This window comes from Malaclemys terrapin, chromosome 12 (genome assembly GCF_027887155.1).
Source record: "Malaclemys terrapin pileata isolate rMalTer1 chromosome 12, rMalTer1.hap1, whole genome shotgun sequence".
In the NCBI taxonomy this organism is placed as follows: Eukaryota; Metazoa; Chordata; order Testudines; family Emydidae; genus Malaclemys; species Malaclemys terrapin.
In genome coordinates this window covers 39,202,301-39,346,479 of record NC_071516.1, presented here as the reverse complement: position 1 = coordinate 39,346,479, position 144,179 = coordinate 39,202,301, and the positions used below count along the sequence as shown (strand labels likewise).

Here is a 144,179-nt window from a genome sequence, read left to right as displayed (position 1 = left end):
GCTCCATCCTCTTTGGAACCCCCCTTCAGTTAGTTGAAGGCTGCTAACAAATCCCACCTCCCTCTTCTCTTCTGCAGGCTAAATAACCCCAGTTCCCTCAGCTTTTCCTCCTAAGTCATGTGCCACCGCCCCCTAATCATTTTCATTGCCCTCCGCTGAACTCTCTCCAATTTGTCCACATCCCTTCTGTAGTGGGGAACCAGGAGTAACAATTGGGTAAGGCCTTGTAGGTATTACTCCATAGTACTATCCCCATACATGCCCATATCTATCTATCTATCATTATAGCAGTATCTCTCCAGGGGCTTTGGTATTTTGTTCATGACACCAAAGGTAACATAAGCAATTAAAATACAAGATCAGTGCCTCCTTTAGATAATTAACTTCTAAAGAAGATATAAGGTGTCCTCCCCCAGTAGCACTAAGAGGCTATTTAAGAAGCATTGTGATGCTGATCATTCATTGATGAAATTCATGGAGTGATCATGGTAATTTTGGAGATGGCCTGTGTTATGCTAGAGATCAGACTAGATGATTGTAATGGTTCCTCTGGCCTTGGAATCTTTGAATCTATGAAAAGGCTGTGACATCAGTAAAAACAAATATTGATTTCCAGCCATCAGCCTAATAGAAGAACAAGAATGCTCTTCCCAGCTGTGATGATTTCAAACTGCTTGAGAAACTAGAAGAGCTAAGGAGACTGAATTATCTAATTCAAGGGGCAGCTATACATGAATTGGAATAGAGGTTTCTTTCTTTTGTTCTTTCATTCTTTCTTTGTTTATTTCTTCTAATTACAGGAGAATTTGAACTTTTTCTATCTATCTATCTATCTATCTATCTATCTATCTATCTATCTATCTCTGCATGGCTATCGTGTAATATCTAGGTTGCTGTTATATCGAAAGACTTTATAATTACCTATACTGGTTTGCTTTTGCATGTCTGGACATGTTATTTAGATAATGTGGGACCTAATTATTTGTGAAGTATTTTTTTAAATTATTAACTCAACTTTAAATATATAGACTAAATCATGCTATTTATTCAGATTTCTTTTAAAAAAAATGAATAGATAGATAGATCAGAGGAGTAGAAAGACTCAGCTAACATGTGGAGTCAATTTGTATAGACTGGGATTTCCTGTCAAAGGGGGTTGGTGCCTAACTGCTTAGACTCCCTCAAAAGTCCTAGCTTGTAACTCTAGCTCTAATAATTGATCTATCTAGACGAAATATTGCTGTTCATCATTTGCAATGACACGGAGTCTGCTTTTCTTCAAACTCGCACTGGTGTAAATGATGAATTACTCCACACTGAAGTGGATGGAGATCACTAGTTTTAAAAGGGAAAAAAGGAGTAATTTTTTTTAGCAATGAGGGTAATAACCACAGGGACAATTTGCCAAGGATTGGAGTGGATTCTCCATAACTGGCAAATTTTAAATCAAGTTTTTTTTTTCCCTAAAAGTTTTGCTCTATGAATTATTTTGGCGGAGTTCTGTGGCCTGTATTACACAAGAGATTGGACTAAGTGATCTCACTGGTTTCTTCTGGCCTTTGTTCCACAAAGTGCAACTTGAAACTCACTCTAGTTCCTTCATTATGATGTGGATATTTTTAAAATGTGTGATGTAATGTGCCTCATTCTTATCTCCCCTAGGCTAATTTCACATTAATTTCACTGGAAGATTTATACTAGGTCCTTCAAAGTCAATAGGCCAGCTGTCCAGCTGTTATGAATTGGTGTATGGTATTGAAATCAATTAGTCAGAACCCTGCTGGCATAAACTAAGGCTACATCTACACTACGGGGGGGGTCGATTTAAGATACGCAAATTCAGCTACGCGAATAGCGTAGCTGAATTCGACATATCGCAGCCGACTTACCCCGCTGTAGGGACAGCGGCAAAATCGACCTCTGCAGCTTCCCGTCGATGGCGCTTACTCCCACCTCCGCTGGTGGAGTAAGAGCGTCGATTCGGGGATCGATTGTTGCGTATAAATCGATCCCCGAGAGGTCGATTTCTACCCGCCGATTCAGGCGGGTAGTGTAGACCCAGCTTGACATAGCTTCATTGGAGTCCATGGACCAGATCCACAGCTGGTGTAAATCAATCTCTTTCCTTTGGCTTCTGGTCTTCTTTAGAATGACACTAATTTACATCAGCTGAATGTCTGGTCCAGTGAGCTGATTTATGTCAACAGGTGAGGAGTAGTGGAGATTCAGAAATGAAGAACCAATCCTCTGTCACAGAGTTCATCTTGGTGGGTCTGTCCAGCCTCCCTGAATACCAGATGTTCCTCTTTGTGTTATTCACCTTCATCTACATGGCAGCCCTCACTGGAAACCTTCTCATAGTCCTCACTATTACTACCAGCACCAGCCTCCACACCCCCATGTATTTCTTGCTTATCAACTTGTCCTTGATAAACCTTTTATCCATCTCAGTGTCCATTCTCAAAATGCTACACAACCTTCTGGAGCACAAGAAGACCATTGCATTCTTAGGTTGCATTACACAGATCTACCTCTTCACTTGGACTCTGGGAAGTGAAGCACTGGTCCTTGCTGCCATGGCTTTTGACCGTTATGCTGCTGTCTGCCACCCTTTGCATTACACCATCATCATGAGGAAGGAGGTTTGTGTTGGGTTAATCGCTGGCATATGGATAGCAGGGGTGATCAATTCTGCAGTCAATACTGGATTTGTGCTCCAGCTTTCTTTCTGCGACTCAAACATCATCAATCATTTCTTTTGTGAATTGCCACCAGTGCTAAAACTCTCCTGCTCAGACATCAGCCTCAATGAAACCCTGACTTTTCTGGCTGACACGGTCTTTGGGATGGGGAGCTGTGTGGTAACTTTAACGTCCTATTACTTCATTCTGAGAACTATCTTGAAGATTCGCTCCACAGAAGGCAAGAAGAAAGCCTTCTCCACCTGCTCCTCCCACCTCATAGTCGTCATCTTATACTACTCCACAGCCATTTACACTTACATACTCCCCTCTTCAGCCTACTCTCCAGACAGAGACAAAGTGATCACTGTCCTATATTCAGTTATAACTCCAGCACTCAACCCGATCATATACTCTCTGAGAAACAAAGAGGTCAAAGAAGCCCTCAGGAAACTGATGAGAAGACTTCGGCTATATCAAAGACAATAACATTATCTATCTATCTATCTATCTATCTATCTATCTATCTATCTATCTATCTATCTATCTATCTATTGTACTTATCAGTATAATATTTATGCACTGAAAAAGATTTGTTCTTGAAAGTTCTTGCAATTGTACTTACTTTTCAGATAGAATAAAACATGTTTGTCGCTGTTGATAATTAGTTGGATATCCCTGTAATATATCTGGAAACAGAGAATGTGGGTTGGGAGATGCTTTCTTTAAAAGTAGTGATTCAGAGAAAAATTTAGGGATTAGCACATGCAATTACCTCAACATGAGGTTTGATGCTTTGGCAAAAAGGGCTAACATTATCCTTGGATGTATAAAAAATGGAATATCATATAGGAAAGTAAACTTGACTCTATACATAGCATTTTTGAGACCACTATTGGAATACTGTGTCCATTTTGGGAAGATGAGGCTGTTACAGAAGCTAAATGAATTCTTTGCATCGGTCTTCACTGCAGAGGATTTGCGGGAGATTCCCACACCTAAGCCATTCTTTTTTGGTGACAAATCTGAGGAATTGTCCCAGATTGAGGTGTCAATAGAGGAGGTATTGGAACAAATTTATACTTTAAACAATAATAAGTCACCAGGACCATATGGTATTCACACAAGAGATCTGAAGGAACTCAAATGTGAAATTACAGAACTACTACATGTGATTTGTGACCTATCATTTAAATCAGCTTCTGTACCAGATGACTGGAGGATAGCTAATGTGACACCAATTTTTAAAATGGGCTCCAGAGGCAATCACAGCAATTACAGGTCTGTAAGCCTAACTTCAGCACCAGACTAATTGGTGGAAACTGTAGTAAAGAACAGAATTATCAGACACAGAGACTAACACAATTTGTTGGGGAAGAGACAAGATGGTTTTTGTAAAGGGAAATCCTGGCTCCCCAATCTATTAGAGATCTTTGAGAGGGTCAACAAACATGGTGACGAGGGGGATCCAGTAGATATAGTGAACTTGGACTTTCAGAAAGCCTTTGACAAGGTCCCTCACCAAAGGCTCTTAAACCAAGTAAGCAGTCATGGGATAAAGAGGGAAGGTCCTCTCATGGATCAGTAACTGCTTAAAAGATAGGAAACAAAAGGTAGGAATAAATTATCAGTTTTCAGAATGGAGACAGGTGAATAGCAGGGTCTTCCAAAGATCTATACTGGGACACTGCTGGTCAATATAATTAGGAATGTAACTAGGAAGCTTTAGTGTATTGTTCATTTGGGAGCAGCGACCCTGTGAATACTACAAGTGCCCAGTGCACCAGGAGCTGCACACTCCGGGGGGATGCTTGGAGGGCGTTAGGGCTGGAGTTTGTCTATTGCTAACTGGTAAAGGGACAGCAGAGTCTGTGTAGGCTGATCGGGCAGCGCTTGTGATGCCCACAGTGAGTGCAGTCAGGGAGTTGACCCATGGCACAGCCAGTCTTCCTCATGCTCAGGGCAGGTGGTAGCGAGGTGCTTCACATTCCTTGGTACCTCTGGGAAGCATCACAGTCTCCTAAGGACTGTTATGTATTAGTGTAACTAACATCTTAGTAGAGGGTCATCTGGGTGAAGTTTAATGGTCTGCGATATACAGGAGCTCAGACTGGATGATGTAATGTTCCCTTCTGGCCCACGAATCTAGGAATCTAGGAATTTTGCCATCACTTCTCCTGTGTTTAAATGATTCCATCATACTCAGAGGAGCATTGTTAACTTTTCTATGCCTCCCATGCTTTGTCTGTGTTGTCTTCCTACTCTATGGGGCATGGACTGTTTCTCACTGAGTGTTCCTACAGTGCAGAGCACATTGGAGTCTTGCTCTTGATTGGGATGTGTAGTTCCTATAGTAATACATGATAATGATGATGGATGATGTAAACCTGCTGGTTAACTTTCATTCCAGGGTACCATCAAGCTCTACACTTTTCCTTTCTCCTAAACTGTAAACAGGGAGCCCTGTTCCTGGCTCTGCCATTGACCTACTGTGTGAACTTGAGCTAGTCATTTTCCTTCTTGGTGCCTCAGTTTCCCTCCCACCCTTTGACTGTCTTCTCTATTTTGATTGTAAGGTCTTTGCTGCAGGGGCTGTCTCTTATTCTGTTTCTGTACTGTGTATAGTACAAAAGAAACCTGATCTTGGGTAGGGCCTTTAGGTGCTATATCATTAGTGGTAGTATTATTAGCATTAATAATAATAATTAATAATGTCAACATATTTTATTCATATTAATCATTCTTATTTCACAGAGTAGCTGCCCCTGTCTGAATTTGTTTCTCTAACTGATCTGCGTGAGTTTGACACAGCTATTGGACTTAAAGCACAAATTAAATCAGGACTGTGTGATAGTGATCACTGTGGTCATTTCTGGGCTTAAAAATCCACACATCTATGAATGATTATCTCTTTCTATCCAGTTCCTCTTCTGTCTCATTCCTTCTCCTCTGCTGCTATCTAATGATCACATAATGCAAACCGAATTTCTTTGCTATCACCTGCATGCTTCATCTTTTCTCTTTACCGTTATATTATGATACTGCATATCTTTTCTCTTTACCGTTATATTATGATACTGCATTGGTCAATCAAAATTCCAAATACCCTTGGGGCACTCTGAATTTGGACTGGATAGTGGTGTCACAGGCCCCGACAGAGATTGGCCTTTTTATTGTTAATCCATCAGCAAGTATGGCTTGTGGGCCCCAATCCTGGTAACCCTGAGACCAATGGGAGATTGGCTTTGATCGTCGTGGGGCCAGGTTTGGGGCCCATTGTTTGGGATTACAATGTCTGTGCTTCCGAGCACTGCAGTGTCTGAACATTCCACTACCAATGAAAAATGTCACCTCCTATCATTCACATGAGGTAGGGAAAGAGCTTTATCCTAATTCCAAATGGAAGGGAATTAGGCACAGATGGCTGTATCCTCAGATGCTGCAAATCTACCTTCCTAGGCATTTAGGCAGGCCTCTGCATGGGCTATCTCAGTGCCTTGCAGTCATTAATATTAACAATTTACTGTCACAGCACCTCTGGGATGAAGGGAAGTGCCATTACGCCTATTTTACACACGGGGAAACTGAGGTAAAGGGCAGTTTAAGTGACTTGTGTAGTCACACAGCCCGCAGGGATCTGGCCCATTGACTCCAACGGAGCTATAGCCAATTGACACCAGCTGAGTCCATGAAGACCCATGGACTTCAGTGAAGCTGTGGCCTATTTACACTATCTGAGCTTCTGGCCCATTGACTCCAATGGAGCTATGGCTAATTTATACCAGCTGAGGATCTGGCCCGTTGGCTCCAGTGATGCTATGGCTGATTTATACCAGCTGGCACCTGGCCTATTCATTCCAATGTAGCAAGCCCCAATTTACACCAGCTGGGGATCTGACATTGCTGACTCCAGTGGAACAAAGGCTGATTTACACCAGCTGGGGATATGGCCCACAGGAATGAAGGTGGTTGAGATTTTCCAACCCTGCCTAGGGGATTTGGACACACTATGCCCATTAATTTTTGTTTGAAATCATTAGCCTATGTGGTCTGCTCATTGTCATGCAGGGAGTCTGAGGCAAAGCCAGGCACTGAGCTGAGATTTCGGAGTGCCAGCCCAGTGCCTGAAACATGAGATTGGCTTCATCTCCATGCTGGAACTGCTGGGTGAGGGTCTCTAGCCTGTACTATGCACTCTGTACATATAGTGCCAGATTTCAAAGGTATTTAGGGGCCTAAAGGGAATTTCAAAAGCACCTGAGCCTAGGTACTTTTGAAAATCCCACTAGGTTCCTAAACACCTTTACAAATCTGGCCCTAGGTCTACACCACAGAGCCTATGCGAACAGATGTCCCAGACTGAGGGTTTTGTCAGCGTAGCTATGTTGGTTAGGGGTGTGTTCGCTGAAGACCAGGCCTTAGAGAAATTGTGATAAATAGATGTTCAAAACATTCTTTATCATTAAGCACCCTGAGTGTAAATGAAAATTGGAACCCTCCTTTCCCCTAAACAACCAGATTTAGAAAGGTTTTTTATACATGCTAATTCAGTTGGGATTCATGGCCAACATTTCCAAACTTGGGTGACTAAAGCTAAAATAATAATGAGGCTGGGATTTTCAATGTAGCCAAAGGGAATTAGACACTTGAATCCTATTGAATATCAAAAGCGTTTGGGCCTCTAACTTCTATAATCTCCTTTCAAAATGCCAGATTTAGCTCTTCTGTGGCACTTCCACAGATCTCAAAGCAGTGTGTGTGTGTGTTTCACTGCTGAGTCCTTCTGGAGGGAATGAGACCTTGTCAGTGTGTGTCTGTGTTTCACTGCCGGCCTCTGCTAAAAGGAATGAGACCTGCTTACTATATGTGTGACTGCTGCGGCCTGAAGGAAGGAATGTATGTGTGTGTGTGTATGTGTGTGTGTGTGTGTGTACTACATGTTTCGCTGTTGTCCCTGGCTGAAACCCTCAGCATCTAATTTCAGAGCCCAGATATACAGACTTGGGCTCGTGCTATGGAGCTGAAAACAGCCATGCAGACATTCGAACTCAGGATCTGAAGCCCACCCCCTCCCCAGGCTTCAGAACCCGATCTCCAGCCTGAGACGCAACATCTGCCGTGCTGTTTTTAGTGCCATAGCACTAGGGTTGCCAACACTCCTGGATTGTCCTGGAGTCTCCAGGAATTATAGATTAATCTTTAATTAAAGGTTGTGTCATGGGATGAAACTTCCAGGAATATGTCCAACCAAAACTGGCAATGATATGTAGCGCAAGCCCCATGAGCCCGAGTCCAAACCAGGCTTGGAGACTGGCTGCCGCGGGTGTTTAAACACAACGTGATGTACCCTTCTCGGCCCGTGCTGCAGAGTGGTTCGCTGTTAGGACTGTGTGCATGCGCACCCAGGACTGGAACACTGGGGCGGGCGGAGTTGCAGGTCACAGCGGTGGGGCATTGAGAGAGCTCAGTGTGGGGAGGGGGCAGGGCTAAACTTGACAAGCAGAGGGTCTGGATCCAGGGAAATTGTCAGTGTTGTGTGTTTGAGGCCAGACAGCCAGGACAGAGCAGGTTGTAACTCATTATTGTCATGCACTGGCAGAGCGGGGAAGTATTTGGGGTCAGGAATAGTAGGGTATTGTGGGTCAGGATTGAGGTACATCAGCAGAGCTGTGAAGGAGCCAGGGCTGGAATAGTAGGGGGCTGCAGGTTGGGATTGAGGGTCATTGGCATGAGGGGAACGGGGCTGGGACACCAAAGGCCATGGATCTGGATTGCTGTGCATCTGCAGAGCTGTGTATGTGAGAGCCCAGAGATGAAATAACAGGTGGCTGTAGGTTAGGATTAACAGGCATTGGCAGAGGTGAGGGTTGGGGGGAGTCCAGGGCTGGGGTAACAGGGGGTCTGTATTTTGGCATTGAGGTCATCAGCAGAACTGTGTGTATGAAAGAGTGATCAAGTCTAGGCATGGAACAGCAGGGGGCTGCAGGTCAGGACTAGGGAACATTGGCAGAGCTGTGGCAGGGGGAGCCCAGGACTGGGATAGAAAGGGACTGCAACTCAGGATTGAGGGGCACCGGCAGAGCTCTATGTGTGTGTGAGTGCATGTGTGTGCACATGTATGTGTGATGGAGCAGGAATTTTTCATATTTTGGATTAATAGTGTGTGTGCCTCAGTTTCCCATATGTGGTGCATAGTTAACTAGGTGGTGGGAAAGGGTTGTTTACTCTTTGCAGAGACACAGGTCTCCCCAATGCCCATGGAGAAGACAATGGCCACTCCAATTGCCTGAACATTTGACACCTATCAACAAGTGACATAGATGTCCCACCCTCCTTAGGAGGCCAGTGGAGAACAGAGGACTGAGGAGGAGCCGGGGGGCAGGAGGTGTTGTTAACTGTGGGCTGATGGAGGCGGGGAGATGCTTCTGGACTAAGACTAAAGGAGGGTCAGAGGGGTTTGGGCTCTGGGCTGACCCAGATGGACTATGCTGCATCTTTCTGTACTTCATATTAACTAAGGACTTTCTATGCTATGTTCCAGACATTTTACATGGCTGGCTGAGAGTCACTGCAGATTTAGGAAGGTGGGGGTTCATGGCTCCCTTTGGATGTGCAAGTCTCCCTTAGGTGTCCAACTCATGTGGACACGCTGCAGGGAGCTCACGGTGTGACGCAGGGGTGCTGAAGGCACCGAGGTTCAGTCCAGGGGACGGTGAAGCCAAGTGGCTTACCCTAGTGAGAGCATGACCTCCGGGGGCTGGCACACTGAAGGAATCCTCCTACAAACTGTTACAGAGCCGTTCAAGACAGACATGCCATTTCTCATGAATTTACTGTTGATAGACATGATTGCTAAGTCAAATTAAGTCTCACTCAGGATCTGATGATAGAACTCTCCAATCTCAGGATTTTTTTCCTGCTGGTGTGATTTGCATGAAGTTTCTCATTTTGCCTGTATACAGCAGCCAAACTGGGGAGAGCTCCATCTCCTCCCTCCAGTAAAGTGCCCGGAATCAGTCCAGCAGCTTGGTGAACAGTGCCTTTTGGCTTGCTCTGAGTGGGTCCGCACCGCCTCCCCCAGCCCGGCCCCAGGGAGGAGACTCCGGGCCCCGCCACCACCACTGCTCCCTGCTGGCCAAGAGGCCCCACTGGGCCTAGTCGACCAGGCTGTGTCCCCTAGCTTTCTCCATGGGCCAGGCCTGCTTCCGACCACCCCCCACCCTTGGCCTGCACTCGCCCCCCACACACCACAGGCCTGTCCCCTTCACCCCCTCTGCGGGGCCTAACCCCCACACCCCAAGGCCTGGTCTGCCCCCTACACCCACAAACCAGGGCCTTTCCCCCTCCCCCTTCCCTCCAGGGCCAGGACTACCCCCCCACACACACACTCAGGGGCCTAACCTCACCCCCCCTCACCCCAGACTGGGTTTGCCCCCACACACACCTCAGGCCTAACCCCTTCCCTCCCCCCCTTCTCCCCACCTTCAGGTAACCAAGGTTTGCTTGCACAAGATATCACTATATCACCTTTAGTTAAGGTGTACAGTGACCTCCAGCGCTTGGGCTCTGACTAATTAGAATGTAGCATCTTTGTTAATTGAGAATCTGTCACCGTCACCTTAAACTGAACTGCACAGCAACATGGTGCTAACAGGGAGGAGTTTTTAAAAGTCTGCTACAAAGTGTTTTCAGATGCAGCAATAGAGTTTTTGTAAAGCGCTCTGACCTGTCAAAAATTAAACAGGCTTCTAATGAGATTTATAAGCCGTCACTATATCTATATTGGTCTATGTTTGAAAAAATAGCAACTCTTGATTTATATACCAAATCTCTTGATTTTTAAGTTTTTCTCTTGATTTATGAGACAGTGGGGTTGACAAAACTGTCAAGAGCACCAGACCTATGTGTCTGTGACTGGGTATGAACCCAGAGATGGAGCAGCATTGTGAGTAGGGGTCTATGGATAAGACTTTGAGGACACTGGCAGAACTGGGGGTCGTGGGCAGGACAGCAAAGCCTGTCACAATCCAGGTATGTTGGCTGATCTGTCACTGAGGCCTAGAATCCTGGAATTGCCTTTCACTCACTGCACCTGGGCCCTGCTGCCTCTGCTAACCCAGTGGGAATCTCCGGTTTGTTTACGTCAGTTTCCTTGCAATCCACACATCCCTATACATCCCCTCACTAGATGGGACTCTGGTGGAATGTATGAATGAAGGGATCACCTTTCACAGGAACTGGCATAACTGGCTTGACCCCTTTCACTTTACGCATTGGGGGCTACTTGACATAGGAACAAACCCTCTCCTTCCTTTGTCTAACATTAATCAATGCCTCAGACTTTCCTTGCTAATCAGCCCCGATGGGACTGCTGCCACGACCTGCATTTCCCGACAATGTTTTCATTCTAATGGCCCTCGAAGGGACTCATTAAAACGAGAAGTAACTTTGTTTCTGCCCCTGGCTCTTAATTCCTTGAGAGGTTTGTTAAATTTCCAGGCAGTGCCCAGGTATCAGCTGGGTTTAACATTCCTCAGAGTGCTGATTAAGACATGTGAAATTATAACAACCTGTGTGTCCTCCTATAAATCCCTATAGAACCACAGATGCTGCATGACTAATTGAAGAGTTTTCATTTTAGTAGCTGTGTTGCTAGCGGGCATGATTTTAATGAGCACACAATGAAGCAGGGTGTTTTAACTGATTATTATTTTTATCTTAGGCAAGAGTCAATGAAATGAACATGTTTCAAATGAAATTGATCAGGGTTCCTTCACACTGGGGATTTGTCACAGCAAATCTGTGATCAGACCTATAGAAACAGCAGCATCCTTAAGGTCAAGCACTTTACATACTATGGACAAACTGTTCATTGCTTCTTCTCTGATCAGCCACCAGAGACCGATAGCTCTTGTTTATCCCTTTGCCACTGCTGCCCTTATCAGAGTGTTACAGCAAGCCTCTTGTCAGCTCCAATTCCCACCTGCTTTGCCTGTGAAATTAGTTGCACTCAGAGTCAGAAGGAATATCCTTTAATTACTAAAAATCATGATGTATTTTTAAATAGATTTTAGTGCCCATGACTGTGAAATACACCCACTCAGCACCCCCTGCCCACTGAAGTCCACTTTCCACAGGGATGGGCCACTTAGCAATAGATAGATAGATAGATAGATAGATGGGAGGGAGGGAGGGAGGGGTAGGCGAATGTAAACAACATTAGGCAGGTGGACAGAAACTGATTAGACAGATGAACAGATGACATGGCAGACTGACAGAAATGTAGATGGGCAATTGGAAATACAGATGGCTGGATCAATGAGATGGATGAAAGGAAGAAAATGGACAGACATCTCAATGCGCAGATAGAAGGCAGGGTAGGCAATTAGGTGAATGGACAGATGGTTATACAGATGGCCGGTTAGATAATGGCCAGATGGACCATTAGGGGATGGATAGTTAGATGATTAGATAGAGCAGTGGGAATACAAGTTAGCGCACGCATGCACACACACACACACACACACACACACCACTGTTCAGTCGGACAATATGCTTCAAACCTGACCGAAGGAGGTGATTTCTCTAGGTCAGAACTCAGAAGTTGGTACCTACACTGTGACTGTCTTCCCTTTACCTGTCTTCCAAGCCTGCCAGTAAAGAGGCCAATTGGCATCCTACCCAGTGCTGTGATTTTCGTATGGCTACAGATCCACTTATAACTAATGACTGCCCCGGCCTGTGAAATTCACATCTGGATCCTGAGTCTCACAAAGATAATTGGGGGTGTTCAGATCTGAGGTTCCTGTTTCAGTCTAGGCAGCTCATTTCAGGCCCATTGCTGCTAAGAAATAGCTTGGTGGCACCAAGAGAAGCCAGGACACAGCTGTAAGATGAGACACAATATCCAGTTGGTGCCAGTGATGCATATGCTCCCACTGATCTATCAGGCAGTGGTACATTTAGCATCAGCCAGCTGCAGAGACTGCACTGGGGAGCACAATTCTGCCTGGACATCAGTGGTACAGGGGAAAAATCACGCACTACAAACACACATATGGAGGGACACACATCTAGATCCACACACAGAGATGCACTCACACACATGAATACACATCCATATTAAGGCATAAGCGCACATACGCACACATCCAAAACTACTGTAACACATAAACTAAATAAATCCATCACTTCAAGGTATGTACACCTTATGCTACCCATCCTTTCACTCCAACATGTGCAGTCTATCATTTTCCCAACCATACAGTCAGATTCATTCATATATCTATCCTTATTATTTCATTCTCCATTCAAATTAATGTGCAGCACCAAAGTGGTAGTCATATCAATGAAATTGCTCCTGATTTAGGCCTTATTAATCAAACCATTACCTCCAGCAGATGATCTGGGCCAGCGCGCTAGCTAACTCCATGACATTTAAATATGCACAAGCAAATGGAGCTCTGTTAGTTTAGTTCCAGTGAGGGCATGGCCCGGCGAGCCATAGATCTGTGTGGCTGTCCTGAACTCAGTGGACACCTGGAATTAAGGAATGGTGGTGAGTCAATGGCTGTAATTATCATTCCTTCCTTGCAACAATGTGGTTTTCTGCAAGTCGCTTCAGCTTTGATCCCCAGATTTATTGTGCAGTAGCATGAAAAAGTTGCCAGGCACAATATGTACACGCAGTGAAGGGGAGCCCACCGGACACAAGACCCGACAGGCTGTAAAACCTCCATTTGTCTTGGTGGGTTTATTATCAAGATTGCAACAGCACCACCTAGGGGCTGCAGTGTGCAGGGCAGGCACACTTGTCCTGAAGGGTGTATTTAGGTGGACAAGATCAACAGACATTCCTACTGTCACACAACAGTTCAACATGGGAATAAAAACCCAGGTTACCTCACCGGCAGCCCTAGGCCCTCTGCACTGGACCACAGTCTCCCTCTTCATAATGCTTGAGCATGTCCCTTTACAGAACAGCAGCACCCATGGTACAAGGATCACTGGTGACACAGACACAGCTGTCAGAGTGTTCAGGGCCAGGAACACTATTAATTATACATTGTCTTGGTAAAATCAGGGCCACTTGCATTCCTCCCATACTGCAGAGTGTGCTGTCATTTCCTGGGTAAAGCTTTTGGGTGGGTTCTATTCTATGCAATATCAACTAGTTTATTAAAAAAACCAATGCTGTGGCTTCCAGAACCCGCTGCATCTCCTGGAACATCTAATAGTGTGATAACACAATGGTGTGGGCAGGGCCAGCTTTAGGCCGATTCCCCCAATTCCCCTGAATCGGGCCCCGCACCTAAGAGTGTCCCACGCCCAGCCAGAGCGCGGCAAGCCCCGCGGCCCTGCAACCCCAGCTGGAGCACGGCAAGCCTCGCGGCGTCGCTCTCCTGGTCAGAGCACCGGCCGGAGAGCAGCAAGTCCCGGGGCCCCGCTACCCCAGCCAGAGAGCGGCAATCTGAAGTGCCACCCGGTGAGTACAAGCCCCACGAATCGGGCCCCGCACTTGCTAAAGCCAGCTCTGGGTCTGGGGTCAGATACCTGTAGGTTTATCTCTTGGACTAGGCCCAAACTAGTGGTATTGGAGTCTCTGTATTTTCTGCGTACACTATGCAGCTAGCATTTATAATGAAGATGAGAGAAAGGAGAAGACATCCAGCTTAAGATTTTCAAAGGGGCCTAATGGATTTAGGTACCCAACTCCCATTGAAAGTCAGTGGGCATCAGGGAGCTAACATTTCCAAAGGGATTTATGCCCCTTAAGGCTCCTAGTGGACTTTAAAAAAATTGCTTAAATAGGTTAGGCTCCTAGCACCAGATTTGTAAAGGTATTTAATGGAAGCTAAGTGCAAGAATAACTTTAAAAATATAGCCCCCCAACTATTGACCTGCAATGGAAGATAGACACCTAACCTTCTTATGTGCTTATGTAAATCCAATAGTCATCTATCTACATTTGTAGGTACCTAAATACCTTTTCAAATCTGGCCCTAACTGCCTTAGATTTCTTTGAAAATCTCAGGCCATGGGCTTCATCCAATGGTCACTGAACGGATGTCTTTCCAATGACTTCAGTGGGAGTAGGTCCCATCAGAAGTGTTAACCAATACATACATGTTGGGTGAATAATTCATCACATCAATGAGTATTATGCAGATGATTTTGCTATAATATATATTATATCTATGAACCATTGGCTCAGGGGAACTTTGACTGATGTCTGTATACATGTGTTGGGAAGTTATGTTAACTGAATAGATTATGGTCTCCTCACAATTCAGTTCACTCCTGTGGAGGATCCCACAACACTTTGCAAAGCTGAAGCCAGCTTTGGCATTAGGAAATAGGATGCCTGTCGAAGACATGATGCATGAATGGTGTGTCTTAGCACGGAGTGGGATGAACCTCTATGCCCATTTGGTTTGGCATGTAGTACCCAAAAGCAGAGATAAGCAAAGTACAGAGCAAAACTGTAAGTTTAGGAACTGTTACACAGTTGGATTTCTAGTGACAAGTAAAGGACTTTGTAAGTTATAAAATCATACTATAAATACTGCTAGCTGAAATGCATATTTTTAAAGCACACCTTTTGAGTAACATGAACACTCTGCGAGAATTTGCTTCCCAGAAGGGTAGTATGTCTCCTTTTTGTATTGTATTGCTTTGTCTTTAGACAATGCATTTGGCTAGGTTTGATTATTTGGTCTCTTGCTCCTTTAAATACTGAACCCCAAGTGTAGTCAAACAATTGACACACCTTTTAGTCATTAGAGATGATTGTCATCTACATTTGAAAGTGCCTATTCCAACCATAGATAGGGTGAATGTCTGGTGATAAGTCAAAGTGGGATTTATTCTCAGCTCTGACGTTGAACCAGCTTAGGTCTCAGTAGTCACATTTTTCAGATGAGGAAAACAATATTTGCCCCCTTCACAGGGCTATTTGATGCCCAGGTCAGATTTTCAAAATAATTGAAGGTGTTTGGTTCTCAAATCCCACTGGTAGTCAATAGAATTTGGGTGCCTAACTCTTTTATGCACTTTTGCAAATCCCAGCCAGAGAGACATTTTTTATAAAAAGAATTAATCTATTATTTAAAAATAAATTCAATTACTGTTTTACATGTGCGTTATTTCTTAGTGAACACATTTAAGTAGATGGATGCTAAACTTTGGAAAGTAAAAATATGAGTCTGATTCTTCTCTCATTTCTAGGTGTAAATCAGGATTAACTCTACTCTGGTCAGTAGAACTGAATCTCTTCATACTTACAAAATTGTAAATCAAAGGTAATAAATAAAAACTTCTCGCTCTTAGTTAGCATTTTCTCCAATAGATCTCAAAGTGCCTTATCATGATCCCTCTTGTATCCATGGGGAAACTGAGGCACGTAACAGGGAAGTGACTTGCTCAGGGCCACCCAGCAGGAACAGAGCCCAGGTCTCTTTAGTCCCCATCCACAGCACTCTCCATTAGGCAACATTGCCTCAATTGAGTTTACAAGTATGTTAAACTGGAGTTAGTGATGGAGCATTCAGGGTTACTCCTAAGAGGACATATTTTAATTTTACTATTCAACAAACCCCATCCAGCAGATTTGAGTTTGGCTAAAGGAAAGCACCATCCCAGGGAATTATTGGATCCAGGGTCCATTTTATCTGAGCAATTAAAAGCCTGCGAGACTGATGCAGGATTCCAAATCTGGTCTGCAATAGAGCAGTGGGGTGGCAGATCTGGTAGTGCAGTCAGCAGGACCTGTACTGACTCCACTGTGGGGAGCTGTATTACTGTGCATTTATTTGTATCCCCGGAGCACCCGGCCATAGACCAGGATCCCAGGCACTGTACAAAAAGATGGTCTCTGCCTTAAGAGGCTTACACTCTTGCTACAATGCTGTGCTATACCAGTTCCCAACCTGTTTGTAGGACCCTGGGTTTCCCGCATGCCCTGAACAGCTTTGCAGGAGCTCCAAGCACTGGGATTGTCAAGCTTGAGCTGTCTCCAGCATCAGCAAGCACCAGAGGCTTCAAAGACATCCATCAGCCTCTACACTAAGTCTCATTTATATTGATTACACCCAAGTTTGTTCTATTTCCCATGGGTGATACTTTGGTCTAAATTTGGTAGTGGGGTTTAGTGTGTGGGTGCTGGGTGGTGTTGGTGGCCTGTAATCTACCGGAGGTCAGACAAAATCTTGTGGCCCTTGTGGCTTTAAACACTATGACTTTATCCCCACTTGGCTCTGACCCTGAAAACCCAGGAGCTGCCTTTGCCCAGGATCTCCCTCTCTTCCTTGTTCCTCAGGCTATAGATGATGGGGTTCAGGAATGGGGCCATGTACAGAACGGACACTAGCTTGTGGAGGAGGAAGGTGCCAATGGCCCTAAGGCAGGGGAAAATGCAGATGGAAGCATCATGAGAGATGGGAACCACCACCAGGTGGGAGGGGAAGGTGGAAAAAGATTTATGCTTTCCAGCTGCAGATGGGATCTTGGTCACCAAAAGAAGATGCAGAAAACTGAGGTTCCGCTCAACAGCAGGGATATCACGAGAATGGGCAGTGCTGCCATGAAGTCCAGCATTGTGATTGCAGAGGTTATCCATGCACAACAGCTTCAGGAGGGACAAGAGGTCACAGAAGAAGTACTGGATGGTGTTAGCACTACAGAACTGCAACCTGGAGATCTTGGCGATGGACTGGAATGAAGCCAGGAAGCCAATGACCCAGGAGCCCAGGCGTAGCATATTGAGGGCTCTGTGATTTTTGAGAGCTGGGTAACCCAGTGGGCGGCAGATGGCTAAATAGTGGTCGTAGGCCATTGCGGTGATCCAGGAGCTCTAGGAAGCCCAAGTGTAACCCACACACCTCCTGGGTGTGGTGTTTTGTCCCCGTTAATGGCACTTAGAGATTAATGAATTTGCTACTGATTTAGCTAAGCACCATGTGGCTTTTAGCAGTATAGGCTCATGCATTTAGCTCCAGAGGTCCCAGATTCGATCCTGCACACCAACAACTAGATTCTGTGGGCTTTACAAGTGGGGGCTCTTCCAGGACCTCTGGAGCTAAATGCATGAGCTCTACTGCATGACCTAAAAGCCACATAGCACTTAGCTAACACTGTAACAGACTCATTAATCTTTAAGTGGTTCAGTCCCACTAGAGTGGACAAAGCACCACACCCAGGAGGTGTGTTGGTTATACAAGAAGATGAATTCAGTGTGGGAGGTGTGGTTTTTCTTTCTCATCTCTTCACTGCCAAAACAATAATTGAGAAAAACAGCTTAGCAGAACTTAAGTAGGGACATGGGAGTGTGTGGAAAAAATAATTAAAAACCAGAAAAACATAGACACGCAAAACTCTATTTCTTATTATTCCTTATTTCCAGTTGCCTGGGAAGCATGCTACTTATTCATCTATATCCAGTGGACCTTATTCAGTGGCTACTCTGTCCTTCCTCAGTGGTCATTATACAGACTGAGAATACAAACAGTAATATTTTATATGGAGCAAAAAGACATTGCAAATTAAACCTTGCTAAGTTTTACAATCAATAACCAAGACAATTTACATTGAGACCCAGGCCTTCAATGTTCCTCTAATCTACTTAACATAGACACACTAGAGAATCCTGTTTTTTACTTACTAAACCTTAAAACAAAGAAATGTATATTTAACTAGAGGCCTACTTTGTAATACATATAGGAAACCATAGTAGACATTATAACTTATTCTAAAACAAAAGTGTGACCATAATCAGTCATAAGGATTATTCTGGTCTGTCATTCCTTTCTGCTATTCAAAAAGGGTGGCTGACAGGGATGAAATCAAATCATACATTAATTCTTATGGGACATTATAAAATCCTGCTCCTACATATCCCCCTTTTGACACTAAGATTATTAATTGCCAGTGTCACTTCTTATTTAGTCCACGTAATAGAAAATACTGGGAGGTGATTTGGGCCTGTGGCTTTAGCTTTGCATACATTTGTTTTATCCAACAGCACATTTTAAACATTCCAATTAAACCCACATACAATTTAAAACCAAAAACAATTAGGGTTAGTAACATTAGTATGCCAGTAGTTGTGGGAGACCATTCAGAAAATATGTTATACCAATGGTAAGCTGTTATGTCTTTCTGCAGTGGCAATTTTTAACATGTTGCCATTTGCATGTATAATATGAATGGTTCAGTTTTCCACATTGCCCTTTTGTTTGTTTTAGGAACTATGTTACCTTTTTACCTTTTTTAAACACATTACTTACATTACATTTACATTTGTTTATTGGAAGGTTGCTAGCACTTTTATTTTTTTAAAACAATTTTCCCCCCAAGAATTAACACATACACATAGCCCATTATACAGTACTTTGGTTTTATTATTTATTTTATTCCACATACAGGATTCTAGTGAGATGTTTTTACTACAGGGCTTTGGAGCAACAGGCATGGATAAGCATACCCACTTTTATTTGTTTTTTATTAGGTTGTCCTGTAGCTGATATTAGCTTTTTCTGAAAGACAAAAATAACATTTTTCTACCCCTTTTGGGGTGCCATTTATTATTGCTTAAAATATTTCTTTTTTTTACAAATACCCTTGCTGATTGCAGGCAAAACAAGAGGAATTACCTTCATATTTTCCTATGTTTTTGTTTTATAGGCAGGCCAGGTTTTAATGGCTTCTATCTTTTAAGAGTTATGGGGAAATTATCCCACTGTTTAGTCATTAAATCCATGAGGTGGTGTACCTCAGTTTTCCCTTTACAGCAGACCAAGGTTACAATGTCTTTTCTGCTGGATTAAGCTTTAAGTTTGTTTACAGGTAACAGCTGAAAAGCATTATTACCATAAAGGATTCCCCCCCCCAAAAAAAATTATACACACTATACATTGTTACAGGGGTACTTATTAACATTAAATTTATTTAAATTAAAGGTATCTTGTTGTGCCGTGCCTTTTATTTAGACAATTTGTTTGCTGACCAGGTATGTTTTTTATCTGCAACTTTTTTGTTCTGGCAGTTCTTTTACTTCCTTTATCAGTAAGATAATTTGCATCCACACAGGCTTGGCTTTTGGATTTTAAACCATTAGCAGAGCTCAGAGACTCTGTCTTAAAAGGAACACAATTAATTTTTACCAGAGTTTTGATTACTTTTAACTCTTGCTTCCAAAACACACACAGATCTGAAAAAGAAAACACAGTCTATTGTGGCTCCTTTGGAGCCCTAATAGGATTTTAACTAAGTATCATGTTTTGTTTGCATTTTTTTTACCCCCTTTATAATATACACTGCAGATGTCTGCACATTCCTTCTATACTTTAACTTTTAAAACATTAACCATATTAATTTTTACATAAGGTGTAACTGTTTCTTTTGTTTTTACAGAGTTTTATGTACCCTTATTAAAGTGATAGTCTGATTACACAGAGCCATTTTAAGGCTCGGTGTTTTTAACATTTTTTCTTTTTGTTTTGTGCACCTTACCCCTGCTGTTGCTTCAGAGGGCCACTGTTTTTATTCTTTTTTTACAGCTTTCATTTGCTATTTTGTTACAAAAACAAACAAACAAACAGAATCCAGAATCTCTCCCTATTTTTCTGATTCTGACTGTCCTGCTGCAGTCATGACTTGGTTTTTATTTGAAAACATTTAAATTTTGTAAAGAATCAAGTTACCCCTTAAGGGTTAAATACCAAATTTCAAAGTTAACCAACACTGATTACCTGTGTTTGGCAAAAAGGTCTGTCAGTTTTGCAACTTTGAATTAAAGAGTTAAATTGATTTTTAGTGGCATTATAAACAAAACAAAACCAATTTATCTTAAACTTACAAAACAGGAGTTTTACAAACCTCACATATTCCCACAGACAGACAGATACATACACATTTTTTCTCCCTTAACATCCCTCATACACTGCTTTGTTTTTACATAGCTGTACATAGATTAAATTACCTTTATACATTTGGGGCAGTTAAGTTTCAATAGAACCCCCCCATGTTCTTTTAGCAAATTTGACTCAATTGTTCATAGTTAAATGATTTTAATTAGATAGTCTTTTTACCTGGATTATTTACAGACATTCCTCTGGAAAAGGGCTCATTTTTTCTTTAGAATGGCTGCAAAGAAACCAAGAATTCTTTTAACAAGATTCTTTTTAACATTTTCACAAAGTTTAACTGTTTAATTTTTTCCAGCCTCTGTAGTTAACTTTTCACTCTCTTTCCTTAAATCACTTGTTTATTTTTCAAAATGACACCTTAATTAACTCAGATTTCACCATTTTAAGTATTGTTCCAGGGGTTCATACTTGCACTTACTCCTGACACTATGCCCTTAGGGCTTCCAACCTGTTTTTTTTTTAGTTTCTTTATCTGTTGCTTGCCTGGGCCCAATCCTGCTTTTTTCAATGAACCATTTTTGTGAGTGATATTGTGGTCATTTCACAATTTTGAAAGAAATGCTTAAGGAAAGGGACCAGGAAGGGTGGGGGCTAGTTGAGGAGCCCACCCTCCTTGCTGAATTTGTAATGGAACACTAAAGAATCAGTTTCTGAGGCAGACAACGAAGGGGAACAGAACAAGGGGCATTTTAACCTTTTTACAATGAGAGGGGAGTATGAAGGGAGTTGGGATTGATCCGGGGTTGTTGTTTTTTGTCAGAGAACAGGGTGATGGGGAGTGCTCAGTCTGGTGGTAGGAGAGGAGGCTTTTAATAAAGCTTTTAATTTATTATTTGAATATTTGAGACAGGTGAGTTTTGATTTTGTTCACCTACGATTTGCCTCTTCCCACCGCTGCATGAAACAATTAACCTCTCCTTTGGGGGGAGGGATAGCTCAGTGGTTTGAGCATTGGCCTGCTAAACCCAGGGTTGTGAGTTCAATCCTTGAGGGGGCCACTTAGGGATCTGGGGCAAAAATCAGTACTTGGTCCTGCTAGTGAAGGCAGGGGGCTGGACTCAATGACCTTTCAAGGTCCCTTCCAGTTCTAGGAGATGGGAGATCTCCATTAATTTTAGCCAATTTAGTTTTAGGCTGGCCGAGTTTGTTTTTTTTTTAAGATGTCCACTCGATCCTTGTTCCAAGGTTTTAACAGTGGCCACTGAGTTTTGGGATCTCCCTGAGTTAGCCTAGACCATTTTTCCAGAAATTTACAGGAGTCCGGACCCTTCCTAAATCTGAGCCGGCATTTCTTTAGGGAACTGTCCCGACTTAGACGTCTGGTTACCAATACAGGAGGACTTTACACACACCAATCACACAAGAAGGAAATTCGGGTTCGTCAGAGCGATGCCCGGTGCAACACACAAAAGGAGCCCACAGGCTACTGACTCAATCGCCCTTGCTTTCACACCAAGGGTTTTACCCAAGGTGCGGTGCGGCTGCGATTGTGCAGTTTTCACTCACTTAGACCGCGGGGACAGGAACCCCTTGGTCGGCCGATCCCCGGACGGAGATGGCACCCAGACTCAAACACTCCACAGGAGGATGGATAGACGCAGAGACAGGACAGTCCTCAGTCCGGACAAAACACAGAAATAATTACCTGACCAGATTCCTGATGTCAGATCCCAGGATCCCTACCAGAACAGAGTGGGAACCAACAGGTTCAATGGCGTAGACCTCACTGTGGTCGTGCACCCTTCCGTTCAGGAGGAGGACCGCTCGGGCCAAATGCCCAGGTGCCAGCTACCACGTTCATCCTACAAAAACGGTCAGGAATCACACAGCCCCAGTGAAGATGGTTGCCATCTCGGTGGAACCTCCAAATTGTCAAAGTTAGACTCAGGACTCATAGTTTGTCAGACCACTCTGTTTTATTAGCACAGCGCTCTGCTAATACATTCAGATAATGTGAGCCTCCATGCAAGATTCAAACAGTCTTATTTATACAGATAAAAGGGTACAAACTAAACAAAGGGACAGAGAGAGCAAAATTGTAAAATATGCATGGAGCACAATATGCATAACCTGCTTCCTTGTTAACTCTTATCGATCTAAGACTAATGCTTCACCAATTGCCCTTAAGTGGCAAGTTAAGCAGTTAATGTCTGCTTTCCTGCCCCCCTGGCTTGCAGCATTTCTCATTTCTACTTAAAGGTACATACAGCATTCTTTAATTCATTCTATTTCTTTAATATAATTCATTTCACTTTCACAACCCCATGTAACCTTGAGATAAGCACGGGGGGATATAGCATTGCAGCAGACTCCCTTCAGTGGAGTCCTGCCTGGCCAGCTGTCCCGGATGGTCAGAATCCCCCGCAGCCCCTACGCGCGCCTCAGGGACTCCCCGCACAGCTTGGAGTGTAAGTTCTTCCTTCAGTAAAGCCTTGCTTTTTACTCTCAGGCACTGAGTGTCATTCTTTTGCCGGTATCACGGCCCCCCTTGCGGGCACAGCTACCCATTGTGCTATAGTACCCTCATGAACAGCAGACTGTCCACTCAGTTTGCCCTTGGTTCCTGGGTGTCTGGTTTCCTGGTTATTTCTATCCCAGCATATCTGATAGCCAGGCTGTCCTTCTGTGGCTCTAACATCATCAATCATTTCTCCTACAGCAGAGATTCCTTAGTCATATTCTCCTGCATAGACACCTCAGTAATTGAGAGGGCCGCTTTCTTCATCTTGATCATCGTCGTCCTGGGAACACGTCCCAAAACCCTGGTCGTCTACGTTTACATCATCTCCACCGCATTGAGGATCCCCTTGGCCCAAGACCGGCAAAAGACCTTTTTCACTTGCTCGACTCCTCTCACTGTTGTGATTATCTGGTATGGCTCCTCCATCTCCCTCTATGTCCAGCCTTCCAAACAGAGCTCCTTGGAAATGAACAAGTTTGTCAGCACAGTGCTATTAAACCCCTTCAGTTACACGCTGAGAAATAAAGAGCTGGAGAAGGCTTTATGGAAGACATTCAGTCAGATATGAATTTTTGAATGGCTGAAATGTTACTGAGCCTGACACTCCCATCTCCGACTGTGGCCATGTCTGATGCTTCAGAAGAAGGAGACAAAAAATCCAAACAAACAGAATTCACTGGAGAAACATCCCTTCCTGATCTTTGCAAGTGACCAGCTAAAGCGCTGAAGCATGAGAGTTTAGGAACATAAAACATAAATCAGGAGGGATCCCCATGACTGCACAGTCCAATCCACTACCTCCACAGGCAATCTCGTCAGACAGTCCCACTCATAAACTAGTCAATCTCTCTCTTAGAACATATTAAGTTGTTTGCCCCCACAACTCTTCTTGGGAGGCTGATTCAAAATCTCACTTCTCTGATGGTTAGAGAGAATGAGAAGAATTATCATGAGGTTAGTAAACAACAAATGCATGAAGACAGATATGTGAGTTCACAAACCTTCTGCATGGGAATATAAATCATTGTCCCTGAAACTAGTCCCTCAAACTCTTACACTATCTCTACAAGCAACACACACTGTACATTGGAAGCATGACTTTGAAGTTCTTTGGAGATCGAATCCCAATGTAATTTGTGAAGCATATATATAGCATTGAAGGGAGGTTATTTTAGCTTGGTTAAAGGAGAATTAATGTAGATCTTAATGACTGTAAAACTACATATAACACTGGAGAAAGAGAGAGAGAGATATTTATTAGTATATTACATAAAAATATATATATTTGACAGATGAGAGTATTATGGAAAACAATCACCAGGATATTGCAGGGCTAGCTCCATCACTAGAGACTGAGATATTTGTCAAATTTAAAGGATACCGTTTTAGTTAAGCAATATTTTGGTCTGTTCTTAGATAATGTTTTTCATTTGCTGTCTAAACTGGCAGATGAGCTCCTTGGAGGTTTTATGCCAAATCAAATGTCTTTCCACTTCAAGATGTTACCTCTTCTCTGCAAATCCACCCAAATGCGAGAATGTTTTCTAAGATATCTGGATATCTTCACAGTATTTATTGTCCTCACTTTGGAGTTATACCAGTGTAATTAGAATCTGAATGCACATATTTAAGAAAAAAATAAAGATGATATAATCAAAGTCCTTTCTTTTTTCACTAATAACAATTGGCATTCTCATATACAATTACAGATGTTAATGAAAGAGATCATTTCTATCATTTAAAGTGTGAGCTCTAGTTCTAAAACTGAGGAAACAAAATCATCCTGTTGGAGAATAACACAGTTCTTACTCTTTGTTTGGGTACAGCAAAGTTAGATACTTTATTTTTTTTTAACAGCTGTGTAAAGGAAGAGAGTGCCCTAGGACACATTTCAGGTTTTAGAGTAGAAGCTGTGTTAGTCTGTATCCGCAAAAAGAACAGGAGTACTTGTGGCACATTAGAGACTAACAAATTTATTTGAGCATAAACTTTCGTGGGCTACATCCCACTTCTTCGGATACAGTGTCTCCCCCTCCTAGGCAGGTCTCTTCACAGGTAAACAATTACATCAAGCATTTATACCTTTTGTTACAGACAATTAAAAGTAACCGCAGCATTTTGTTTCTACATAGGTCATTTTCATATTTTGTTTTTTTTACTAACATAGACTCTTAGTCTACATTCCATATTGTTTGCACATTATTTACACATTATTTACACAAGGTTGCAACAACTTTTTACACAGTTTTTTTCACTCGCCTTACACATGTTTTGCAATGTGGTGGCTTTAACATACACATAGCTATTATTAGCTTGAAAAAGTAAGTGTTTTGTTAGGGTAGTTTTTTGTTTTTTATCCTTTTAGCAAATGCAGTTATGAACAGTGACAATTTTTTTTTGGTTTTAGTTTATGAATACACTAAAGCTGTGGTGGTTTTAACGGCTAAAATGTTTATTGACTTTTTATTTTTATTTAAATGTTAGGTGTTATTTTAGAAGCACTAACAACAAATTGGCTAGGCTTACCAGGTGGTTTAATTTTTTAGATATTATGGTGAATAATTTAATTTGATATGCATTTTTTTATGGACCCAGCACGATTTAGTATATGCCCACACTTTTTTAACCGATTTATATTTTTGGAAGGAGTACTGAGAACGTCCTCACTTTTACCCAGAAAGTTTTTAAGTATGTTTTTATGGCCACAGATCAGATGGTAGTTTTGATGTGTTTGTAAGGGTAGTGGGCCAAGCCTGATGCTCTAGATTATTTTGAATGGCCATTAGCTGGTCATTCAGGAAATTTTGAATTTTTGAACATGCTAGATTTTATTGCAATGCCTTTTTAGCCTTAGTGATATTTAATACCATTTTGGTTAGCAACTTTTGGGTCATAGAAATAAGGGCGGAGATAACATGTAACTTACCAACTTTAGCCTGTACTTGGGTTAGCTGTGCCCCAGAAATAAGGCTAGTGGGTTTTTTTTAGTTGCTTTAATTTTTTATTATGTTTTTGGTTTTTAAAAATATTTTAAATTGCTGCTGCACTATTGGCTTTATTCCATAGGGTTTTGGTTAATTTTTTTTTTTTTTTAGAGGAAATAACTCAAGCCCTCTGTTGTGCTAATTTAATGGCAGCTTTTTTTGAACAATTTGAGTATGTAGATGTAATTTGGAAATTGGATAAGGGCAATGAAAATTTAACAGTTCCTAGTGTAATGTTAATTACAGTTTATTGATATTTTAATACTTTTTTTTGGGGTGTAGTACTGTATTATATTTGTTGGTTAAACACTTTTATGTACTTTTGGGAGGCATTAATATTAATGGCATAAGAGGGGGTGTATTGCAATAAGGTACAGGTTACATTATTAGTTACTGGAATAATTTTTATGCAGGTAAAATTTTTAGTGGCAAAATAAACATTTTGGGTATTTGTTTAATTGTTTACTAATTGGGTGACCAAATAATAATACGGGCCTTTTTTATGTAACATAGTGCAAATTTTAGGAATAGCCATTATATTTATTTTGCTATAGAACTTATTAATTGAAATTACAGATTTTTGGGGTTTACTGGTAATCATATTATGTATTTTTATTTTTATTGATTTATATGTTTTTTATTTAATTGTTTGCTTATATAAATTATTTTGAACCTGGAAAATAATTTTTTTAAACAATATTTAAATAAATTACTAAAGTGTGAAGGCCTTGGCCAATGGGTTTTATTAAATATATGGCATTGTTTGTATTTGGATATGTGACAGGTGTAATAGGCCTGGTCTACACTAGGCGTTTATGTCGAAGTTAGCGCCGTTACATCGAATTAACCCTGCACCCGTCCACACCGCAAAGGTATTTAGTTCGACATAGAGGTCTCTTTAATTCGACTTCTGTACTCCTCCCCGACGAGGGGAGTAGCGCTAAATTCGACATGGCCATGTCGAATTACGCTAGGTGTGGATGGAAATCGACGCTAATAGCTCCGGGAGCTATCCCACAGTGCACCACTCTGTTGACGCTCTGGACAGCAGTACGAGCTCGGATGCTCTGAACTGCCACACAGGAAAAGCCCCGGGAAAATTTGAATTTGAATTCCTTTTCCTGTCTGGCCAGTTTGAATCTCATTTCCTGTCTGGACATCGTGGCGAGCTCAGCAGCACTGGCAACGATGCAGAGCTCTCCAGCAGTGATGGCCGTGCAATCTCAGAATAGAAAGAGGGCCCCAGCATGGACTGATCGGGAAGTCTTGGATCTCATCGCTGTGTGGGGCAATGAGTCCGTGCTTTCCGAGCTGCGATCCAAAAGACGGAATGCAAAGATCTACGAGAAGATCTCTAAAGACATGGCAGAGAGAGGATACAGCCGGGATGTAACGCAGTGCCGCGTGAAAATCAAGGAGCTGAGACAAGGCTACCAGAAGACCAAAGAGGCAAACGGACGCTCTGGATCCCATCCCCAGACATCCCGTTTCTACGAGGCACTGCATTCCATCCTCGGTGCGGCCGCCACCACTACCCCACCAGTGACCGTGGACTCTGAGGATGGGATAGTGTCCACGGCTGGATCCTCGGACATGTTAGCGGACGGGGAAGATGAGGAAGGAGATGAGGAGGACGAGGCAGTCGACAGCGCTCACAACGCTGATTTCCCCGACAGCCAGGATCTCTTCATCACCCTTACAGAGATCCCCTACCAACCCTCCCCAGCCGTTACCCCGGACACAGAATCTGGGGAAGGATCAGCCAGTAAGTGTTGTAAAAATCTAAACATTTATTTGTAACAGAACAGGAATATTAACAATTTAAAAAATGGGTTTCTCATGATTAGTTTGATTAGCTTAACGGTTCAGTCATGGGCTGTGCAACTATTGAAAAAAAATCTAGCAATGTCCGGTTTTGCATGATTGTCCTGCCCAAGCCGCTCTACTGGTTAGTCACTGCTACAGCAGCTACAGTAAAATGCGGTCTATATGTCCGGGGATGGAGCAGAAATCCTCCTGTGACATCTCGAGGAAGCTCTCCTGGAGGTAATTGGAAATCCGCTGCATTAGGTTCTTGGGGAGAGCGGCCTTATTGGGTCCTCCGTAGTAGGACACGTTGCCACGCCACGAGACTATCAAGTACTCTGGAATCATTGCTCTGCACAGCATGGCGGCATACGGCCCTGGTCTTTGCAGGCTTTCCCGGAGCATTCTCTCTTTCTCGCTGTCAGAGATCCTCATGAGGGTGATGTCGCTCATGATGACCTGCTTTGAATGAGGTAGGGGAATGTTAGTGTTGGGACTGCTTTGCCGTTCCTTTACAGAACTGTAACCGCTGGTTTGCAGCCACGCGGTGGAGGCGGGAGAGGGGCAGCCGAAAGGGATCGTTCCCGGGGACAGCCGCGAGGGTGTGGGACAGGAGCAGACTTCCTGCTTGCCGAATTGCTGGCAGCAGGGACTGACATTGATTTCAATGTGAAATGAGGCCATTGCTAATATTAAAGTTTTAAGCTGCCACAAGTCTACGGCTTACCATGTCTGCCTGCAACAGAAATTCCGTTCTCCTGAGAGGCTTCTCAAATGTGCTGTAGAAGACCCCAGGCACTGAATGCGAAGGCCGAGAATTCGACCTTGTGCTGAGTGCGCATGTGAGAGGTGCTGTGCATGGTCTTGTTAACAGAGAAAGACTATGTTCTTTGTTCACAACTACATTTATCTTTCTGAGGAATTCACTCCCTTTTTCCCATTCCCACAGCCCCATCTGCGACTGTCTCACAACCTAGCCTGTCATCACACTCCCAGAGGCTAGCGCGGATTAGGCATAAGAAGAAGAGGACACGGGAGGACATGTTCTCGGAGCTTATAGCCTGCTCCAGAGCCCAGGCAGCACAGCAGACCCAGTGGCGGGAGAACTTGACCCAAATGCACCAAGCAAACATGGATCGGGAGGAGAGGTGGCGTCAGGAAGACCAGCAGGCGACTCAAACCCTGCTTGGACTAATGAGGGAGCAAACGGACACGCTCCGGCGCCTTGTGGATGTTCTGCAGGAACGGAGGCAGGAGGACAGAGCCCCACTGCAGTCCATCTCTAACCGCCCTCCCCCGCCACCAAGTCCCATACTCCCCTCACCCAAAGTGCACAGAAGGAGAGGCGGCAGAGTCCCTGCTAACTCTCACTCCACCCCTGCAGAGAGCTCGAGCAGCAGAAGGCTCTCATTCCCCAAAATTTGACAAGTTCTTTCCTTCCCGCCTGACACAAGCCCCCGTCCAAGTTTCACTTTCCCAGTTCCATGTTTGGTTGATAATAAAAAATACGTTTCTGTTAACTACTGTTTCCATCATGTTCTTTTGCAGGAGGGGGGGATAGGGGGTTGGTAATTCGACAGGACAGTCACCTTTGGCAGGGTATATAGTCGGGGGCAGGCACAGCAGCAGGGCACATACATAGTGCAGTGATGCAGTGACTAGTTACCCTGGTTAGTCTGGGAGGTTGTTTTCATGTTATGTGGTGGGGGGTGGGTTGCTCTGTGACTTTGTGGCAGGGGAGGGCAGTTACAGATCTTAAGCGGCGGTCCTTAGGCAGGATCACAGAGCCACACAGCAGGGGATCTGTAACCGTCCTCCCCCTGCCACAAAGTCACATAGACCCCCCCATACACACAGTCCCTATCAGGAGGGGTGACAGGCTCCGTTGAAACAACCATCCCACCGCAGCGGAGCCTGTCAATCCTTGAGTTTAGAAGCTGCATTCGCGCCACTACAGTACACCCGCTCCGCACCACAGTCTGCGTCCCAGTTTTAAAAAATTCCCGCGAATACAGTATTAAAGAAAACGGTGTGCTTTAACAAAGTAGAACTATTTTTATTTTGAAATGTGTGTTGGAAGTGGGGTGAAGGGGGTATGTAACTGGATAGGATAGTCAACATTAACTGGGCAAAGAAATGGGGGCAGGTTTAGCTTCTCAATACACAAACTTTAAAGTCACAGGTTACCCTGCTCACTCAGGAACTTTGCTTTCAAAGCCTCCCGGATGCACAGCGCTTCCCGCTGGTCTCTTCTAATCGCCCGGCTGTCTGGCTGTGAGTAATCAGCAGCCAGGCTATTTTCCTCAACCTCCCACCCCGCCATAAAGGTCTCCCCCTTGCTCTCACAGAGATTGTGGAGCACACAGCAAGCTGCAATAACAATGGGGATATTGGTTTCGCTGAGATCACAGCGAGTCAGTAAGCTTCTCCATCTCCCCTTGAGACGGCCAAAAGCACACTCCACCACCATTCTGCACTTGCTCAGCCGGTAGTTGAAGAGTTCTTTTTCAGTGTCCAGGGCGCCAGTATAGGGCTTCATGAGCCAGGGCATTAGCGGGTAGGCTGGGTCCCCGAGGATGACTATAGGCATCTCCACATCCCCAAGAGTTATTTTGTGGTCCGGGAAGTAAATACCTTGCTGCAGCCGTCTAAACAGACCAGAGTTCCTGAAAACACGAGCGTCATGAACCTTGCCCGGCCATCCCACGTAGATGTTGGTAAAACGTCCCCTGTGGTCCACCAGTGCTTGCAGCACCATGGAAAAGTAGCCCTTTCTGTTAATGTACTGGCTGGCCTGGTGTTCCGGTGCCAGGATAGGGATGTGAGTTCCATCTATGGCCCCACCGCAGTTTGGGAATCCCATCGCTGCGAAGCCATCTATGATCGCCTCCACGTTTCCCAGGGTGACTACCTTTGGCAGCAGTACATCAACGATTGCCTTGGCTACTTGCATCACAACAACCCCCACGGTAGATTTGCCCACCCCAAACTGGTTCGCGACTGACCGGTAGCTGTCTGGCGTTGCAAGCTTCCACAGGGCTATGGCCACTCGCTTCTGGACAGTCAGGGCTGCTCGCATCCGGGTGTCATTGCGCTTCAGGGCAGGGGACAGCAACTCACAAAGTTCCAGGAAAGTTCCCTTCCGCATGCGAAAGTTTCGCAGCCACTGGGATTCATCCCAGACCTGCAGCACTATGCGGTCCCACCACTCAGTGCTTGTTTCCCGTGCCCAGAATCTCCTTTCGACGGCATCAACATGACCCATTGCCACCGTGATGTTCTCGGCGCTGGGTCCCCTGCTTTCTGAGAGGTCTGTGCTACTCTCAGACTTCAGGCCATCACCGCGTTGACGTAGCCTCCTCGCCTGACTTTTCTGCATCTGCCTCAGGGAAAGGTGTATGATAAGTTGCGAGGCGTTGAGAGCGGCCACAACTGCAGTGATGGTTGCAGCAGGCTCCATGCTCGCAGTGCTGTGGCGTCCGTGCTGTCACTGACTAGAAAAGTGCGCGAACTGATTTCCCGCCGGCGCTTTCAGGGAGGGAGGGCGGGAGTGATGGACGGATGACGACAGTTACCCAAAAGCACCCTGGACACCTTTTTTTTACCCAGAAGGCATTTGCGGCTCCACCCAGAATTCCAATGGGCAGCGGGGACTCCGGGAACTGTGGGATAGCTGACCACAGTGCACCACTTCCAATGTCGACGCTTTCCCCGTTAGTGTGGACTCACAAAGTCGAATTACTGTCCTTAGTGTGGACACACACGTTCGACTTTGCAATATCGATTCCAAAAATTCGATTTAAGTAAAATCGAACTACTCTCGTAGTGTAGACAAGGCCATAGTGTAATGGAGGAGATGGCAGGGGCAGTGGCAACAGGGTGCCTTTGGTACTTATGATTTACAGTTTAATTAGGGAGGGAAATACATGCTGAAGGACTTATTCAAAATACAGGGCGCAGCTTGTAGAATAACCCCCAAAATTTAATTAATACCATATTTTTAAGCATGGGTTTTACAAGTTTTTTTTTTTTTTTTTTTTTGCCAGTGTATAATTTTTGTTTTTTAATTAGGGTTAGTTTTTAATGTTTTTTGTAGTTAGAAATTTTTGGACTTTGGTGGTTTTAGCAAAGCGAGAGGTTTTTTTTGTTTGTTTGTTTTGTTTTGTTTTTAAAGCAGTTGTGATTTAACATAATACAGGGGAGAGGTTACTAGCATTTTACCCTGTACTGGTGTGATTTTTTTAGAAAAATGTAAAGGCACAGTAGGTTTGTTAGTGGACAAAGGAGAGGTTACTAGCACTTTACCTTGTCCTTTTTTTTTTTGCTGTCCAGAAGGCACAGCAGAGCTAGCAGGAGAAATAGGCTGACCATTATTTAGAGAATTATTTTCAGGTGGAGGGGTTTTTTTGCAGTGAGAAGCATGGGTTCAGGCAGGTAGTTTTTGGCACTTTACAGCGGTGTTGGTGGTTAACAGGACTTGGAAAGGGCTTTTTTAGCATGGAGCCAAAGCAGTTTTTGGTTGATGGACTTTACGTAGACTTAGTTTTTTGGTTTTAATTAATGGCAGGGCTGCTAGGGTCTTTGGGTAGCATTTTTTTACTTGTGAGAAAAAACCTAACAGATTTTATTAATGCCTGGTAGTGTTTTGCAGATTTTTTTTTTTTACAGCTGCTTGGGCACATTTAAGCCCTTCCTTTTTTTTGGTCGTTAGCCAAGTTTTAGCTGTAGCAGTGTTCTTGAATGGGGCCAGCGTTTTATTTTTGGACTGAGCTTGCTAGCTATTTTTTTTAGTTAATTTGTTTTGTTTTGTTTTTGTTTTTTTGGCTTTTTTTAACTTACAAAGGAAACTTTTATTTTTTACTTATACATTTTTTTAATAATGAACACATACATTTTGCTATTATGCAGTACATTAGTTTTATTATTTAATGTATGCTACATATATTCTTTTAGTAAAATAACTTTGTTATAGAGCTTTGGAGCAACAAACCAGGACAAGCACACCCACTTTTGAGGAGTCCACTTGGTACAACCTCTGATGTCCAATGGCTATTTGCCAAGTTCCAATCAGTTAGACATCTGAAATCTCATTGGAAAGAATGGGTTGACTCTGGGGTCACAAGAGCACAATCTGAAGGCAGTGAAGCTGCCAGAGAGCTGAGATAAAAGAGGTGTGGTGAACCTAACACCCTCTCTGTTGGTATACTGATGTGCTTAGGCCTCCTTTCCAGACATTAGGAAGCAGTAGGAATTGAGGAGGGACTGCACCATAGGCCTGAGTCTCAACCACTGACTTGTTTGAAATATTTTGCCAGTCTCTGCATCCCAAACCTCACTGAAACAAAGCTGGGCTAATTTTCACAGCAGTAGAACATGGTCTTGTTTCCTAAATGGAAAATCCAACCATGGCACGGAATATATGTGAAACTAATGCACATTTCTTCTTTTTCTTCTCCACCGCCTCATCTACTTTAGGCTTTAGTGTTCTGAGTAGGGCACTGAGGGTCAGGAGTCTTGGGGTCCATTCTCAGTTTTGGAAGGGGAGGTTGGACAGGTCATTACAGTAGAAGAACAGGAACAGGGTTGGGGTTTTCAAAGGAGTTAAACGAAGTTAGTTGTCCAACTCCCAGTGGAAATCAATGGGAACTGGGCACCTAATTCTATTGGGCTCCTTTGAAAAATCCTAGTCAAGGACTTTTGGGTTCCAAACCCTGTGGCGGTTCTGTGGTCTAGTGTTTAGATCAAAGAACTGGGAGCCAGTATGGCTGGGTTCTGCTCTCAGCTTTACTATAGTTTTCTCACTGTGCAACCTTAGACAAATCAAGAGTATGCCAATGGGTGCAATAATGGAAAGGCAGTTGTAACCTTAGATCAATATCCAGCCAAGCCCCCAGAGTATGTCACTGTCCTTCTTTCACTGGTTTCAGCAAGCCTGGGGTTGAGTTGGAATTTCTCATCCTAGGATTCCCTGGGTACCAGTAGTTGCTGATTTCCCTCTTTGTTCTTATCCTGATGGTCATGAGAAATGCAGCCATCATAACACTAGTGATGACCAACACTGACTCCAGATCCCTATGCACTTCTTCCTTTGCAATCTCTCCTTCCTGGAGATATGGTATACCACAACCTCTGTCCCCAAGCCAATTGCAATCTTCCTGGGGAAAAGAAGAACCCTCTCCTTTGCCAGCTGCCTCTTGCAGATATATTTCTGTTTCTACTTTGGATAAAACCAAATATTTCCTCCTTTTGGTAATGGCCTTTGACCACTATTTGGCCATTTGCTACCCACTGCATTATAGCTTCATCACAAACAGCTCAGCTGGCCGTTGGCTCTTGGGTATGCAGTTTCCTGGTTGTCTCTGTGCTGGAATTTCTGATCACCAGGTTGTCCTTCAGCTGTCCAATCACCATCAACCATTTCTGTTCCAACAGAAATTCCTGGATAGTCCTCTTGTGTAGAGCCTTGTTCATAGGAGGGATAGCTCAGTGGTTTGCACATTGGCCTACTAAACCCAGGATTGTGAGTTCAATTTTTCAGGGGGCCATTTAGGGATCTGGGACCAAAAATATCACTGTGATGGTAGCTTTTGCCATCTTGGGCTCATGTGTGATAACTATCCTTTCATATATTTATATCATCTTCACTATACTGAGAACCCCCTCAGCCGAAGGCTGGGAATAGAGCTTTTCTACTTGCTCTTCCTATTTTAATTATATGGTACAGCTCCACCATTTACCCCTCCTGCACAGAATTCCTTGGAAATGACCATGACAGCCAACATCCTGAATGCTACTGTAACACCAGTGCTAAAGCCTTTCATCAATGCTCTGAGAAAAAATGAAGTGAAGAAAGCCTTGGGAAATACAATCTCTGTGAGAGAAATAATTTCCAAATGGCCTGGAGGTCATTCCACTAACACTGAACATTTTTAAAATCAGCAGGATTGCATTAATGGATCAGACCCCAGCTATATCAAAGACTGAATATTAATTTGTGAATAATTGGGCTCCTCTGGGACACTGCAGATAACTAAGTCGAGGACAAAAGACATTAGAGCAGTGGTCAAAGGTGCACTGTCTGTCAGTGGTAATCTGGCTTTGGAACATACTCACAAAGGCGATCAGGCATATTCAGAATCTGTCTAAAGGAAACACTAAACAAACCTTCACTTAAAAAAAATCTGTCCATCAGAAGAATGACCATTACAACACTGAAACTGCTTCTACCCCTGAATGCCCACCACAACAAAGATCAGAAACAGGCCCCAGAAAGATACATGTTCTGAAATGTTTAGCAGGTTAAAATCAAACATAAGGAAGAACTTCTTCACATAATGCACAGTCATCAGGGTTCAAAAAAGAACTATATACATTCATGGAGGATAGGTCCCTCAATCACTATTAGCCAAGATGGTCAGGATGCAACCCCATGCTCTGGGTGTCCCTGGCCTATGTTTACCAGAAGCTGGGAGTGGATGAGAGGGGATGGATCACTTGATGATTGCCTATTCTGTTCATTCCCTCTGGGGCTTCTGGGATTGGACACTGTCTGAAGACAGGAGACAGGGCTAGAGGGACCATTGGTTTGACCCAGTATGGCAGTTCTTGTGTTTGTGTGTTCATAGTGCTAATTACTTTCCTCTGTTACAGGAGTGTTCAATATCTGTGTATTTGGAAATGAGGAATACAGAGACAACCCTGTGACAGGTTGGTTCACAGAAACCCCCTTAGGAACTGCCAACTGATGTGCCAAGACTACTTTTGCCCTTGCTTTCCCTGCCAGCCTGGGACCCCAGCACCCTGTCTTGCTGAGCCAGACACACCCGTCTGCTCCAACACAGACCCAGGGTCTGAATTACTTGTCCCAAAGCTGCAGACTTAACTGAAAGCAGCTTACAGAAGTGTTCTTGCCTTTAACACTCAGATGCCCAACTCCCACTGGGGTCCAAACCACAAATACATCCGTTTTACCCTGTATAAAGCGTATACAGAGTAAACTCATAAATTGTTCACCCCTTATAACACTGATAGAGAGATATGCACAGCTGCTTGCTTCCCCAGGTATTAATACATACTCTGGGGCCTGGTCTACACTATGGAGTTAGGTCGAATTTAGACATGTTAGGTCAATTTTAAAATGAATGTGTCCACACAACCAACCTCGTTCCATTGACTTAAAGGGCTCTTAAAATTGACTTCTGTTGTCTTCCCCCAATGAGGGGATTAGTGTTAAAATCAACCTTGTGGGGTCGAATTTGGGGTAATGCGGACGCAAATCAACAGTACTGGCCTCCGGGAGCTATCCCAGAGTGAGCCAATGTGACCACTCTGGACAGCACTTTGAACTCTGCTGCACTAGCCAGGTACACAGGAAAAGCTCTGGGAACTTTTGAATTTAATTTCCTGTTTGGTCAGCGTGGTGACCATGCAGTCCCCCCAGAATCATAGAGCGTAGAATGTTTCTATGCTCCCCCTATCATCTCCATCCCTGAGGTTATCGCAGATTAGAAGGTGAAAAAAACACTCTCGCGATGACATGTTTTCCGAGCACATGCAGTCCTCCCGCACTGATAGGGCACACCTTAATGCATGGAAGCATTCAGTGGCAGAGGCCAGGAAAGAATTAAGTGAGCGCGAAGAGCGGAGGCAGGACGTGATACTGAGGAAAGCCAGCAAGAGCACAGACCCCCACTGCATCCACTGTATAACCGCCTCCCCTCCCCCCCCCATGTTCCATAGCCTCCTCACCCAGACGCCCAAGAACACAGGGGGTGGGAGAGGAGAAGCTCCGGGCACCCAGCCACTCTACACCAGAGGATGGCCCAAGCAACAGAAGGCTGTCATTCAAACAGTTTGATTTTTAGTGTGGCTACAATAAGCAATGTGGCCGTGTCCTTCCCTCCTCCCCTACCTCACATGGGCTACCTTGTTCATTATCTCATTTTTTAATTAATAAAGAAAGAATGCATGGTTTCAAAACCATAGTTACTTTATTTTGAAGGGGGAGGGTGGTTGGATTACAAGGAATTAAAATCAATAAAGGGGGTGGGTTTGCATCAAGGAGAAACACACACAACTGTCACACCATAGCCTGGCCAGTCATGAAACTGGATTTCAAAGCCTCTCTGATGTGCAGTGCGCCTTGCTGTACTATTCTAATCGCCCTGCTATCTGGCTGCTCAAAATTGGATGCCAGGCGATTTGCCTAAACCTCCCACCCCACCATAAATGTCTCCCCCTTACTCTCACAGATATTATGGAACACATAGCAAGCAGCAATAACAATGGGAATGTTGGTTGCACTGAGGTCTGACCTAGTCAGCAACCAGTACCAGTGAGCTTTTCAAGTGCGTGATAGTGAGCTGAGTGGGCTCCATGCTTGCCGTGGTATGGCGTCTTCATGGGTAACCCAGGAAAAAAGGCGCAAAATGATTGACAGCCGTTGCTTTCACGGAGGGAGGGGCGATTGACGACATGTACCCAAAACCACCCGCAACAATGTTTTTGCCCCATCAGGCATTCGTAGCTTAACCCAGAATTCCAATGGGAAGCGAAGACTGCAGGAACTGTGAGATAGCTACCCACTGTGCACCGTTCCGTAAGTCATTGTTAGCCATGGTAGTGAGGACGCACTCCGACGACTTAATGCACTTAGTGGGGACATACATAATCAACTGTATAAAATTGATTTCTAAAAATGGACTTCTATAACATTGATTTAATTTCGTAGTGTATACATACCCTGAGTGTATACATACCCTAAGTAAAATGTGATTTTATTAAATACAGAAAGTAGGATTTAAGTGGTTCCAGGTAGTAACAGACAGAACAAAGTGATTTATCAAGTAAAATAAAATAAAACATGCAAGTCTATGTATAATCAAACTGAATAAAATCCTCACCAGTTCGAGAATGCTTCCTTTACAGACTAATTTCCTTCTAGTCTGGGTCCAGCAATCACTCACACCCCTTTCAGTTTTCTTTGGGGATGGAGAGGATTTCTCGTTAGCCAACTGAAGACAAAATGAGGGGTCTCCCACAGGCTTAAATAGACTTTCTCTTGTGGGTGGAGACTCCCTCCTCTCTCCTATGCAAAGTCCAGCTACAAAATGGAGTTCTGGAGTCACCTGGGCAAGTCACATGTCCATGCATGACTCCCAGTTTTTACAGACAGGAGCCATTGCCCACATGGTATCTTGAATGTCTCCAGGAAGACTTCTTATGTGGATTGGAGCATTCCAAGATGCATTTTTCCTTAAGTGCTTCTTGATTGGGCACTTAACTTTGCGAATTCCTTTCTCCAGGAACTGACCAAATGCTCTACTAAGGTTATTTAGAAATCAAGCCAGTAAACGGCCAATAATCATAATTTCGAATACAAAAATGATCCATGCATACAAATAGGATTAATAGATTCGGTAGATCATAATCTTTACATAGATATGTTACATGGCATATGTAGCATAGAACATATTCCAGTTATGTCATATATATATATTCATAAGCATATTTCCATAAAGCCTTATGGGGGGCACCGACCATCACAAGCCTGTCCTTGCATATAGTGGGGGGCAGAAAAAGGGCAGTGGCTTCAGCAGATTTTACTGAGCATGCTTGCTGCATGTGAGCACGCACAGTACAAGCCAAGCAACAGATCTGCGGGAGCACATGACTCTGCATACCCCCCCACAGGTCATCTCTGGGGCAAAAGATTAGATGCCAGTGATGATATCAAGTATAGAAAACACAATTCTTTGGTTTTCTGGCACCAATAAAATTCACTGTTGTGGCTTCCTCTGGCCAGCTCTTTGTCTTTGCACAGCAAGTGGAAGGGGTCAAATTTTGGCATTTGCCATTAGTTTACAGCTGGGGAAAATGAGGCTATGGGGGGGCTTAGAGTAACAGACCAAAGCTCCTCCTGTGTAGCAAGAGTTTGGCAAAGAAAGGCCTAGATTTCTTGTCTCCACTCTGTGCTTTCACCAGGAGACCAGCCTGGCTCAGCAGAGTGTGTTACGTATCCTAGGGAAGTCTGTGAAATTTTGTTGAGATCAAATATCCCCAGAGTGCTGGGGAGATGGGGATGGAGTACAAAATAAACCTCTACTTGCAGCCAGTTTGAACTGCAGTTCATTAACAGGGTACGTAGGGGTAAAGCCTATTGGATATTGTTGGAAAGAGAATCACACCAAATGTCAAAATCTACAGAATTTGCCTGAGTTTTTTGGTTTTGAAGAAGCAGAGTCTCATTTTTACTAACAACACTTTGCACCACTCTGGCAGTAGAATGGGGCTTAAAATTGAAGAGAATTATACTAATCACACATATTTTAAAGCCCTTTATACTGCAAGAGTGGTATAAAATGATCTCGATGTACATGTGAACCAGGTGTACAGTATTCCTCTATTTGATATATATTTTGGTGGGCAGGAGGGGAGGAAGGAAGATGCACCACTTGTTGATGTGCCATTTTTCAGCAGTCAGGCTATTGTGTGTCATCAGGGGAGAAAAAGAAGGTGAAAGAAAGGAATTTGTATTAACAAAATCTATCAGAAGACAGGATAAGTTAGATTCATTAGCCAGATGCAGTGTAACATGTCATTATAGTTTAATGCAATTGTATTGATGGATAGGTTTGCCTTTCTTGGTAATGCAAGCTATCTGAAAAGTTCAATTTAAAAACTTTGCCTCCTAGAGGAGTTAACATACTAGTTGTGAAAGAATGAGTATATTGAGTATATCTCATCATTCTTTTTTCATATAGCATAAAGTTTAGGATGAACAAAAAGAAATAGTATTTTTGTAAATTGTATAACAAGTACAGCCAATTGGGAAGTTATTGTTTTACATCAATTTTTTTGACAAAAATGAAAATACTTTTGTTTTTTGTCAAAAGTTCTTTTTTTTCTTCTTCATTTTTTTGTTAAAAATAAAATAGCAAAAAAAAGTTTTCAGCTAACCACAAGTTTTGAAATTTCAGTCAAAACCTTTGGTTCTTTTAGTCACCACAAACTTCTTGTTCTTATTGTTTTCATGAAAGTCCCAATATTATTTTATTTGTTTATTTGCAAAAAATATCCGTTTAATCAAAAAGACAATGTCTATTGAGAAAATGTGTTGATGGAAAATTCTCAAGTAGCTCTTATAAATTAGCCTGCGGATTTTACTGCTACAGTTAGTTTATTGAGGAAAATCTGAAAAAAAAAGATAGATAGATAGATCAATTTCCTGTCTGTTCACGGGGCATAGAAATGGGAATTTCAACTCTTGTGTTTTATCCTCAGCTGTCTCTGTCCTCTAAACACATCCCTACTTCAGTTTCCCCACCTGCAAAATGGGAACAATCGGACTGACCTAGTCAACCTTTCACTATAAAGTTCCTTAAATCAGCTTCTACTGTGTCGGCATGTTGTGTGGATTAATAGCCATTCTTTGTACATTGCTTTGTGGATTAAACAGATATACAAGTGGTAAGTATTGTTATCTGTGCAAGAATACATTCAAATTAAAATGGACAGGATGGACATTGCAGCTTGGGTTTTCAAAGAAGCATAAAATAATTAGCCATCTAGCTGCTATTGCATGGACTGCCTCTTGCCTGTTTGAATATACTAGGCTGCAATAACTACCAATCATTGAGTCTTTCTTCTACAAACTGATGGTTGTTTCAGTTCAGGGAGCAATGTTCTTTGTACAATGTGACAGACATAACAGAGTAGTAGGGTGCGTTATTCATAGATTCATAGATTCTAGGACTGGAAGGGACCTCGAGAGGTCATTGAATCCAGTCCCCTGCCTACTTGGCAGGACCAAATACTGTCTAGACCATCACTGATAAACATTTATCTAACCTATTCTTAAGTATCTCCAGAGATGGAGATTCCACAACCTCCCTAGGCAATTTATTCCAGTGTTTAACCACCCTGACAGTTAGGAACTATTTCCTAATGTCCAACCTAGACCTCCCTTGCTGCAGTTTAAGCCCATTGCTTCTTGTTATATCCTTAGGGTACATCTACACAACAGCGGGGAGTCGATTTAAGATACGCAAATTCAGCTATGTGAATAGCGTAGCTGAATTCGACGTATTGCAGCCGACTTACCCCGTTGTGAGGACGGCGGCAAAATCGACTTCTGCCGCTTTTTGTCGGCGGCGCTTACTACCACCTCCGCTGGTGGAGTTAGAGCGCCGATTCGGGGATCGATTGTCGCGTCCCGATGGGACGCGATAAATCGATCCCTGAGAGGTCGATTTCTACCCGCCGATTCAGGCGGGTAGTATAGACCAGACCTTAGAGGCTAAGGTGAACAAGTTTTCTCTCTCCTCCTTATGACACCCTTTTAGATACCTGAAAACTGCTATCATGTCCCCTCTCAGTCTTCTCTTTTCCAAACTAAACAAACCCAATTCCTTCAGCCTTCCTTCATAGGTCATGTTCTCAAGACCTTTAATCATTCTTGTTGCTCTTCTCTGGACCCTTTCCAATTTCTCCACATCTTTCTTGCAATGCGGTGCCCAGAACTGGACACAATACTCCAGCTGAGGCCTAACCAGAGCAGAGTAGAGCGGAAGAATGACTTCTCGTGTCTTGCTCACAACACACCTGTTAATACATCCCAGAATCATGTTTGCTTTTTTTGCAACAGCATCACACTGTTGACTCATATTTAGCTTGTGGTCCACTATAACCCCTAGATCCTTTTCTGCCGTACTCCTTCCTAGACAGTCTCTTCCCATTCTGTATGTGTGAAACTGATTTTTTCTTCCTTAGTGGAGCACTTTGCTTTTGTCTTTGTTAAACTTCATCCTGTTTAACTCAGACCATTTCTCCAATTAGTCCAGATCATTTTGAATTATGACCCTGTCCTCCAAAGCCATTGCAATCCCTCCCAGTTTGATATCATCCGCAAACTTAATAAGCGTACTTTCTATGCCAATATCTAAGTCGTTAATGAAGATATTGAACAGAGCCGGTCCCAAAACAGACCCCTGCGGAACCCCACTCATTGTGCCTGTCCAGCAGTATTGGGAACCATTAATAACAACTCTCTGAGTACGGTTATCCAGCCAGTTATGCACCCACATTACAGTAGCCCCATCTAAATTGTATTTGCCTAGTTTATCGATAAGAATATCATGCGAGACCGTATCAAATGCCTTACTAAAGTCTAGGTATACCACATCCACAGCTTTTCCCTTATCCACAAGACTCGTTATCCTATCGAAGAAAGCTATCAGATTGGTTTGACATGATTTGTTCTTTACAAATCCATGCTGGCTGCTCCCTATCACCTTACCACCTTCCAAGTGTTTGCAGATGATTTCCTTAATTACTTGCTCCATTATCTTCCCTGGCACAGAAGTTAAACTAACTGGTCTGTAGTTTCCTGGGTTGTTTTTATTTCCTTTTTTATAGATGGGCACTATATTTGCCCTTTTCCAGTCTTCTGGAATCTCTCCTGTCTCCCATGTTTTTCCAAAGATAATAGCTAGAGGCTCAGATACCTCCTCTATTAGCTCCTTGAGTATTCTAGGATGCATTTCATCAGGCCCTGGTGTCTTGCAGGCATCTAACTTTTCTAAGTGATTTTTAACTTGTTCTTTTTTTATTTTATCTGCTAAACCTACCCCCTTCCCATTAGCATTCACTATGTCAGGCATTCCTTCAGACTTCTTGGTGAAGACCGAAACAAAGAAGTCATTAAGCATCTCTGCCATTTTCAAGTTTCCTGTTACTGTTTCTCCCTCTTCACTAAGCAGTGGGCCTACCCTGTCTTTGGTCTTCCTCCTGCTTCTAATTTATTGATAAAAAGTCTTCTTGTTTCCCTTTATTCCTGTAGCTAGTTTGAGCTCATTTTGTACCTTTGCCTTTCTGTTAGTAACTAACTGCATTCCTGTGTTGTTTACCTATATTCAACCTTTGTAATCTGTCCTAGTTTCCATTTTTTATATGACTCCTTTTTATTTTTTAGATCATGCAAGATCTCGCGGTTAAGCCAAGGTGGTCTTTTGCCACATTTTCTATCTTTCCTAACCAGTGGAAGAGCTTGCTTTTGGGCCCTTAATAGTGTCCCTTTGAAACACTGCCAACTCTCCTCAGTTGTTTTTCCCCTCAGTCTTGATTCCCTTGGACCTTACCTATCAGCTTTCTGAGCTTACCAAAATCTGTCTTCCTGAAATCCTTTGTTTCTATTTTGCTGTTCTCCCTTCTACCCTTCCTTAGAATTGCAAACTCTATGATTTTATGATCACTTGCACCCAAGCTGTCTTCTATTTTCAAATTCTGAACGAGTTCCTCCCTATTTGTTAATATCAAGTCTAGAACAGCTTCCCCCCAGTAGCTTTTTCAACCTTCTGAAATAAAAAGTTGTCTGCAATGTTGGATAGTCTGTGCCCTGCTGTGTTATTTTCCCAACATATATCCAGATAGTTGAAGTCCCCCATCACCACCAAATCTTGGGCTTTGGACGATTTTGTTATTTGTTTAAAAAAAGCCTCATCCACCTCTTCCACCTGGTTAGGTGGCCTGTAGTAGACTCCTAGCATGACATCATCCTTGTTTTTTACCCCTTTTAGCCTAACCCGGAGACTTTCAACACTTCCATCTCCTATGTCCATCTCTACCTCAGTCCAAGTGTGTACATTTTTAATATATAAGGCAACACCTCCTCCCTTTTCCCCCCGTCTATCCTTCCTGAGCAAGCTGTATCCATCCACACCAACATTCTAATCATTTGTATTATCCCACCAAGTTTCAGTGATTCCAACAATGTCATAGTTGTATTTATTTATTAGCACTTCCAGTTCCTCCTGCTTATTGCCCATACTTCTCGCATTTCTATATAGGTATCTAAGATACTGGTTTGATCTTTCCTCCCAGTTTTGTCCTGACCCTCCCTTCTCTCTGCCAATATAGCCCACACTCCCTCTCATTTCCAACCCATCTCCCAGGTCTCCATGTTCCCCACTTACCTGTGGGCTTTGCTCAGCTGTCCCCGTCGAACCTAGTTTAAAGCCCTCCTCACTAGGTTAGCGAGTCTGTGTCCAAATAGGGTCTTTCCCCTCCTTGAAAGGTGAACGCCATCTCTATCTAGCAGTCCTTCCTCAAATAGCATCCCACAGTCTAGGAAGCCAAAGCCCTCCTGGCGACACCATCTTCGCAGCCAGGCATTCACCTCCAGGATGCATCTGCCTCTGCCCGGGCCCCTACCTTCGACAGGAAGAATTGAAGAGAATACTATCTGTACTCCAAACTCCTTCACCTGTACTCCCAGAGCCCTGTAGTCACTCTTGATTGGCTCAGTGTCACACCGCGCAGTATCATTTGTGCCCACATGGATGAGTAGCATGGGGTAGTAGTCAGAGGGCTGGATAATCCTCGACAATGCCTCTGTAACATCTCGGATACGGGCTCCCAGCAGGCAGCATACCTCCTGAGATGAAATGTCAGAGCGACAGACGGGCGCCTCCGTCCACCTCAGCAGAGAGTCTCCGACCGCCACTACCCTACGTTTCCTATTCGCAGTGGTGGGAGCAGACCTCCCAGCCTTAGGGGTACGAGGCTTCTCCTCCTTTACTGTAGGGGGTGATGCCTTCTTTCCTGTATCAAGAAGAGCATAACGGTTACCTATTACCACGGCGGGAGGGTTCAGAGCAGGGGTGGAGCACTGCCTGCTGCCAGAAGTAACCAGCTGCCAGTGTCCACCCTGAGCCATCTCTTCCTCCACCAGTCATATATCAGCAGTCCTGTGTACTGGGACAGCTACCTCAGCTGTCTCCACATGGACACTGTCCAGGAATTGCTCATGGATTCGGATGCTCCTCAACCTAGCCACCTCCTCCTGCAGCTCTCCCACCTGCTGCCTGAGAGAGTCCACCAGCAGGCACCTTTCACATTGGATGGTCCCCCCAGCCTGGATATCAGTAAGTGGAAATTGCAAGTTACAGTCTCTGCAAAACCACACCAGGATCTAGGTAGAAGCATCCATGCTCAGGCGCTCTGTCTGGCTACAGGAACAGGTGAAGGAGACAGAAGCAGTGCTGGCACAGGTGTTGCGGGTCTTCCTAACCGTCGTAAGCCTCCCTCTGTCAATCTCCCGGCTGCAGCCCCCTGCCTGCTGAAAGGGTTGTTTAAGCAAGAAGTTTTAGGTTTTAAGGGGAATAAAGGGAAAACAAATAGAACTGGCAAGGGACCCTCGTCCCTTCCCACTCCCCTTCCAAACTCCCTTGCAAAACTCCCTGTTAGCAGCCCCTGTTCGCAAAAGCGACAACATGAAACAACTTTTTAAGTGCATAAACTATGCCTAATATCAGTGACAGCTTTGTGGCGATTTGAAGGTTGTTGCTCTCTTGCTTGGTATGCAGACTGGATACACAAAGTACTGCTGTTTTCTCTGCGAATGGGATAGTCGTGCAAGAGATTCCCACTACATCAAGAAAGATTGGCCACTCCAATAGTCATTGGAGCCTGGGAAGAAAAGTGTTCCACATCCACCACTTGTTGAATCAAGGAAGATTTTGTTACCACCCTTACACATCAAGCTGGGTCTGATGAAGAACTTTGTCAAGGCCATTGACAAAACACAAGCAGCTTTCAAGTACCTCCATGGAAAATTTCCAAGGTTAAGTGAAGCTAAGATAAAGGAAGGTGTCTTTTTTGGTCCTCAGATTCGTGAACTTCTTCGAGGTGATGCATTTGACCATGCACTGCGTGGCAAGTGAAAGAGGGTATGGAAAGCCTTCCAGTTAGTGGCAATAAATTTTCTCTGAAACAACAAGGCAGACAACTCCAGGTTGTTTGTGGAAAACCTCCTCAAGGCATACAAAAGCCTTGGTTGCAACATGTCACTAAAGATACATTTTTTGCACTCTCATCTAGATTTTTTTCCACCGAACTGCGGAGCAGTGAGCGACGAGCATGGCGAATGATTTGACCAGGACATTGCAACAATGGAGAAATGCTATCAGGGCAAATGGAGCCCATCAATGCTTGCAGACTATTGCTGGACAGTGACAAGAGATGCTCCATTTAATGAATACAAGAGACAAGCCAAGAAGCGCTGAATGGACACTGAATAGGACTAAACTATGTACCTAATAGTTTTTTGCCTTTTGTTTCATAAAACATTTTATTTATATAACCCTTTTGCTGATTTTTAAAGTGTTACATAAACAGGACAGGTGAAATATTATCATGTAAAGCAACCATAAACACATGAAAAGACCTAGGTTTACAATTTATGATTAAAACTCTACTATCTACATAATATACATAGACATAAAATGTAAAAACTTAAATATCTTAGAAACAGTAGCTAATCAGGAACAGAGGGTCCTGTGGCACCTTTAAGACTAACAGAAGTATTGGGAGCATAAGCTTTCGTGGGTAAGAACCTCGCTTCTTCAGATGCAAGACTTGCATCTTGCATCTGAAGAAGTGAGGTTCTTACCCACGAAAGCTTATGCTCCCAATATTTCTGTTAGTCTTAAAGGTGCCACAGGACCCTCTGTTGCTTTTTACAGATTCAGACTAACACGGCTACCCCTCTGATACTTAGTAGCTAATCAGTTGTTTTAATTGTCATATTTGAATTCAGCACATCAAAATACATAATAAATAGCACATTTTATCTCTGAAGCAGACGACTTCTCAAAAACTGTAGACCAGTGCAATCACTTAAAACTGAACATATTCCATTCAAAACTGCCAAAAACTGATTTGATTTTTTCCTGGTGTTTTGGTTGACATTTTTCAATTATGGAATTTTTGATTTTCCAACAAAATAAGGGAAATTTTTGACAAAAACTGGCACTTTGCACAAAAAAATGTTATTCAGTCAAAAACAACAATTTTAGGCTGAAAATAATTGCAAATGAAAAATTTTGATTACCCTATTATTATGTACTTAGGGCCAGATTTTAAAAAGTATTTAGGTGCCTAGTGGAATTTGCAAAATCATTTAAGTGCCTCACATGGAGTGGCACATCAGTGCTGGTAAAAGGCACCTACTTACTTTTGAAAAATCCTGTAGACACCTAAATACCTATAAAAATCTAGCCCTAAGAACTGAATTGAGAAGCAATGCACAGAGAACATTCAGAATGATTTCTTAAAAGTTTGGGAAGCTTCTGGCACACAGTGAGCACTTCTGCAAATAAATCATCATAAATATTTGCTTAAAATATAAGTTATTCAGGTGCATTCAACTCCCACTTATAATAGTTTCTCCCCAGTGTTTGTGATAAAATTATTAATTATCATTATTATTATACATGTGAGAAAGTCCTACTGAACATTTTGACACACATTAAATAGAAAATCTTGGTGCAACGTTAATTCTGAAGCTCTTATTGGTGCTTCCGTAAGTAGAGACATTACCTCCCATGGCTGGATGTTCTGAAGCTCCAGCAGATGTCCTTTCCCTGTGGCTTCCTTTTTGGATTTGGATGAGTATAGGGCATGTAGAGCATGTTCCATAGCGTAGACACCATTGTAGGTACTGTAGCTCTGGCCTGACATTTTCATTTCAAAATCAGAACCTGGCAGGCTTTCCAGTTCCTCCTTCCCTGAGCAATTTCTCCCACCCTTTATTGTCAAGCTACTATATAGAACAGAACAATTAAATACAGTGTGCCAAAAACACTAAATAAAAATATCTCCTTGGAGTTGGTAAGGGTTGAGGGTCCGGAGGAAATCTCGGAATCCTGGCACATCCTCTGTATGTACTGAGAAGGACAAGGCACCGTGGAAGGGCTTTAAAGTCCACCTATTCAAAGTAATATTCGATGTGAAATCCCACTGAGCTGTCGTGATCCAAACCTTCCCTATAGGTGTCAGTGCTGTTTGATAGCTTGCATATAAAAACAATTTTAAACCTAATAGGGATTCTGTTTCACCGTAGATAACAATCACCTCAGCCTTTGTCTGGGTGATAGTGGAATATGGCTTAAAATGTTGCTCCGTAAATGTGTAGTCCATCGAAGAGGAAGGCACATGAGGGGCCTGTTTGGTGAAGGCAACACAGATGCTGTTCCTAGTAAGCATTGGCTTCAAAGTCTGCACAAACTTTTCTCCACTATCATCATCCAAGGTGATGAGGCCAGTCCAGGTCCATTTGAAATGTTGCATTAACCGAACCAGTCCCAGCGACTGAGGTATCTCATTTGGAACCATCAGGTAGACAGAAGGGAACTGGAATTTATCACTCAGCATGGCATGGAATGAGCCATAGCTGATTTAAAAGAGAAAATATGTTGATTTGTAGATTTGGGCAAAATCTAGAGTTGTTAGAAAATGTTTTCTTCTCTCAGTAGAAAAATTCTATGCAAATGACAGTTTTTTTTCTTGACTATCTAAAACTCAACATTTTTAGTAACCAAATCCTGAAAATTTCAGCCAAAAACAAACAATTCAGCCAGAAACCCCATATATTTTGTTTCCAGGTTTCTGTGTTCCTAATGAAAACTTGAATACTTTCAAGGAAAGTATACACTTTCTTTGAAAGTTTTCTTTTAACTCAACCCCGGTTTTCTGTACAAAACCACCAAACTAAGCAAACAAAAAACATTTTAACAGAAAATTTCCAGCTGAGTTTTTTCAACATCAGGGTCAGTTTCACCCTTGGCTAGAGATGCAGCCACATAAGGAAAGCTGTAGTAATGGGACCTGATGTGAGTCCTGCAGCTGCCTTGAAAAGGGAGTTCACAGAAGCTAAATAGCAAGCGGGACATTATGGAGAATGTGAGATTTATTTTTAATACTTTCATGAACAATATGCATGAGTCAGTTTACCCACCCACACTATATTGCTGCCCACTCAGGGTTAATTTTTCCCCTGACTGAGGCACTTGGGGATGTGATATATGTCCTTCTGGTTGTAATCAGCACAGATGAATGGAGTACCCTTGAGAGACAGCAGAAGACCGAATGACCAAACATTAATTTTAAATCACTGAAAGCCAAGGCATTCTGAGTATAGGGACATATCATGGCTGGTTCTGGAGACAAATGAACCGGATGTGAAGACATTGGTTGTTAAGTTTTGCTGCTGCCCAGGGCAGGGTGCCACAGGATCAGAGAGAGCCAGATATTAAAATGGACTCCAGTAAAGTATGGAAAATTGGGGCAATTGCTTCTGCCAATATAAATTCAGGCAAGCTTGGTTTTTCCATGCTGATTTAAGGACTCTCAAAGGCTGTGTTCCAATGGATTAATAAATGCTGGCTTTTTATGAAAAGGCTGTCCTGGGTCACTGCACATAGTACTGTTTTCATTGCTTCCTGAAGGGGTAGATGTCTCTAACAGGAGTCCGAACTCATTTGGATTCACTGGAAAGCCACAGAGAGAAAAAGGGTCCTGGAGCCCGGAGGTCCAGCCTTGGAGTTGTGGAACTGTAGGGCTTACCTTTGCGCAAAACTATGCCTAGGGCTTGTGTAGAATCTGGGGCACTGAAGTCCCTGTAAATCCATGACAGATGTGTCTTCCTGTTCCCCATCTCTGTCCCTGATGCCATTCCTCTGAGGTTAATAAAGTTACACCAGTGGGGACTTTGCCCCTGTCTCACTGAGCTGTAAAACCCTTCTATACCTCCCCCACTTCTTACCTGTGGGATATTGTAGATGCCTAAGATGGATGCCATCTGGATGGATGTTTCAGACCCGAGTCCCCCGATGACAGCTGACAACTTGTCCTGGGTGTTGCAGCTGTAATTCGGGATCATTAGGTACCTGGTGGAGAGCAGGGTAAAAGAGCTCTCATAGGTCTTCCTGGGACTGAAAAAGCTCTCGTAGATGTGGAACCCCAGCGTGATGTTGGATAACAGCTCAGGATCCTGGTTGATTTTATTAATGGCAAACACCAAGGCCAAGACATGCTGGTAGTTCTTAGGCACCAGCCTGCAATGAGATTTAAATGGTGCAGAACGTGCCTGCTAGGTGACAGGAATGATACAGAACTTTACACTCCAGCTGTTTCTTAGCAAGGACAGCTATTTCCAGCCTCAAGTCTGAGTCATATTTGTGCCCAGTGCACTGCCACAATGTTAGAACATAAGAACGGCCAGATTGGGTCAGACAAATGGTTAATCTAGACCAGTATCCTGTCTGCCAACAGTGGCCAATGCCAGGTTCCTCAAAGGGAATGGACAGAACAAGTATTCATCAAGTGATCCACCCTCTGTCACCCATTCCCAGCTTCTGGCAAACGTTGCCAACTTTTGAGGTGTTATCGTGAGCCCTACAATACTGAGAATTTTCCTTAATAGTCCCAGCTGCAGAAATCATGTGATTAAGTGATATGCACAGGTTTCTTTCTTTCTTTCTTTCTTTCTTTCTTTCTTTCTTTCTTTCTTTCTTTCTTTCTTTCTTTCTTTCTTTCTTTCATGAATTAAAGGCTAGATTTTTAAAGGTGTTTAGATGCCTACTGGGATTTTCAAAAGCACCCAGGCAACCAGATCCCATCGATGGAGATGGGAGCATAGATGCTTTTCAAAATCCCATGAGACACCTAAACACCTTTAAAAATTTGGCCCAGAGTGTATAGCCCTGATAGATGCAGAGAAAAGGTTTAAAACCTGAACCAAGTGTAAAAAAAAGCCTCAGAAACCAGAGGACAAAATGGCTTCCCAATTTTTATTTAATCTAATGATTTTTCAGCAAATTTCAGGATTTTTTGAGGCATGACTCGTGATATTTGAAGGTGTGGGGTTGGCAGTAATTATCCCATTCCCTTAAGGGGAGCATTGCATGGATGAATACAGCAGGGCCACCCGGGGGTGGGGGGGTAGTGGGGCAATTTGCCCCAGGCCCCGGGCTCTGCAGGGGCCCCCACGAGAATGGCTGAGGCTCCCTCCACAGGCCTGACCTGACCCCACCTCCGCCCCTCTCCCGGAGCCTCAGCGCACCGTATCCAGGAGCAGCCCTGGACAGACCTAAAGCGGCTGGCTCTGGCGGGGGAAGGGACGGAGTTGAGGCAGGGCCGGGGGTGGGGTAAGAAAAAAACGAGGGGGTGGCGGCCAAAATTGTTTTTGCTTGGGGCGGCAAAAATCCTAGAGCCGGCCCTGCTTAGGATCATAAATCACAAAATTTTTATCGGGTCCAGAATCCAATTACTGATAAAAGTGAGAACAAATGGAAAAGACTGACTCGATAGATAGTTAGTTTGGGCACTTGGATAATTCTGAGTCCATCCTACAAATCAAGCAGAGCTGGGACTTAAACGTGATTCTTCCATGACCAGGTGACTGCTGAAAACATCTGGATGTTGTGGGGAGGACTCTTGCTCTCCTGTTTTTTATTTCCAACATTTTTGAAAGGTCTCATGTTCTTAAAGTTTGAAACCTTTTTTTCACCCACAAAATGGAATTCTTGTTTTCCAGTGAGTCAAGCTTGAGGCCTTTAGAAAATCCTACCCCAAATTCTCAGAAACAAGGAAGTAACGTTTGAAATTAGAAATTATGGTTATTATTTATTGTGTCTTCTGGTAGAACATTAAGGTCCCAGCTAGGCACTGCACAATCATAGCATAGAAGACCACCCCTACTCCGAAAAGTTTACAATCTAAAAGGCAGGACAAACAAATAGAGAGAGACAAAGAACAAATACAATAAAATACAATAAAATAAAATCGTTTCACCTTTTCTCTTTCACATTCCCCTCTTCCACTAACCTCCCTTGGGCTCAGCCTTCAGCCATACAATTACAGCCTGGGCTGATCATGAACAATAGCTTAATTAGTTAGGAATCATGTTCCAAACACTACTTGATGCCAAATGCTTAAGGCACAACCTATAACCTTTGAAAATAGAAAAATTTGAAAGTAGAAGGCAGCTTGGGTGAAAGTGATCCTGAAATCACAGAGTTTGAAATTCTAAGGAAGGGTAGAAGGGAGAACAGCAAAATAGAGATAATGGATTTCAGGAAGACAGATTTTGGTAAGATCAGAGAGCTGATAGGAAAGGTCACATGGAATCAAGATTGAGGGGAAAAACAACTGAGGAGAGTTGGCAGTTTTTCAAAGGGACACTATTAAGGGCCCAAAAGCAAGCTCTTCCACTGGTTAGGAAAGATAGAAAATGTGGCAAAAGACCACCTTGGCTTAACCACGAGATCTTGCATGATCTAAAAAATAAAAAGGAGTCATATAAAAAATGGAAACTAGGACAGATTACAAAGGTTGAATATAGGTAAACAACACAGGAATGCAGGGGCAAGATTAGAAAGGCAAAGGTACAAAATGAGCCCAAACTAGCTACAGGAATAAAGGGAAACAAGAAGACTTTTTATCAATAAATTAGAAGAAAGAGGAAGACCAAAGACAGGGTAGGCCCACTGCTTAGTGAAGAGGGAGAAACAGTAACAGGAAACTTGAAAATGGCAGAGATGCTTAATGACTTCTTTGTTTCAGTCTTCACCAAGAAGTCTGAAGGAATGCCTAACATAGTGAATGCTAATGGGAAGGGGGTAGGTTTAGCAGATAAAATAAAAAAAGAACAAGTTAAAAATCACTTAGAAAAGTTAGATGCCTGCAAGACACCAGGGCCTGATGAAATGCATCCTAGAATACTCAAGGAGCTAATAGAGGAGGTATCTGAGCCTCTAGCTATTATCTTTGGAAAAACATGGGAGACAGGAGAGATTCCAGAAGACTGGAAAAGGGCAAATATAGTGCCCATCTATAAAAAAGGAAATAAAAACAACCCAGGAAACTACAGACCAGTTAGTTTAACTTCTGTGCCAGGGAAGATAATGGAGCAAGTAATTAAGGAAATCATCTGCAAACACTTGGAAGGTGGTAAGGTGATAGGGAGCAGCCAGCATGGATTTGTAAAGAACAAATCATGTCAAACCAATCTGATAGCTTTCTTTGATAGGATAACGAGTCTTGTGGATAAGGGAGAAGCTGTGGATGTGGTATACCTAGACTTTAGTAAGGCATTAGATACGGTCTCGCATGATATTCTTATCGATAAACTAGGCAAATACAATTTAGATGGGGCTACTATAAGGTGGGTGCATAACTGGCTGGATAACCATACTCAGAGAGTTGTTATTAATGGTTCCCAATACTGCTGGAAAGGCACAATGAGTGGGGTTCCGCAGGGGTCTGTTTTGGGACCAGCTCTGTTCAATATCTTCACTAACGACTTGGATATTGGCATAGAAAGTACGCTTATTAAGTTTGCGGATGATATCAAACTGGGAGGGATTGCAATGGCTTTGGAGGACAGGGTCATAATTCAAAATGATCTGGACTAATTGGAGAAATGGTCTGAGTTAAACAGGATGAAGTTTAACAAAGACAAAAGCAAAGTGCTCCATTAAGGAAGAAAAAATCAGTTTCACACATACAGAATGGGAAGAGACTGTCTAGGAAGGAGTACGGCAGAAAAGGATCTAGGGGTTATAGTGGACCACAAGCTAAATATGAGTCAACAGTGTGATGCTGTTGCAAAAAAAGCAAACATGATTCTGGGATGTATTAACAGGACAAGACACGAGAAGTCATTCTTCCGCTCTACTCTGCTCTGGTTAGGCCTCAGCTGGAATATTGTGTCCAGTTCTGGGCACCGTATTTCAAGAAAGATGTGGAGAAATTGGAAAGGGTCCAGAGAAGAGCAACAAGAATGATTAAAGGTCTTGAGAATATGACCTATGAAGGAAGGCTGAAGGAGTTGGGTTTGTTTAGTTTGGAAAAGAGAAGACTGAGAGGGGACATGATAGCAGTTTTCAGGTATCTAAAAGGGTGTCATAAGGAGGAGGGAGAAAACTTGTTCACCTTAGCCTATAAGGATAGAAAAGAAGCAATGGGCTTAAACTGCAGCAAGGGAGGTCTAGGTTGGACATTAGGAAAAAGTTCCTAACTGTCAGGGTGGGTAAACACTGCAATAAATTGCCTAGGGAGGTTGTGGAATCTCCATCTCTGGAGATATTTAAGAGTAGGTTAGATAAATGTCTATCAGGGATAGTCTAGACAGTATTTGGTCCTGCCATGCGGCCAGGGGACTGGACTCGATGACCTCTTGAGGTCCCTTCCAGTCCTAGAATCTATGAATCTATGAATAGGTTTCCTTCATATGAACTGCATGATCAACTGGAATTGATGGCAAATAGTCTGGAGCCCAACAGCTCTGGGTTTTTCAGAATCCCTGACAAGGTCATTCAATTCACCTTGTGTTATGAGGTGTTGTTCAGAGGAGTAGGATGGGAGAAAATGTGGGTCCTGTGACATTGATGGTTCAGGACCAGAAGTTTCATCCTCTTCCTCTTCCTCGTCTGACTCAAGTGAGAATGATTCGGGTGCATCAGGAACCGGCAGCCCTTCTCCACGGGGTACTGGGCGTATAGCTGATGGAATGTTTGGATAATGCAGTCCACTTTTTCTTCTTTGACACACCTTTCCCAACTGGAGGCACTATGCAGAAGTAACAATTGCTGGTATGATCTGTTGGCTCTCTCCAAATCATTGGCACTACAAAAGGCATAGATTTCCTTTTCCTGTTCAACCCCTGGCGAAGATTTGTTACACAAGTGTTGCAGCATATGTGTGGGGCCCACCTCTTGTTCTGATCTCCAATTTTGCAGCCAAAATAAAGGTGATAGGCTTTCTTAACCATAGTGGTTATACTGCGCTTTTGTGATGCAAAAGTCACTTCACCACAAACATAGCAGAAGTTATCTGCACTGTTCACACAAGTACGAGGCATCTCTGCTCACTTTGGCTAAACAGAAATGTGTCCCTTTGCAAAATCAAACACTGACAAATAAGAGAGTACGACACTGTATGATTTCTAGAGCTGATATAGGGCAATTTGTTCAGCAGAGTGATGTAAGCTTCGTTATGATTGCATCATCCATGACTTCTAGCAATAACATGATGCAATTCATATCATGTATGACGCAATACCAGCTTCAGATTGCATCATTGCATTCATTTTTTTGCCTAAAAAGCAAGTACTGTCCAAACCCAGTCATAGATTTATTCATAGATCCAGTCGAAGATGTATTTTAGTCATTTCTGGTTTAAATTGAGATCCCTTCCCTTTATAACTCACTTATCCTCCACCATTCCCAATAGCATATCTTGAAAACTAGAGCCAATCAACAATTTTAAGCATCATTTTCGTTCTCAGTGACCCAGAATTAGTAAAGTTTGACTACATTTATTTCAGAAGCATTTTGGCTGTAAAGCAGTGTTGTCAGCCAAAAAAATTACAACTTGGAGATTTTTAATAAAAAATCTAAATTGTCCATGGAGAAAAAAATTGAATTTGCTGACCAGATCCACATAATATACTTGGTTTCAGAGTGGTAGCTGTGTTAGTCTGTATCAGCAAAGACAATGAGAAGTCCTTGTGGCACCTTAGAAACTAACAAATTTATTTGGGCACAAGCTTTCATATGCTAGAATCCACTTCATCTGATGCATCGAGTTTATGCATCTGATTAAGTGGGTTCTGGTCCATGAAAGCTTATGCCCAAATACATTTGTTAGTCTCTAAGGTGCCATAATGTACTTGGACTCTTAAAAGCAAGGAGATTTTTAGTTCACTGGAGAACTCAAAAGGCACAGTGATCCTGTCATAAACATACAGCTAAGGGTAGCATAAAATCTCTCCTTTACCGGTAAGGGGTTAAGAAGCTCAAATAACCTGGTTGGCACCTGAACAAAAGGACTAATAAGTGAAGAAGATCCTTTCAAATCTGCAGGGGGTTGTTTGTGCTCTCTTTGTTGTTCTCTCCTGGCGAGAGAGGGACCAGGGCAGGAAAAAAAATCTCCTAAACCCCTACCTGAAATGAGCATCTAAGATTACAAAAATTGTAAGTAAGCAAGGAAATGCATTAGATTATCTCTTGTTTTAGCTTGTGTATTTTCCCTATGCTAAGAGGGAGGTTTATTCTGGTTTTTTGTAACTTTAAAGTTTTGCCTATAGGGGAATCCTCTGTGTTTTAAATCTTATTACCCTGTAAAATTACCTTCCATCCGGATATTTACAGAGGTGCTTCTTTTACTTTTTTCTTTATAATAAAGTTCTATTATAAAGGATGTAACCCTGACAGATTCCTTTTAAAAAATGTGGAATCTATCAATTTTCAGAATGTGTTAGCTCCAGAAATCGCTTCATTTACAAAGTCACCCTCTCCCAGGGAAAACAGAAAACATAATCTTCCAAAGGCAGGAGTTTGTAAGTTGCATTTTGATGGATTCAGGACATTAGCAGCCATTTATTGCATTTTTAACAACTGCCTAAAAAGCAAGTACTGTCCAAACCCCAGTACCGGGGACAAAGTTTATTTCGATGAGAACGGTGAATCATCAGCTGGATACGACATTTTAAACTGGATCGCTTTCCCCAACGATTCCTTCATCACAGTCAAAGTGGGTCACGTGGACCCACGGGCTCCTGTTGGCCAAGAGTTCACCATTAATGAAGCAGCCATTGTTTGGAACAGCAGGTTCAATCAGGTGGGGAAACACTGCAGCTTCCAGAGTGATGGGGAGTGTTACAGTCCTGGCCCTTGGAGATCTCTCCTGCCAGGCAGGGTGAGTCCCATTGCGTAACACTGAGTGCCTGTAACAGAGACACCCCCAGCCGTGCAGGAGGAATTTAAAGCACCAAGAATATAAGGCGACCCTTGCCTCCATCTTCAATATAGGGTAAGAGTTCCCTGATGACACTCAAATTGGTTGGAAGTTGTCATAACTATAAAGGGAAGGGTAACAGCTGTCCTGTGTACAGTACTATAAAACCCCTCCTGGCCAGAGACTCCAAAATCCTTTTCCCTGTAAAGGGTTAAGAAGCTCAGGTAACCTGGCTGGCATCTGACCTAAAGGACCAATAAGGGGACAAGATACTTTCAAATCTTGGGGGGGGAAGACTGTTGTTTGTGTTCTTTGTTTGGGAGTGTGTTCGTTCTCGGGACGGAGAGGGACCAGACATCAATCCAGGTTCTCCACATCTTTCTAAACAAGTCTCTCCTATTTCAAACTTGTAAGTAAATAGCCAGGCAAGGCGTGTTAGTTTTCCTTTGTTTTTCTCAACTTGTAAATGTACCTTTTACTAGAGTGTTTATCTTTGTTTGCTGTACTTTGAACCTGAGACTAGAGGGGAGTCCTCTGAGCTCTTTAAGTTTGATTGCCCTGTAAGGTTAATTTCCATACTGATTTTACAGAGATGATTTTTACCTTTTTCTTTAATTAAAAGTCTTCTTTTTAAGAACCTGATTGATTTTTCCTTGTTTTAAGATCCAAGGGGTTTGGATCTTGATTCACCAGGAGTTGGTGAGAGGAAGGAGGGGAATGGTTAATTTCTCCTTGTTTTAAGATCCAAGGGGTTTGGATCTGTTTTCACCAGGGATTTGGTGAAGGTTTTTCAAGGTTTCCTAGGAAAGGAATCAATTGAAATGGTGGCAGCCGAACCAGAGCTAAGCTGGTAGTTAAGCTTAGAAGTTTTCATGCAGGCCCCTACATTTGTTCCCTAAAGTTCAAAGTGGGGATCCAGCCTTGACATGGTGGCAGAGCGGTGGGATCATTTTAAACCCAAAAGCCAGTGAGATTTTTTTTTCCTTCTAGCTGCTTGGAAAGCCGAGCTGGAAGTAGATAGATGCATATCTTATCTCTCCTTGCCTGAAGGCAGAGGTGTTAAGTTTTTTTAACAGGTCCTTTGTTAAGAGAAGTGTTCAAATGGGCAAACAAAGCTAAAGGGAATTTACAAGCTGAATTGTTTTTTTTTCTTTTTACATCCTCGGGAGTAGCTAGTTAGAAAGTCTCTGTTAACTCAGCAGCAGCCAGAGCTGAGAGCTTCCCAGTTTCAGTCAACTGCAGAGGGGGTGACCCAGCACAAGAAAACAGGAAAATGACTACCAAAGAAGTAGCTAAAAAAATAGAACTGGCCAAACTAGAAGCAGAAGAAAATAAAAGAAAACATCAAAGACTGCTTCAATTAACGAAACTCAAGACAGACCAGAGAGCAAGAGAAGAAAAAGCCAAAAAGGAGGCCCATGAAAGAGAGATGGAGCTGGAAAAAGCCAAAAAGGAGGCCCATAAAAGAGAGATGGAGCTGAAAAAAGCCAAAGAGGAGGCTCACAAGAGAGAGATGGAGCTTAAAGAAAAAGAGATGGAGGAGAGAGAAAAAGAAAGAAAACATAAACTGGAACTAGCAAAGGCTAAGCAAGCTTTGACCCCCATCTCTGTTCCTGAGCCGTCCACCAGGGCCCCGTCTGTGTTACCGGAGACCCAGACAAAGGTGGTGGAACTGGATCCCCTGCCAACAACTGCAACAGCCATAGTGGATCCAATCCCAGAGACTCAGCCAAAGCCAGTCCCAGAACCAGAACTGGCAACGCAACCAGCACCAGAACCATTGCCAGCACGGAGTCCAGTGCTTGCAAACCCGTCTACAACTCCAATGCCAGAGGGCACCAGCGAGCCTGACCTGGCGGAAGCAGCAGATAACCCTACCCAAGAGGCTCAGCCAGAGCCTGAAATACCACATAGTGCACCAGCGGACAGCGGTTCACAGTCAATGGAAACAGCCCCAGCACCTGCATCGCTTTCAGAGGGACCAAGCCCCAGTCCACAGTCCAAGGAGGAACTGATGTCTCCAGCATCAAGGGAACAGTTCCAGGCCGAGCAGGAAGCAGATGACAGCCTTCAGAAAGGTTGGGCGGCGGCGCGGAGCACCCCACTGCCTCTCAGCTCTTCTAACCGATCCCGGTTTGTGGTAGAACAAGGACTTTTATACAAGGAGACTCTTTCTGGTGGGCACCAGGAAGACTGGCATCCTCAAAGACAGTTGGTAGTTCCCACTAAGTATCGTGTAAAGCTCTTGAGCTTAGCCCATGATCATCCCAGTGGCCATTCTGGGGTGAACAGAACCAAAGACCGGTTGGGGAAGTCCTTCCACTGGGAGGGAATGGGTCAAGGGACTATAAATCCCCTACAGGCCAAAGTGGATGCTATCCAAAAGTGGCCGGTTCCAAAGTCTAAGAAACAGGTCCAATCCTTCTTAGGCTTGGCTGAATATTATAGGCGATTTGTACCCCACTACAGCCAAATCGCCGCCCCGCTGACAGACCTAACCAGAAAGAAACAGCCAAATACAGTTCAGTGGACTGATGAGTGTCAAAAGGCCTTTAACCAGCTTAAGGCAACACTCATGTCTGACCCTGTGCTAAGGGCTCCAGACTTTGACAAACCGTTCCTAGTAACCACAGATGCATCCGAGCGAGGCGTGGGAGCAGTTTTAATGCAGGAAGGACCGGATCAAGAATTCCATCCTGTCGTGTTTCTCAGTAAGAAACTGTCTGAGAGGGAAAGCCATTGGTCAATCAGCGAAAAGGAATGCTATGCCATTGTGTACGCGCTGGAAAAGCTACGCCCATATGTTTGGGGACGGCGTTTCCAACTACAAACAGACCATGCTGCGCTACAGTGCCTTCATACCGCCAAGGGAAATAACAAAAAACTTCTTCGGTGGAGTTTAGCTCTCCAAGATTTTGATTTTGAAATACAACACATTTCGGGAGCTTCTAACAAAGTGGCTGATGCACTCTCCCGGGAAAGTTTCCCAGAGTTAACTGGTTAACAATTGTTCTTGGAATGAAACATATTGTTAGTTTTTATATAATCAGTAGTATGTCTAAAGGTACATGTGTCTTATTAACTCTGTTTTCTCCTAGAACTCCAGGAAGAAATCACAGCCAGTGTGGAACTGAACATCCAACACTATCTGTGATTTGGGGGGCGTGTCATAACTATAAAGGGAAGGGTAATAGCTGTCCTGTGTACAGTACTATAAAACCCCTCCTGGCCAGAGACTCCAAAATCCTTTTCCCTGTAAAGGGTTAAGAAGCTCAGGTAACCTGGCTGGCATCTGACCTAAAGGACCAATAAGGGGACAAGATACTTTCAAATCTTTGGGGGGGAAGGCTGCTGTTTGTGTTCTTTGTTTGGGAGTGTGTTCGTTCTCGGGACGGAGAGGGACCAGACATCAATCCAGGTTCTCCACATCTTTCTAAACAAGTCTCTCCTATTTCAAACTTGTAAGTAAATAGCCAGGCAAGGCGTGTTAGTTTTCCTTTGTTTTCTCAACTTGTAAATGTACCTTTTACTAGAGTGTTTATCTTTGTTTGCTGTACTTTGAACCTGAGACTAGAGGGGAGTCCTCTGAGCTCTTTAAGTTTGATTGCCCTGTAAGGTTAATTTCCATACTGATTTTACAGAGATGATTTTTACCTTTTTCTTTAATTAAAAGTCTTCTTTTTAAGAACCTGATTGATTTTTCCTTGTTTTAAGATCCAAGGGGTTTGGATCTTGATTCACCAGGAGTTGGTGAGAGGAAGGAGGGGAATGGTTAATTTCTCCTTGTCTTAAGATCCAAGGGGTTTGGATCTTGATTCACCAGGAGTTGGTGAGAGGAAGGAGGGGAATGGTTAATTTCTCCTTGTTTTAAGATCCAAGGGGTTTGGATCTGTTTTCACCAGGGATTTGGTGAAGGTTTTTCAAGGTTTCCTAGGAAGGGAATCCATTGAAATGGTGGCAGCCGAACCAGAGCTAAGCTGGTAGTTAAGCTTAGAAGTTTTCATGCAGGCCCCTACATTTGTACCCTAAAGTTCAAAGTGGGGATCCAGCCCTGACAGAAGTATATTGAGAATTAGAGCTGGTTAAAACAAAATTCTGGCAAAACATTTTCCTTTTTTTATGAGAAATTGGGTTTTTAATAAAACACATTTTTTCCTGGTTTTCACACTTCCTTCCAGAGAAGGGACAAAAGAAGCCACAATAATGGCCTACTGTTGTTAACCCACTCCTATTATTTTTGTTCAGACAGTGCCACGGTCCATGTGCACTGACAGCTGCCATCCTGGATATGTTAGGACAGTTTGGGAGGGGAAGCCACTTTGTTGCTATAACTGTGCTCCATGCCCAGAAGGGACCATTTCCAATCAGACAGGTAGGTGTCTCCAGAGGAATTTGCAGAGTATTGAGGACTGTGTTGGAATTTCAAGCTATCGCTTTAAGTTTGTGTGTGTTATGGGAGAGTCAGTCCTCATCCTGCTCTTGCAGGCTATGGGGCTCTGGGCATGGTAAGAAAGTGTGTGATTTGAGTCAGTCTTCTAGGAGCTGGTCTGCAGCAAGGGTGGTAGGTTGTTTCTCTCTGCTTTAAGGAGCAGCCTGCTCTGTCTCTCCCTGTTTTTGGTTCTTGTGTTGTTAAAGTTCCAGAATGTAAGAAATAAGGTTGTGTGACATTGCAACCTTCCTGAAAAAGTATTTTAGCTTGGTATCTAACTTCTCTGTGTGTATGATGTGAACATAACAGAATTATCACCCCCTAATAAAAGGGCACAGCTGGGGGAATTGTGCACAGAATTAGCTGTGATCAGATCTGATTGAAACATTTGAATTTCTCTCCTGTGGAAAATTCCAGTATTGTGACATTTGTTTTCATCCAAAATTTGGACAACAAATTTGAAATATCAAAACAGAATGAAAATATCAATTAAAAAAAAAGTCAAAGTGACGTGAAATGAAATGTTTCATTTTGCTTTGAATCTATATTACTCTCCATCCTCCTGGTGCCTCATAGGAGCTGTAGTTTAGATGATTTATATCCCCATTCTATCCCAGGGGCCAGAAACCCTGGCTGGACTATATTTCCCATGATGCACTATAGTCGTTCCCTCTGACTCAGTTACCATAGGATCACATGGCCATGGTGCATCATGGGAGATGAAGTCTGGAATGAGTAAATTGATGTTAAATTGAAAATTTAGTCAAAATTACCATTTTCCTGTGGGATATTTAAATTTTTCAGAAATCAGGTTTTCCACTGAAAAAATGGTTTTGATTGAAAATGTCTGACTAGCTCTACCTGTGAATAAATTTTGCTATGACTCTGTTCAGCCCACTTCAGTATTTGTTTCCCCAAATATGAATTTACTGGCAGGTGTGTTCATAGAAACAACAAATGTTAAGCAAATATTTTACAATCTCTGCTGAAAGGGAATTTCAAATAGATAATCCTGAATATTTAAAACATAAACCTGATTCTAGGAGTTCTGCTCATCCCCTCAACAGACAGAAACAACATGGTGCAACCTGTGGTGTGGTGACGACGCAGGAAACAGAACGCCAGGTTTGTTGGTAGCCAGAGAGCTTCAAAAGCCTCCTGCAAAAAGCCTCCCAGGAAAACTTTTCCTGGGGTTTTTATTTCTCTCCTTGCTTTGTTTACAACACTTCTTAGTGGTTACATTCCTGCGCATAGAAAAGCCAGCCAGTATACATGCACATAAGATAACAAACCCATCTCTTGAGCGCGTGAACACCAGCTGCGAGGAAACAATCAAATCAGCCAAATAAGTTTCCCAAACACAAACGCTGGATTGAAGGTCACTCCTGCCTCGTAGCCATGGGAACAGTTTGCCGCGCCCGTGGGCTGGCGATTCGGGAGCTATGCATCCCTACACTGTGGTATCTTGCAGTTAAACAGACTGGATTTCTGATATTAGATAATTGCAACCCAATCATAGAATCATAGAATCATAGAATATCAGGGTTGGAAGGGACCTCATGAGGTCATCTAGTCCAACCCCCTGCTCAAAGCAGGACCAATTCCCAGCTAAATCATCCCAGCCAGGGCTTTGTCAAGCCGGGCCTTAAAAACCTCCAAGGAAGGAGACTCCACCACCTCCCTAGGTAACGCATTCCAGTGTTTCACCACCCTCCTAGTGAAATAGTTTTTCCTGATATCCAACCTGGACCTCCCCCACTGCAGCTTGAGACCATTGCTCCTTGTTCTGTCATCTGCCACCACTGAGAACAGCCGAGCTCCATCCTCTTTGGAACCCCCCTTCAGGTAGTTGAAGGCTGCTATCAAATCCCCCCTCATTCTTCTCTTCTGGAGACTAAACAATCCCAGTTCTCTCAGCCTCTCCTCATAAGTCATGTGCTCCAGACCCCTAATCATTTTTGTTGCCCTCCGCTGGACTCTTTCCAATTTTTCCACATCCTTCTTGTAGTGTGGGGACCAAAACTGGACACAGTATTCCAGATGAGGCCTCACCAATGTCGAATAAAGGGGAACGATCACGTTCCTCGATCTGCTGGCAATGCCCCTACTTATACAGCCCAAAATGCCGTTAGCCTTCTTGGCAACAAGAGCACACTGTTGACTCATATCCAGCTTCTCGTCCACTGTGACCCCTAGGTCCTTTTCAGCAGAAGAAAATGTATACATGTTGCAGTTTGAATGTATGTATGTAATATCAGACGTACATAATTTCCTTCAGTGCCTGTGTTTCATCTTTGCTGTAAGAGCTGACTGGGTGAAATGTATCCCTAGTGTAATTTCATTGGTTTAAGTGGAGTTACATTTTGTTTTGTTTAATTTTGTTTCTTTCAGATGCGATCATTGTGATAGGTGCCCTGAAGATCAGTATCCAACAGGGACCAAGATAAATGCATACCCAAGTTTATTAATTTCCTTTCCTATAAAGAACCTTTGGGATTTATTTTGGCTTCTTTTGCTCTTTTATTTTCTCTTCTCACAGTGCTGGTGCTAGGAATGTTTATTAAGCATCAGGAAACTCCCATAGTGAGGGCCAACAACCGGGAGCTCAGCTACGTTCTTCTCCTCTCCCTCCTGCTCTGCTTCCTTTGCAGCTTGGTATTCATTGGCCAGCCTGGCCAGGTGACCTGCCTTCTCCGACAAACAGCTTTTGGTGTCATATTCTCTGTCTCTGTTTCTTCTGTGTTGGCAAAAACCGTCACTGTGGTTCTGGCCTTCAAGGCCACAAAGCCAGGAGCCAGCATGAGGAAATGGCTGGGGAGAAGACTGGCTGGCTCCATCATCGTTTCCTGTTCCCTTATCCAACTTGGGATTTGTGCTGTCTGGCTGGGAATTGCTCTCCCGTTCCCAGATCTTGACATGAAATCAGAGGTTGGACACATTTAATGCAATGTAATGAGGGGTCAAACACTGCCTTCTACAGGCTGGTTGCTTTCCTAGCCATGAAACTGCCTGATACTTTCAATGACGCCAAGTTCATCACCTTCAGCATGTTGGTGTTTTGCAGCATGTGGGTCTCCTTCATCCCCACTTACCTGAGCACCAAGGGGAAATACATGATGGCTGTGGAGATCTTCTCTATCTTGGCCTCCAGCACTGGACTACTGGGCTGCATCTTCATCCCCAAATGCTACATCATTGTGCTGAGGCCTGACCTGAACACTAGGGAGCAGCTAGTTATGAAATCCAAATCTGGGACACAGGAATTATGAACTTTTTCCTGTTTGATGAAAGTTCTCCATTTAACTCACTAATTTTGTCTGGGGGTGAATTTGGCCCTGTCTATTACAGATTCCCAGCCAGCTCCCAAATGCTAAAATAAATTGGAATGTAAAAAATTAATCCTTATTTTGTGGGTGTTTCTTAGTGACATGTTCTGCTCTGGGTTTTCAGTGACACAGCTCATAGGGGGAGGTATAGCTCAGTGGTTTGAGCATTGGCCTGCTAAACCCAGGGTTGTGAGTTCAATCCTTGAGGGGGCCATCTAGGGCAAAATTGGTACTTGGTCCTGCTAGTGAAGGAAGGGGGCTGGACTTGATGACCTTTCAACATCCCTTCCAGTTCTAGGAGATTGGAATCTATGTTTCTTTTTTTTTTAAATGGAGATATCCTAGGTCAAAGGGGACATTGCCAGCAAGTTAAAGAAGTATGGGCTGGATGAATGGACTATAGTGTGGATAGAAAGCTGGCTAGATCGTCGGGCTCAATGGGTAGTGATCAACAGCTCCATGTCTAGTTGGCAGCTGGTTTCAAGTGGAGTGCCCCTGGGGCCAGTTTTGTTCAATATCTTCATTAATGATCTGGAGGATGGTGTGGATTGCACTTTCAGCAAGTTTGCAGATGGACCTAGACAAATTAGAGGATTGGGCCAAAAGAAACCTGACGAGGTTCAACAAGGACAAGTGCAGATTCCTGCACTTAGGACGGAAGAATCCCATGCACTGTTAAAGACTAGGGACTGAATGGCTAGGCAGCAGTTCTGCAGAAAAGGACTTATGGGTTACAGTGGATGAGAAGCTGGATATGAGTCAACAGTGTGCTCTTGTTGCCAAGAAGGCTAACGGCATTTTGGGCTGTATAAGTAGTGGCATTGCCAGCAGATCGAGGGACATGATCATTCCCTTCTATTCGACATTGGTGAGGCCATATCTGGAGTACTGTGTCCAGTTTTGGGCCCCACACTACAAGAAGGATGTGGAAAAATTGGAAAGAGTCCAGCGAAGGGCAACAAAAGTGATTAGGGGGCTGGAACACATGAGTTATGAGGAGAGGCTGAGGGAACTGGGATTGTTTAGTCTGCAGAAGAGAAGAATGAGGGGGGATTTGATAGCTGCTTTCAACTACCTGAAAGGGGGTTCCAAAGAGGATGGATCTAGACTGTTCTCAGTGGTACCTGATGACAGAACACGGAGTAATGGTCTCAAGTTGCAGTTGGGGAGGTTTAGGTTGGATATTTGGAAAAACTTTTTCACTAGGAGGGTGGTGAAGCACTGGAATGGGTTACCTAGGGAGGTGGTGGAATCTCCATCCTTAGAAGTTTTTAAGGTCAGGCTTGAGAAAGCCCTGGCTGGGATGATTTAGTTGGGAATTGGTCCTGCTCTGAGCAAGGGGTTGGACTAGATGACCTCCTGAGGTCCCTTCCAACCCTGATATTCTATGATTCTATGACCATTGTGATCATCTAGTCTGACCTCCTGCAGAACACAGACTATAGAATTTCCACCAAAATAACTTGAAGTAGAGCAGAACTTCAAAAAGAATTCCAATCTTGTGTAATTACTGGGGTGACTCTGTTCTGCAAACCCTTACAGTGCCAGTAGCATGCACGGCGTACTGTGTCTAGGATAAAAGCACTGTAAGTGCTTCAGCAGCTAGGCCTTGTATGTGCTAGCCCTGGTGGGTCCCAATAACCCCTCAGATACTGGGCTAAGGGAAATGGTTTTTTTACCAGGGTTGGCAGGAGAGGGGAAGGTTGCAGATCCCCTAAGCACAGAGGCTCAGACAGTTACTTTTCAAAGGGAGGCATAGCCGTTCTTGTTTGGGTCCCTGGCAGGCCAATCGAGAGAAAAGGCTCTTCAGGGTGAATCCCGCGGGTGTCTTCTCCAGTCCAGTCTCTGTTCAAGCAAATAAATGTTTTCAGGTTTCCAAGCCAGGCTCAGTTTTTCTCTCACTGGAACCCTTCTGCATTGGATCCCTGCCCAGCCATTACTGCTGTCCCGTAAGTCCCACACAGATCTTCACTCAACTGTGATGTGCAGCAGTCACAGCCTGTTCCACTCACAGCTCTATCCACAGTTCCTGGGGCTTCTCTCCAGACCCCTGGTGCCATGCAGCTCTTACTGCCAAACACAGCCCAGACACTTCTTGCTTCAGAACCTTTCCTCTTATCTGGCCAGGGACAGGAAATGTGCAGGGGGCTGATGGGAATCATAGCCCCTGCTTAGCCAGGAGGAAGGGGATATGCCGTGGACAGGGGGCTTATGGGAGTTGTAGTCCTCTGCTTTCAGATCCAACACACTTGATTTACAGCTAAACAGAGCCTTAACACTAGATTTTTTTTTTGCTACTTACGAGAGTATGCTATGACCACATACAGGGCCGGCTCCAGGCACCAGCGGAGCAAGCTCGTGCTTGGGGCGGCAGATTCCAAGGGGCGGCATTCCATCTAATCGTTTTCTTTTTTTTTTTTTTTTTGCGCTTCACCGCTTTGGCCGCCCCTGCAGGTTTTTTCCATTTGGTTTGCTGCTACAGGGCGGCGGCGCGGAGGAGGGGAGCACCCTGCAGCAAGCCCGGTAGGGCAGCCCGCGTCCTTCCCTGCCTGCCGACCGGAGTGGCGCGGAGCCCTCCCAGCAGGAGGCAGGGCGGGAGGGACCGCGTGGCAAGCACCCCGCTTAAGGAAGCCATGGCCACGCCCATTCTCTCTCTCCGCCCCGCTAGCCGGGGTGTGCACTCCGCTGCCCGGGGTCTGCAGGGCCGGGAGTCCCCCTGCACCCATGCTCCCACCACCCCACAGGTATTTTGTTTTGTTTTTTTCTTTCCTTCACCGCTCCAGCCGGCCAGTTTGTTCCTCCCCCTCACCGCTCCGGCCGGGGGCAGGTTTGTTTCCCGCTCCTCCCCCTCCCTTTGCTGCTCCGGACGGCTGCTTTGTTCTCCCCCCACCCCGCCGCTTCTGCTGGCCAGTTTGTTCTCCCCCTCCCCCCGCCGCTCCGGCCAGCTGGTTTGGTCTCCCCCCCTGCCACTCCGGCCGGGGGCAGGTTTATTTCCCGCCCCCCCCTTCGCTGTTCCGGCCAGGGGCAGGTTTGTTTTCCTCCTCCCCTCTCCCCCCCACTTTGCTGCTCCAGCCGGCCCGGCGTTTTTGGCTTGGGGCGGCAAAAAAGCCAGAGCCGGCCCTGACCACATACATTTATTTAAGCGATTATATAGCTTAATATTTTCAGATTCTTATTAATTAATTGTCCTTTTTTAGTATGTTAGAAAATGGTGAATGATATATTGCTTATTTACTAGCTACTTAACTTTTTCTCATAATTTTCATTAGGATGAGTAAGCGAGTGGACTCCCCATGCGACGCCTCCTGTTGGTTGTCCTCAGGAATTAGCTCACCAGCCCTCTGGAGCACCCTCTGCCAGCCGGTGATCCACTACCACTGGGACGCCATGTCCCTCCCAGGACCCTGGTGCCCCTTTAACTGGGTGCTGGCCCCTGGCAGTACCTCCACAGTTCTGGGTCTCCCCCTCCCAGGGGAACCCCCACCCATTATCCGCACTTCACCACAGTCTTGGCTACTGCCCAGTCTCCATCTAGACCCCGTTCACTAGGGCAGACTGTAGTATAAGCCACTCATCACCGGCAAAGGGATTTGGACCTGCTGCCTCTGGTTACCTGTGGGCTGCCCCTGCAACCCAGTACCTAATAGGCCTTACCAGGCCTGCAGCCTGGGGCTTTCCTAGGCCAGAGCTCCCCAGTTCCCATGGCCTTTCCCCAGCCCTGCTCCATTCCAGATACCTGGTTAACCTCCCTGCAGCCAGGCCCTTCTCTCTCTGAACGCAGAGAGAGACTGCTGAGCTCCTGGCTCCCAGTCTTATATAGGCCAGCTGTGGCCTGATTGGGGTGTGGCCCAGCTGTGGCCGCTTCCCCAATCAGCCCAGCTTTTCCCCTGCCACAACCCTCTCCAAGGGCTGTTTTAAGCCCTTCAGGGCAGGAGGAGGTGCCCACCCCGCTAGAGGATGGTAACTGGAATTTAATTAAACACACAAAAGAGCATGTAAAATTATTTTTTATTCAACACAACAAGCCCTTAATACAGTACATTGCCTACTGTGCCATATTTATATTGCTTGACCTCAAAAGTTAGACGTGATCCCTGGATTCTTTTTACAGAAAAAGCCCCTCAGGGTGGAGGGGTATAGAAGAGACACATGGGGTTAGAATGGAGGCTGCTGGTTCGGGGGGAGGGTAGAGGAGGTACATGGGGTTGGAATGGAGGCCCCTGGTATTGTGGGGGGGGAGGTAAAGGAGACACATGGGGTTGGGTTAGAATGGAGGTGCCTACTGGTGGTGTGTGGGGGGGACTAGAGGAGACACATGGGGTTGGAATGGACATCCCTGGTATGGGTGGGGGGTAGAGGATACATCTGGGTTTGTAATGGAGGCCCCATGTGGGGGGTAGAGGAGATGCATGGGGTTGGATTAGAGGCCCCATTCACCTTGCTCGGGCCCCTGCAATTGGGTGATTGCCCTCCCGGTCTAACTCCTCGGGCCTCCAAGGGAGAAATCACATTGCACCAACACCAAACACAGCCCTTTATGTTAATTATATTGTTGGATTTCCATGTTCCCTGTTTCCACCATTTCTAAATCAGTGGCTAGGTGCCAGCCAGGACAGAAGTCACCCCCGGCTTCCCTTCCAGCGCCACAGAGGACCTGAGGTGAACAATGCCCACGGCAGTTTAGGCCATCCTCAGGAAGGGCCCAGCTCACATCCAGGAGAGCAGGTTATCCAGCCATGGCTTGTACTCAGCCCCACTATACATCCCAACCTAACTGACACAGCCCTCAGAGCCATTTCACTCTATGAATTCCATGATTGGATGTCACTTTCTTTCTTCAGCCCACATTAACATACTGCTGGTCTATGTCTGTTCTAGTGGCTTTTATGAATCTGCTGCTGCTTCCAACAGACAGATGTAGTCATTGAAGTCAAGCTGTGTGCTTTTACATGGAGAGATTCAAGGTTAAGTCCTCCTGAGGACCTAGTCCTTTATGTGTAATTTGGCACTGCTGCCTTGCAATTTGTGCCTTTTGTTTACGACCACATTTTCAGTGAAAATTTCAGAATATTTGGTCCGTTTCAAGCCCTTCAGAACAAAAGACACTTCTAAACATTGAGATTTTTCACAAGACTAGACTTTCACTTTTTAACTACTTCTACTTGCAGCACACTGCCCTATTCAGTGGAGAAACTCTATTTGAGTCATTTTTGGGAATGAATTGATTTAACTAGGCACTACAGGCCACATTCTCCCCTGCTTTTTGTCTTGTGGAGCCATTTGCAACTGTGGAAATTGACTGCAAAGGGCCCTGGTGTAAATGAGTGGAAGGATAGAGCCAGGTAGCTTTCTACACTTACTTTGTATGAGATTAAAATCAGCACAAATTGCCCCAGTTTTCTCATCTGTAACATGGGAATAATAGTGTTTCCTCTCCTCTGTAAAGTGTGATGATATCAATCAGTAAACAGTGCATAAATGGGAAGTATTTTTGTAAGAAAAACACTAGAATTCTTCTGCACCAGTCACCATGGTTAGGCATGTGCGTAGTTATAGTCTCAACATGCTAGTCTCAAAATCAACTTGGTTTTGTGGTCAACACACGTGGGTTCATTTCCTAGCTCTGCTGAAGATTGCCATATGTGTCTGTCAAGTAACTTTGGGCCAGCATTTCAAAGGTATTTAGATGCCTAAAGATGCAAATAGGTGCCCAGTAGAGAAAAAGCACTTAAGCAGGTTAAGTACCTAACTGCCATAAATCTGCCCTCAGTGGTTCAGTTCCTCATCTTTAAAATGGGGACAAAAGCATGCTTTCTCCCATAATAGGACTCTCTTCTTTATTTAGACCATAAGCTTTTTGGAAGATGGTCTCGCTCTTGCGCGGCTATAGAAACAAGATGGGTGAGGGAATATATTTTATTGGATCAACTTCTGTTGGTGAAAGAGAGAAGCTTTCAAGCTTACACAGAGCTCTTCCCCATTTCTCACACTTATGTCTATCTCCAGCAGCTAAGGCAATGGGGCTCTGATGTTGGTTAGGTCCTGCACCTAGTTATGTGCAACTGCAATATGAGAAGGCCTGGAAAAATAAGAATTTTTATTGGTAAATGTCAACAAATTTGTTTTCACCATACACAAAGAAACCAATGAAAAAAATATTTCCATTGATAATTATAAACATTTACAGATAGGAACAGTAAGAAAAATGCTGCTTGAAAAATAATTAGTTTGATTGAATGTTATTAATTTTCTATATTTTAACATATAATATTGACAATTTGTGTTTTAATGGTTATAAAGATTTAACTTTTTGAATCTCAGCATCAGTTGTCATTAAATAATTATTTTCTAGTGCCCCATTTATCTGAGCTCCCATAATTTCCTGCAACTGTGAAAATTTAAATTGATAAAAATAAAAATTCCCTTTAATATACATATTTTCCATTGAAATAATAAAATAATGAAAATTGAATTCTGCCAAGTACCAGTAATATTAATAACTGTTTTATGATGAATTCTTTCTTTCTTTCTTTCTTTTCAAAGGAGAAACTCCATTGGTCAGCATTGTTTACATTAAATTTACATAAGAACAGCCATACACGGTAAGAACAATGATCAATCTAGCCTAGTATCCTGTCTTCTGACAGTGGCCATTGCCAGGTGCCAACTTCATCATATCTTTCCCAGAAGAGCTCTTTAAGTCTGTTTTATCATGGTCTTTGCACGGGTGGTGGTGGATTCTCCATCACTGACAAAATTTACATCAAGATTGGATGTTTTTCTAAAAGATCTGGTCTAGGAATTATTTTCAGGAAGTTCTATGGCTTGTGTTGTACAGGAAGTCAAACTCGATGAGCACAATGGTCCCTTCATGTCTTGAAATCTATTAATCAATTATAGATAGATAGATTAGATTTCCTTTAATATAAAGGGCACTTCATGCAGACTGAAAGTATATGATTAGAGAAAGTCACTGAGCCCATCTCTGATTAAAAAATAATAAGAAGAAAGAGATAAAAAGTCATGGTCACCCACTGGAGTGAGAGCAAGGGACTTGAATGTCATATACAGTGGTCCTTGAGGGCTACCCCAAGCGGAGAGGAGAAGAACTACTCCATGCTTTTGTAGTCTTCCTTGCTCTCAAGAGATAAAGGATGGCCCAAACTAAACTCGGTGAAGCAGCTCCACACTGTCCTCAAAACTGACACCATCTGGCTGACTTGGAAAGTACTGAATTGAAAGCTTAAATCAGAACTTCCTCTTCTCTACAACTGGTGTTCTGAAATCAGATGCAGATTTTTCAGCTTTGGCTTCTCATGGCTTCAAACCATTGCCGAGGGTGTTGGCAGAGTTTATAAGAACATAAGAACATAAGAAAGGCTGTACCGAGTCAGACCAAAGGTCCATCTATCTATCGACAATGGCCAATGCCAGGTGCCCCAGAGGGAGTGAACCTAACAGGCAATGATCAAGTGATCTCTCTCCGGCCATCCATCTCCATCCTCTGACAGACAGAGGCTAGGGACACCATTCCTTACCCGTCCTGGCTAATAGCCATTAATGGACTTAACCACCATGAATTTATCCAGTTCTCTTTTAAACTCTGTTATAGTCCTAGCCTTCACAACCTTCTCAGGTAAGGAGTTCCACACGTTGACTGTGCGCTGCGTGAAGAAGAACTTCTTTATTTGTTTTAAACCTGCTGCCTATTAATTTCATTTGGTGACCCTAGTTCTTGTATTATGGGAATAAGTAAATAACTTTTCCTTATCCACTTTCTCCACATCACTCATGATTTTATATACCTCTATCATATCCCCCCTAAGTCTCCTCTTTTCCAAGCTGAAGAGTCCTAGCCTCTATGATCTCTCCTCAAATGGGACCCGTTCCAAACCCTTAATCATTTTAGTTGCCCTTCTCTGAACCTTTTCTAGTGCCAGTATATCTTTTTTGAGATGAGGAGACCACATCTGTACGCAGTATTCGAGATGAGGGCGTACCATTGATTTATATAAGGGCAATAATATATTCTCACTCTTATTCTCTATCCCCTTTTTAATGATTCCTAACATCCTGTTTGCTTTTTTGACCGCCTCTGCACACTGCGTGGACATTTTCAGAGAACTATCCACGATGACTCCAAGATCTTTTTCCTGACTTGTTGTAGCTGAATTAGGCCCCATCATATTGTATGTATAGTTGGGGTTATTTTTTCCAATGTGCATTACTTTACATTTATCCACATTAAATTTCATTTGCCATTTTGTTGCCCAATCACTTAGTTTTGTGAGATCTTTTTGAAGTTCTTCACAGTCTGCTTTGGACTTAACTATCTTTAGCAGTTTAGTATCATCTGCAAACTTTGCCACCTCACTTTTTACCCCTTTCTCCATATCATTTATGAACAAGTTGAATAGGATCGGTCCGAGGACTGACCCTTGGGGAACACCACTAGTTACCCCTCTCCATTCTGAGAATTTACCATTTATTCCTACCCTTTGTTCCCTCTCTTTTAACCAGTTCTCAATCCATGAAAGGACCTTCCCTTTTATCCCATGGCAGCTTAATTTACATAAGAGCCTTTGATGAGGGACATTGTCAAAGGCTTTCTGGAAATCTAAGTACACTATGTCCACTGGATCCCCCTTGTCCACATGTTTGTTGACCCCTTCAAAGAATTCTAATAGATTAGTGAGACATGATTTCCCTTTACAGAAACCATGTTGACTATTGCTCAACTATTTATGTTTTTTTTTTGTGTCGGACAATTTTATTCTTAACTATTGTTTCGACTAATTTGCCTGGTACAGACGTTAGACTTACCGGTCTGTAATTGCCGGGATCCCCTCTAGAGCCCTTTTTAAATATTGGCGTTACATTAGCTAACTTCCAGTCATTGGGTACAGAAGCCGATTTAAAGGACAGGTTACAAACCTTAGTTAATAGTTCCGCAACTTCACATTTGAGTTCTTTCAGAACTCTTGGGTGAATGCCATCTGGTCCCGGTGACTTGTTAATGTTAAGTTTATCAATTAATTCCAAAACCTCCTCTCGTGACACTTCAATCCGTGACAGTTCCTCAGATTTGTCACCTACAAAAGCCGGCTCAGGTTTGGGAATCTCCCTAACATCCTCAGCCGTGAAGACTGAAGCAAAGAATCCATTTAGTTTCTCCGCAATGACTTTATCGTCTTTAAGCGCTCCTTTTGTATCTTGATCATCAAGGGGCCCCACTGGTTGTTTAGCAGGCTTCCTGCTTCTGATGTACTTAAAAAACATTTTGTTATTACCTTTGGAGTTTTTGGCTAGCCATTCTTCAAACTCCTCTTTGGCTTTTCTTATTACATTCTTGCACTTAATTTGGCAGCGTTTATGCTCCTTTCTATTTGTCTCACTAGGATTTGACTTCCACTTTTTAAAGGAAGTCTTTTTATCTCTCACTGCTTCTTTTACATGGTTGTTAAGCCACGGTGGCTCTCTTTTAGTTCTTTTACTGTGTTTCTTAATTTGGGGTATACATTGAAGTTGGGCCTCTATTATGGTGTCTTTAAAAAGCGCCCATGCAGCTTGCAGGGATTTCACTTTAGTCACTGTACCTTTTAACTTCTGTTTAACTAACCCCCTCATTTTTGCATAGTTCCCCCTTTTGAAATTAAATGCCACAGTGTTGGGCTGTTGAGATGGTCTTCCCACCACAGGGATGTTGAATGCTATTGTATTATGGTCACTGTTTCCAAGCAGTCCTGCTATAGTTACCTCTTGGACCAGCTCCTGCGCTCCACTCAGGACTAAATCTAGAGTTGCCTCTCCCCTCGTGGGTTCCCGTACCAGCTGCTCCATGAAGCAGACATTTAAAGAATCGAGAAATTTTATCTCTTCATTTCGTCCTGAAGTGAAATGTTCCCAGTCAATATGGGGATAATTGAAATCCCCCACTATTATTGGGTTCTTAATTTTGATAGCCTCTCTAATTTCCCTTAGCATTTCATCATCACTATCACCGTCCTGGTCAGGTGGACAATAATAGATCCCTAATGTTATATTCTTATTAGAGCATGAAATTTCTATCCATAGAGATTCTATGGAACATGCGGATTTGCTTAAGATTTTTACTTCATTTGATTGTACATTTTCTTTCACATATAGTGCCACTCCCCCCCCCCTGCACGACCTGTTCTGTCCTTCCAATATATTTTGTACCCCGGAATGATTGTGTCCCATTGATTGCTCTCAGTCCACCAGGTTTCTGTGATGCCTATTATATCAATATCCTCCTTTATCACAAGGCACTCTAGTTCACCCATCTTATTATTTAGACTTCTAGCATTTGTGTACAAGCACTTTAAAAACTTGTCACTATTTATTTGTCTGCTCTTTTCTGATGTGTCAGATTCTTTTTTATGTGAATGTTTATCATCTGATCTGGCCCCTACTTTATCCTTTTCCATCCTCTGCTCCTGACTATAACCTGGAGATTCTCTATCATTAGACTCTCCCCTAAGAGAAGTCTCTGTCCGAGCCACATGCTCCTCTGCAGCAGTCGGCTTTCCCCCATCTCCTAGTTTAAAAACTGCTCTACAACCTTTTTAATGTTTAGTGCCAGCAGTCTGGTTCCACTTTGGTTTATGATATTAAATGTACTCATTGGTACTGGCTCAAAGAGCGCTTGCCAGCTGAGGGTGCACAAAGAACTTTATAGTAGAGCTGAGTGGGATCTAGAATGTTCACTTCATGGGAATTCTGCAATTGCATAATTTTTGTTCTGAACAAGGGTGAAAACAAAATATTTCAAAATTTCCTGTTAAACATATTTTTTGAAAAAAAAAATGGATCATTGCAAATTTATTTGAATAAAATCACGATTCATTCTGTTTTTGACTTTTAAAATATATATGTAAATATTTTTAAAACAGAAATTTTCAAATCTTGTAATGATAATTGTTGTAGAGCAAAAAGAAAAAAGAAACATTATGTTTAGAGCTTGGTGAAATTTCTTGGCCAAAATTTTGTAAAAAAATCAGATTGAGAAACGCCAAATATTTTACAGATTCATGTCTATTTCATCAAATTGCCCATTTTGGACAAAGGAATCTGGAATATATATAAAAAAATATTTCAGCATTTTCTGAAAGAAAATATTTTTTAAAGGGAATTTTGTTTAAAAAATGTCCATTAGTTTTCTTTCGAAGATTTTCAAAAACTTTTAGAAATGGTCAAAACCATGTTGAAATGAAATGATACTCATCAAAACACAAAAATATTTTTGACTTTTTGATTAACCAGTTTTTTTTAAATCATAGTGAGTGACAAGCTAAATATGAGTCAACAGTGTAACACTGTTGCAAAAAAAGCAAACATCATTCTGGGATGTATTAGCCAGGAGATGTTGTAAGAAAGACACCAGAAGTAACTCTTCCACTCTACTCTGCACTGCTTGGGCCTCAACTTGAATATTGTGTCTAGTCTGGGGTGCCACATTTCAGGAAAAATGTGGACAAATTGCAGAAAGTCCAGAGAAGAGCAACCAAAATGATTACAGGTCTAGAAAACTTGACCTATGAGAGAATTGGGTTTTGTTTAGTTTGGAGAAGAGAAGACTGATTCCATGTTGGTGCCCGAACCATCAGCATATGGAGTCATTCCCAGTCCTGCCCCCCCCGTCTCTCCCTAACCCCCCCCCCCCCCATGCAGCTTGATGGGATCAAGATCAGTGTTTAGGTCTAACCCCAGTCATCAATATCTCCTATTGGCTAGTTTAGCACTGAATTGGATGAATCAACATTAAAGAAAGGAAGTTGTCCCAAAAGTAAAACAGCAAGGAACTGTTGTATTTGTATTTAGAGAAAGGACCATTTCCTCTGTTGTTGTAAATCTGCATAACTCCACCAAAGTCTTTGGCCTTACATCAACTCCATAGCAGTTGAGAATTCTTTGTGCCCCATCAGTTAAGACAATAAATTACTTCCTTCACCAATGAGAGTGCTCATAGAATCCAGGCTGCATTTCTATTGCACAGCCCATCACAACAATATGATCAACGCCATGAAGATACCCAAGACATGAAGGAAATGTGTGCTTGATTAACTACTGAGTTACTCCAGATTTATGGCAGTGTAACTCCATGGATTTCAGTGAATGTTTTCAGCTGATTTTTTTTTCTTTTTCAGTTTTTACCAATTTTCAGCTAGGATATTTTGGAGTTTTCAGGTTTGCAAGAAAAAGGTGAAATATTCCAGGGAGTGATAAGCAAAACAAAACAAAAACAAAAAAAGTACCCAACCACCAGCAGCAGGAAAGAGGAGAAATAAGGTAAAGAAAGGAAAGTGTCCCAATAGGAGGCAGGAAGTTCAGCTTCAGAATCCAGGTATTGTTCAGCACTGAAATGAAACTATCCATTCCTGTTTTGGTCAAAATAGATAAATCTTGACCTCAATGAGAGTTTTGCAAGAGTTCAGTGGAGGCCAGGAATTCACACAATATATTTTGAAATCGGAATTTTGGCAACAGGGCGTGTGTGGACTAGATAACCTCTCAAGTTCCCCTCCAAACCTGTATTTCTATGATGAAGATGGTGAACAGAGCTGAGCAGAACTTTTCTAGTGGAATGTTTCTCCATCAGAAAATGCTGATTATTTGATAGTGAAACATTTTGTGGAAATGTGTCAAGGTCAATTAATTCAAAATAAATAAATAAATAAGTGGCTCACCAATCTCTCCAGAACAGAACATTTTGATTGTTTTGAAATGACTTTTCATTTCAAAGCAAAGTCTAGAGCAGGATAACAAAATGTCATTCAATGAAATTTTTATGGAACAAAACCCAACAATCTCTACTAGGGAAAAGGAGAAATAAAGCAAGCAGACAATATGGCCAGCAGAGTTAGGAATGATAAGAAGGAGCTTTTAAAGTATATTAGGAACAAAACAAATCCTGAGGATGGTATTGGTACATTACTAGGATGGAAATGGTAGAATTATCAAAATAATGCAGAAACTGAAGAAATGTTCAACAAGTATTTCTGTTCAATATTGGGGGAAAACAGATGATGAAGTCATGACACATGATAACAATCTTTGCATTGAAATGTTCTCAGGAGGAGGATAAACAGCAGCTACTAAAGTTAGACATTTTAAAATTAGCAGGTCTGGATAACTTGCATCCAAGAGTTTAAAAAGAGCTGGCTGAGAAGTTTGCTAGACCATTTGTGTTGATTTTCAATAAGTCTGGGGAAGTTCCAGAAGACAGACAGAAAGCTAATGTTTGCCAATATTTAAAAAGTGTAAATGGTATAACCAAAGTAATTATAAGCCTACCAGTTTGATATAGATTCTGGGCAAGTTGATGGAGAGACTGACAAGGGACTTGATTAAAAATAGTATGAAATGTGTATAATATAATGAATGCCACTCAACATGGGCTTATGGGAAATAGATAATGTGAAAATAACATTATGTCTAACACCAGAAAACATTTGTTTTGAGGCCAGAACTTTCCTTCTCTTCATTTCTTTTCCTTTGAAATTCAAAATGTGTCTCTCCCCACTTCTTTTCCTCTGAGGTTAGATGTTTTGCTTTCTCAGTTGCTTCTCCATTGAGAATATCACCCTGGAGAGTAGCATTTTCGTCACATGAACAGTGATGTGTATTCCATCTAGAAAATTATTGAACTGGTCTCTTTCCCTTAGCCATTTCAAGCATTGTCAAGGGATAAGTTACCTTCTCACATAGGGGGAAAACATTAAATCAGAAGAGTTGCAAACATTGTGGGAATGGATGCAAGACAAAATTATACAAACAGGGCAGGAATATTCTGGTCTCCTACCATATAGATATGAGGTGTGTGAAGGAATCAGGATAGAAAATAGTCTGCAGTACCATATCCTGGTGCATGGAAAGGTGATATCTGATATTCAAGCTTCCACAGTGCAGCTGGCCTGTCTTAGAGGTAAATATATCTTTGTCACTTTTTAAAGTTAAAGTATTTTAATCAGATTTGGAGATGGAAAAGGATGACCACATTAGGTCATTTTGGGTCAGATTTTAAAAAATGTTTGAGCACCTACTGGGATTTTCAGTGACATCTATTTGCCTAGTTGTAGGTACCTAGGTGCTTCTGAATATCCTGCTAAGCACATTAAACATCTTTAAAAAAATGTGTATTTGTCAATTTACACTGCTTTTATAGGAATTTTTAATACAATCAACATTTGGTCAACATTTTTCAATCAAAATTACTTTTTTCCCCCAAAAATGAAAATTTTAATAAAATTGTTTCCAATTTTTTCTTACCAAAATTTTTTTGGTATGTTTCAGTTTTGTATTTCCCCTCCTTCTTTCTTTCTTTCTGTGCTACAATAACAAATCTATCACATGGTTACTGAGAAAATGAATGAATTATTGATTTTAATAAATCATTTTGAAAACATTGAATGTTATTTGGCTCCAATTCAGGACAGAATTTAAGGATATGCTTAACTCTAAACATATGCGTCAGTCCTGTTTAAGTAAATTCAGTGACACTATTTAAATCAATAGCCATTTTGTCAAGGTTTCAACCATTAATTCCAATGGGATTTCAGCACATGATTAAATTTAAGCACATAGTCAGTGATGTCCTGAATGCAATCATGATGGGTTGTTGGATTTTTTTTTTCTGAATCAGGACCTACATATTTTTCACTAATTATCTTATTTTCTTTCCCTTATGGGCTAATGCTAAAGGCACTGAAGAAATTATAACTTCTCTGACAGGTTTCAGAGTGGTAGCCGTGTTAGTCTGTATCAGCAAAAACAACGAGGAGACCTTGTGGCACCTCAGAGACTAACAAATTTATTTGGGCATAAGCTTCTGTGGACTAAAACCCACTTCATCAGATGCATGGAGTGAAAAATACAGTAAGCAGTATATATATATATATATATATATACACACACACACACACACACACACACACACACACACACACAGCACATGAAAAGATGGGAGTTGCCTTACCGAGTTGGGAGTGCTAAGGAGGCCAATTCAATTGAATTCAATTCATCTTTTCATGTGATATATATATATATATATATATATATATATATACTGCTTACTGTATTTTTCACTCCATGCATCTGATGAAGTGGGGTTTAGCCCACAAAAGCTTATGTCCAAATAAATTTGCTAGTCTCTAAGGTGCTACTAGGACTCCTCATTGTTTTAACTTCTCTGAGTAATTTTTAAACCAGTCTAGCAGAGATTTATTTCTTAGGTTGGTTTAAAAAATGTAAAGCAATGATTTCATTCTCAATTAAATTCTATGGGCTTTTAACTTTTTTTTTTTTTTTTAAGAGAAACCTACTAGTTTCATCTCTTTCTTTTATTGTAAATGTTCAGTTTATTTCTTTTTTTATTTTAATACTGATAACTTGTTACAGAATCATTTATAATTATTCAGCCACAGAGAAATTTTTATTGTAGCCAAAGGCTGTGATTCTTAAAGAGCATAAAAGGATTTAGACACTCAACTACTGCTGAAGTTAAATCTGAATTAGGGGTCACATTTTCAAAATCAGCTAAGCAGCTTAACATTATAAGTCCTATTTTCAAAAGTGACTTAAAATTTTAAAAGTACACCTCTACCCCGATATAACGCTGTCCTTGGGATCCAAATAATCTTACCGCGTTATAGGTGAAACCGCATTACATCAAACTTGCTTTGATCCACCGGAGTCTGCAGCCCTGCCCCCCCCCCAGAGCACTGCTTTACTGCGTTATATCCGAATTCGTGTTATATCGGGTCACATTATATCAGGGTACCGGTGTATTTAGGTGCCTAATGGGTTTTTCAAAATCACCTACATGCCTAAAATCAATCTTTCATAAGTGTAATGGTGTGTCCAGATAAACACAGCTATTATCTGCTCTGTTAGTGGAGAAAGTAGGTACCCACATCTTAATTAACATATCACAGTACCAGGCCACTGGGACAATTGGTCTTAGGTATGAACAAATAACATAAAATCATAAAACGTGGGGATTCAAAGAGACCTCAAGAGGACGACTAGTTCACCCCCACCACGCTGAGGCAGGACCAAGTATGCCTAGACCACATCTGAGAAGTGTTTATCTAACCAGTTCTTAACAATCTCCAGTGATGGGAATTCCCTGAAGAGGGGGAGTGGATTTGGGGTATTGCTGAAATTAACTGAATGAAATTTCAGTTCAGAGCAATGTTCTTCAACTTATTTTGCAAAGGTTGTTAATTTTCATCTAGTTCCACACTGAATTGAATTAAAAGTTGAGTTTATCTTCTTCTTGATGATTTTGCTTTATGTCCCCTAGATACATCCCATGGCAAGCACAGATTGTAGAAATCAAACATCCCTTGCAGATTTCATCCTCATGGGATTTGGGCATGTCCCTAAACTACAGATTTTTCTCTTCCCCCTGTTTCTAATGATCTACATTGTGACCATGGCTGGGAACATCCTCATTGTTGCACTAGTTGTGGCTGATCGACACCTTCACACCCCCATGTACTTCTTCCTGGGGAACTTGTCCTGCTTGGAGACCTGCTACAGCTCCACCATCCTGCCCAGGATGTTGGCCAGTCTCCTGACTGGGGACAGAACCATTTCTGTTAGGGGCTGCATGACACAATTTTATTGTTTTGCTAACCTCGCAGCTACAGAATGCTATCTGCTAGCAGCAATGTCTTATGATCGGTATTTAGCGATATGCAATCCACTCCGTTATGCCACTCTGGTGAATGGCAGAGTTTGTTTCCAGCTAGTGGCTTGTTCCTGGACAAGCAGCTTTCTTGGCAGCACCATAGTAATCATTTTAATGTCTAAACTGATATTTTGCTGCTCCAATGAAATTGACCATTTCTTTTGTGATTTCTCCCCCATCATAAAACTCTCCTGTAGTGACACCCAGCTTCTAGAACTAACGGTTTTGACAGTGTCTTCCATCGGGTCACTGATCCCATTTCTATTAACCGTGGCATCCTATGTTTGTATCATCACCACCATCCTAAGAATCCCTTCCGCCACTGAGAGGCAAAAGGCATTTTCCACCTGTTCCGCTCATCTTGTCATTGTCACAGTCTTTTATGGGACTCTGATTTTTGTCTACATAGTTCCAAACACCCGCCCTTCAAAGCACTTACACAAGATGTTCTCTGTCTTCTATACAGTCCTGACCCCCATGGTCAACCCCCTCATCTACAGCCTGAGAAATAAAGAGGTCAAGGAGGCCCTGAGAAAAGCTCTCATTAAGGTTCTGGCTTTTGCAAGATTTCAGACTGTAAAATGTAATGAGATGGGGATGAAGAGATCTGGTGACCCACGGGAGTAGATTCTGGAAGATCCACGCCTCTGGCCACCATTCTGAGAAAAAAAAAGACCTTTTGGGGTTGTAAAACAAGGTTGAGATTTTAAAAGGGGCCTCTGAGTGTTAGGAGCACTGTATTCCATTCTTAGATCTTTGGAATGTCACTTAGGGCACATCTACACTGCAATAAAAGACAGGTGGCATAGCCATGGTTGGCCTAGGCCAACAGACTAGGGCTCATGGGACTTGGGCTGTGGGGCTAAAAATTTAAGTCTTGGCCTGGAGCCTGGACTTAGAAACCCCATGAAGAGGGGAGATTTCAGAGCCTCAGCCCAAGTTTTAGCGCTTCAGTTTTTTGCACTGCAGCCCAAGCCCCATGAGCCTGAGTCAATTGACCAAGGCTCTGAGACTCATTGCCATGAATGTAGACATACCCTTTGGGTGGAATTTTAGAAGCATTTAAAGGGAGTTAAGCACCTAAAACTCACTAAAAGTAAATGGAAGTTGATCACCTACTTCCTTTAGGTTTCTTTGAAAATCCTGCGCTAAAACATAGACAAACACAGATTTAACTGAATTTTAGGACTGACATTGGGTGTTGTCACTAGGGAATGAGTCATCATATGACATTGGCTGATATCTTGACTTTTCCTTTCCAGGTGATGGAGGGGAGCTTGGATCGGAAGGGGAGAGGGGAGAACTGTGGTTCATGAATGAGAAAAATTAGTCTGACTTCAGAGGCAATTTAAATGTTGTTGGTGGATGGGGGATTACATTTTTAGCAAATATATTAATTAGTAATAATAATAACTAATAATACAATTGCATGAAGTCTTGGACCTTTGTTTTCTTCATAGAGTCACAGATTTTGAGACCAGAAAGGACCATAATGATAACCTAGCCTGCATGACACAGGCCAGAAGACATAACCCTCCAGATATGTTTCCCATCCAACTTTTGCATTTTTCCGTGTCTCCGGTTCCCCCTAGAACTATTGAACTGGTCAACAGAGGTGCGCTGATTCACACTAAGTGGGGCTCTGGCCTCTTTCTTTCAAAATACATTTCAACATTGTGGGCCTGTTTCAACATTGGGTGACTTATTCCAGAGATATGTTCATTTAACTGCGTTGGAATCAAAAGCTTCTGGTGGGAGAAAATCTTTTCAGCAGTTTAGAAGTTGACAGATTTTGTGGCTGAGATTTTTAAAGGAACTAGGAAGATTTTCTATGGGATCTGTACATAACAAGTCATTACATTTCACTCAGTTACCCCTCTATTGAGGTTAACAACTTGCATTTGATTAAAGCATGACTTGTGCTTGACTGAAGCATAACTTCCAGAAAGGCAATCAGTCTGTACCTGAAGACTTCAAGAAATGGAGAATCCATCACTGCACTAGGTTGTTTTTTTCCCAATGGTTAATCACCCTCATTGCTAAAAAAATGTACCTTACTTCTCATTTAAATTTCTCTGGCTTCATCTTCCCGATATTGGTTCTTGTTCTGCTTTTTCCATTGGATCACCTCTTGTTATCTCCCCATAAATGAACTTATGCATGGCATTCAAGTCATCTCTCAGTCTTCAGTTTCATTAGCTAAACACACTTAGCCCTAGTACTGTGCATTACACCCACAGGTTGAAAAACACTTCACAGTGAAAGAGAAGTAGTACCACTGTCTTCATCTGAGAGTGGGGGAAACTGAGGCACAGAGAGATCCTGACAGTGACTTCCTCAAGCTTACAGAACAGGACAGATACAGATAGGAATCGAAGACAGGTAGCTTCTAGATTGCCTCACTCCTTGTCCACTGCCCAAACCACTAGGCAGTGCTGCACTTTGGTTGCCCAGCAGCCAATGTGATAAGAAATTTTGAGACCAATAGGTGCTACTAGGCAAATATTAAATGATAGATAGATAGGTAGATAGATAGATAGATAGATAGATAGTGTGACAAAGTTCCTCCTCTATCTTGATGGGTCCTGCGCTTATTGGCGGATTTTCTTGCCTCAGAGATTCACCATGTGGGTTGGGGAACAGCCCAGAGACCTTCCCCTCTGGAAGAACCCACAGTCCAGGTCAATTGGGAGGTTTGGGGGGAACCCGGGCCCGCCCTCTACTCTGGGTTCCAGCCCAGGGCCCTGTGGACTGCAGCTGTCTATAGTGCCTCCTGTAACAGCTGCATGACAGCTACAACTCCCTGGGCTACTTCCCCATGGCCTCCTCCAAACACCTTCCTTATTCTCACCACAGGACCTTCCTCCTGGTGTCTCATAATGCTTGTGCTCCTCAGTTTTCCAGCAGCACACCCTCTCAGCTCCTTGCGCCTCTTGCTCCCAGCTCCTCACACTCGCACCACAAACTGAAGTGAGTCCTTTTTAAAGTCCAGGTGCCCTGATTAGCCTGCCTTAAATGATTCTAGCAGCTTCTTCTTAATTGACTCCAGGTGTCCTAATTTGCCTGCCTGCCTTCACTGGTTCTAGCAGGTTCCTGATTACTCTAGTGCAGCCCCTGCTCTGGTCACTCAGGGAACAGAAAACTACTCATCCAGTGACTAGTATATTTGCCCTCTACCAGACTCCTGTACCCTACTGGCCTGGGTCTGTCACATAACCCTCCCCCCTGCTCAACACCAAGGGGTTGGGCAGCTTGGGACGCCAGACAGTGCACACGTGACAAGCCATCGGCGTTGCCATGATGGCTGCCTACTCTGTGTTGCACATGGAACTGGAAATGTTGGAGGGATAAGAACCATCTGGTCACCCTTGTGTTCTTCTCCTTGTTCCGCTGCATCCATTGAAGAGGGGCATGGTCGGTCACGAGGACAAATCTGCACCCGAGCAGGTAGTAGCGCAATGTTTCCATGGCCCATTTTACAGCGAGGCATTCTCTCTCCACCACTGCATATTTTTGTTCTCTTGGAAGGAGTTTCCGACTGAGGTATAGAATTGGGTGTTCCTCCTCCCCAACCACCTGTGACAGAACGGCCCCCAACCCTACTTCCGATGCATCCATCTGCAAGATAAACTCCTTGGTGAAATCAGGGGCTATCAGTACAGGGTTACTGCAGAGGGCAGTCCGTAGGTCTGTGAATGCTTCCTCTGCTGCGTCAGACCATCTCACCAGATCAGGTCCATGGGCTTTCACTATGTCTGTCAGGGGGCTTGCCCTCGTGGCAAAGTAGGGGATAAATCGTCGGTAATATCCCACCACACCTAGGAACGCCAGGACTTGTTTCTTGTGACTTGGTTGTGGCCAGTTTTGGATGGCCTCTAACTTGTTCACTTGGGGTTTTACCAAACCTTCTCCCACAATGTAGCCAAGATATTTGGCCTCTGTAAACCCTACAGCGCACTAGGCAGGGTTTGCTGTAAGGCCAGCTCGCCTGAAGGTATCGAGGACTGCCTCCACCTTCTCCAGGTGGGTTTCCCAGTCTGGGGTATGAATGACCACCTCGTTCAAGTAGGCAGCAGCATAACTGTTATGCGGGCGTAATAGCTTGTCCATGAGGCACTGGAAGGTAGCTGGGGCCCCATGTAGTCCAAAAGGGAGGACAGTATATTAAAAAAGACCCTTTGGTGTAGAGAACACAGTCTTTTCCTTTGCATCTTCTGCAATGGGAATCTTCCAGTACCCCTTTGTCAAGTCTAGGGTAGTCAAGTACCGGGCATTACCCAGACGGTCCACTAGCTCATCTATGCGAGGTATGGGGTACGCGTCGAACTGGGATACTTCGTTTAGTCGACGGAAGTCGTTGCAAAATCTTGTGGTGCCATCAGGTTTGGGCACCAGCACGATTGGGCTGGACCACTGACTGTGGGATTCTTCGATGATCCCCAACTTCAGCATTTATTTTACTTCTGCTTTTATTTCCTCCCTTTTTGCCGCTGACACCCGATAGGGCCTCATTGTTACTCTGGCCCCAGGGTTCGTGACGATGTGGTGATATGCCTCGGTTGTTCGACCCGGTTTTGTCGAGAACACATCTTGGTTCCGGAAGATGATCTCAGACACCTCATTCTTCTGGTCTGGTGTTAAATCGGGAGACACTCTCACCTTTTTGGAAGGCTTGTTTTCCTGGGTTAGGTCTTTTTGGATCATTGTGCATGCCTCTTGTGCATGCCAGGGTTTCAGAAGGTTAACGTGATAAATCTGTTCTTGTTTTCTGCGTCCTGGCTGCCACACCTTGTAGGTTACTTCCTCCACAGGTTCAACCACTTCATAGGTTCCCTGCCATTGGGCCAGAAGCTTGCTTTCTGCCATTGGTACCAACACCATAACCCGATCCCCTGGTTGGAACTGTCGCACTTTTGCCTGGCGATTGTAATGGGTTCGCTGGGCCTTCTGTGCCTTCTCCAAATGTTCCCGTACAATAGGGGTAACCCAGGCTATCCGGTATCGCATCTGCATTACATGCTCTATTATATTTCTCCCCTCATTGGGTTCCTCTTCCCAGATCTCTTTGGCGATATCTAGTATGCCATGGGGGTGACGCCCATATAATAACTCGAAGGGGGAAAACCCAGTTGAGGCCTGAGGTACCTCCCAGATAGCAAACATAAGGTAGGGTAGTAGGGTGTCCCATTCCTTCCCGTCCCAACTTACCATCTTCCTTATCATAGCCTTCAGGGTTCGGTTAAACCTTTCTACCAACCCATCAGTCTGCGGATGGTAGACCGAAGTTCTCAGGGTATGTATATGGAGCAGCGTACAGAGGTCCTTCATTAGCTTCAACATAAATGGGGTTCCTTGGTCGGTTAATATCCTCTTTGGTAGCCCCATTGGGGCAAAGATCCCCACCAGCTCTTTGGCTATAGTTTTAGAAGCCATGTTCCGCAGGGGGACAGCTTCTGGGTAGCGAGTAGCATAGTCCAAAACAACAAGTATATATTGGTGGCCTCGAGCCGTCTTCTCCAGGGGTCCCACTAGGTCCATGGCTATTCACTCGAAGGGGACCTCTATGATGGGAAGGGGTACTAAAGGTGCCCTCAAGTGGGGACAGGGACTGTGCAGCCGACACTCCGGGCAGGAGGCACAGTACCTCCGCACTTCTTCATGTACTCTGAGTCAGAAGAACCATTGTAGTACTTGTGCCAGGGTCTTCTCTACTCCCAAATGCCCCCCAAAAAGATGACTATTAGCAAGACTTAATACAGCGTTCTGGTGTTTTTGAGGTACTAGGATCTGCTGTGCCTTCTGCCCCTGTTCTGGTGCAACCCGGTATAAGAGATCCTTCTTCATTATGAAATATGGTCCTGGTCCCTGGGTTTTCCCTTCCACGGGGACCCCATCCATTTCAGTCACCTCCTTCCTAATGTTGTCATACCTTGGGTCTTCTGCCTGGTCCTGTCCAAAATTTCCTCTCCCGGGGCTAATCTGCCTAAGATCTAGGGGCCCAGTCTCTGTTGCCTCTACTGGTTCAGAAGCATTAGGGTGGGGGTCAGACTCAGGTGCTTCTCCCTTCTGTGTGGCCTCCTTTTCAGCTGCGCAGGTCCACCTACCTACAAGATCAACCCTCTGGCTTTGGTCAGTATTCAGGTCCCAAGGCCTTAGGTGCCGTTCTTTCCCATTTTGTCTTTCTACCCTGTCTGGGAGTGGAGAACAAATCTGGGGATATTTCAGAGAAGACTGGGGGTTGACAGTCTGTGGATGCCTCACCAATTTAGGGTCCCCATCTTTCTCCAATCCCCCTACTGGGAGTAAGTTTCCAAACCCTGGGAAATCCCTCCCTATGAGCACTGGGTATGGGAGTTTAGGGACTACACCTGCTGCTACCTCAATAGTGTTCCTTGGATCTCGATTTTTACTTGGATGATGGGGTAGTAACTAACTGTCCCATGAACACATGTTATCCCTGTACGTTTAGCCTGCCGCAGCTGACTGTGCTTCACGAGCTTCCCTAAGATAAGCGTGATAGCACTCCGCGAATCAACCAGTGCCGTGGTCCCTACCCCATTTAGTTTCACTGATCTGGTATACGTATGTGGGGTTACTGAGACCCCCACAAGGTAGATTAGGGAACATGGATCTGCCCAGTTCCCCAGGTTACACTGCATAGGCTCCTCAGCATTGGGACACTGTGCAACTATGTGTCCCCACTCCCTGCAGGCATAGGATCTGTATGGAGCCCTAGGAGTTCCCCGGTCTCTTGGTTTGGGCAGTCTAACATCACGATCCTCTTCTCCCTCAGTGCTCCAACTCTTTGTGGCCTCTGATGGGCCTTCAGCCTCTCTCTGAAACTACTCATCCAGTGACCAGTATATTTGCCCTCTACCAGACTCCTGTACCCCACTGGTCTGGGTCTGTCACAATAGATAGATAGATTATAGGGCTTGACCTATAATTAACAAGAAATATGAACTTGTGGTTAACACAGTAACATGGAACTAGGGAAAATTGGCTTTCATTCCAGACCTGTCGCAGATGCACTGTACGACTATGGGTACGACCTTTGTAGTGAGATTGAGTGGGGAGAACTCAGCATCCATTTGGGCATTGAAATAGGTGGCCAGATTTTTCAAAGTGCTCCTCAGTAGCTCCCAAGGAAATTCAGTGGGATTTTGGTGCCTTACTCCCTTACACTTCTTTGAAAATCCCAGCCATAGAGCTGAATCCTGCTCCTCTCACTCTGCCCACTGTAAATCAGGAGATACTCCACTGAGGTCACTGTGCCTGATTCCATTCTCACGTATACCAGTGCAGATCTGGAGTAACACCATAGAACCCTGTGCTTTTCCACCAGCTTCAGACTGGTTTAAGTGAGAATCAGGCTTAATAGTAGGGGAATAAGACTTCTTCGTAGCCAATCACAACTCAGTGTCCTAGGTCTCTCCTTCGCAAGGTCTTCTCCTTGATGCATAAGTGTCCATTGCCCTCTTATTCAGCCCATGTACAAACACCTGTCTAGAGTTTCCAGACATATTGACAGATGTGATCCATTGACTCTCATGGAGCTGTAGCTGCTATTAGAGATCTAGATGTTTTACACCAGCAGTGGATCTGACCCTACTAATTCCAGTATGGTCAATTTAGATGACCACCGTATCTGGCAATTATTCACAATGTTCTTTTAGTTTGTGAGTTATAGACACACTATATAGACAGTCTACACTACTGCTAAAGTCGACGTAAGTTATGTCGCTTGGGGGTGTAACCCCCCACACACCCGAGCAATATAACATACATTGACTTAACGTGGTGTCTACACACGCTATGTCGGTGGGAGATGCTCTCCTATCAACATAACTTCAGCCTTTTGTTGAGGTGGATTAATTAAGTTGACATGAGAGTGCTCCCCCGTTGACTTATCGTGTCTTCACGAGACCCGCTAACTGAATGTGACTGCATCAATCACAGCAACACCAATTTAGCCCATAGTGAAGACAAGCCCATAGTCTCTCTCTTTTTTTCCCCAGAAAATTTCATTGAAACCAAAAGTTTCCATATATTGGTAGATTCCAGTGTCAGAAGGGACCATTGGGATCCTTTAATCTGATCTCCCAAATAACACAGGTCACAGAACATTCCCAAAATAATTTTTAGAGCAGATCTTTTTAGAAAAACATCCAAACTTGATTTAAAATTCTCAGTGATGGAGACTCCACCATGACACTTGTTACAATAGTTAATTACTCTCACCGTGAAAATTTACACCATATTTCCAGTCTAAATTTGTCTAGCTTCAAATTCCACCTGTTGGATCGTGTTCCACCATTCTCTGCTAGACTGATGAGCCCATTATTAAATATTTCTTCCCCATGTAGCTACCTATAAACTGAAATCAAGTCACCCCTAAACATTCTCTTTGCTAGTTTTTTTAGTCTTCATCTACTTTTTTAATGGAAAATGTTGGGTTTTCCTTAAAAACTTGAAAACAAAACCAAAAAACCCAATCTCCTTCCCTGACAAAGTGCCAAAAACTAACAATTTGTCACTGGTAACTGAAATATTTCCATCCAGAAACAAAACACTCATATAAACAACCCCAAAAAACTATTTTGGAGGCTTTTATTTTCTGACAAAGATGGAAAAAATTCTAGGAAGGTTATAAGGGACATCATTTTTAATGGGGCAGGTGGGGCACTGCCCCTCTCAGACCTTGGTTTGACCTTGTTCTCCAGTCAGCTATGTGGTGTCTCCCCCAGACCTGTGGGAGGTGCAGCTCAGAGCACACACTGGGCACCGCTCAAATTTGGCCCGGGCCTATGAAAGAGTGGGGTGTCACAGATTGTCTCCAGAGGCCTCTGTAAGCATTATCCCCTCATCTCAGCTGGTTGGACAGGAACAAATAGTGGTGACCTGTGCTGGAGCTGAGCATGGAGCAAGTTCAGCCTGGATCTGTGTCCCAGACTAACCATTAGTCACACACACACACCCCTACCAACCCTCCTCCCACTATCCGGGATATGATTTGTCTTCCCCCCCCCTCCCTCTTGGGAATGGCCTACTAATCCCCCATGATCAGCCACACCAGGAGGTCAAAGTGGGGATCCTAATACAACTTAGTCCCCTCCCCCCAATTTTTTTCCTTAATGATGCCCCTCAAAGTAAATGCTTGCCAAGAACACTTTTGTTTAGTTTAAAAATCAATTTTCCATTGAGACAAAAAAAAAGATATGAACCAAAACATTTCTATATTTATCCCATATCTTCGTCTGGTTGCACCTTTAATTTATAAGAAGCTTTTTAAAGATTCATAGATCATCTAATCTGATCTCCTGAATAATACAGGCCATAGAACTCCCCCCATGCTACCAATAATTCCTATAGCAGAGCTTTTAAAAAAACATCCAATATTGCTTTTAAAATTTTAAAATTTAAATTTTACATTTTAAAATTGTCAGTGATGGAGAATCCATCCAAGTTGCTCCCATGGTAAGTTACTCCCACTCTTAACAGTGTACAAGGCAAGGGTTGTCTCTTTGAAGGCAAGGGTTGTCTCTTTCTGTGTTTGTACGGCACCTGATACAAAGAGTGGAAGCTAATGCTGGGTGGGGTTCGCTGGGAGGGGAAATGCGGATGTGTGGGGGGATCTAGGTGTAGGATGGGGGTGTCTGGGAGAAACTGGAGGAGTTTGGGGTAGTTGGGTGATGGGTAGCTGTGTCTCAGTGAAGCTGAAATTGGGGAATAACTGGGGCCTGGGTATGGGGGTCCAGGGGAAGCTGAGGGTATTCAGGGGATGAGAGCAGGTATTTTCCTTTAGCAGTTTCAGTTTCTTCCCTTTTAATTCCATTGACCGCCCCTTTGTTCTTGTGTTGGGAGACAGAGAGAAGAGACACTCTCATCAATGTTAAAATTAGGCACATTTTTTAACAGTGAGAGTAATTAACTATTGAAGCAAACTGCCAAGGGAAATGATGGATTCTCCATCTCTTGGTGTGTTCAAATCTAGACTGAATGTGTTTCTGGCACAAACACAAGCTACTGGGCTCAACACAAGGATAACTAAGTGAAGCTCTCTGGATGGGTGTTATACAAGGCGAAATGATATCAAGATTCTTTCTATCCTTAAAATCTAGGAATCCGTGCCCTTGTTATTTGGGGACTAGGGCTGAAATTTCCAAAGGAGCCTGTGGGAAACTAGGACCTCTCTTCATATCCTTCCTCTGCCACAGACTTCCTGGGTGACTTTTGGCAAGTCACTGTTCCTGGGATTTTCTAAGGGGCCCAAGAGGGCTAGGCTTCCTGGCAACTGGGGCCTGCCAAAGATCACTGAAGTAGGACTGGTTGAAAATTTTCCTACTTTACTGGGCTTTTTTAATAGAAAATTGGTGTTTGTCTGAATACAAATTTGTTCATGAAAAATGTTTGGTTTCCAAGGAAAATTTAGATTTAACATCAAAAAGCTGAACACTTGGAAACAAAACAAATAAACAAAAAAAAATTCCAATTTTGGCCCCAAACTGAAATCTTTTGATGCTGCAAGACAACTGCAGTGCTTCATGGGAGTTGTAGTTCTGGAGCCTGATGCTCCCATACCCCTCTATGTGCCAGGCTCCCGGGCTGGATGCCATTTCCCCTGATGAACCACCACTATGCAACTGCCATTATGCACCTCCCTCCACCAGGAGGGGACACTGTGGTGCAACTCAAAATTTTCTGTGGAAATATATTTTCCCCCAACAAGCTCAACAGTGAAGTCAATGGAAAGAGTTTAAAACCTGTCCCTATCTCCCTTCCTCCCCTCCCACTGCCGGGTATTAACACAATAAACTTTTTTCCTTCTATCACCCTTTGCTAGTCCCTACTGGATTTTTTTTATTATTATTTAGAAAAAGGCATTGAAATTCAGTGGTATTTTGGCACCTTGTGTCTCTTAAAATCCTAGACCAGACTATTGCAATGCTCTCCACATAGGGACACATCTTAAAGCCTGTTGGAAGCTGGAACTGATGCAGAAGGTGGCTGCCAAGCCAAAAATCAGTGTATCCTGTTGCATTGCACAGCACCTGGTTGCATTGCAAGGTCTGCTTTTGACCTCTTCAGCACTATGCTGGGTACTATGAGGTACGCTACTAGAGAAAGAGACAGGAATTACTTCTGTCCTCAGAGAGCAGCAGTTTTATCGACATGTAAACTGCAGCTGCAGAACAGCTCAGTATGTTCTGAGCAGAGGCAGAGGCAAGCAGGAGGAATAAATATGTGATTTGAGATCTAGTTCCTCCCAGAAGCTCTGCCAATTATTGTCTTAATAATAGATTATAAATTCCAAGGCCAAAAGGGACAATTGTTATAATCTCCTCTGATCTTCTGTATAGCACAGGACATAAAAATTTCCCAAAATAATTCCTAGAGAATTTGCAACTTTAAGGAGTCAACATCATCAAATAATAACAGCCTTTCTGCTTTCTGCCATTTCTACTGGTTATTATTTAACCATATAAAATGACTCCCCTTTCTATCCCAAGTCCCCCAACCAAAACCCCACCCCCAAAAAGCAATGAATCAGATCTAAAAAGTCAAAAACAATATCTTTACCCCAACACAGAAGGGTTTTTCTACCTCTAAAAGGGAGAAGAGCCAGAGAGTCCATTAAATCTATAAGGGATTTTGCTATTCCTGTTGGTTTTATGTTGCAACTGCTCAGATACTACAGAGATATAATATAAATCCCCGTGATATCTACTGAAATCTTTTAAAGTTAATAGACAAAGTGTCTCAGTCTGTGTGATCAAGCAGCCAGGGTGCTGCATTTCGACTCAGAAAGCCTCGGTGCTATTCCCAGCTATGCCAATGCCTGTTTCATGACCCTTTGGTAGTCACTTCCCTTCTCTGTACCTCAGTTTCCTCATCTGTAAAATCGGGATAATGACCGTTGCCATGCTGTGTAATGCGCTTTGAGATCTATGGCTGGAAAATGGCCTGGAGAGCCAGATATCATTATTAAAAGCATGGAAATGTATTTCCCATTCTTTTGGGCTTTTGACACACACACAGCACATGCGGGGAAAAGGAGATTTTCTTTGTGATTCGAATGTCTGTAGCATCAGCTTTGGTGTGACATTGTTTTAACAAAAATTACAGCATTAATTCCCTTGTGAAGATAATTCTCAGTGCTCACTGGCAGCAGAGCCCACGGGAGATCCAAGCAGCAGAATGGGTTGGGGGGAGGCTCCTTTCCCTGATAAACCCTGCAAGAATCCAGAGCAGGAGGCACATAAGGGTTTGTGTGATGCAAACAATCATGATGAGCTGCAGGAGAGACCCATCCCAACAGCAACTTGTAGGTGTCTCTGGAGGAACTGAGAGGACAAGACTGACTGTGAGGCCAGACCCGGTCTCTGCCGATGGAGAGGTCACTGCTTCGAGATGAGGATTAAAGGTCAGTGTTAACAGTCTCAGGGTAAACCCTCAATCTCTGCCTCAGATTCAGCCCCAATCTGAAAGACACTCCTCTTTAGCAGTGTCCTCCCTTATTTGACCGAATAAGGACTCTATTACCTCATCATGATATTCGGCCAGGGAAACTGGTGAAAAATAAAGGAGATCTAACTATCCACACAGACACCAACGTATCTATCTCTTGGACAAGCCCCTTAACATCCATCTATTTCTCTATCTCTCTGTTGAACCCCTTATACATCACTCTACTTAGTTATTTCCTACAGAACTATATATCTCTATATTGAGCATCTTAAACAATCCCACTTTATATTCCTCTTGGTTTCTATTCTTTGCTCTCCCACAGCCTTCCTGTATAGCCTTGAGCTAGTCACCCTGGGCCAGATTTTTAAAGTTAATTAATTAATTAATTAATGGAGATATCCCATCTCCTAGAACTGGAAGGGACCTTGAAAGGTCATCGAGTCCAGCCCCCTGCCTTCACCAGCAGGACCAAGTACTGATTTTGCCCCAGATCCTTAAGTGGCCCCCTCAAGGATTGAACTCACAACCCTGGGTTTAGCAGGCCAATGCTCAAACCACTGAGCTATCCCTCCCCAAGTTATTTAGGTGCCTAGTGGGATTTTCAAAAGCACCCAGCTGCCTGAAAACCATCTAAATCAATGAATTTTAATTGCCCAGATGATTCTGAAAATCCCACTAGGAGCCTAAATATCTTTAAAAAACTGGCTCTGGATGCTTTTCTGGAAAATCTGTTTTAGCCCAACACAGTTAATTGAGCTCAGTGCAGGGGTAACTGGGGAACTTCTTTGGTGTGTGTTGCAGAATAGGTCAGATAAGATAATCATAGAAGCATAGAATCGTAGGACTGGAAGGGCCCTCGACAGGTCATCTAGCCTAGTGTCCTCCACTTGTGGCAGGACTAAGTATTATCTAGACCATCCCTGACAGGTGTTTGTCTATCCTGCTCTTAAAGATCTCCAATGATGGAGATTCCAAAACTTCTCTAGGCAATTTATTCCAGTGCTTAACCACCCTGACAGTTAGGAAGTTTTTTCCAAATATCCAACCTAAACTGCCATTGCTGCAATTTAAGCCCATTGCTTCTTGTCCTATCCTCAGAGTTTAAGGGGAACAATTTCCCCACCTCCTCCTTGCAACAATCTTTTGGTCCCTTTTGCCCTTTAAATAGATGAATCTCCAATTGAAAAAAAAATGGGAACAGGTGTGCATACATCATAAATTAACTGTGTTGCTGCTTTTTGGGTGAGGTTGTAGGGAATCTCTTTCCCTATACACTATGCAATGCCTGCGTGTGAAGCAGTTCCTTGCTGGAGAAAGGATATAAACTCTAATCAAAGTTTGCAATCTCAATTTTATGGAATCAAATGGATGACAATCCACTGCGTTTAACTATATGATTATTTCTTTTTTCTCAATCACCAGCTACATCACACAGGGAATTGTGAAAGTGGAAACCTACATTCACCTCATGGAGGAAGCAGAAGGTGAAAATCAAACATCTATCACAGAATTCATCCTGCTGGGATTTGGGAATCTCCCTGAACTGCAATTTATTTTCTTCCTCCTTTTTCTGGGGATCTACATTGTCACCATGACTGCGAACACACTCATTGTAGCGCTAGTTGTGGTTGATCAGCACCTTCACACCCCTATGTATTTCTTCCTGGGGAATTTGTCCTGCTTGGAGATCTGTTGCACCTCAGCCATTCTGCCCAGGATGCTGGCCAGCCTCCTGACTGGGGACAGAACTATTTCTGTAACCGGCTGCATTGTGCAGTTTTACTGGTTTGGTTTCCTAGTGACTGCTGAGTGCTCTCTGCTAGCTGTGATGTCGTACGATCGATACTTAGCAATATGTAATCCACTGCATTATGCAATCCGTATGAATGGCAGGTTCTGTATGCAGCTAGTAGCCGGATCTTGGCTAAGTTCATTCATAATTCTTACCACGTTAATATCTTTTATGTCACAATTAGCCTTCTGTGGCCGTAATGAAATTGATCATTTTTTTTGTGATCTCACCCCAGTGATTAAACTCTCCTGCAGTAACACCAGTCTGGTTTCCCTGGTGACTCTCATATTCTCCTCCATAGACACTGTTCCCCCATTTCTATTGACCCTGATATCTTATGTTTGTATCATCTCCACCATCCTGAGGATCCCTTCCACCATCGGGAAGCAAAAGGCATTTTCCACCTGCTCCTCACACCTTATTGTGGTTACCCTTTTCTATGGGACACTAATAACTGTCTACATGTTACCAAACACCGGTGCCCTGAAAGCCCCAAACAAAGTGTTTTCTGTCTTTTACACGGTCTTGACACCCCTTATTAATCCCCTCATCTACAGCCTGAGAAACAAAGAGGTCAAGGAGGCCCTCAAGAGAGTGCTTCAGAAATGTAGGGTGTTCCCAGGCATTCAGAGAAATTGATAGAAATGGTAATAAATCAATGCACTAGTCAGAAAGGATCCATCTACATAGTCGAAGTTTTTATCAGTTAAAGCATCCTGCATTATAGGAAGAGGATACTGAGGATATTTTTAGAGTTGTATCTCCCATTCAGTTATATTTATTTAAGTAAATAATGGCAGATCCTCAGCTAGTATACGTTTCGATAGATTCATTTATTTCAGTGCTGCAATGAGATTGGAACCAGACAATGATCTCCCCCAAATATGTTTTCAAAAATTCCATCCTGAACTCCAGTCATCTTGGCCAAAATGAAAAGCATAGTTAAGTGCGTGGTGGGAAATCAAAACATTCTTTACTGTTATTCCCAGAATTATTTCAGTCTCTTTTACCTTGGCTGGCAAGGCTTCTTCTATTCTATGAGAAACAGGAAGAGTGGGGAAAGTATATGACCCTAGTCTGAATAGGAGAAATGTTCAAAGATGGGGTAGAGAAATTAGGCCTCCAACCCTCATTCAAAATCAGTGGGATTTGGTTCCTACATTTCCTAAGTGATGGATGATTTTTATTCCACCTATGGAAATTTTCAAAACTTTTTTTTAAATCAGGATATTTTCACAAAAACTAAAAACCTCAGCCTGAAAAATATTGGTTTTAAATGGGTTCTGGTTCTGATTATACATCCACAATGTGTAATCGCTTCAGAAATGCACTTTTCCTGCAGAAAATCAAACCAGTTAACCCAGGGGTTCTCAGACTTTTATACTGGTGACCCCTTTCACACAGCAAGCCTCTGAGTGCAACCACCCCATACATTAAAAACACTTTTTAATATATATATTTAACACCATTATAAGCAGGGTTTGGGGTGGAGGCTGACAGCTCATGACCCTCCCATGTAATAACCACATGAACCCCCTGAGGGGTCCCGACTCCCAGTTTGAGAACCCCTGAGCTAACCAGTGACCAACCAGCCCTGTCAAAAGATGGTTATGTATTAAATTAAAATATTTGGGATTTTAAAATATTTTTTTCTTTTATTTCTCATTTTTTTTATTTCTAAATAATATTCCCAAGTCTTTTTGCATTGCCAGAATCCTATTCCATTTGTGATATCCTGTGGTCTGTGTTTCTTGGATTCTCCATTCATCTTTGGAAAATACCCCAAATTGCTCTGATACCCTGGGTTTACAAGCCAGCGCTCTAATGCTTGAGCTACGGAGACATTGTGTGACACCACATATCTTACACAGTGCTCCAGCGGGTAAGGCATTGCACTTGAGATCAGAGCACCTGCCTTCTGTTATTTTTTCTTGCCTCAGATGGGGTCTTGGAAAAGCCATTGGCCTCTTTTTTCCCAACTCCCCTTTTGTCTGTTTCAATTGTAAATTTTATGGGGCAGGAACATTCTCTCCCTATATGAGTTTATGGATTACCCAGCGCAATGGGGACCCCACCTCTATTTCTGTCCTTAAGGACTCACCATAGTCAAATAGCAATAGTCCCTGTGCTTTTGGTGAGTTCTGCTGGTGTTGACCTGGATATTATTTAACAATGTAAAATGACTCCCCTTTCTATCTCAAAACTCCAACCCCACCCTGAAAAAATGAAATGAATCAAATCTAAAAAATAAAAAACAAAAACCCTACCCTAAAGAGGATTTTTTTTTTTACCTCCAAAAGGAGAAGAACCAGAGACTTCATTAAATCTGCAAGGGACATTGCTATTCCCCTGTTGATTTTATGTTGAAGTTTTCCAAATACAATGGTGATGGGCAGTAATCAGACAGATACTGAAATCAGAGAATCGTAGGACTGTAAAGGACCTTGAGAGGTCATCTAGTGTAGTCCCCTGAATTCATGGCAGGATTAGGTATTACCTAGATGTAGTGAGCCTGACTGGCCTCCCTCCGAGCAAGAGAGCGAGGGACCATTACACGCCCCTTGGAGGGTAGCGCCTAGATTGCCCCACCCCCCTCGCTGGAAGGACCGGGTTGAGGCCGGAAGTATAAAAGGCCAGCCCTGCAGCTCAGTTGGGAGAGAGCCTGTACCGGAGGAGGATGCTTGGCCTGTTCTCCAGAGGCCCCGAGAGGAACCTGCACCTGGCTGTTCCCAATCCCCAGACATGGATGATGACTGGCCTGGAGTACCTGCTGCAGTTTACTCGGAAGAGCCGGAAGAGGCCTGGAGGCCACAGGTACCAAACCCCAGGGAGGCAGGAAGTAGCCCAGGGGCAGCCACGGAGCAGCCAGCTGCAGAGCCCGGAATGGCTCAGTCTGCGTCTTGTGTCTGGATCCCCGCTGATGAAGGGGCAGCCAATCCTGCCCCTGCCAGGGCCCTGGGCTGGGACGAGGTGGAGTAGGGTGGGCCCGCATCCCCCTACCATCCCACCTTGGGGGCTGACCCCTACACAGTGCAAGGAGGATCTAGCCCAGGACAGGAGCTCCCTTACCACTCACCTATAAAGACTGTTTGTTTTCTGGCAGCCTGAGCTCCACTCAGGCTAAAGCCAGCCCCTTAGAGACTGTGTGTTTGCTGGCTGCCTGAGCCCTACCCAGGCCAAAGCCAGTCCTGTAAAGACTGTTAGTTTGCTGCCGGCCTGAGCTCCGCCCAGGCCAATGTCGGCCCTGATAAACTGGGTTTCAGGTCTGCCTACTTGAGCGACCTAAGCTAAAGCCTGGTCGGGACTATTAATCGTGCAGCCCTATTGGGAGGCTCTTGCCGGTCTGACGGACTCTGGCCCTGACCTGATCGGATGAGCCTGACTGGCCTCCCTCTGACCAGGAGAGCGAGGGCCCATTACATTAGACCATCCCGGACAGAGTCCAGCAGAGGGCAACAAAAATGATTAGTGGGCTGGAGCACATGAGTTATGAGGAGAGGCTGAGGGAACTGGGATTGTTTAGTCTGCAGAAGAGAAGAATGAGGGGGGATTTGATAGCTGCTTTCAACTACCTGAAAGGGGGTTCCAAAGAGGATGGATCTAGACTGTTCTCAGTGGTACCAGATGACAGAACAAGGAGTAATGGTCTCAAGTTGCAGTGGGGGAGGTTTAGATTGGATATTAGGAAAAACATTTTCACTAGGAGAGTGGTGAAGTTACCTAGGGAGGTGGTGGAATCTCCTTCCTTAGAGGTTTTTAAGGTCAGGCTTGACAAAGCCCTGGCTGGGATGATTTAGTTGGGAATTGGTCCTGCTGTGAGCAGGGGGTTGGACTAGATGACCTCCTGAGGTCCCTTCCAACCCTGATATTCTATGATTCTATAATTCTATGATATTTGTCTAACCTTTCAAATCTTTGAAAGGTAATAGACAAAGTCTCTCAGTCTGTGTGGTCCAGCAGCCAGGGTAATACACTTTGACTGAGGACGCCTGGGGGCTATTCCCAGATACGTGAATGCCTGCTTCATGACCATTTGGGACTCATTTTCCTTCTCTCTGCCTCAGTTTCCTCATCAGTCAAACAGGGATAATGCTATCAGTCCTCCTGTGTAATGTGCTTTGAGATCAACACATGGCGAATGATCTGGTAGAGCTAGATATCATTATTAAAAGCATGGAAATGTATTTCCCATTCTCTTGGGCTCTTGGCACACGTACACTATATGTGGGGAAAGGGAGGTTTCCTTTGGGATTTGAATGCCAATGGCATCAGCTTTGGTGTGACACTGTTTTAACAAACACCACCATGTTAATTCCCTTGGGAAGTTAACTCTCAGTGCTCACTGGCAGCAGAGCCCACGGGAGATCCCAGCAGCTGGAAGGGCCAGAGGATGGCTGCTTTCCCTGATATACCCTGCAAGGATCCAGAGCAGGAGTCAGACAAGGGTTTGAGTGATGCAAACAATCATGACGAGCAGCAGAAGAGAGAGACCAACCCCAACAGCAACATATAGGTTTCTACATAGGTACTGAGAGGACAAGACTGTGAGGCCAGACCTGGTCACCATGGAAGGGGAAATTGCTGCTTTATGATGAGGATTAAAGATCAGGCTTAAAAGTCTTAGGGCACAATCTCATTCTCTTCCTCAGACACAGCCCTTAATGCGAAAGACACACTCTTGGACAGTGTCCTCACTCCCCAGAAGTTTTACCTGAATAAGGACTTTAGAATCTGAACGTGATGTATCGCCAGGGAAACTGATGAAACATAAAGGAGCTCTATCTATCTACATACATCTACTTTCCTATTTCTTTATCAAGCCCCTTACACAACCATCAATATAGATAACATTTTCCTAAACATTCACATTTTATTTAAAACTCTTGTATAAACCAGTTAGGACCAAAACATGGCCTAGGGTTATGCCCTAAATTATCTCTAGCTTGCCTCTGAATTGCCTCACTTCACTTTTCTCATATTTTATCAAGCCTCACTTGACAATTGTCAAGCATATTTTTAGGAAAGGGATGTTTTGGGCCTACTTATATTTCAACACATTTCTCTGGAACATAAGTAATTGTCATTTTTATAGGCTACAGAGTACATTAGAAATGAATTGGATAGAGACTGGAAATCCTTACCAATTTGGAAATAGTGGCACTTGTGAGACAAATTTTGCCTAGCTATTTATTGCTCCATCTTAGTTTTGAAGAGGAAGGATACTCTGATGTTTACAACACTAGCCTGTCATTAAGGAGACTTGGTTTCTATTCTCTGCTCTACCACAGCCTTTCTTTATAGCCTTGTGCAAATCATTCTGGGCCAGATTGTAAAAGGTATATAGTTGCCTAGATGGATTTTAAAACCATTTAGGTGCTTGACACTTATTTAAATCAATGAGTTTTAATTACCTTGAAAATTTAACCAGGTGCCTAAATACATTTAAAAATCTGGCCATTAGACCTTTTCTTGAAATTATGTTTTAGCCAAACACAATTTATTGAGCTCAGTGCTGTGGTAACTGAGGAAATTCTATGGTGTGTGGTGTAGAGGAGGTCAGACCATATGATCAAATAGTCCCTTCTGGCCATTAAATCTATAAATCTATAACTGAATAAATGTGGGGACAGGGGTAGAAGAAAGATATATTTACCGTGTTGCTGCTCTTGGGTAGGCTGGTAGGGAACCTCTATCCCAATACCCTCTGCAACACCTGGGAGTGAAGCAGTTCCTGAGCTGAGTCAAGAGCTTGCAATCTCAATTTTTATGGAATGAAATGGATGGAAATTGACCAAGTTTAATAGTACAGCAAACTCCCTAAATGAGTATTGCTTTTTCTCAGTCACCAGGTACATCACACAGAGAACGGTGGAAATTGAAACCTTCATGCACCTCATGGAGAAAAGAGAAGGGGACAACCAAACATCTATCACACAATTCATCCTGATGGGATTTGAGAATCTCCCTGAATGGTGGATTCTTTTCTTCCTCCTGTTTCTAGTGATCTACTTAGGGGTGGCCTATGCTACAGACCTATATCGGTATAACTATGTCACTCGGGGCCACACCCCTTCTCCCACTAGAGCATTGTTTCCCAAATTTTAGGCTGAAATGGTTTCTGATGAAAATGTGGCATTTTCCATGAAAAGCAGTTTTTGATGGACAATCTTCAACACATTATCTTTAACACATTATCAGACCTAAAATAACATACCCTAAAATGCTTTATAAAAACTATATATTATAAAGTTGCACAAAGAAAGGGATAAATAAGTAATAAATTTGGATGAATAATGCATCACTGTTACCAATTTCACTCAACTATCGCTAATACAACAGATCAATTGATACTGGACTTGTCCGTTTAGAGAAGAAGAATTTAGAGAAGAAGAATTTCCACTTACTGATATCCAGGCTGGGGGGACCATCCAATGTGAAAGGTGCCTGGTGGTGGAATCTCTCAGGCAGCAGGTGGGAGAGCTACAGGAGGAGGTTGCTAGGTTGAGGAGCATCTGAACCCACAAGCAATTCCTTGACAGTGTCCATGTGGAGACAACTGAGGTAGCTGTCCCAGTACACAGGACTGCTGATACACCACTGGTGGAGGAGGAGATGGCTCAGGGTGGACACTGGCAGCTGGTTACTTCTGGCAGCAGGCAGTGCTCCACCCCTGCTCCGAACCCTCCTGCCGTGGTAATAGGTAACCGCTATGCTCTTCTTGATACAGGAAAGAAGGAATCACTCCCTACAGTAAAGGAGGAGAAGCCTCGTACCCCTAAGGCTGGGAGGTCTGCTGCCACCACTGCGAATAGGAAACGTAGGGTAGTGGTGGTCGGAGACTCTCTGCTGAGGGGGACGGAGGCACCCATCTGTCGCCCTGACATTTCATCTCGGGAGGTATGCTGCCTGCCAGGAGCCCGTATCCGAGACGTTACGGAGGCATTGTCGAGGATTATCCAGCCCTCTGACTACTACCCCATGCTACTCATCCATGTGGGCACAAATGATACTGCACGGTGTGACACTGAGCAGATCAAGAGTGACTACAGGGCTCTGGGAGTACGGGTGAAGGAGTTTGGAGCACAGGTGGTATTCTCTTCAATTCTTCCTGTCAAAGGTAGGGGCCCGGGCAGAGACAGATGCATCATGGAGGTGAATGCCTGACTGCGAAGATGGTGTCACCAGGAGGGCTTTGGCTTCCTAGACCACGGGATGCTATTCGAGGAAGGACTGCTAGGCAGAGATGGCGTTCACCTTTCGAGGAGAGGAAAGACCCTATTTGGACACAGACTCGCTAACCTAGTGAGGAGGGCTTTAAACTAGGTTCGACGGGGACAGGTGAGCAAAGCCCACAGGTAAGTGGGGAACATGGAGACCGGGGAGATGGGTCGGAAATGAGAGGGAGTGTGGGCTATATTGTCAGAGAGAAAGGAGGGTCAGGACAAAACTGGGAGGAAAGATCAAACCAGTATCTTAGATGCCTATATACAAATGCGAGAAGTATGGGCAATAATCAGGAAGAACTGGAAGTGCTAATAAATAAATAAAACTATGACATTGTTGGCATCACTGAAACTTGGTGGGATAATACACATGATTGGAATGTTGGTGTGGATGGGTACAGCTTGCTCAGGAAGGATAGACAGGGGAAAAAGGGAGGAGGTGTTGCCTTATATATTAAAAATGTACACACTTGGACTGAGGTAGAGATGGACATAGGAGACAGAAGTGTTGAGAGTCTCTGGGTTAGGCTAAAAGGGGTAAAAAGCAAGGGAGATGTCATGCTAGGAGTCTACTGCAGGCCACCTAACCAGGTGGAAGAGGCTTTTTTTAAGCAACTAACAAAATCATCCAAAGCCCAAGATTTGGTGGTGATGGGGGACTTCAACTATCCGGATATATGTTGGGAAAATAACACAGCGGGGCACAGACTATCCAACAAATTCCTGGACTGCATTGGAGACAACTTTTTATTTCAGAAGGTTAAAAAAGCTACTAGGGGGGAAGCTGTTCTAGACTTGATTTTAACAAATAAGGAGGAACTCGTTGAGAATTTGAAAGTAGAAGGCAGCCTGGGTGAAAGTGATCATGAAATCATAGAGTTTGCAATTCTAAGGAAGGGTAGAAGGGAGAACAGCAAAATAGAGACAATGGATTTCAGGAAGACAGATTTTGGTAAGCTCAGAGAGCTGATAGGTAAGGTCCCATGGGAATCAAGACTGAGGGGAAAAACAACTGAGGAGAGTTGGCAGTTTTTCAAAGGGACACTATTAAGAGCCCAAAAGCAAGCTATTCCCCTGGTTAGGAAAGATAGAAAATGTGGCAAAAGACCACCTTGGCTTAACCATGAGATCTTGCATGATCTAAAAAATAAAAAGGAGTCATATAAAAAATGGAAACTGGGACAGATTACAAAGGATGAATATAGGCAAACAACACAGGAATGCAGGGGCAAGATTAGAAAGGCAAAGGCACAAAATGAGCTCAAACTAGCTACGGGAATAAAGGGAAACAAGAAGACTTTTTATCAATACATTAGAAGCAAGAGGAAGACCAAAGACAGGGTAGGCCCACTGCTTAGTGAAGAGGGAGAAACAGTAACAGGAAACTTGGAAATGGCGGAGATGCTTAATGACTTCTTTGTTTCGGTCTTCACCGAGAAGTCTGAAGGAATGCCTAACATAGTGAATGCTAATGGGAAGGGGGTAGGTTTAGCAGATAAAATAAAAAAAGAACAAGTTAAAAATCACTTAGAAAAGTTAGATGCCTGCAAGTCACCAGGGCCTGATGAAATGCATCCTAGAATACTCAAGGAGCTAATAGAGGAGGTATCTGAGCCTCTAGCTATTATCTTTGGAAAAACATGGGAGACGGGAGAGATTTCAGAAGACTGGAAAAGGGCAAATATAGTGCCCATCTATAAAAAGGGAAATAAAAACAACCCAGGAAACTACAGACCAGTGAGTTTAACTTCTGTGCCAGGGAAGATAATGGAGCAAGTAATTAAGGAAATCATCTGCAAACACTTGGAAGGTGGTAAGGTGATAGGGAACAGCCAGCATGGATTTGTGAAGAACAAATCATGTCAAACCAATCTGATAGCTTTCTTTGATAGGATAACGAGCCTTGTGGATAAGGGTGAAGCTGTGGATGTGGTATACCTAGACTTTAGTAAGGCATTTGATACGGTCTCGCATGATATTCTTATCGATAAACTAGGCAAATACAATTTAGATGGGGCTACTGTAAGGTGGGTGCATAACTGGCTGGATAACCGTACTCAGAGAGTTGTTATTAATGGTTCCCAATCCTGCTGGAAAGGCATAACGAGTGGGGTACCGCAGGGGTCTGTTTTGGGACCGGCACTGTTCAATATCTTCATCAACGACTTAGATATTGGCATAGAAAGTACGCTTATTAAGTTTGCGGATGATACCAAACTGGGAGGGATTGCAACTGCTTTGGAGGACAGGGTCATAATTCAAAATGATCTGGACAAATTGGAGAAATGGGCTGAGGTAAACAGGATGAAGTTTAACAAAGACAAATGCAAAGTGCTCCAGTTAGGAAGGAAAAATCAGTTTCACACATACAGAATGGGAAGAGACTGTCTAGGAAGGAATATGGCAGAAAGGGATCTAGGGGTTATAGTGGACCACAAGCTAAATATGAGTCAACAGTGTGATGCTGTTGCAAAAAAAGCAAACATGATTCTGGGATGTATTAACAGGTGTGTTGTGAGCAAGACACGAGAAGTCATTCTTCCGCTCTACTCTGCTCTGGTTAGGCCTCAGCTGGAGTATTGTGTCCAGTTCTGGGCACCGCATTTTAAAAAAGATGTGGAGAAATTGGAAAGGGTCCAGAGAAGAGCAACAAGAATGATTAAAGGTCTTGAGAACATGACCTATGAAGGAAGGCTGAAAGAATTGGGTTTGTTTAGTTTGGAAAAGAGAAGACTGAGAGGGGACATGATAGCAGTTTTCAGGTATTTAAAAGGGTGTCATAAGGAGGAGGGAGAAAACTTGTTCACCTTAGCCTCTAAGGATAGAACCAGAAGCAATGGGTTTAAACTGCAGCAAGGGAGGTCTAGGTTGGACATTAGGAAAAAGTTCCTAACTGTCAGGGTGGTTAAACACTGGAATAAATTGCCTAGGGAGGTTGTGGAATCTCCATCTCTTGAGATATTTAAGAGTAGGTTAGATAAATGTCTATCAGGGATGGTCTAGATGGTATTTGGTCCTGCCATGCGGGCAGGGGACTGGACTCGATGACCTCTCGAGGTCCCTTCCAGTCCTAGAATCTATGAATCTATGAATCTATAAGAAGTGATCATAACACCATAACAAAGCACTCCCTGAACCCCCCACTCCACTTAGGCTTATTTGGTGGTGAGGGAAAAGTTCCTTCCCAGGCCCCCCAGAAAGGAGTGTCTAGTACAATGCTCATAGCAGGTCCTGACCAAAACCTGATATTTTGCCACCTCAAGGGGAGGGAGGGTGGGTGCTGTTCCACCTGCTCCGGGGAAAAGGGGATTGTGCATGTATTTATATAAATTTTGTTTCATTGTGTGCTTATATTTTATATAAAACCAATAAACATGCCATTAAAAAAATCTCACACATTCACACCCAAGCTACCCAATTTCTCCACTCTTCCTAGTTCTCATTGCAATAGGAGAACACCTGGCAGCCAGTGTTAGAGACACTGAAATAACATTGGGGATAAAAGTCAATTCAGCTTTGGCAATTTACACCAGCTCAGGCACTGCCCTTATTCATCTAAATAAATACAACTGAAAGGGAGAGGCGACACTAAAAAGTCCTCAGTATCTTCTTCCTATAATTCAGGATGTTTGGACTGACTAGAACTTAGATTGTTCCTTTCTAACCAGAAAATTCATTTATTACCATATAAATCAACCTCTCCAAATGCCTGACATTTCTGCAGAGCTCTCCTCAGGGCTTCCTTTAACTCTTTTTTTCTCTGGCTGTTGATGAGGGGATTGATCAGAGCATCAAGACAGTGTAAAGGACAGAAAACACTTTGTTTGAGACTGCACCTCTGTAGCAATTTAATGAAGACTCTCTAAGCCGATGGGAGAGAGTTCTTCTGTCAGCTTAGTTAACCCATCTCCCAGAGAGATGGTAGCTCTAGTGCAATGGTTTTCAAACTCTTTTTCTGGGGACCCAGTTGAAGAAAATTGCTGATGCCCATTACCCAACGGAGCTGGGGATGAGGGTTCAGGGTGCGGGAGGGGGCTCTGAGCTGGAGCAGGGGGTTAGGGTGCGGGAGGGGGTTAGGGCTCAGGGCTGGGGGTGCAGGTTCTGGGGTGGGGCTGGGGATGAAGGGTTTGGGGTGCAGGAGGGGCTCCAGGTTTGGGGCAGGCTCAGGGCTGGGCAGGGGGTTGGGGTGCGGGAGAGTGTCAGGGCTCTGGGCTGGGGATGAGGGGATTGGGTCACGGGGTTGAGGCATGGACTTACCTCTGGCAGCTCCCAGTCAGTGGCGCAGCCAGGGTGCACCGGGGACTACGCTGCACCCCAGAAGCGGCCAGCAGCGGGTCTGGCTCCTAGGCAGAGGCGCGCAAGCGGCTCCGCGTGACTCTCACCTGCAGGCACTCCCCCCCAGTTCCCATTAGCCAGTTTCCACACAATGGGAGTGCGCAGCTGGTGCTCGGGGTGGGGGCAGCGCGCTAAGCCCCGTGGCCCCCCCTGCCTAGAAGCCGGGCCTGCTGCACAGATTCAGTACAGACATCCAAAAGTTCAAGTCAATAGGATCCTGCATCTCTCTTCTATTCTGAACAGACAAATATTCCTGCTTTTTCTCTTCAGCACCCTTTGACTCCAGTGACTATTACTGTTTCAATTACAAGGAAGACCAGAGCGGCCTATGGCTGAGCTGTGAGCATGCAACAGTCACCAAGGATAAGATTTTCAAACTGCCTCAGATTCCTTTTGTAAAGCTTCTGATTCCACAAAGGCAAGTGCTTGAGAAACTTGGGTATTACCCTGAAAATTAAGGTAGTCTTCTAGACTAGGAGTTTCAAAGCACAGTATAGTTAAGAAGGTGGCAGGTTGCATAGATTTGTGAATTTCAAGGCCAGAAGGGACAATTATTATCATCTAGTCTGATATCCTGTATAACTAGGCTCGGCAGATTTCAGTTTGTTTAATATATATTTTGATGGATAATATCAATTTGTAAGCATTTTTATCAATTTAAATTTTCACAGTAGTGGGAAATTTATGGGGGGGTCCAGACAATAATTATGTAATGACAGTGGACACTGAGATTCAAAAAGTTTAAGCTTTATAACCCTTAAAACACAAATTTGTCAACGTCGCACATCAAAATATACAACAGAACTAGCTTTAAACCAAACTCTAATGAGTTCTCAAGCAGCATTTTTCTTACTTTGCCTAGCTGTAAATTTCTATTAACAACCAAAACATTTTTTTTATTGATTTGTGCAGGGCCGGCTCTAACTTTTTTGCCGCCCCAGGCAAAAAAGAGGGGGCTGCCCACCCCCGCGAGCGTCGCGCCACCATACACCCGCTCCAGCACCGCCGAAATCCCCCCCTCCGAGCACCACGCTGCCCAAAGCCCCGCTCCCTGAGCGCCGAGCCGCCCGAAGCCCCACCCCCTCCAAGGGCCGCGCCCCCCCTCTGAGTGTCGTGCCAAGCCCCCGCCCCCCCAGTGCCATGCCAAGCCCCTGCCCCCATCCGGGCGCCACGCTGCACCAGCCCCCGCCCTCCCTCCGAGCGCCAAGCCCCCGCCCTCCCGAGCGCCGTGCCGCCGGAAGCCCCACCACCCCGAGCACCGCAACGCGGAAACAAAAAAAAAACCCTCCAGCACTGCCCCGATGAACCAATAAATAAATAAATAAATAAAAACCCGAGCGCCGCCCTGCCCCAAGGTGCTGCCCCAAGCACGTGCTTGGTAGGCTGGTGTCTGGAGCCGGCCCTGGATTTGTGTGTTGTATGGTGAAATCGACATTTACTGAAAAAAAGCTAATTATGCAGCATTCATTACAATACTTTTTATACACATTAAGGTGGGACTCTAATAAGTTCTCAAGCAGCATTTTTCTAACTTCTACTGTGTCTAAAAATCTATTGTCAATGGAAATATTTTTCCATCAGTTTGTGTGTGTACATTGAAATAGCTGTTCGCCGACATTTACTGACAAAAAAACTAATGCTTCCAAGCATATGTATAACATGTGCCAAAGAACCCCATCAGATGATTCCTGCATAACTTGTATGTGAGATATAGCATATAGCATTTCAGTTTAAAACAAGCAGCCAAATTAGGACTCAAATGACCTGGATTTTACCCCAGCTCAGCCACTCAACTGTTGTGTGATCTTGGGTATATTGTTTCCTCTCTTTTCTTCCCCACACACCCTTTGTCTCTCCTGTTTACTTAGGTTGGAGCTGACTGGACTCGAGCAGGGCTATTTCTCACCATGTGTCTATACAGTGTAAATGGGGCTGTAATCTCAGTTGGCACCGCTAATTGCTACAGTATTACAAATCATAGTAGATGTGATCAGATTGTTATTAGGTTTATTCATTGCAGCTTCCTGTAAATGTTCTAGGATTCCAAGCACATCTTCTTCTCCACGGTCACCATGCCCAAGATTTTGGCTGGCTTCCTCTCAGGGTGCCAAGCCATCTCCTTCACCAGCTGCCTGGCACAGCTCAATTTATTCCACTTCCTGGGCAGCAGTGGAGCCGTGCTTCTGGCTGTCATGGTCTATGACTGCTATGTGGCCATCTGCAACCCACTGCGCTACACAGTGGTCATGAGCCCACTGGTGTGCCTGCTCATGGTAGCGGCCACCTGGTCCTCTTCCGTTGTGATCTACGAGGAAAGATTGAAAAAAAAATGGGTTAGTTTCATCTAGACAAGAGAAGACTGAGGGGCAACATGTTAACAATTTTCAAATATGTAAAAGGTTGTTATAAAGTGGAAGGTGATGAATGGTTCTCTGTAACCACTAAGTACAGGGGAAAGAAGTAAGGGGCTTAAATTGCTGCAAGGGTGGTTTATGCTGCACATTAGGAAAAACTGGAATAAATTGCCTAGGGAGGTTGTGGAATCTCTTTTATTGGAGGTTTTTAAGAACAGGTTAGAGAAACACCTGTCAGGGATGGTCTAAATAATTCTTAGTCCTGCCATGAGTGCAGGGGACTGGACTAGATGACCTCTCGAGGTCCCTTCCAGACCTACGATTCTATGATTCTATGAGTTAGCTCTAAGCTCTTGGTATCGGGAAACCTGAGAGCCAACTTCAGAGTAAGATGATTACTTGGGGTATGTCTACACTACGAAATTAGTTCGAATTTATAGAAGCCGGTTTTATTGAAATCGGTTGTATACAGCCGATTGTGTGTGTCCACACAATAAAATGCTCTAGGTGCTCTAGTCGGCGGACCGCGTCCACAGTACAAGGCTAGCGTCGACTTCCGGAGCATTGCACTATGGGTAGCTATCCCACAGCTATCCCACAGTTCCCGCAGTCTCCGCCGCCCCTTTGAATTCTGGGTTGAGATCCCAATGCCCGGATGATGCAAAACAGTGTCGCGGGCGGTTCTGGGTACATGTCGTCAGGCCCCTCCCCCCTCGTCACAGCAACGGCAGACAATAGATTCGCGCCTTTTTACCTGGGTTACCTGTGCAGACAACATACCACGGCAAGCATGGAGCCCGCTCAGCTCAGCTGAGCTCACCGTCACCATATGTCCTCTGGGTGCCGGCAGACGTGGGACTGCATTGCTACACAGCAGCAGCTGCTAACTGCCTTTTGGCGGTAGACGGTGTAGCATGAGTGGAGGATGGTGTGGACTGCACTCTCAGCAAGTTTGCAGATGACACTAAACTAGGAGGCGTGGTAGATACACTAGAGGGTAGGGATCGGATACAGAGGGACCTAGACAAATTAGAGGATTGGGCAGAAAAAAACCTGATGAGGTTCAACAAGGACAAGTGCAGAGTCCTGCACTTAGGACGGAAGAATCCCATGCACTGCTACAGACTAGGGACCGAATGGCTAGGTAGCAGTTCTGCTGAAAAGGACCTAGGGGTCACAGTGGACGAGAAGCTGGATATGAGTCAACAGTGTGCTCTTGTTGCCAAGAAGGCTAACGGCATTTTGGGCTGTATAAGTAGGGGCATTGCCAGCAGATCGAGGAACGTGATCGTTCCCCTTTATTCGACATTGGTGAGGCCTCATCTGGAATACTGTGTCCAGTTTTGGTCCCCACACTACAAGAAGGATGTGGAAAAATTGGAAAGAGTCCAGCGGAGGGCAACAAAAATGATTAGGGGTCTGGAGCACATGACTTATGAGGAGAGGCTGAGAGAACTGGGATTGTTTAGTCTCCAGAAGAGAAGAATGAGAGGGGATTTGATAGCAGCCTTCAACTACCTGAAGGGGGGTTCCAAAGAGGATGGAGCTCGGCTGTTCTCAGTGGTGGCAGATGACAGAACAAGGAGCAATGGTCTCAAGCTGCAGTGGGGGAGGTCCAGGTTGGATATCAGGAAAAACTATTTCACTAGGAGGGTGGTGAAACACTGGAATGCGTTACCTAGGGAGGTGGTGGAGTCTCCTTCCTTGGAGGTTTTTAAGGCCCGGCTTGACAAAGCCCTGGCTGGGATGATTTAGCTGGGAATTGGTCCTGCTTTGAGCAGGGGGTTGGACTAGATGACCTCTTGAGGTCCCTTCCAACTCTGATATTCTATGATTCTATTCTATGATAGTCGTGGGGCTGGCAGCCGTAGGGCTGCATTGCACCAGCCCCTTGCAGGCAATGGTATATTATGACTGGTACCCATCATCGTCATACTGGTATGGCTGTCAATCATGGCCACCTGGGCAGACATGCTACTGTTTTGATGATGATGGTTACCAGTCGTAATATACTATTTTCTGCCAATTGCCCAGTCTTGTCTGCTAAGCACCCAGAAGAGGCCAAGGGCGATGCTGGGTGCTGGCGGACGTGGGGCTGGCAGACGTGGGGCTGCATTGCTACACAGCAGCAGCCCCTTGCCTTTTTGCAGATGATGGTATATTATGATTGGTACCCATCGTCATCATACTGGAGAGGCTATCACTCATGCTGCACCGTCGGCTGCCACCTTAAGATGTAAAAAATAGATTTGTTCTGTATTCATTTGCTTCCCCTTCCTCCGTGAAATCAATGGCCTGCTAAGCCCAGGGTTTCCAGTTTAATCTTTGGGGGGACCATTCTGTGTGACAGTTGTTTGTGTTTCTCCCTGTTCCTGTACCTGTACGCCATGTCGTCACTCGGCCCTCCCTCCGTCCCTCCCGCCCTCCCTCCTTCTCCTGGTCCATCAGATACTACTTTCGCGCCTTTTTTCTGACCAGGCGCCATAGCTAGCACTGGGATCATGGAGCCCGCTCAGATCACCGCAGCAATTATGAGCACTATGAACACCACGCGCATTGTCCTGGAGTATATGCAGAGCCAGGACATGCCAAGGCGAAACCCGGACCAGCCGAGGAGGCGATTGCAGCGCGGCGACGAGAGTGATGAGGAAATTGACATGGACATAGACCTCTCACAAGGCACAGGCCCCAGCAATGTGGAAATCATGGTGTCACTGGGGCAGGTTGATGCCGTGGAACGCCGATTCTGGGCCTGGGAAACAAGCACAGACTGGTGGGACCGCATCGTGCTGCAGGTATGGGACGATTCCCAGTGGCTGCAAAACTTTCGCATGCGTAAGGGCACTTTCATGGAACTTTGTGACTTGCTTTCCCCTGCCCTGAAACGCCAGGATACCAAGATGAGAGCAGCCCTCACAGTTGAGAAGCGAGTGGCGATAGCCCTGTGGAAGCTAGCAACGCCAGACAGCTACCAGTCAGTCGGGAATCAATTTGGAGTGGGCAAATCTACGGTGGGGGCTGCTGTGATCCAATTTGCCAGGGCAATGAAAGACCTGGTGATATCAAGGGTAGTGACTCTGGGCAACGTGCAGTCAATAGTGGATGGTTTTGCTGAAATGGGATTCCCAAACTGTGGCGGGGCCATAGACGGAACCCATATCCCTATCTTGTCACCGGAGCACCAAGCCACCGACTACGTAAACCGCAAGGGGTACTTTTCAATGCTGCTGCAAGCCCTGGTGGATCACAAGGGACGTTTCACCAACATCAACGTGGGATGGCCGGGAAAGGTACATGATGCTCGCGTCTTCAGGAACTCTGCTCTGTTTCGAAAGCTGGAGGAAGGGACTTTCTTCTCGGACCAGAAAGTGACCGTTGGGGATGTTGAAATGCCTATCGTGATCCTTGGGGACCCAGCCTACCCCTTAATGCCATGGCTCATGAAGCCATACACAGGCAGCCTGGACAGGAGTCAGGACCTGTTCAACTACAGGCTGAGCAAGTGCCGAATGGTGGTGGAATGTGCATTTGGACATTTAAAAACGCGCTGGCGCAGCTTACTGACTCGCTCAGACCTCAGCGAAAAGAATATCCCCATTGTTATTGCTGCTTGCTGTGCACTCCACAATATCTGTGAGAGTAAGGGGGAGACCTTTATGGCGGGGTGGGAGGTTGAGGCAACTTGCCTGGCCGCTGATTACGCGCAGCCAGACACCAGGGCGGTTAGAGGAGCACAGCAGGGCGTGATGCGCATCAGAGAAGCTTTGAAAACGAGTTTTGTGACTGGCCAGGCTACTGTGTGAAACTTCTGTTTGTTTCTCCTTGATGAACCCTCCAACACCCCCCCCGACCCGGTTCACTCTACTTCCCTGTAAACCAACCACCCCACCCCACCCTCCCCTCCCGCTTGCAGAGGCAATAAAGTCATTGTTTTTTCACATTCATGCATTCTTTATTAGTTCCTTACAGAGGTAGGGGGATAATTGCCAAGGTAGCCTGGGATGGGTGGGGGAGGAGGGATGGAAAAGGACACACTGCATTTTAAAACTTTAACTCTTATTGAAGGCCAGCCTTCTGATGCTTGGGCGATCATCTGGGGTGGAGTGACTGGGTGGACGGAGGTCCCCCCACCGTGTTCTTGGGCGTCTTGGTGAGGAGGCTATGGAACTTGGGGAGGAGGGCTGTTGGTTACACAGGGGCTGTAGCGGCGGTCTCTGCTCCTGCTGCCTTTCCTGCAGCTCAACCATACGCTGGAGCATATCAGTTTGATGCTCCAGCAGACGGAGCATTGCCTCTTGCCGTCTGTCTGCAAGCTGACGCCACCTATCGTCTTCAGCCCGCCACTTGCTCTGTTCATCCCGCGATTCAGCCCGCCACCTCTCCTCTCGTTCATATTGGGCTTTTCTCATCTCCGACATTGACTGCCTCCACGCATTCTGCTGTGCTCTATCAGCGTGGGCGGACATCTGCAGCTCCGTGAACATATCGTCCCTCGTCCTACGTTTTCTCTTTCTAATGTTCACGAGCCTCTGCGAAGGAGAAACATTTGCAGCTGGTGGAGGAGAAGGGAGAGGTGGTTAAAAAAGACACATTTTAGAGAACAATGGGTACACTCTTTCATTACAAGGTGGTATATTTTCGCTTGCAGGCAGCCATCGTAGGCCACAGTGTTTTGGCTTTTTTAACCTTCTTAACATGCGGGAAAGGTTGCAAACAGCAGCGCATTTCCCATATCAAGGATGAATTGGGTTGTCCATTTAAAATGGGGTTTCAATGTAAAAGGAGGGGGCTGCGGTTTCCCAGTTAACATGAGGCACAAACACAAGTAAACCCCCCCCACACACACACACACGATTCTCTGGGATGATCACTTCACCCCTCCCCCCACCGCATGGTTAACAGCGGGGAACATTTCTGGTCAGAAGAGCAGGAACGGGCGCCTCTGAATGTCCCCTTAATAAAATCACCCCATTTCAACCAGGAGAGCTTTCTGGAGATGTCCCTGGAGGATTTCCGCTCCATCCCCATACACGTTAACAGACTTTTCCAGTAGATGTACTGGCCGTGATTGCCAGGGCAAAGTAATCATTAAACACGCTTGCTTTTTTTTTTTGTAATGTTTACAAATATTTACAAAGTTACACTCACCAGAGGTCTCCTGTGTGACCTGAGGGTCTTGGGTGAGTTCGGGGGTTACTGGTTCCAGGTCCAGGGTCACAAACATATCCTGGCTGTTGGGGAAACCGGTTTCTCCGCTTCCTTGCTGCTGTGAGCTACCTACAGTACCTCCATCATCATCTTCCTCGTTCCCCGAACCATCTTCCCTGTGTGTTTCTCCAGTGAGAGAGTCATAGCACACGGTTGGGGTAGTGGTGGCTGCACCCCCTAGGATCGCATGCAGCTCCGCGTAGTAGCGGCAAGTTTGCGGCTCTGCCCCGGACCTTCCGTTTGCTTCTCTGGCTTTGTGGTAAGCTTGCCGTAGCTCCTTAATTTTCACGCGGCACTGCTGTGTGTCCCTGTTATGGCCTCGGTCCTTCATGGCCTTGGAGATCTTTTCTAATACTTTTCCATTTCTTTTACTGCTACAGAGTTCAGCTATCACTGCTTCATCTCCCCATATGGCGAGCAGATCTCGTACCTCCCGTTCGGTCCATGCTGGAGCTCTTTTGCGATCCTGGGAGGACTCCATCACGGTTACCTGTGCTGATGAGCTCTGCGTGGTCACCTGTGCTCTCCACGCTGGGCAAACAGGAAATGAAATTCAAACCTTCGCGGGTCTTTTCCTGTCTACCTGGTCAGTGCATCTGAGTTGAGAGTGCTGTCCAGAGCGGTCACAATGAAGCACTGTGGGATAGCTCCCGGAGGCCAATAACGTCGAATTCCGTCCACACTACCCCAATTCCGACCCGCAAAGGCCGGTTTTATCGCTAATCCCCTCGTCGGAGGTGGTGTAAAGAAACTGGTTTAAAGGACCCTTTAAATCGAAAGAAAGGGCTTCGTTGTGTGGATGTGTCCAGGCTTAATTCGGTTTAACGCTCCTAAAGTCGACCTAAACCCGTAGTGTAGACCAGGCCTTGGAGTACCTGAAGAATCAGGGTGATGCAGTACTGGAAGGGGTCCCCAGAGACCTTGAACAAGACCCATGCCAGGATCACTGTACTGGGGACAGAATGGACATATTCCTGGGTGCCTGTAACATGTGGTAGTGGGGATCTGGAGTTGGTCCATGGAAGGGTGAGGTACTGAGCCAGAGGCAGATGGTGCCAAGGTCAAGCAACCAGATGCAGATGAGCTAAAGGGCTGCATTGGAGCTGGGTGAGGGTCTTCATGCGGAAGCAAAGGTGAGAGCCATACTGCTGACCTGCAGTGATCAGGAGAGACTTCTCTGTGACCATCAAAGAAGTAGTCAGATTTGAGAATCCCTGAGCAGGCACCAGAGTCAATGGTGCAGGGTTGGGGGCCAATTCCACTCCCAAGAATAAAGAAAAAAAGCACCAAACTCTTCAGTTAGCTCAGACGGACCCAGAGGGAGGGAGGGAGACCACAGGGGAGGTGAAGATCTCTGCCCTGAGGGCTGAATCTCACTGGCCTGCTTTTACTAATTGCAGCAAGAAGATACCCCAAGGAGAAGGATACCAGCCTATTCAAAGAACTGGGTGCTTGCTGGTTGTTCAGCTCAGGACAGTGTGGGGACGTTAATGCCAAATCCGTGGTGTATGTTTTAAATGCATAGGACTTGTTGCTTGTGTACCTTTTGGTACTGAAGAAATCTGTATGTTACATACTATTATTGTTTTGTTTGCATAGTACTTGCTGTATTGCTATAATGAAAAGATTGTGTGTAGATTTATGAGGAATCTTTGTTAACCCTCAAATTGTCCTCTTAATAAACTTGAAGGTTTGCTTTTAGTCTGAGCAGCTTTACTACATTGTGGTATCTTTATTCCAAACTGGAGCAACTCCAGGTACTGGCATCTACAACTGTCCCAATTTGCACATTTACCTGATGTGTTATTATCCCCAGGTGGGTGTTCCATGGTCAAAACAGACTGGAACCACTCGCCATTCCTGCACTAAAATGGAATGATCATGGGTACTTGTGAAATTCAAATTCAAATTGGCTGGGCTACACCAGGTAAGGCTTTAATCAGATAAACAAAACCAAAACTAGAAAGAGACCCGGTCCCACCCAATTTTAGCCAAGATCCTTGTGGTTAGGGCACTCTGCTGGTACATAGGAGACATGGGCTCCAGCCCCTGCTCCAAGTCAGGCAGGGCTGTGGTCCTGAGTGCTCTAACCACTGATATATTAGGTATAATGGGACATCCTTCCAAAAAGTTTCATCCCCAGCTGTCCTTTGTGTTAGGGGAGGGGGTAACACTTCCCAGGGGGACTCAAGGTTGTGAGGTACCTTAAGGTGCCTGCCCTTAGCATGAAGCAATCTTGTCTATGACTATTGTGGTTCAGCTCCTTGAAACCAACAGCCTCTGGCCCAACAAGCTTTGCCTTCCAGGTCTCTGAGACCTCACCCTTTCTGTGCAGGCTAGTGCTTTGTACACACCAACCTCTGAGTCCTTGGAGTGCTCCCTTCAGCGTTCAGCCCCTGTCACTGGACAAACAGTAATTACCAAGTCTGCCGCCTCCAAAGACTGCACACAAGGTTGTTTGGCCCAGCTATGCATTCACACTTTGCTTACCATTACAAATGGAAGTTTATTAACCAAGGTAGAGATTGAAGTGATGCTGAGTAAGGATAGTGGAAACAGATATGATTACAAATTATAACACGCTTCTAAGTAACTAAACATGACTTGAGCAGGTTAAAAATCTGCCTAAAATTAAGTTGCTCACCTAAAGCAAGCCCTCAGCATCACCAGCCACCAGGACCGGGATTCAACTTTCATGGATGCAAAAAGTACTGTGCTTTTTGTCCCTCAGTGTGGGACCACATATTGTCCTTTTCCTCCTTATAGTCCATCCTCTTCTCTTCTTAATTTGCTTTTCTTGTTGACTTCAGATGCAGATGAATGCCCATTCCATTTGATTTATCCTACTTACGCTGCATCACAGACATAGGCAGACAGGTAACTGTCGTGGAAAAAGTCACCCACGCATTGATTTTAGTTCACAGACTCAAGCCTGAGGCTAGTTTATTGTAATACATACCAACGCGTTGGGGGTTGCAGTTAGAAACTACATCCCCGATCAGAGTTTGCAGGCTCCTTTTATTCTTACAAACCGCAAACATAGTACAAGTTATACGTCATTTACGAAAAATAAAGAGTTAGGGTCTGCCCCCTTTCCCGGTACCTTCCTTATTATTTTTCCAAGAATTGGGTGCATATAGGGTAGAGGGCTTCTTTGTGGTTTCCAATATGGGCAGTACTTGGCACCAGTTAGGGTATATTCTCGGCAGGGTGTATAGTACCTTCCGGGGTGTTACTGTCCGTTTACTGGGGGTTTTTTACAAGACACCCAAAGGAGATATATGATTGGCTAGGTTTGCATTTAGCTGGAGCTGCAGGAGAAGTTTGCATTTAGCTAGAATCAATTTCTTCATACAAGCAGTTATTAAGTTTCGTCAACAAGCGGTTATTATATTTCGTTAGCCATAAACACACAAGCTATTATTTTACTAGGGCTTTTCATGTTTTTTCTTCCTCCCTCCTCTGATCATAACCCTTGACCAAACTTGGCAGAAGGCTGTGACACTTAGTCTAGTTCAAGCCTGTGGCCTGTAAAGGCCTGTATAGTGAGCCTTCGCCGGTATCCCGAGTGACATAAGGGAGGCCGTCCAGGCCTATTCCCTCACATAACCCAACATTTCTTTGTCTGGAAAAACCTTGTTCATCAACCCTGCCTAGTTACATAGTTTGAACATGTTTTTGATACATATTCTTCTTCTTGAATTACACTCTGTAGCCTTATTGATGATTGATGACAGATGATTGATTAATTGATTAATATTGATTATTGATTCATCTCTTAGAGCACAGTGGTCAAGAAAGTTTCAGTCTCCTTATGGCTACAGTATCAGGGATATTGTTATCTGTATCATTGGAACGAGAGACTCTAAGTACACACAAGAAAAAACTGTGATTTGTCAGAAGTCCCTTTATTAGGAAATCCATTAAGCAGATAAACAATCCCACAAACACTGAAATACAACAGAAGATAGACAGATAGTCCAAAGTAGTTAGCCCTAGGACCAGAATCACTCACTTCTCACCTCTCCTTCTGGGAGACCCTGGAGTGTCAGTCATTATTTTCCCCATCATCATCTTCATTGTCATCACCATTACTGTGATTGTCATGCTGGCGTCTTTCATTTCCTCCCAGCACACAGGCTGGGCAATACAAACAAACAAATAATGGAGATATCCCATCTCCTAGAACTGGAAGGGACCTTGAAAGGTCATTGAGTCCAGCCCCCTGCCTTCACTAGCAGGACCAAGTACTGATTTTGCCCCAGATTCCCAAGTGGCCCCCTCAAGGATTGAACTCACAACCCTGGGTTTAGCAGGCCAATGCTCAAACCACTGAGCTATCCCTCCCCCCTGAGTTATACTTACTCCTGATAAGGCTCACACTATGTATAAGGGTTCCAACCCCTTTTTCCTTATCCATACTTCCATACCTCGCTAATTTAAAGGTTCTCCAGTTCTCAATGGCTATTCCACTTAGTTCCTCTTCTTCTCACTAGCATGTACATCAATGAGTTCCATAGCAACTTGACATTATTACAGAATCCCACAAAATGTTACTGATGGGCATCTTGTGGTATTAACTGGCACATTGCAGCATAGTTTCCAGTCAATATCTGCATAGTTTCCAGAACATCAGCAAATCTGATGAGGTTCAACAAGGACAAGTGCAGAGTCCTGAACTTAGGAAGGAAGAATTCCGTGCACTGCTACAAGCTAGGGGACCGACTGACTAAGCAGCAGTTCTGCAGAAAAGGACCTGGGGATTACAGTGGACGAGAAGCTGGATATGAGTCAGCAGTGTGCCCTTGTTGCCAAGAAGGCCAGCGGCATATTGGGCTGTATAAGTAGGAGCATTGCCAGCAGATCGAGGGAAGTGATTATTCCCCTCTATTCGGCACTGGTGAGACCACACCTGGAGTATTGTGTCCAGTTTTGGTCCCCCCACTACAGAGGGATGTGGACAAATTGGAGAGAGTCCAGCAGAGGGCAACGAAAATGATGAGGGGGCCGGGTCACATGACTTATGAGGAGAGGCTGAGGGAACTGGGGTTATTTGGTCTGCAGAAGAGAAGAGTGAGGAGGGATTTGATAGCAGACTTCAACTACCTGAAGGGGGTTCCAAAAAGGATGGAGCTAGGCTGTTCTCAGTGCTGGCAGATGACAGAACAAGAAGCAATGGTCTAAAGTTGCAGTGGGGGAGGTCTAGGTTGGATATTAGGAAACACTATTTCACTAGTAGGGTGGTGAAGCACTGGAATGGGTTACCTAGGGAGGTGGTGGAATCTCCATCCTTAGAGGTTTTTAAGGCCCGGCTTGACAAATCCCTGGCTGGGATGATATATTTGGTGTTGGTCCTGCTTTGAGCAGAGGATCAGACTAAATAACCTCCTGAGGTCTCTTCCAACCCTAATATTCTATGATTCTATGATTTAACATCTTTCACTGAAATCGTACACTTCATAATTACAGGGTTATCTTTTGGTCCACATGTCATGGCAACCTGTTTCAGGCCTAAGGGCTTGTGTGACTAAGCTGAATATCTTGCCTTTCCATAGCATTAGGGTATCAAACTCCCTAAGGCATCTTTGGAAAACCTTCATGTATATCCCACCCATCATCCTGGTGTGATAGAGCCTGAGCTCTTAACAAACCAAGCCAGGCTCAGATTTTTCACTGATGCCTAGATCTTCTGAGAACAAGTCTCATTAATTTAATTGTTATTGCACTAGACAGCTTGCAAAAATCTCACCCTAAGAGTCAGACCTAAGACCAGATTGCAGGCTTCATGGTTCTTCAACTGCTCATCACAAAATAGGTCAGAGCCTTCCCCAGCACTTTGATCAATAGAAAAATATCTGATTCCCCAAATCTGAGTGAACCAAACAGTGGTTATTCTCCCACAATCTGGGGCTGTCAAAGGAAAGGCAATTAAGTCCCCAAATTTTATTGAAATTCAATGTGAGCTAGGTGTCTAGTTCAGACCAGCAAGTGATGCATGCTACAGAGGAAGGCAAAAAACTCCCAGGGTCTCTGGTAATCAGACCTGGTGAAAATTGCTTCCAGACCCCGAACATGTTAATCAGTTAGACCCCATTACTGAAGCATCTATGCTCCTCATAATCCTTGAATATACATATTTATTCTGGAGAAACACTGGTCAGGAAGGATGGAAATGCAGGCCTGTGCCTCTAAGAGGGGACAGTTGAGGAGCTGGTAGCACTTGCAGGATCATGGCAGGGAATCAGAGATGTATTCTGTACTATGACATAGATGGTGTAAGAAGTGGGATCTGAGCCCACACCAGAGGCCTTTGATCTTTAAATTCATGGAACATGTAAGAACTAGACAATGGTTGTTTCCTCGGGTCAGAGCTTCAGGAGGCTGGTGTTGGCATAACTGGGTGGGGGAGGAATTTGTATTCACCTCTGCTGAAGTATTTCCCAGGAAATTTACTTCACCCGTATTATCCCAAAGGATTATGCTTGCCTGTCACATCATTCAATATAGTCCTTAGATCACCCATACCCAAAATAATACATCACCTTTACCTTTAATACAAGGGACTAGAGCTACTTAAACTTAATTCAAGTTTTTTTCAAGGATATATCTCTTTCCCAATTAATTATTAAACAACATTATAAATTTAAAGAAAAAAAGATTAATAATAATATTAGCTAGACAAAAATACTGGCAACCCGGTAATTATTATTAGTGGCATTACTATTAAATCTATATCAATATAATATCATGCAAAGTCATTCATATCATTAGGTTAGTGCCATTATGATTTATGTACTGATTGTATTTTCTTATTTCCTTAGCACTGACAACATGTTCCCTCTTGCCCGAAACACAGACATGGAGTTTATTCTTACTGAGCTCAATGGCAAAGTCTTACTGACTTCATGGGTGGGAAATCAGAGTCATGAAGTCAGCCCCTGCCCCACAAGAGCTCCCAGTTGATAAGACAGACCCAGAACAGACAAGATGTCTTATTTGGGGAAGCCCCTATGTAGTATCATTGTTGGGTTTGTCAGCACAATTCAATTCTAAACGCTTATTGATATTAATGACGATTAAGGCTCTGCGTTTGTCATGGAGGTCACGGCAGTCACAGATGATTCTGTGACCTGCCATGACTTCTATGACTTCTGCAGTGGCCTGTGCGGCTGACCCGGAGTTTGGGTGGGGGAGGGGCTCAGAGCAGGGGGTTGGAATGCAGGATGATGCTTATCTGTGGGGAGGGGGGGGCTCCCTGGAAAGGCAACAGGAACTCAGCTCCTAGATCCATGTGCTGCCTCTGTTCCCAGCCAATGGGAGCTGCAGACCTGGGGCTTGGGGTGGAGCAGAGGCAGCACGTGAAGCTAGGAGCTGGAGGTCGCCGCTTCCCAGGAGCACCCCCAATACTGTCCCTCCAGTACCCCTGATCCCCAGCCCAAGTTTTAGTTAGGGGTATATAGTAAAAGTCATGGACAGGACTGGCCGTGAATTTTTGTTTACTGCCTGTGACCTGTCCATTACTTTTACTAAAAATACCCGTGACTAAAACATAGCCTTAATGATGATTGATTTTTGCGCTCCTGCATTGTGATGGGGTGTCACCCAGATAAGATCTGAGCAGGTTGAAAAGGTTCAATTGACCTTATAGGCTGCACCTGGAGGAGAGTCATGGTCAGATAAAATTTAATTGGTGATGAAGCCCAGCTGTGTAGGGCCAAGCTGGGCATGTACAAATCTAGGAAGTTGAGAGCAAGAGGGGGCTGTAGGAGGAGTTCTGCAGCTATTCCCCATAGAGAAAGGAAGTTGGCTAGGAACAAGGAGGAGTTCTAGGGAGAGAGTGAGCCCCAGGATCCAGCCCTGGACTACATAGTTTGGTGAGAAGCTGAGAGGGGTGAAGTAGCCCCTGTGAGTGGAGGATGCTCAGACTGGTGAACCCAGAGATGGGCCAGGAGATAGAAAGGTGAATTAGGATCAATCCCAGGGTAACAGCAACAGGATCTGAGATTGAGCAGACTGTGGTTGCGGGTCAGAGAGTCCCTGGGCTGCGTCCCAGAGTAGTGGTGGGCCCAGGTTTCCCTACCATCAATTAGGAAAGTGGTTCCAGACATAGGCGTGGACTGGAAGACTGCCTGACATGGCATACAGACAACTTGTCCAGTGTGACTTTGACATCCTGGAAGGGGAAAACTAAACAGTGACCTGACCATCATGACAGAGGTCCATGTCATGAAGAGGGAACTCCCAGAGAGAGAGAGGCCAAGGTGTAAGCATCTACTGGGAAGGAATGCCAGCCCAGGTGAGAGCTAATCCCCAGACCCAGCCACAAGGAGGTGGCCTAGTGGTGAAGGTACCCTGTTACTTGCATATTTTGAATTTGGTCACTTATATCTATGTAAGTAACACTTGGTAGGAAGTGCCTGTGGTGGTCATATGCATGGACTTAATATAATCTTTTAAAATCTGGTCCCTAACTCTCTTTGGAATCAAATCACTTCTGAAAATCCCATTAGGTGCTTAAATGCCTTTGGAAACATCTCCCTGATTGACTCACCCAAGGTCACACATGAAGGCTGTAGGCGTCAAGAACTGAACCCTCATCTTCAATGAGCCAAGCCAGTACCCCACCCAATGGGCCATGCTTTCCCTGCCCTCTATTACTGTTCCTAAAGGAGAAGGGACATGCTTGGACATGCTGCCCTTGATGGAGTGGAAAAATCTCAGCCTCTGTTTCCACCCATAAGTTTTTTAAAGGCCTCCTTCACCTCCTTGTTCCGCAAGCTGTAGATGAGGGGGTTGACAAGGGGAGTGACCATAGTGTACAGAGCAGCCACGGCTTTGTCTCTGTCCAGGTAAGCGGAGGGGGGCCGGACATAAGTGTAAATCACAGTGCTATAAAAAAGCGTCACCACCATCACATGAGAGGAGCAGGTGGAGAAGGCCTTGCGCTTCCCTGCGGCAGACTGGATTTTCAGGACAGAAGAGACGATGTAGACATAGGAGAGGAGGGTGAGGAGGAAGCAGCCTATGCCCAGAAACACATCCGTCACCAGGGCCAAGGTTTGGTTGTAGCCTGTGTCGCTGCAGGACAGCTGAAGCAGCGGTGGTAGCTCGCAGAAGAAGTGGTTGATAATGTTGGGCCCGCAGAAGGACAAGCGGAGCAAGGAGAGTGTATGTGGCAGAGAGATTAGGAAGCCCGATGCCCATATCCCTACTGCCAGGTGGCAGCAGGTCCTCTGGCTCATGACGAGGGAGTAGCGCAAGGGGTGGCAAATGGCCACATAGCGGTCGAAAGCCATGCCAGTCAGCAGCAGCAGCTCCGTCGCCAGGAAGGCGGTGAAGAAGTACATCTGTGCCAGACAGCCTTGGAAGGAGATGGCCTTCTTTTGGGCCAGCAGGTTCTTCAGCATCTGTGGCACGGTCGAGGTCACACAGCCAATGTCCAGCAGGGAGAGGTTGACCAGGAAGAAGTACATGGGGGTGTGGAGTCCAGGCTGTGAACAGATGACTGTGATGATGGAGACATTCCCAAGAAGGGCCGCGGCATAGGCAGATGCAAAGGCGACAAATAGTATCAGCTGCACCTGAGGGTGGTCAGAGAAACCCAGCAGAATAAACTCGGACACACCTGTTTGGTTCCTTGCATCTGCCATCCTGATAATCGTGATCCTACAAGGCTGGCCAATCGGCTTGACTGAGTGATTGATTTCTGCCAATGGAAGTCCCTTTTTGGAAATTCCAGAGGTGTAATTTTCATCCAGATATTGCCAATAAATGCAATTGGATCCACATAAGTATACCTTAGTTCACCGCATGGTCCCTTTTCCTGCAGAACTAAAATCAGAATCCTTTATATTAAATAATTTGTTGTCCCTCATTGGAGTGTAGAACTGATACAAAACACATCCCTGAGCTGGTTGTAAAATTCAATGTACCGACATTCCTCCGTACTGTTATACAATATTATAGGATTTTATGAGTTAATAGCAAGATTATATAATATAATTTCACATTCCGATGCCTGTTTCTATGCAATAATATTGACAGCTGTCCTGGGCTGGACATACATGTCCTTTTGTCTAAAAAGACTCATCTCTTCAAAAGAATCTAAGGAAGTGAGATGTCTAAGTACCACTTTATTTCAGTGTGAGTTCAGAGCTTTAAGATCCCTGTAAAAGGAAGATGTGGGGGTTGAGTAGCCATTGTAACAAACTACTAAAGGAAGTAATGAAGTCTCCATTTCTGGATGACTTCAGATCCAGACTGGATGCCATTTTGGAAAATAGCCTTTAGCCACACACAAGTTATTGGGCTCAATACAGGGGCATAACTGGGTGGAATTTAAGGGCCTGTGATACACAGAAGGTCAAATTACATAATCTAGTGATCATAGAATATGAGGGTTAGAAGGCAGTCATCTAGTCCAACTTGCTACTCAAAGCAGGACCAATCCCCAACTATTATTTTTTTTATCCTAGATCCCTAAATGCCCCCCTCAAAGATTGAACTCAGAGCCCTGGGTTTATCAGGCCAATATTTAAACCACTAAGCTATCCCTCCCTTCTAGCTTTTACCTAGATAGATAGATAGATAGATACATAGAGAATTGTTATTTACCCCTTCACATAACATAGGAGCTCGGGTCACCCAACGAAATTAGTAGGCAGCAGGTTTGAAACAATCTTAAGGAACTATTTCTTAACACAACTCACAAGTCGACTTGTGGAACTCATTGCCAGGGGATGTTATGAAGGCCAAATGTATAACTGGGTTAAAAAAGAATTAGGTAAATTTATGGAGGATAGGTCCCTCCATGTATATTAGTCAGGAATGCACCCCTATGCTCCGGGTGTCCCTAAACTGCCAACTGCCAGAAGAGGGGACAGGATCAACAGGATCACATGAAATTGCCCTGTTCTGTTCATTCCCTCTCAAGCATCTAGCACCAACCACCGTTGGAAAAGAGGATACAGGGCTAGATGGACCATTGTTGTGACTCAATGTGGTCATTCTTATGTTCTTATCGAAAGATTATCTATTGCCCTGGCATTGCACTATTATATGAAAGGGTATTCCCTGGTACATCTATACTGCGAGTGGCAGCAAGTCTCAGATCCCGGTTGACAGACTTGGTCTCACGGGGCTCATGATAGGATGCTAAAATTAGCCATGTGCATGTTGCAGCTCAGAGGGAAGCTTGGGGTCTGAAACCTGGTGAGGGAGGTGGGCAACTCAGGCTCTGAGACTCACTCCAGGGGCTGCCGCTCGCTGTGCAGAGCTGCAGGAGGAGATGAGTCTGTTAGTGATTGTTGTGACATAGCTTTTGGCAGCACTTAGCAATAGTATCAAGAGGGGAATAATCTTGGGTGCAGTTTGCAAAAAGCCCCTAGGAGATGTAGTTGGGATTTTCAATGGGATTTTGCTCCTAAGCCTTAAACTCTTTTGAAAAGCTGATCCCTTGGTCTTCAAGAAGGCAAGAAGTCAGGACCCTTAGGTTCTATTCTTGGTTCTCCCAACGCCCTGCTGTGTGACCATGGACAAGTCACTTCCCCTATCTGTGCCTCAGTTTCCCTGTAGAAGAATTAAAGTAATGGTGCTGTCCCATCAAGCTAAAGTGCTTTATAATATGTGAATGCAGCTGTGCTGATTCCCTTGCTAGCCGAGCTGTTCTTGCATTAAGCAACGGGGTTGGGCTGTTCCATGCTGAGTGAAGCTAGTTCAAAATGGTTGATTATATTTTGCTGGAAATTCTGACAAATTTTCATTTTTGTTGATATTTCCCGTGAAAGAATTCCTTTCTTCCCCCTTCTTTAAAAAAAATAAAAACCTGAAAAAAATCACTTTCCAAAAACTACCTTTGTTGAAAATACATTGATTGTAGAAACCTCTTTTCAGTGAAAATTTTCAGCTTTCTGTTGAAAAATCATGTTTCAAAAATGAATGTTACCTAAACCAGAAAAGCTTTGACTGAGGAATTTTCAGTTTTTGCAGAAAATAAAATGTTCCTGCAAAAAAAAAAAAAAAAAAAAGACAATTTTGGTCCAAATTGTTTTAGATGGAAAATCGTGACCAGCTCTAGTACTGAGATTGAAACAGAGCCTTTGCAGGAGCCAAAAAACCTAAGCAATTTAGGCACCAAAATCACAAAGAATAGAAATGAAATTGGGCACTTCACTCCCTTTGCTGTTTTTGAGAAGTCCAGCCTACATTTTCAGCACAGAAAGGAAATCAGCCCTCCAAAAATTAGGTTTACATGGCTCATTAACAGTAGTTATTAAGAATATAAGTTACATACTAGTGATTAGCAATTGATAATCAATAATGTAATATGTTCAGTTTATATAACACTTTACATTTTATCTGCCCCCTTTAGCACACTGCAGATGAGAATCAGCATCAGAATCAAAGAAATCCCAGAAGTTCTTACTACAAACTTCTAAAACCCACATTCATGCAAATTATCCTCTAGGGCTTGATTTTGGAGGTGAATCATGAAAAAAAAAATTCTGCAACAGTTTTGACAAAAATGAACATTTTTCTTTTCTGCTGGAATTTGTCACTGAACATTTTTTGGTTTGCCAAAAACAAAACAAAAACTAGTTTTAGTTTTTTCAACATTATGACAAAACAATTGTTTCTGCAAAAAAAAATGCCCTTTGATTGAAAAGCCATTTTCCATTGAAAAATACATGGTTTTGATGGGGAAAAGATCAGTCATGCTCGGTTGTACTACGTAGAGATTACAATTCTTGCTTGTGTGGACACAGTTATAGCAATATAAAGGTACTATATATCATTGCAGCTATGGACTGTTATAAAGAGGACAGTGATCAGTTGTTCACATCCACTGAAGCTGGGACAAGGAGGAATCAGTTTATGCTGTGGAATGAAGATGTAGGTTAGATATTAGGAAATACTTTCTAACTCTAAGGGTAGTTGAGCTCTGGAACAAGTTATCTAGGGGGGTTGTGGAAGTTTTAAGAACGGATTAGAGAAACACCCATCAGGGATGGTCTAAGTATATTTACTCCTGCCTCATTTCTATAAAACTATGAAAACAAAACCTTCAGAACATTTTAATGAAAACAGAACTGTGTTAAGAGAGTGATGGGTATCACCTGGCAGTTAGTGAGCAGTCTGGGATGGGAGAAATCCAGCTTCAAGTCCCTATTCTACATGAGCAATAGAGGGTCCTGTGGCACCTTTAAGACTAACAGAAGTATTGGGAGCATAAGCTTTCGTGGGTAAGAACCTCTGAACATCTGAAGAAGTGAGGTTCTTACCCACTAAAGTTTATGCTCCCAATACTTCTGTTAGTCTTAAAGGTGCTACAGGACCCTCTGTTGCTTTTTACAGATTCAGACTAACATGGCTACCCCTCTGATATTCTGCATGAGTCACAGCAGAATTTTTTTCCAGCCAAGGATTCCAATTCAGGCAGAGGACAGATTGAATATCAATTTTCCACATCCCCAGCTCCTACCCTAAGCACACAGCTACTGAATCTCTCTTTCTTTTTACCCTGCACCCAAAAAACTTCCCGATGAATGTTTCATGGAGACTGATATGTCTTGGCAAAACAGCATATTGTTTCAAACCAGTTCTAGAAATAAGCTATAATTATGTCTACACGAGGAGTTGGTACTGTATAACTATATTGATAAAAAAACACGGTCATAACTAAAATAGTTATACTGCTAGAAAGTCTGTGATAAACCAGGTCTTACTCTTGATGAGTAATACCTTACGCCACAAGAAATACGGGATTCTCTTCAGTGTAGCTACGCACATGAATAAGGAGTGCAGGGTCAGTTTTCACTGATATTTAGGCAAAACTCCTTCTGATGCCAGTGAGATTTTTGCCTGAGAAAAGACTGCAGAAGTCGAGCCATTATCTCAGACCCTGGAAAGCAAGGTTTTGATCTCAGTGACCCTGATGTGAATCTGGAGGGCCTCTTCAGAGTTGATAGAGGGCAACCGAAATCAGAACATGGTGCCGGCTTTTGAAAGCTATTTACCTATCTTAGGTACTTACCTGAGCTCCATATCCCTAGCACTTGAAAACCCCACAATCAAAAATGTATTGATCTTTGTGAGGCCTGGAAGAATTCCATATTTACATCTAGAGAAACAAAGGCCAATTTTCCAAAGGTATTTAGGTGCCTAAAAATGCAGCTAGGCACCTAGTGGGATTTTCAAGGGCATGGAAGCAGGTGCCTAATTCCTATTGGTTTCAATGTAAATTAAACCATTATGTACCTGGCTTAGCCACAATCACACAGGAAATCTGCAGCAGAACAGAGAATTGAAAACAGGTCACTCATAACCCCAACCATGCCATAAGCACTGGCTCCCTCTCCCTTCTTGAAAACAATCGCTTTTGAAATGCCCATTGGGTAAGTAGCTGCATCTTTAGGTGCTGAAATACCTTTGGAAACTCTGGACGCTGGCCCTTTAAGACCCTATCTAACTCTCTGCTCTGCTGTAATAAGATAACATCTTCAGTGCTCATAAAGAAGCATTTACCTTGGTTATAAGTATTGTTTCCACTTGCTTCTCAGTCCCACATTGCTTATCAGAAGTGAGACAGGGTGCACTCTCCACATCTGCTAAAGGATGGAAAAACCCAACCCCTAAACACACACCAAGCCCATCTTTGCTCAAAGCAGAGTGTGGGTGAAGTGACCTATCAGCAGATCTATAATATAGAATATCCAGACACCTCACTCCCAAGGTCTCACTCCCAAAAGGCTGCAGCACAGAGATGATTAAAAATCAGGATCAGAGAATTTCAGTGCGATTTGGGCACTCAACTCCCTTGGGCTCCACTGAAAATCCCAGACATAGACAATTACGCTCAGCCTGTTAGTTTTCAAAGCAGATGCAAATATCTTCCAAGAAACCAATGAAGAACTTTTGTGTTTTAATAGGGCTAAATGGAAATGTATACATCTCAGAACAAAGAATGCTTACAGGATGGGGGTCACAATCCTGGGAACCTGTGACTCTGCAAAAGGCCATAGAACTTTCGCTTAGAATCATGCCAAGCAACTGGCTTCAGTACAGATTTTGAGGGGAGGTACCACTAATGAGCCCCCACCTTGCAACACAGTGCCCCCTACTGCTGGGCTGGAGCATCGGCGCCAGCACTAAGGCCAAGGGGATATCACACATACACAACCTGAGCTACCTAGCCTGCTCACTGAAGTATTCTTGGTGGGTTCTCATCCAAAAACCAAGCAGCCAAACCTTGCTTAACTTGTGAGATCTCAGAGACTCAAATGAAGAATGTGGTTCAGATTTTCAACACAGTTTAAGGCATTTGGGTGCCCAGTTCACAAGAAAATTAATGAGATTTGGCTGCCCAGATCCCCTTCATTTCTTTAAAATCTGAGTCTCGACATACTGTTCCAGTTGCCATCATTTAAAACCTTTGATAGAGTCCAGTGATTCATTTCTCACTGATGTAACTGGCGCTGGCGGACATTTTTGTCTCTACACGTTTGTATGTGTCTGTGTGATGGAAAGTAGCTTTTTAGCCAAAACAAAAAAGTGGTGGAATCCCATCTGTAGAGGTTTGTAAGGCCCAGCTGGACAAAGCCATGGCTGGGATGATTTAGTAGGGCTTGGTCATGCTTTCTGAAAATTGTCTGAATTTACATTGACCAAATGGTAATCCATTTTTTGTAACTTTTTTTGGTTTTCAGTAAAAAAAAAAACATTTCAGTTTTTGGTTCACTTTCAAGTACAAATTGTCATTTTTCATAAAACTGATTCTTATTTGTTGCCAAAAATGATGCCTGTATACTGAAGAACTCAAGGGAGGAGGGAACAGCTTTCACTTTTCTTTCTCCATTGAAAAATGCCAATGATTTTGCCCAGGAAATTTGTATATCATTTTATTTCTTTCAAAATTCCCCACAAACAGCTTTGGTTTAAGGAAAAATTGACCCACGATTTGGGGAAGTTTAAAAATATATATTTCAAAACACATTTTAAAAAAATCCTGTAAAATAATTGGTATCTTCTAACCAGTTGTGATTGTAATGTCCCCAGTGGAAGAAATGATTGAGGGTTTAGCTGTGATGACTAAAAAGAGGATATTTCATTCACACAAAAACAGACACTATGTTTTGTAGCCTGTAGGAAAGGAATAGGGTCACAGCTAGAGCTGGTGGAAAGCTTTCAGTTTTAAAATAATTTCCTAAAAATTGGAACATTTAAACAACAACAAAAATTGGAATTTTTTTTAAAAAATGCATTTTATTTTTTCCCCAACTAGCTCCAGTCACAATCTAACTCCCCCCACAACACAAAATGCCACCAGCAACAATTGGCACAAATTGTCTCCCTTGATGGAATACTCAGCAGAGGAGCAATGGATTGAATGGGGTATGGAGAGTGAGCTTTTCTTTCACTTCTATAGTTCATCCCTATTGGTCACAGTCAGCATATATTGGTAGAGCAGCATAAAGAATTTTACATTGCCCCTGCTCATGGTGTATATGTTCCGTGGTGAAGAGAGGGATTCATTCTCCAAGGCTATCAATCTAGCACCTTTCACAGACAATAAATTCAAACAGAGGGTCCTGTTGCACTTTTGAGACTAACAGAAGTACTGGGAGCATAAGCTTTCGTGGGTAAGAACCTCACTTCTTGCATCTGAAGAAGTGAGGTTCTTACCCACGAAAGCTTATGCTCCCAGTACTTCTGTTAGTCTCAAAGGTGCCACAGGACCCTCTGTTGCTTTTTACAGATTCAGACTAACACGGCTACCCCTCTGATAATAAATTCAAACAAAACCCAGCTACACTATATAATGGCACTAGGGGGGCAGCAGAGGGTGGAGTGGAGTGGGAAACGGGAGGCTATACTGAATAATGGACTCTAGGAAGCAGCAGAAGTTGAGGGGGGTGTTAAATGTTAGGACGTTAGGGGACTTAAAATTAATTACCATTCAATGAGAAATTTTGACATTTCCAAATTTTTGTTCATTACAAATTGGAATAAAATGTCAACATTTCCTGTAGAATGAAATGTCTGAAAAAAGTTGATACAGAAACATCTGAATATTTAATTTTGAAAAAGTAAAGTCTTTATGGTACAATATAAAGTATTGCATATATATAAAATATAATACATATATTAAACTAGAATTAATATTATAATGGAATGTAAAAGTCTAAACAAAAAAAAGAAACAATTAAGGGTTTTTTTTTCATAGATTCTTAGGCTAGAAGAGACCTGTGTGATCCTGCAGCCTGACCTCCTGCATAAATACCAGCCAGAGAACATCCCTGAAATAATTCTTAGAGCATTAATTTTAAAAAAAAAAAACATTCAATCTTGATTTTAAAATGGTCCGTAATGAGGAATCCACCATGACCCTTGGTTGAAATTACATATTTTTACTTTATTGAAATGAAACATGCTAATCTTATGGATACTAAACAAGAAAGCTGAAATGATTTGTTTCAGTTTTCCATTAAAAATTGTTGAAATTGACACGTGCCCATGAAACATTTTGATTTTGATCAAGCAGCATTTACTATTATGTCCAAAATATTTAGTGAGCTCTAAAAGCTACAGCATTTCCTGAACAACTTTGAGAATGTACACTGATGTTTAATGGGGTAGTTTTTACCTCTAGATGGCAGCACACAAAAAGGAAGGAGAAAGGGAGTAGTGTATGATAAATATCATCCCTGTTTCCTTGTGATCTATTTAAATAAGATTCAACACCCTGGGGAAACAAATGGGTGTATGTATCTTTTCCAGGCTGTGACCTTATGTTACAGCAGTAAACATTTCAGGACACCTTTCCCATCTAGCCATATAGAAAGGCAGGAGTTCTGTCTACCTGACTCAAGAAAACAGGGTTGTCTTCCCAGTTCTGCCTCTGGCCTGGTCTGCGACCTTGGGCAAGTCACTTCCTGTCTCAGTGTCTCAGTTTCCCCATATGTCAAATGGGAATAAAGATTTTCTCTTCTTTTATGAAATGCCTTGAGGTCTATGGAGAAAAGACAAACTATATAAGAGCAAGATAGTACTCATCTATAAAGGCACACTGATACAGATAATATCAGGGTTGTCAGGGACCTCAGGAGGTCATCTAGTCCACCCCCCTGCTCAAAGCAGGACCAATCCCCAGACAGATTTTTGCCCCAGATCCTTAAATGACCCCTTCAAGGATTGAACTCACAACCCTGAGTTTAGCAAGCCAATGCTCAAACCACTGAGCTATGACATCAGCACCAATAAAAAATTTCAAACTACTATTTTACTTTTTTGGTCAAAAAAGTTTTAAAATCTGAAATGTTTCATGACATTTTATTACAAATATTTGTTTATCATTTCTCATTGTATAAAGAAATATTTTCTTTAAAAAATATTTAAATCAAATTCAAATTAAAAAAATTTCATTAAAAATGTCCCTCAATTGGACTAAACAGCTAACCAAAAATATTCATTTTTTTAAACTGAAATGATGAATAATAAACAGAAAATAAAATTGATTAAAAAATGGGGGGAAATTGCCATGCAAAACTTCAATTGAAAACAACTAAAACAGTTTAAATGATAATCATATTATTCAATTCACATTTTTGGTAATACTTTTGACTGAAAGAATTCTGAAAAAATTGCACACAAAAAATCTGAATAATTAAATAAAAAGAATTCACATTTTTAGTGATTCTTCACCATTACTCAAGTATCAGAGAGGTTCACCATTACTGACAGTCACAGAGTCACCAGTGTGATGCTCTGGATCTACTCCATATGAAACCAGCCTGGACTCTGGTGGAGCATGCCTCCTCTCTCTGAGCATACTGTCTCCAGGGAAAGAAGCTTACACAGCTTCGACCTTCCTGGGTCAGACCTCAGAATATTCCCCACTATGTACTTCCCGCAGCGAGTCTGCCTGGGCAGAGCATCTGGGGAAGCCAATGGGCCCTGCACCCAAACTCCGCAGTCAGAGGGGACACTCAGCCAGCTGGTAAAACAGGTTTATTAGTCAACAGGAACACAGCGTAGGACAGAATTTATTATCACAGAAATCAGTGACTTTCAGCCAAGTCCATCTTGGGAGGAGAGGAGCCCAGAGCCAGGGGTCTGGTCCTCCCCCTGCCCTACCCATTGCTCCTCCTGTGGCCTTTGTCTCACTTCCCAGGCCAAGAGTCACCTTGTTGCATTCCTCTCCTGGGTCTCAGGTTATGAAGGAGCAGCCATAACATCCATGCAGGTAGCTGAAGCAGCCCCCGCAAAAGTCACACACCCTTATTCCTACTGTGTCAGATTTATGTTACCAATTTGCCTGAGGCATCAGGTGATCAGGCTGAGGGTGCAGGATTGTTAGGGGAGGGAATGAAGGAGCACACCAAGTGTTTAAGTTTTAAAGCTTTATTAATAAAATAACAGCGGTGAGTGTGGGATCTTTTCACATTATTTAAAGGAAGGAAGAAAGTGTTAGTACCCATGTCTTAGCCCACTTTTATACTAACACACCCACTACCCAAGGCTGGCCAAGCCTGAGTGTAATATAAGAAGAAGAAGGGGAAGGGTGGACGAGAGTTTTGTTTTGTGCACAGGCTGTTCAGGGTCCACTGTTGATCTTTGATTTGCTTTAGCTTTTAGGAGGGGTTTAAGTTTGGGGGGTTTGGGGGGGCATTTTATTTAGGGACCTTTGTCCCCCGTGCTTTTAGTATCAGTTTGAACTGCCTTTTTGTGGCTTTTTTAGCGTTTTTAAAACACGCTTTAGGGACGTGAAAACTGTCGGGGGATTTTTTGCTGGCCTTTACTGTTTTACTTGTTTTTGCAGCCCCTGCAGTTTTGTTTAGCTGACTTTTTTCTTTATGGCTGGTTGAGGTTGGAATTCAGGCCCCCATTTTTGGGGGGTTTTTTGGCAGGCAGCTGAGAGTTGGTTGTGTGGTTGCCTTGGGCTGGAGTTAGCATTTTATTTTTGGACCTAGCTGGAGCATTGAGTTAACCCATTCCCTTTTCCCTTCCTCCCTCTATGTCCTTTTGTAACCTGCAAAGGAACCTTTTACTTCACACTTACACCTTTAACCCTTCCCAAACTGCCTTGCGATGCCTGCAACAGCGTTAGCAACATACAATGTTGATTTGCCTCCCCAGGGGACCCCCTGAGGGAGGGGGCCATTGGGTTTTGACATTCCGCCCCTAACCCCAAATCAACATTTTGAAACCACTTAGGTTTTTACTCTTCCTTTAACACGGTGGCTAGGGATATTGTTGGTTTTTTACATAAACAGCAATATAGCACAAACAAAATTGTTAGGGTGGCAATAATTGCATACACTAGCCAGTAGTGGCTTTTGGCTTTATTTGTAACATAGCATAACACATTTTTTTGTTGGCATAGATGCCCCATCCAGATGGCTGTGACAAAGGCAGCTTTTTTTAGATTAGACATGTGCTGCAACACTGTAAAGGAGGTGCATCTGATGAAGTGAGTATTCACCCACGAAAGCTTATGCTCCAAAACGTCTGTTAGTGTATAAGGTGCCACCGGACTCTTTGTCGCTTTTTACAGATCCAGACTAACATGGCTACCCCTCTGATACTTGTAAAGGAGGAGGCATTTGTTTGGAATACAGTTAGTTGTTTTTGAGTGTGCATTAAAGGCAGGAAAAAATTGGGTGTAATTTATGAAAAATTAAACACAACATAGTTAGAGATATTAACCATACTTTGCATAACCGCGGGCCAATGCATCAAAAAAATTTGTGCCTGAGAGTGTCACTACAAATTCAGGGGCACCATGGTGAAGGTGATCCTTCAAACACATGCAGAGGTATTGTGAACACATGGGACTTAGTGGGGGCATATCCCGATGCCTCCCCTTCCAAGCAGATGAGCTGACCCACCTTATAAAAGTGGCCTGGCATTGCCTTTTTTTACACATTATTTGAGGGAGCTTTATAGGCCACAGTTGCCAAGTGTTGCCCTTTGCAATTTATATGTGCTGATAGTCAGAAGATGTAGTCAGTACATACCGCTTAGCTGTGTTATTGGGAGGCACCACCTCCCACACATCGCAATGGACAACCCAGTCCCAGAGGCAGCCTTCCCAAAGGCATGGTTGGATTTTTATAGCAGGGGCCCACACTCCTTTCATGGGACCAAAGGCCATGAAGGAGCAGGCTATGCCTGTGCACTTTTACTTAGTGAACCTTTAGAAATAGTGAAAAGGCCACTGCTCCCAGGGAATCCCTGAGTGGGAATGGATTTTCCCGGACCAGGCTTTATGGAGCACATTTTTTTGGATGCTACAGACTTCTTGGATTAAATATTGTTGGAGCTGGGAAAACACAGAATTTTTGCTAGTTGGTCCCCGGCCTCAATTATGGTTTTAATTAGTCCCTCAAGTTATTCCATGTGTGGAGGGCCAATTTGGCAGTATGTTTAAGGGCATACTGCTTAAGGGCGGTGGCCACTGTAAGGTGGGTGAGATTTGCACTTGTGACTAGTTTTATGGCCTTTTTAAATTATTTTAACCCTTTGTTTTTTATGGACCCTTGCTGAATATTTTAAATACTAGCTGCCATATTGGCCCCATTCCACAAGGAGCCCACTAAGGTTCACCTTTTTGGGGGGGACAAGGACAACGTCTGCATGAGGAGGGCAAGTTGGAAGGTGGCCCCCCAGTACAATTGGGAAGGAAGGTGGGGACCTGAAAGCGTGTTAGGGGCAGGTAAATGTTTAAAGCTCCCAAGGTGGCATTCAGAAGGATTTAGTGTTGAGTGGCGGCCTCCCATTTGGTGGTGGCTAACAACTGCCACAACTGCTGGTGGGGGAGATATGGAGGTGCTTTTCTAGAATTATGTTTTGAAGACTAGGGGCTAAGCAGAGGAGGCTACAGTTTAGAAGTGATGCTGGAAATTGTTTGGGGCATGTAATATTTACTTCCCCACACTGGTGAGTCGTGTGTGCGGATGAGTGGGTGATATACGTGATATACCAACATTTGGAACTGTGGGGGTTAGGTTGAACCCAACACCATTTGGGGACTAATACTGCAACCACATTTTGATGCCAGCTGTCAATGTGGAGCATTGACTCAGATGGCATATTGAACTTTTTTGTGACATTGAACACCTTCCCATGTACCCTCCCATCAGTAGTTTACTTGAGCCATTTTGTTTAGATTTCCCCTTCCCAGTGGAACCATAAGCATTGGCAGTATGGATGGAGGTTTTTTTTTAAAGGTAGGGGCCATTGTTTTTAGGTAGACACAAACTTTTTGAGAGGGGGATTAGGTAGCAATGGGACGTAGTGTTGTCCTACGTGGTGTTGCCTGACGAGGTACGGGACCCTTTTGGGTTAATCCCATTTGGGATTCAATTGGGGAGGGATATGCAGGGCCAGGGGACCTGGGGCTTTCGGCAGGGGGCTGCCCCTGGAAAAATACCCAGGTAATACGTGATGCTACATTTTCAGGATGCTAAGCCACAATTGCCCCCCTGCCAATGGATAATTGACATGTTTTTTTTACCATGGCCAATTTTGAACAGTGGTAAAGTTAACAAAGGATGACAAAAGTGTTGGACACCCAAGGATTTTTATAGATATGTTCCACCATACATACATTGTATTACACTGGCGAATTTTGCAGGCCTGAAGCAGCAGTTCCACCACTTCTGTTCAGGGTGTTCCTGGGCTTTTGCTGTTACTGCCTGTTTTGTTAACAAAGCAAAAGGGAAAGAAAAAGAACAACATAAATACATTTAATGGGAAACCGAGACACATATAAAAACTTTTAAAGTTATTAGTTGTTTTGTTACAGTCCTTTTGGGGTTTTGTTGTGCATGTTGTTTGCCTGGTTTAGGAGGTTAGAACAGCAATATTTTCTTTATGGATTAGGGACTGCTATTGCTCGCCAAAGGGCTTTTTATTTTGCTCGAGGCCACCGCATGAGAAACAGGGTTTGTCCCTTTGTGGTTTATAGAAGGTTCGGAGCCACCCACCATGTAGTTTGCTGTGGCCGTACTGTGTTTATCTGGACTATGCATTGCCCCCACTGCTCCTCCCCTACAGCCTTGTGCCACACTGTGGCTCAGGCCCCATTGGTAGCTTGAATCATGGAAAGCCTTTGGAGGTACTTTCCCTTCTCATAATTGTAATTATCCAGATAATCCCATGGACAGATGGAAACCTGGATGATTCAGGCAGGTGGCTGGTCCACAACTGAGACCCACAATGCCATGACCAGAAACCTAGGAAGAAACATATGTTTTGTGCTGATTGGCATGCTCCCATTTTTGTTTACCGGGTAGCTGAAGCTGGTACATTACTGGGGAGATGTGGTTTACAATGGAGTATGGACCTGCCCACTTAATGTTCAGGGTGTGGGCCACTTTTTCCAGTTTTTGCTACATTACCTTGTTTTTAATTTGCCATTCCCAGGCGTTTTTAATGATGAGCCCTTTGCATTTGGCCTTTTTCTTATTTAAAGCAGCCTTTACGTCTTTGCGAGTTTTACAGTGCTCCTCCCTCAGCTGGGTGATGTACTGACCGTTTGGTGAACTGGTGAGTAAATTCCCCTCCAATTTCCACAGATTACCACACATTATTGGATGACCAAAAAGGATATGGTAAGGGGTGTATTTGGTACCTAGGTGGTCAGAATTATGTAAGCCTGCCAAAATAATTGGCAGCTTTTGGGGTCAATTCGTTTTTGAAGCAGAGCACATTTTACGGAGGGCGTTTTTATGGTTTTGGTTTTGCCTTTTTACAATGCCGCTGCTTTGTGTCCAATAACTGATGTGTATTTGTTGCTTGATGTTTAGGGCAGCAAGTAAGGATTTAAGAACCTCTCCCACAAAAGACCACCCCCCCTAGGTCCGAGCCAATAATTTGGGGTGTGCCATATTGGCAGAAGATTTTTTTGGCTGCCATGACCACCATATTAATCTCAGTTGGGAACGCTTTTGTTCAGGCTAAAAATACATTAACGATTACTAGGAGGTATTTATACCCTTTTTTTGTTGTAGGTAGCAGATTAAAACAATTTATTTGCAGATGATGCCATACCCCTTGGGTTTTTTGCCCCTGTAAAATGTGGAGCTGAGCTCCTCATTTTACCTGGGTGCACTGAAGACATCCTTCATGATTTCTTGCACCATTTGTTTTTATTTTCTCCACTGTGCCACCTGCTTGACTTTGAACAGGTTTTTTTTCACCCCCTTATGTGCCCACTTATGCAATTTTTGAACAAAGTCCTCCTGCTCAGTGGTGGCTAGTTCTGTGACCAATGCTGCTACCTTACTCGAACGAATTTGAGTTAGTTTATTTACTTGTTCATTTTATTTATGGAGTAATTTATTGTTTTTATGGGCATGCGATTTTACCCAAGCATTGTAGACCTCCCCCTTTTGTCCTTTATACACCATTATTTTTTGCCACTTTTTTTGATGTTTGATGGGCTTATGGTTTGCAGTGTTTCAATTATTTTTTTTAATAGAACATGTGCATTGATACCCCCTGTACAACATACTTATTGTTTGCTACTAGATATACCTCAAAGTCCTCCCCCAGCTGACTCTCATATTTTAGAACCTGCAGTACTGCCTTTATTTTGGCATTTTGTGCTGAACCATGCACCAGGTTTTTGGTGAGGCTTACTTTCCCCCCACTTAAGGCTGCCCACTGGACGTACCGATTTCCTTGGAGGAAAAAGCAGGATTGATCTGTAAACCATAAATGGTTAGTTTGGGTTTGATTTTGAAGAATTAAAAGGAGGTTCCATTTTGGGGCAGCTGTACATTCCCGCTCTGCTACCTTACAGGAATGCTCGGTGCCCTGCTCCACCAGAGCCACACTGAGCAGGTCCGGGGACTGCAGAGTCTCCAATGCCACCCCCCTTTGGTAGAGGAACAGGGTTCACTGTGCCAAGCAGGTGTTTGAGACCAAACTTATTTTGGACCCAGTTAAGATATAATGGGGGGGGGGGGGTTGCAGTATTATTGGCACCCCTTTGGTGTATGCTTGGAAAGCCTGAACCGCCCACACTGCCACCAAGCACTCCTTTTTACAGGGGCTATATTTTACCTCCGGCTGTTGCAGCGGGGATTATATGCGGGAATTATATGCAACTGGGATGAGCGGACGCTCCGCATTTCTCTGGAAGAGGACGCCCCCCGGCGCCTCTGGACCGCATGACAGCCGAAGGTAAAAAGGCTTGGCAGTGTTTGGAAAAGCGAGGGCTGGGGCTTGCAAGGCAGCTTGCTTTAATACTTTAAAGGTGGTTTTCTGCAGCTCTCCCCAGCACCACCGCACCTTCTTTTTGAGCAACACCCATAAGGGGCGAGCAAGGGTGGCAAAGTCAGGAATGTGATTCCAAATAAAATTAAGCCCCCCCCCCCCAAGATGGTGCGCAATTGTTTTAAATTGGTGTGCTTATTCATCTACCCGTTGAGCCCAATCACCTGACGCCTCAGGCAGATTGGTAACATAAATCTGTCACAGTTTTGGTGGAGAATTGTGGACGGGAGGGGCCCTGCAGAGTGCACCAACTGGTCTGCCCTTGGTGTTTCATGTTTGCTCTGCCCAGCATGGTTGGTATTTCATGTTAAGGATTTTATGATTAAAGGTGTGCCCCACCCTCATTCGTAGTATGACTGAGAAATGGAGGGAGGTTTAGCATTCCTCTCTCCACCCCAGTCGGTGGGGGAAGGGTGCAGGTGGGTCTACCCTGGCCATAAAAGTGCCGGGCAGTAGGAGAAGGGCTTAGAGACCCTCGCTGCAAGTGAAAGAAATAATCCTCCGTGTATACATCCTCAGTCATAGCATGACTGAGTATAAAAGAAAAATTTAGGGTTTCTCGCTCTGCCCGAGAAGGGGTTTTGGATTTGGTGTATGGACCCTCAGTGGTAGAGGACCAAGTAATACAGAGGGAGGCTTAGCATCTCTCCCTCCAGCACAGGGGGTAAACATTGTAAGCCCCGGTGCCAGCGTGGGCAGCATAAAATTTCAAGTGACTGAAAAAAATCTTAGAAGTTATACTAACAAATTGTAACAACATGTTCAGGAAACAGAAGGGTACAGCTGCAGACTTGGGAGTCCCGCAGTCATGGGCAATGGCATCATCAATGGGTTCACGGCTGGATGCATGGGCATTAAGGAGCACGGACATGGGAGTCCAGCTACCCGGCCTGCTGGGGTCACTGGTGGCTGGAAAACTGGATGCCCATGCTACAGGGGAGGCAGCAAAGAGAGACAGAACCCTGCTGCCTCTGTCAAAGGGGTGTGAGGACCTCTCCCAGTTGGAGAGGGCTCTCACTAAAGTGGGATACAATCCCTGGGGCTCTGTGACAGAGCTCTGTGGTAGAGCCCCAGAAAAGTGTGCATACTTGGCAGGATTTGTTAAACCTGTATGCTGAGTATAAAAAGCAAAATGTAGGGGAAGCTGTGGAATTAATATGAACTGTGGCGGCCATGTGGTATCAAATGTTGTTGGGACAGAAAGAGGAGTTGGAGAGAAGGGATGAGATGTGTACCCGACAGCTAGTGAAAATTAAGCAACTAAAAGTGCCCAAGCCTTTGCCCAGAATAAGTTGCAGGCCTTAAGACAAAACTACTAGGCAAAAAAGGCAAAATGCACCCGCCTGAAAGTACTGGCGAAGCAAGTACCAGTCCTTCAGAAACTCATCAAAGATTTGGCCATTCATACCCAGAATACGGCTAAATGGCAATGTGCTCACCATAAAAAAAAATTAAGCAGTTGAAACGCCAATTGGCTATGCGTTCTATCCAGGTGGCGAGCCTCATGGGGAGTGATTCGGGTGACCCTTGTGAGGGCTTTAATCTCTCCCTTTGCGAGAATCCCCAATCATGGGCGAAACCTTGTTGCACCCCGATAGCGGCCCTCATTAAGACTAAGAAGAGGTTCACAGAACAACTCCAGGATGGGAAGTGGGTCGAGACTCAGCGTATTTTAGCCAAAATCCAGAGTCTGCTGGGCCCGGCCAACATCTCCATGTTGGCTCATGAGCTTGGCCCCTTTAAAACAGAAAAGACCACTACCTGGCTCCTTTCCTTCTAAAATATTATACACGTAAACAATTTGTCCCAGCAAAAAATCAAGTGGGTGCTTACTGCTGCCAACCAGAAGCTGGCCTCCACTCTGAAAACCACGGTGGCCCACTTGCAGGGAGAGGGGTTGCTTATTGTTCAAGCTGTGGTGAACATCCTTGTCTCCTCTCAAGAGAAGCGGAAGTTCCTGTCCAACCTAGATCAGGGCCTGGGGCAAACCGGGTTGAATTACTTTTACCAGCAAAGTTTAATTGTGGTTGTCTTGGAACAAATCCAGACGGCGGATGTGGAATAGCACCTTTTGGGCCAGCTTCCGTGGACTGTGGCTCAGTTATGGAAGCTTATGGAAAAAATAAATAATTGGTGGAGGAATAAATTGGGACTAAGGGCCAAGGATGAACCCGCAAATTGGGAAGCGTTAAAGGGTAAAATCATGCAAATTGCTAAGCAATTTGAAAGCAAATCAAATGGTAAATGTGACTGCCCTCCAGCTCGGGGCTGGGAGGCACCCCTGTGTATACCAGTCGGGTACCAGTGGAAGGGGAAAAGGGGACAGCCGAGGGCCGGTCAACCCGGCACCCCCAGAAGGGCAGGTTTTCGCCGTTAACTAAAGAAAATGGAAATAAAACAAAGATGGAGGTTTGTAAGCAAATTTGGCGCTCCCTCTGGGCTCGGGGAGAGGATATAAGCTGGTGGGATAAAAAACCCACTGTCCTGTTGGTAGAACGGCTATTGGCCCTCTTGGCCTGGCAGGGTGAATGGTCCGCCAGTATCCACAAAACCCAGGCTCACACAGCGGGCAATCAGCCACCTCCGCCCCGACCCATGGCGGTAGCAACCCCTTCCGCCCCTCTGGTGGAAAAGTAGAACCAGCCCCGCAATCAGCTCCCATAGACCAGGGGCCCCAGGGAGGGCTCCGACTGGGGTGGCCCCATTGCCGGCCAGGGGTCCCGCTGGCAGTATTGGGGTAAGGTAATGTGGAACTCTAACCGATGACCCAAAATAGTCATTGTAGTCGCTGAGCACCCCTGTATGGCCCTACTAGACACCGGGGTGGGTATAACTGTGTTAAATTTCACCCCTGTTAAGGGCAACCCTGGGCCCCCCATGCGGGTCTCTGCCTTCAATTTGGGGCTGCAACAGTGACAGACCCATAACCAAATCCCAGTAACCATTCTAGGAACAGTTTTACGTGCCTCATTTACTATTAACCACTCCTCTATGAAGACGGTAATTTTGGAAATGCCATGGATGCTAGATCAGGGGCTGTGACTCAATCCTTACAACCAAGAGGGAATGTTGTGGCAGGATATAGTGGTGTATGCCCCTGCCTAGGGATGAGGGGAGAAGTTTTGCCATAGCTGCAGTGGCTGCGCTAACCACAGAAAAGGAAGCATATTGATGGCAGACAGTGCCGAGGTGTGGCAAGAATATCCATCTAACTGTGGTAGGCATAAGACAGCGCTGGTGAAGGTGGGGGGGTCCCCTGTTCCCTCACAACAACAATATCCTTATTCCAAAGCAGCGGAAGAGGGCATCGTAGGGGTGATTGCCAACTTGGAAAAACAAGGGGTACTTCAAACTACCAATAGCCAGGTCTTTCCGGTATTAAAGGCGGGAGGGCAGGCCTGGCGCCTCACTGTAGACTACCAAAAAGTAAACCAAAGCACCGGTGGTCGCCTCAATGCCCGAGGTCTTGCTCCATGTAAAGCCGCAGAACAAATGGTTTTCGGTTATTAACCTGGCTAATTGCTTTTTTGCCTTGCCTCTTACCCCTGCCTCCCAGGACCACTTTGCATTTCAGTTTGGGGGAAACAGTTCACCTTCACGTGAGTCCCCATGGGATTTCACAATGCCCCCTCCATTGGAAGGAGTCCATATGATTCATTCCATTTATCCAAAGTGGAACGGCCTCAATGGGAGAGACTGAGGGAGCTCGAGAACGGAATGCCCAATAGACCATTAGTTCAGGCACTCACTGGAGAGGTGGCAGCTTCCTGTTCAGCTTCCTCCTCTTCCCCCACCCCCCAAGAGGGACATGGGCCTTGAGCCAGTGATATCGCCACTGCTAGGCTAAAAGTTATAAGTGAGCCCCTGCTCCTGCCTCTCCCATATATGGATGTAGGCCTGCTCTGAGCACACCTACCAGATCAGGCCCTGCAAGTGAGTGAGACAGAGGAACACCCATCTTTGCTCATGAATCTGTGCTGGGGCTTAATCAGATGTATGGATCCCCAAGTGAGACTGCACTGCACATACCCAGAGGCATACCCAGAGGCACCTGGGGAACATTTACATGGAGAACATAGGCACCACAAGAGTTTAGGCTAAAGGTTTTAGCAGTTGGGTGAGGAGGTCTCCCTTTCAACCTGCAGTCAAGTGGCTAGTGTAGTGATCCAGGATATGGATGAATCCAGTTTAATTCGCCCTTTGCCCTGATGAAGGGAAGGGGATTTACCCAAGGGTAGCTCTCTGTTTGGGGCTCAAACAGCTGCACTATAGACTTGTTCTCACTCTCTTTCTTGCTCGGTGTATATTTAATTATTTCATACAAAATGGAACAGCTTGTATAGGAAAAATTGAGAGGTATTCAGCCAACAATACCCAACAGCCCCTGCCCCACCCCTGCTGTCTCCCCTCCCCCGCAGCCTCAGTGCCTCAGTGCGCTGGCTCCGGCCAGGTGGCGGGAGTGCGAGCTCCTGCTGCTTTAAGCAGCGTGGTAAGGGGGTGAGGGGTTGGGTAAGGGGCAGAGGGTCCCGGGGGGTAGGGAGAAGGGGGGGTTGGATGAGGCAGAGGTTCTGGGGGGTCAATCAGCGGACAGGGAACAGGGGGCATTGGATAGGTG

At 44.0% G+C, this 144,179-nt stretch overlaps 5 protein-coding genes across 5 annotated transcripts; 4 read left to right on the top strand and 1 right to left on the bottom strand.

Moving 5' to 3' along the window:
* The first annotated feature begins 2,231 nt into the window (after window positions 1–2,231).
* Window positions 2,232–3,170, top strand: LOC128846002 (olfactory receptor 13A1-like). Its single transcript, XM_054045097.1, has one exon. It carries the CDS (start codon window positions 2,232–2,234, stop codon window positions 3,168–3,170), a length of 939 nt encoding a protein of 312 aa, XP_053901072.1.
* Window positions 3,171–34,624: 31,454 nt separating this feature from the next.
* LOC128846001 (vomeronasal type-2 receptor 26-like) lies at window positions 34,625–64,132 on the top strand. Its single transcript, XM_054045095.1, is given in 6 exon segments — window positions 34,625–34,729; window positions 55,949–56,317; window positions 60,680–60,806; window positions 63,122–63,148; window positions 63,289–63,801; window positions 63,804–64,132. Coding segments are annotated over 6 exon segments (1,470 nt in total).
* Window positions 64,133–80,522: 16,390 nt separating this feature from the next.
* LOC128846000 (olfactory receptor 6C4-like) lies at window positions 80,523–81,530 on the top strand. The gene has a single exon (XM_054045094.1). It carries the CDS (start codon window positions 80,523–80,525, stop codon window positions 81,528–81,530), a length of 1,008 nt encoding a protein of 335 aa, XP_053901069.1.
* A 13,306-nt stretch (window positions 81,531–94,836) lies between these two features.
* Window positions 94,837–97,530, top strand: LOC128845999 (olfactory receptor 11A1-like). The gene is made up of 2 exons (XM_054045093.1): window positions 94,837–95,781; window positions 97,414–97,530. Exons 1-2 carry the CDS (start codon window positions 94,840–94,842, stop codon window positions 97,528–97,530), a joined length of 1,059 nt encoding a protein of 352 aa, XP_053901068.1. The 5' UTR covers window positions 94,837–94,839.
* A 25,470-nt stretch (window positions 97,531–123,000) lies between these two features.
* On the bottom strand, window positions 123,001–123,933 carry LOC128845997 (olfactory receptor 5V1-like). Its single transcript, XM_054045092.1, has one exon. It carries the CDS (start codon window positions 123,931–123,933, stop codon window positions 123,001–123,003), a length of 933 nt encoding a protein of 310 aa, XP_053901067.1.
* Between the last annotated feature and the right edge of the window lie 20,246 nt (window positions 123,934–144,179).

Excerpts from the sequence above, each read along its gene's own strand:
- LOC128846002 (XM_054045097.1), top strand. The coding sequence starts at position 2,232 with ATGAAGAACCAATCCTCTGTCACAGAGTTCATCTTGGTGGGTCTGTCC.
- LOC128846000 (XM_054045094.1), top strand. The coding sequence starts at position 80,523 with ATGGCAAGCACAGATTGTAGAAATCAAACATCCCTTGCAGATTTCATC.
- LOC128845999 (XM_054045093.1), top strand. The coding sequence starts at position 94,840 with ATGGAGGAAGCAGAAGGTGAAAATCAAACATCTATCACAGAATTCATC. Across the intron at positions 95,782-97,413 it reads TTCAGAAATGTAGGGTGTTC|AAAAACAAAAACCCTACCCT; the intron begins CCAGGCATTCAG and ends ATCTAAAAAATA.
- LOC128845997 (XM_054045092.1), bottom strand. The coding sequence starts at position 123,933 with ATGGCAGATGCAAGGAACCAAACAGGTGTGTCCGAGTTTATTCTGCTG.